Here is a 142,331-nt window from a genome sequence, read left to right as displayed (position 1 = left end):
ACAAGGCCTACTTCCCAAATGGCACCCTATTCCCTACATAGTGCATAGGGCTCTGGTCAAAAGTTGTGCACTATATAGGGAAAGCCCATTTGGGACGAAGCCTAAGGCTACCCAGAGTGCATTTCAGCCCCAAGTGCCCAGATCAATAAACCTATTTTCTCCTCTTTGCCTCTGCTCTTGGTTTCAACATGGGGTTCTGGTGGAGAGAAGGCCTGGCCACAATAAACACCTATTTTAGCATACCCCAGGTCGGGGGATTGAAATGTGTGAGTGCTCAGTGCTTGTAGATAAACACCGCGTGATGGATAGAAAGTGTGGAATATTCCATGAATCCATCGCTGTGGTAAATCTAAGAACCCCTACTGTCTCTGTCTGTCTGAGTGTCTGTCTGTCAGACTGTCACCCTCCTCCCACAGAGAAAAGTAGTGAGGTAGCCTAGCTTGCCAGCGGAACCGAAAGAACCCAACCAACCGTTCCAGAACCAACAAGCTTCCATCTTCCTTCCATTCCACTCAGCATAGTCATCTCTTTATGAATGGACTAAGTGCTTAGAGTCAACGATGCTGATTTGCATATTGTGATGTACTGTAGACATTCCAGTAGGCGTCCAATTTATCCTGTTGATTTTAGAGTGGCTAGATAGCATATGGCTTTCCAATCATGACAGCAAAGCATCTCGCTGTAAAACGTTTGCGGGACAGATTATGACATGGTTTGTGGTTTCTGCTTGTCTCTGTGAATAAATTGAATGACTGCATATTGTTTTATTCAAAATAACACTCACGGTGCTGTGTGCATGTGGACAGTTTGGCAAACAAAGCTGTTCAAATTATGTAGGACTGCAGCTGCTGCTGCCTGGGCATCAAGATGTCTGCAGTTGGAGAGGTTGTTCTGAAGGCAAAATACAGACAGAATAGCACATTATAAAGTCACATTAGACATGGTGTCAGCAGCTACTGCACCGCATCTGATAGGGTTCATTTCATTCATATTCATTCAACATCAGGTGGGTTTATTGCATAAGACATTGAAGAATTTAGTGCAAATGAAGACTGGAGAGACTGCACAGAAGGAACTATCATCAGAAACTGATCGGAGAGGCACAGCCATCTCTATTCTTGGGTTTGGGGGTGACACTAAAACGGCTGAGACAGGTTGAGATATGAGGTGTTCAGCGAGACAGACTATGTTGTTTTCTTACCGCATGGGATGCAGATTTGGACGAAGTGCCGCGCACGCAAGAGGTATGCAGTGACCAAAGAGGACTTAACTGTGCTTTTCTTTAGTCTAGCCTTTCCAACTTGATATGAACAGACAGAGATCTTTATCCGAAACCTTTTGCCTGGCTTTTCCAACCCTCCACCGGAGAGCGTTTCAAAGGCCGGCAGGTTCACTGTTGAGACAGAAAGGGGGGGAAGAGAGAGGAGAGCAGTCAGTGGTTTTCAGGACCACTTTGTGGTCAGTGGGGAGATTGAGGAGCCGAGGGAGCCCGAGGAGGCCTCAGAGCCAGACTGGGTGTTGGAAAGGACAGCGGGGCCATTGCACAGGCCAAATGGCAAAGTTTGCGAGTGCAAATTACCGAGAAAATCGGAATGGGGAACATTTTTCATAGAAAAATGGCGCCGGGGGGAAGGGGGGCGTCTCGTCGGGGCCAAGTGCTTGACTTGACTTCTGCTCTACGGGTCTGACTCCGACAACCCCAGCTGTTAAAAAAATAACGAAAGTTGTCTTCTTCTTGGTCCTGCATTCCGAATCCAACTTCCAAGATCAATATTCCCACAACTGTGGCCCTCTTAGAGATGAGGTGCATCGCAAAAGGCAACCTATGGAGCCCTATGGGTCCTGGTCAAAAGTAGGGCACTGTGTGGAGAATATGATGCCATTTGGGTCGCAGACATGTTCCTAACGGGGAAGGTTTGAGCCGTTCAAATCCTTTGAACTTCCAACGCTGTTTCGTGCTTCTTGATGATCAAGGTAGTCGGTTGTCACGCAATTCCTGCTTGTGTTATCAGATCCTGGCCTCCTACTGAGGAACGTTGAAAGAGAAACCACCTCCTGCCACTGTTAAGCCCGTTTGGTGCGGATGTGTGAGGTGAAGGTAGTCTGGCTCGTTCTTTTCTGGCCTTAATGGTCATGTACTCTTATAGTCTCCACCTGGCACAGCCAGAAGAGGACTGGCCACCCCTCAGAGCCTGGCTCTTCTCTAGGTTTCATCCTAGGAGCCTTTTTAGGGAGTTTTTTTCTAGCCACCGTGCTGTAAAAATGTAAAAATGGCTTTATAATTAAATGTCATTGATTGATTGATTTTCAGGAATGTCACGTTAAAATGGGAAAGGAATCAAAGAGAAAGTAGGAAGTGAAATGAAGGAGATGTTTTCATGTTTCTTGCTTCGGAGGTTAATCGTTTTTTATATCAAAGAGGTGACAACTAATATACTGTACCTCAATGTTACATTCCATTTACTTTCACACGCGGGTTGTTTTTCAGGTCCGACGTCACATTAAAATGGAATAAGGAATTTAAAAAAGGAAATGGGAAGTGATTTTCAGGAGATGTTTTCACCTCTGAGATTGCTTCGGCAATTTTTTAGATCAGAAGGTCAAAACCCTCCTTTGATGCACCTCGTTAAATTCCCTTTTCAATTTTTTTATGCGGCATTCCATTTACTTTTCACACACAGGTTGTTTTTCTGATTGTGGGTTTGATCATTCTCGCCGTCTCCCACCTTCTTTCACTCTAACAGATGTTGAGGTTCTCATGTTGTGCTCTGGTTTTCTTGATAGACTACTCTTCAGCCAGACATCTTTCTCGCCATTTCAGCCTTCACAAAGCCTCTCTTTGTGAGAGATGTTTTGAATCATTTGGAAGGTCTAGTAGACCTGGGCCAGTCCAATGGAATACCAAACCAATGTCTCAGAGTATTCCCTCAGAACCATACCAAACATGAATGTCCTCTCTCTCTGTCTCTCTCTTTGTCTCTTTCTCTCCCTCCTCTCTCTCTTTCTGGCTCTTTCTCACCCTCCTCTCTTTCTTTCTCTCTCTCTTTCTGTCTCTTTCTCGCCCTCCTCTCTTTCTTTCTGTCTCTTTCTCTCTTCCTCACCCTCTCTCTCTTTCTCTCTTTCTCTCTTCCTCGCCCTCTCTCTCTCTCTTTCTGTCTCTTTCTCTCTTCCTCGCCCTCCTCTCTCTCTTTCTGTCTCTTTCTCTCTTCCTCGCCCTCCTCTCTTTCTCTGTCTCTTTCTCTCTTCCTCGCCCTCCTCTCTTTCTCTGTCTCTTTCTCTCTTCCTCGCCCTCCTCTCTTTCTCTGTCTCTTTCTCTCTTCCCCTCTTCTTTCTGTCTCTTTCTCTCTTCCCTCTCTCTCTCTTCTCTCTCTCTTTCTGTCTCTTTCTCTCTTCCTCTCCCTCCTCTCTTACTCTCTCTCTTTCTGTCTCTTTCTCTTTTCCTTGCCCTCCTCTCTTTCTCTCTCTCTGAACTTCTTTCCACCCACTTCTTATTGCCCATAATCCAATGCCAAGCCACAAGCCTGTGTCTGCCCTGGCGTTGCCAAATAATGATTTAATTAAACAAACACGCGCACCTGTCTCCAGTGGGCAGTACGAGACGAGCGCCACACTTTGGTTGGACCACCTGACACATTCCTCCTATCACCTCTTTTTAGGCTAAGCTGTCAATCAAAGAGAGAGAAAGACAGACAGTTTCAGCACTAAAGGAATAATGTTAGTAGTAGAGGAAGGAAAATATTTCCCTAACTAAGCTGCATGGTCTCTGGGTAACCATATGAGTGAGTAGTAAATATTTAAAACCAGAGAGGGATAAGACACAGGCCTACAGTAAATAGTATAAATATGAATCATTCTTGGGCTGATCAGAGTGAATTAATTCCCCTGATATCTGGGCTATCTATAGCAGGCTAATAAAGCCTGTCATAATCAATCACTGCATGAATTAAGTGTCTGGTTTAGAATATATTTGCCTAATATGAGCCTGTATCATACATTTAGATAGGAGAGTAAAACGCCACTAGAGAACCAGTCTGCCTACCTCATAGGCCTACAGTATGTCCTCAGCAAAGTATTCAACTTTTACTGGGTCTGGCCTGATAGTTGACACCTCTAGTTATTTATAACATCATGTTTCATATGCAGCGTCAGCGTAGCAAGAGAGAAATGCTACCTCTCGTCTCGGTTTGCACTTTATCATCAATTGGAAACCACGCATTAATCCTAGGACCTGGAAAAAGAACACCGATCTAGAGAAATCAGATTAATCTCACTAGGGCGGCAGGTAGCCTAGCGAATAGAGCGCTGGGCCAGTAACCGAAAGGTCGCTCTTTTGAATACCCGAGCCGACAAGGTGAGACATCTGTTTATGAGCCCTTGCGCAAGGCAGTTAACCTTCATTTGCTCCAGGGGCGCCGTACTACTATGGCTGACCCTGTAAAGCAACACATTTCCCTGCACCTATCTGGTGAATGTGACAATAAAACATATACATGTGTGTGCTACAATACCTCAAGGCAAAACTCTGAGATGCAGTAGTTAAAAACACTTGCAACAAATGTATTTTTACAGGAGCACAGAAAATAGCCTGAGTTACTGTATACCAGTAAGTATACGTATCATTTGACACTTTCCTATACAGGCTGGACGATACTGTCTAACCTACTGCATGTAGTGTTTCACCTCTTATAATGATGGGTTATTGATCACATGTTCATGCCATTTTTACTGAGCAATAATGATCAAATGAATCAATAATGGCTATTTAAAAACAACCAAATATTTAAATATTTCTGTTCTGTTTTAAACTATAGATGTTTGGCAGCTGGTTATTGTAATGCTATTTGAGTTATTATTTCCTGAACCATGGATATACAGACTGACATTCAAAAGTAATGTGACTCACATTGACTACAGTAGCCTAGTATATACATAACAGTGATCGTAAAACGTACATGTAAACATGGACAAATGACATGAAAAAGTGTTCTTCTACGTCTGAAAATAATATCACTTAAACTTGACTCACGGGGCCGCCCATGGGCTACCTATCCATTAGGACACGGCGCTATATAAAACGCTATTGAGAAACACGCGTCAGAGAACCTGCGGTACAGCCTATCCGCAGCATTGGAATATTCCTCGCGCTCACTCTCCGGTCATGAAACTCCAATCAAACGGATTTAAAAGCGAGGAGGGCAATTCTGTTGGGAAGTTGCTGAACATTTGTTTTCCGAGAACAGTGGGGAATATGAACTCAATGTCATCATCCTGCCGAAGAGATATCATGGAACAATGGGTCTTCTTTTAGAGTACTTTTATTCTGCCCCACTCGGTTTAGGAAGACTTTGGTGAATGTGTTTCGTTTTCAACGGTTTCTTTGGATTATATAGATACCTGTATATCTATCTGCAATCTAGATTTAGAAAAACAAGGCGGACTATTCCGTTGACAGGGTGGACATCACCATTGACTGGAATTATTCATCCCTATCTGTAATGGTAATGATTATTCATGAAATATTTTCTTATCATAATTATTATGGCTTTTTGTTTGTGTGTGTGTGTGTGTATGGCAACAGTATTAGTAAAGGGGAAGCAAATGGGCAGCTTTGGAGAAAAAATAACACTCCTCAAAGAAATGATGCTAAGAATGTTTCAGAGCCACAAAGACATGTCAGTGGTATGTTTGGCATGGTAGTGCATATTCAAAATAGCTAAACACACCTTCATCTGAATAACAATTACAGGGTGACTCGGTGATAAGGTCATCATTAGTCATTGAGTAGGGTGATTAGGATGATAGTGAAAGGTGAAAGGTCAACCCAGAAAATGTATTTGGATGTTTTCTGATTCATCCCCAGTGACTTGATACGAAAACCTATTTGAGTTGCATTTACAGTAAGGATGAGCTGTGCCAGGAGAACTGTTTTCCTCAAGTTTAGTGAAAGTTTAGTGAAAGTTTAGTGAGTATGTAGGTCTATTCATGACGCATATATGCATTTATGATGAATGTAAACAGGTGCAAAACGACCTGTTGGGATTTGTTTTTACTATAATAGAACATCAAATAATAGATTATAATTGAGTAGAATAGAACAGCCTAGTTATTCAATGAGTTGGGTAGAATAGTCTTGGCAGCATATATCACCTCTATCAGTGACATTAGACCAGTGAATAAAACAGACAGATCTGTATTAGAAACATAGCCTCTAGACTGTCTGCCACATCAATACAATATAGACACACGGTTGAAGCACAAACACGTGTGTAGAGTTGTCAGAAATGTGTGTTTTTGCTGAAGATGTATTGCTTAAATGTCTACTTTTACACCAACGAACGCAGACCATTTGAGGCGGTTTAAAAAGAACCACCGCCTCAATGTGATGTCCATGTTTCCAAGACAAGTGTCAATGTGAGGAAACCATTTTGTCAAGAGAGAGAGAGCGAGAACGTGTGTTGCCGGCCGCCTCCCTGATCTAGAATAGAGCCCGGGGGATTGAAGCTGCTCATGGAATGTGTCTCAATAGTTGTGCGCTTGTCAACAGGGAACTGTTATAACTTGCCCTTAGTTCTAACCCGTCAGTGGCGTATGACTAATGTACAACAGATTGTGTGATACAACAGAGAGTTTTTCAGCAGAAATGTCATTACACCAGTGTGTGGAGACACTGCAGAATGGTTGTGTCTATATTTGTGTGCAGACAGCCTCACAGTTATATCACAAAAATATCAGTTGTATCACAACTATTGTGTCAAATGCGTACAACCTTAGTGTGAATTGAGCAGCTGTTTTCTGGGATGAGGTGGAAGCTGTCTCTAACCGCTGATACAGGATCAGATATTGTTTAATGATTCCTTAATAGTTATGTTTGGGAATTGGGGTAGAATGAGCTGATCCTAGACCTGTGGTTAGGGGTTAGGCGCTATTACCTCAAATAAAAATGTAAAATAAAGTAAAATCATCATTCGTCATGTACACAGTTTACAGCAGGTATAGAGGTTGAAGTTGCTTGCGTGATAGACGCTCAACATTGCAGTACAATACCAATAAAAACCTAAAGCAAATCAAACATAATGAGTAATTAGAGCAAGGTAGTATTCATAGTAAAACTGATATGTACACAATATAATATACAGTATAGATAATGAATGTGTTATGTCAAGTATGACTGTGTTACAAATATAAAGTGGAGAGTGTCTTGGTTGCACAGTTGAATAAATGGTATATAATAGAACAGCAGTGTTAAGTGTGTGTGTGTGTGTGTGTGTGTGTGTGTGTGTGTGTGTGTGTGTGTGTGTGTGTGTGTGTGTGTGTGTGTGTGTGTGTGTGTGTGTGTGTGTGTGTGTGTGTGTGTGTGTGTGTGTGTGTGTGTGTGTGTGTGTGTGTGTGTGTGTGTGTGTGTGTGTGTGCTTGTGTGTTTGTGCTTGTGTGTTTGTGTGTTTGTGCTTGTGTGTTTGTGTGTTTGTGCTTGTGTGTGTGCTTGTGTGTTTGTGCTTGTGTGTTTGTGCTTGTGTGTTTGTGCTTGTGTGTTTGTGTGTTTGTGCTTGTGTGTAAGGGTTGGATGTGTGGAGAGTCAATGCAAACAGTCTCTACGGTACAGATGTTCTCTGAGGTGCAAATAGCTATTTTTTTGTCAAGTTTAAGTTTAAATGGGCTTTAAACCATATTCTATCTATGTGGGTTGAATAGGATAGAGAACAGTGTGAATTTTGACACACCTGATTCTGTGGTGTCATTCACAAGTTCCTCATCGTCATGATATGTTATAGCTAGTAGTTAGCTAGTTAGGGAAGAAGACATGTGTTGCTGAAACTTGAGAGTCAGAATTCCAGTATTGACTGTGTGTGTTTTCCATTTATATTGCTACCTATACGATGACCCCATTCCCCCATGTTACTTACAGGTCATTGAAGCCTGAAATACCACTATAATCATATTGTCTCTCTCCTTCTCTTCCCAGCCTCTCTCAGTGATGGGGTTCCTGACCTTCAAAGCCCAGTGATGCTAGCCATGAATCACTACAACCTCTCCGGGCCCCCGGGGGCCCTAGACCCCGTCTCCAACCTCAGCCAGTGGGACACGGAGATGGTAGGTAGGCCAGATATTAGAGAAGTGGAACAGTAACCAGAAGGTCACTGGTTAAAGTCCCGGGGGCCAGAACTAGCTAATGGAGGGAGGCTGGTTTCACTTCTGTGTGTGTGTGTGTGTGTGTATGTGTGATGTCTGGTGGTTTGGATAAAATAAGACAGCACAAAGACACAGTTCAGATTGTGATTGGACATAAAGTTGTATTGCATATTGTATATTGTATAGGTGGAAATGGAGAGTCTGGCTCACCAGGGGAACCTCACCTCGGACAGGCCTATGTCCGGAGGCCCGATCGCAGCCGCTCTCTCCATGACCCTGGGCGTCATCTCCAACATCGTGGCCTTGTTCATCCTGGCCAACGCCTACTCCCACCAGCGCCGACGCTCCAAAGCCACCTTCCTCCTCTTCGCCAGCTCCTTGGTACTCACAGACTTTTTTGGGCACATCATCCCGGGAGCGCTGGTCCTCCGGCTTTACCTCTCCGGAGGGGTGTTCCCCGAGGCGGTCGCCGCATCCTCAAACGGCTCGACCGACCCCATGTGCCAGTTCCTGGGTGGATCTATGGTGTTCTTCGGTCTGTGCCCGCTGTTTCTGGGCTGTGCGATGGCCGCCGAGCGCTGTCTGGGTGTTACGCAGCCACTGCTCCACTCCTCCTTAGTTACTACCACCCGTACCAAGCTGTCCCTCTCTGGTATCTGGCTGGTGGCCCTCTGCGTGGCCCTGCTGCCCTGTTTCCATCTGGGGTCATACACCTACCAGCACCCCAACAGCTGGTGTTTTATCAAGGTCAGTAGCCAGCAGGGCTGGGGTCAATTAGAATTGACAGCTGTCACTTCAGAAAGTGATTTTAATAAAAAAATGAAGAAATGGAAAAACGTTTGAAATAAATAGCTTCTACTCCTCCGTTTATTAAGAAGTAATTAAAAATAGATGCTGTTTTTTAATGTATTATTTATTGATTGAATTCAATTCGAATTGACCCCAGCCCTGGCAGCCAGATACTGAGCTCCCCTAATGCTTTAGGTTGAACATTCTCAAAGTTTTATGGCAGTTATTTAAACAATGTGACGTTTAGCGAAACTACCACCAAAAGTTTCATAGAAATAACACTAGTGTACAATAAGACAGGATAAAGTACAGAGTTATATACAACAACGACTAAATGTCTGTCTTCTCCTTCATCAAGGTCTTAGCTAACGACACCCAGGAAGCGGACGTAGCCTTTGTTACGCTCTTCTCCGGACTGGGCCTGACGTCGCTGGGGGTGGCCCTGGTGTGTAACACCATCAGCGGGCTGACCCTGGTTCTGGCCAGGCTGAGACGGAGGCCATCGGGCTACTCATCGTCCCACAGCCACCGCTCAGTGGCCAAGAGCCACGATATAGAGATGGTGGTGCAGCTGGTGGGCATCATGGTCACGTCCTGTATCTGCTGGAGCCCTCTACTGGTGAGTGGGACAACCTAGGACATGAACAAGTGTAGATGCTTATGCCACTGATTCCATCCACCACACCATGCCTATTCCCTACGCCCGCTACACAGAAAAAAGTCACCCAACAACTATTCCCTACGCCCGCTACACATCTAGAAAAAAGTCACCCAGCACAGGCCCCTTCAATTTGATGCATTTGTACACTGAAAATACACAAGATAGTTTATTTTACACATAATTATTTGAAAGAAATCGAATTAGGCCGTCAATGCCCAATCAAAAAAAAATAGGTTGCATGATGCTTCTGGATCAAAGTACAACAATGAACAATTATATCTCTTCTCTTATGCCCCAGATCTTCGGGCTCATGTCAGTGATGCGCTCCTATAGGGGCTCCATTGATAAAGCTGACATGGCCACCTACGAGACGTTGAATTTGATGGGCGTGAGGCTGGCTTCCTGGAACCAGATCCTGGACCCCTGGGTCTATATACTGCTACGTCGGGCCGTCCTCCGCAAGATCTACCTCATCACCAAGTGTCAGGCCGATTTGAATGGGAGTGTGATCCGACGCTGGGAGGGGAACTCGTTTCAGAGCAAGAGCTCGGAGAACAGTCCTGTTAACAGGATATGAGATCATAACCAAGCGCCAGGCCGATTTGAAGGGGAGTGTGCTGCTACGCTGGGAGTGGAACCCCTTTCAGAGTAAAAGCTTGGAGAAGAATACAGTCAACAGGATATGACTGTGTGACCGACGGTGTTCGAGTGAATGCCAGAAGAAGACTGCATTAGCCCACTAAGCTAAAGCTTAGTATTGACCAGGGAGCCAAAGCAACTCTTTAGGTCTCAGGCAAGGTTACTCATCATGCAGCGAGCGTGGTCCTTGGTACTTGTGGTGGTCACCGACAGAAATTTCTGTTATCCCGTATAGTGAAGGATACGATGCTCTGAAAAATGAGGATTACATGTTCTTCAGCCATGGCAGTATCTCTCGATCTTCTTTATCACAGTGACTGGCAAGCTAAGATCATCCTCCTTTGGATATCTCTTAAATTAAAACTAGGAATTGAGTACGGACATACCTGGTGTCCGAGTACGGTCTATTGGACCAGTCAGTCTGCATTATCCCACAGACGGAGAGTTGGGAAACACAATACCCCACAGACGGAGAGTTGGGAAACACATTACCCCACAGATGGAGAGTTGAGAAACACATTACCCCACAGATGGAGAGTTGGGAAACACATTACCCCACAGACGGAGAGTTGAGAAACACATTACCCCACAGATGGAGAGTTGGGAAACACAATACCCCACAGATGGAGAGTTGGGAAACACAATACCCCACAGATGGAGAGTTGGGAAACACAATACCCCACAGATGGAGAGTTGGGAAACACAATACCCCACACACGGAGAGTTGAGAAACACAATACCCCACACACGGAGAGTTGGGAAACACAATACCCCACAGATGGAGAGTTGGGAAACACAATACCCCACACACGGAGAGTTGAGAAACACACTCGCATAGTGAGTAGGTCAAAGGCTTGAAGCGTATGAAGATGTGCAGCTATATCAGCACAGAGGTTCATCTGAGAGATCAGAAGTTGAAAGCCTAGCTACATATCTTCATGAATAGAATGTAACGCAGAAGAATATCACAATTCATTCAACATATTGGATCTCATTTGTGGAACGTTGATCATTCTGAAGTCTGTTGGTTAAGGTTTAACAATGACATTTTAACATCATCCATGTCTGACGATTCCAGAACGACTCCAAAAAAACGGAGTTGTATGCTATGTAAATGTTCTGCTAAGATTAAGATCGCTTGTGAAGTAAAGGGAGAACTACGATTTTTTTCCCTGAGCTTCTGATGTATAAAAATGCTACTTCATGTCAAATATTGAACAAGTTATAAATATTTATTGCTTTTCCTCAATTCTCTGAGGACGTGTAAAGAAGTTATGGAACGTAATTGAATGTGATGAAATAAAGAAGAATGTTTTGACTGAATTAGATACCGTTGTTGTCCTTTTTTTCTCTCCTCTCTGCCAAGTTATTAAATACAGTATTACAATAATACAGTATGTTCAAACGGTGTACAGTATCCTGAATATACGGTGGAAAAACACACGATGCAAAGAAATCAAATGGTGTAACTGGGTCCATTCTAGTAAACAGTGACTATTATGCTCACGTGAATTTTCTTTGATAGGAAACTGAAGATAAATGCTGCAGCCTGCTTACCGCCTACGTAGTTCTCGGAAAACTTTCCTCTCACATAACTGTATATTTGACACAGCTTTTAAATCATACGTTTGGAGAAAGGCCAAAGTCAGCAAAACCCCAAATTCCCAAAATACATGCAACAACACAAGCCAAACCAGCAAACCAGGACTGAGGGTCATCATAACACCTCATAAAACATCCCTGTTCAGTTCTAAGTCCAACGCTTGATTTATTTATTTCTCAGGGCCCCGCAGTCTTGTGTACAATTCATATATTCTGTCTGACTTGGTCATTTTTTTCATTCAAATGATAAGATGCTGGAAACTATGCTCGAAATGTGATTCCCATGGGACAAGAGCAAGAAAGGAATGCTGGTTTAGAGTCAGTAAATTAAATAGCAAATTATATCGACCATGGCAGTCAATAAATAACACTCATAGTTCTTTCCTATAAAATGTTTGACTCCAAGCCACACTGAATAAAATTGTGGTAGCCACGTATGTACAATTGAAGTCGGAAGTTTATATACACTTAGGTTGAAGTCATTAATAGTTTTTCAACCACTCCACAAATGTCTTGTTAACAAACTATAGTTTTGGCAAGTCAGTTAGGACATCTACTTGTGCATGACATAAGTAATTTTTCCAACAATTGTTTACAGAATATTTCACTTATAATTCATGGTATCACAATTCCAGTGGTTCAGAAGTTTACATACACAAAGTTGACTGTGCCTTTAAACAGCTTGGAAAATTCCAGAAAATGATGTCATGGTTTTAGAAGCTTCTGATAGGCTAATTGACATAATTTGTAACGGTGTTCGTCTGTTGAAAGAAGAGAGTCGGACCGAAATGCAGCGTGTAGGTTACTCATGACTTTAATGAAAGAATCGCGGTACATGAAATAACTGAAAGACGAAAACAACAAACGGAACGAGAACCTATTACAGCCTATCTGGTGAAACTACACAAAGACAGGAACAATCACCCACGAAATACAAAGTGAAACTAAGGCTGCCTAAATATGGTTCCCAATCCAAGACAACGAGAATCACCTGACTGATTAGGAATCGCCTCAGGCAGCAAACCTATACAACACCCCTAATCAGCCGCGATCCCAAATAATCCAAACCCCAATGCGAAAAACAACATATAAACCCATGTCACACCCTGGCCTACCCAAACATATAAGAAAAACACAGAATACAATGACCAAGGCGTGACATAATTTGAGTCAATTGGAGGTGTACCTGTGGATGTATTTCAAGGCCTACCTTCAAACTCATTGCCTCTTTGCTTGACATCATGGGAAAATCAAATGAAATCAGCCAAGACCTCAGAAAATAATTGTAGACCTCCACAAGTCTGGTTGATCTGTGGGAGCAATTTCCAAATGCCTGAAGGTACCACGTTCATCTGTACAAACAATATGCAAGTATGTACAAACAGTATGCAAGTATAAACACCATGTGACCATCAGCTGTCATACTACTCAGGAAGGAGACACGTTCTCTCTCCTAGAGATGAATGTACTTTGGTGCGAAAAGTGCAAATCAATCACAGAAAAACAGCAAAGGACCTTGTGAAGATGCTGGAGGAAACAGGTACAACAGTATCTATATCCACAGTAAAAAAATAGTCCTATATCGACATAACCTGAAAGGCTGCTCAGCAAGGAAGAAGCCACTGCTCAAAAACCATTTAAAAAAGCCTGACTACGGTTTGCAACTGCACATGGGGACAAAGATTGTACTTTTTAGAGAAATGTCCTCTTGTCTGATGAAACAAAAATAGAACTGTTTGGCCATAATGACCATAGTTATGTTTGGAGGAAAAGGGGGGGGCTTGCAAGCAGAAGAACACCATCCCAACCGTGAAGCACGGGGGTGGCAGCATCATGTTGTGGGGTGCTTTGCTGCAGGAGAGACTGGTGCACTTGACAACATAGATGACATCATGAGGATGGAAAATCATGTGGATATATTGAAGCAACATCTCAAGACATCAGTCAGGAAGTTAAAGCTTGGTCGCAAATGGGTCTTCCAAATGGACATTGGCCCCAAACATACTTCCAAAGTTGTGGCAAAATGGCTTAAGGACAACAAAGTCAAGGTATTGGAGTGACCATCACAAAGCCCTGACCTCAATCCCATAGAAAATTTGTGGGCAGAACTAAAAAAGTGTGTCTGAGCAAGAAGGCCTACAAACCTGACTCGGTTACACCAGCTCTGTCAGGAGGAATGGGCCAAAATTCACCCAACTTATTGTGGGAAGCTTGTGGAAGGCTACCCAAAACATTTGACCCAAGTAAACAATTGAAAGGCAATGCTAGCAAATACTAATTGAGTGTATGTAAACTTCTGACCCACTGGGAATGTGATGAAAGAAAGAACATCTGAAATAAATCATTCTCTCTACTTAATTCTGACATTTCATAAAATAAAGTGGTGATCCTAACTGACCTAAGACAGGGAATTGTTACTAGGATTACATTTCAGGAATTGTGAAAAACTCAGTTTAAATGTATTTGGCTAAGGTGTATGTAAACTTCAGAATTCAACTGTATCTCCACCAGTTTGGATATCTCAAATAACACCTGGCTGTCACCTACTGTAGGCCTAGATATGGCCTAGATATGGCAGCCAGGTGTTATTTGAGATATCCAAACTGGTGGAGAGAGTGCTGGGTAAAGTGAAGGCTGAGGATCACGACAGGCGGGCTTGTTTAGATGTGTTGTGCTTCTGCAGATCAGAAGGAACGTGTGTTGCGTCTCACCCAATTTGATAAGTTTGAAGTGTCGTGTGTTTCTCTTCGGAATCGGGCACCCCTCAAGGGGGTTATAGCTGGCATCTTGTGTGAAGTTGATTTTGAAGAGATTAAAAATATTCCCTGGGTGATTGATGCACATCGGATGAATTGTGTGATGAATGGTGAAAAAGTGAAGAGTTTATCTGTTATTTTATTTGTTGATATGGAGACTCTCCCTACTCAAGTGCAGTTGGGGTATATAAACTACAGAGTCAGAGCATTTATCCCAAGACCAATGGAGTGTGGCCATTGTAAAGCTTTTGGTCATGTTTCAAGTGTTTGCAGAAGGGAGAAGCCGAGATGTCCAAGTTGTGGAAAAGATCATATCATGTGTTTTAAAAGTGAGGAAAATGTGACATGTTGCAATTGTGGTGGGAACCATGAAGCTAAGAGAATGAGGTGGCCAAATTCAGGACTGTCATATGCACCTGGTGTTGCTGGATTCTTCATCTGTGGGACAATGGCGGACTACAACCACTAAAGATGTATTGCCGCCACCCACTGGATGAGTTGAAGAACCAAAAACAAGGTAAAAAAAAAAAAATCGTCATTATTGCGCGACACCGCGCAGCTCCACGCCCCCAAACAGCGCGACATTACAGTGCCGCCTTCCTTCTCAGGTGAGTGTTTTTAACGATATAGAAAAGGTTGTTGCTTTAGTGTTTGTAAATGAACACAAACGTTCTGCTAGCGATGCATTTAATTGCAGTTATGTGCTGAATTAAACGTCAAAAATGTAGTAGCTTACATTGCTAACCACAGCATCTGGTACGGTCTCTCTTCTGGTAGTATCATGCTAGCCATCTTGCCATAAAAATGGCGTCGGCACCTCAGGTTGAAAACAAATTATGTTAGCCCAATTGGTTTGCAGCGTGTTTAATTTAGTTTTAAAACCAAATTACCAAACGCTGTATGGACAGCTGCTTACACATTTGGTGGTAAAGAAACAGTTAGCATAGTTTACCTACACTTCGATTTTTAAATTGTATATATTACCTGCACGTTTTTGTGCAACTGCCTGGTATGTTTACGAATGTTAGCCAGGTAGTTACCGCAGGGATGTCACGTGGTGTACAAGCCTGCCGTACGTCACACTAAAGTTTCACCAAATGTTCTTATACAAACTGTATATAGTTTTCTTTGCCATGTGTTTATCATGAGGTGGTGCATTGTATAGAGAGTGATGTTCAGTGTTTCTGTTACCATGGCTACAGCAGGTGTCACACAGGTGGCAGTTAAAAGACAAGCTTATGGCTATGGCAGCAGAGCCAGTGCCAGATGCAGTCTGGGACGAACGCCAGGCCTATGAAGAGCTCCTGTACTGGGACAGCCTGATACAGCGAGGCCATCGCCTGCTACCACACGACTTTGACAGGTACTGTATCGCTCCAGGGTGAAGTTTTAATGAGGTACAGCTCTAGGGTCCACATCCCAATCCTAACATTAAAGGAAAACTCCACCTAAAACTATATTTGGCTATTTGTTTCATTAGTCCATTGTTGATTTAGTCCCAAAGTGTTTTGCATGTCAGAAATATAGAGTTTTCCAGACAAAAACATTTGAAATACATAAATATAGCCAGTATGATGGATTTACATTTATATGGTGCAAAATGCATCATACCGGCTGTATTTATGTATTTTGAAAGTTATATGTCTGGAAAACTGTCATGTCATGCAAAACACTTTGGGACTAAATCAACATCGGACGAAGAGTTTTTGGGTGGCATTTTCCTTTTACCATTAGTGGGGGGAAATGCAGGGGACACTGACTGAAGAGCAGTGCCTTCTCTCATCCATGCCTTTTAATCGTACTCCACCTGGTTATAATAATGTTACATTATGACAACTACATTGTAGTATTTCTACACACAAGGCATTTCAATTCTCTCCAAATGTTGCACTAATCTCTGCCAAAATTGGTCGATGTTGAATCGACACAGGTAAACTTAGTACTGTAATTGGTTTCTATTCTAACTACTTTGTCTCTCTCCCCTCCCAGATATGAGGAGCTACGCTACTGGTATGACTGTCTCTGTTACGAGGAGGAGTTGAGGCAGTACGATGAGTACATCGCAGCCATACAGGAGATCGAGGAGAACCGACCCCAAACTGAGGTTCAAACTTCCACCTCGACCGTTTCTCTCCACGTCAATACAAATTCCCTGTGTGTGTGAATGTAGCGCGGGCTAATGCCTGTCACCTCCGAATGAACACAAGGGTTGGAGAATCAGAATTATCCCTAGGTGTTGTGTTGAATTCTACTTGAATTCACCTGTACAGCACAGGAGGCTGGTGAGAGGAGGCTGGGTCATTATAATGGCTGGAATGGAGTGAGTGGGATGGTATCCAGCACTTGGAAACTGTTTGATGTGTTTAATACCATTAACTCTGTTCTAGCCATTACTATGAGCCGTCCTCCCTTCACCAGCCTCCTCTGCGGTGTATACTGTTTATAGGCCAACACGAGCAGCCAATTGCACCTACTTTGATATGTTGGACAAATGGTCCTATAATTTGTTTCCAACATGATGGCCATTAATAAAATATTTTATTTCCCCTCTTGCTAAGAGGCATGTAATTGCAGAAGTTGTAGATGATACATTAACTATAATTTTCCAGTCACAGTTTTTCCCCTCGGTCTGTTTGTACGTACTAGTCATAATGGTTTTCCAGATCATTCACACCCATCCTATTCCATTGGAACAAATGAAAGCCGTGCTTAGGGCTGGCTCGGTAACTGTATAACCGACGATTATGGATGAAGACTGCCATGAAAATAAAATAACTGTTTAATACCATAATGTTTTATTTAAAGTTAATGAACTTTACCCAAAAGCATTTAAGTAAAATAAGCCCGCTTCACATCCAACAGCCAATATAAGGAGAGACTAGAGGAGACAACTAGCCTGTATTAGAATTTTGTGTTGTGGAACGAACAGCTGTCTAAAGATGGCTGGGCATTCAAAAAGGCATGACACACGGTTGATTTATTACAATAAGAACAAAGATTTCAGTTTTCCTTTATAAATTGTTTTCTTACTGTGTGGCCCAACTGACCACGACCCACATCTCACGTACCCTTTTCCATCTTACCTTCTCTCTTCCAGGCCCCTCCGGTGCGCACGCCTCCCATGCGTATCTTCGTGAGCGACGACCGCCACATGATGGCGAAGCACGCGGCGGTGTACCCATCGTCTGAGGAGCTGGAGGCGGTGCAGACAGTCATCTCCCACGTGGAGTGTGCCCTCAAGACCGTCTCCGACCTGCTGGATGTGGAGGCCGGAGTCGGTGTGGCGCCTATACCTGTGGAGGGGGCAGAGGAGAGGTAAGAAAGACTGATCAAAGACCCTGGTACTGCAGGACCTATACCAGGCGGTGTCAGAGGAAAGCCCATAAAATTGTCAGAGACTCCATTCAGCCAAGTCATAGACTGTTCACTCTGCTACCGCACGGCAAGCGGTACCGGAGGACCAAGTCTAGGACCAAAAGGCTCCTCAACAGCATCTACCCCCTCCCTCCTTTTGTACACTGCTGTTTATTATCTGTGCATAGTCACTTCACCCCCACCTATGTGTACAAATTACCTCAACTGACCTGTACACCCGTACACTGACTTGGTACCAGTGCCCCCTGTATATAGCCTCGTTATTGTGTTACTTTTTATTATTACTTTTTACTTTAGTCTACTTGGTAAATATTTTCTTAACTCTTCTTGAACTGCACTGTTGGGCTTGTAAGTAAGCATTTCACGTTAAAGTCTACACTTGTTGTATTCGGCGCATGTGACAAATAAAGTTTGATTTGATTTGTTTGGAAACGCTTCCTCCTTCATTTCCTTGAGTTAAGCACAGATTGATACATGATTGGATAGCTGAGAGCAGGATTAACATCCTATTACTTTCACTAATCCAAGCAATTAAGATATGTGACTCTTAGGCTGCAGGTAGCCTAGTGGTCAGTAACCGAAAGGTCGCTGGTTCGAATCCTCAGGCCGACTAGGTGAAAAATCTGTTGGTGCTCTTGAGCAAGGCACTTAACCCTAATTGCTCCTGTAAGTCATTCTGGATAAGAGTGTTTGCTAAAAGTCTAAAATGTCATGAATACTTCAATATAGGAAGGCAAGATGCATTTTTAGAGAGCGAGAGAAAGAGAGTGAAGGATAACAGTACATCTAATCCTGGATATGTGTGCTTCTTCATATCTTGTAGAATTACTTATTGCATTTGTCTCTGAATAAGCATTTCCTTGGTTCTCCCTCCCCTGTCCCAGTGAGGTGGCTCCCCCTCCAGAGCGTATCCTGCGTGGGGTGATGAGGGTGGGCCTGGTGGCCAAGGGCCTGCTGCTGAAGGGAGACATGGACCTGGAGCTGGTGCTGCTCTGCACTGAGAAACCCACCGTCACCCTGCTCAAGAAGGTGGCTGAGCACCTCTCCACCCAGATTGAGGTAGTGTATCTATTTCGTTGAACCTTTACTCAACCAGGAAGTCCCATTGCGCTCAGAAGCCCTCTTTCCCAATGGAAACCGATATCCTTCGGTGATGTTAACGTTGTCTCTCTTTGGTAATTTTGAAGTGAGAGTGTGAGAGAGACTGAGAGAGTTGCAATAGGACCTATATTTAAAAAGGTATTTTTGGTTGTGAAAGGTGCTGCCTCTATGCTAATATTGTCTCTCTTTCTGTACTGTAAGCCAAAATCCTAACTGATTTATTTCCCCATCATTCCAACTCTACTAAAGCTCGTCACAGAGGACAAGTATGAGGTCACCCAGATCCCAGAGGAGGCGGAGATTGTGATCAAGAGCATCAAGGAGCCCGTCCTGACCCTAACCATTCACCTGACCTCCCCCATGATACGCATGGAGGCTGAGCCAGAGGGTGCCGGAGCTACCACCCCCTGGAGGAACCACCTGGAGGTATGACCCCCCCAGGGACCAGCCTCCAACCTGGCCAGGAGGCTGGGACTACCCAGTACTACCACGGCTGTGTTCAGGGCACAGCGTTGTGGGACGTCTCAGATAGAAATATGATGTAGAGATCTATTTGTGATACATATGTGCACCAATCAATATTATGTGTGATACTTCTATCTGCAATGTTCTACAACATTGTGCTTTGCTGAATGTAGGCAGCACTGGACTGCACTTAACAGCAGGCAACTTCAGATCAGCTACAGCAACAGCTGATAATCTATGTGTTACTATTCACTTAAAGCATGTTACCGTGCAGCTCCCTACTGATCCATACACTGAGACACCATTTAAATACCTGATCAGTCAATATAGAGATTAGTGGAACCTGCACAGTGGCTGCTTTAGAACCGATGCCAGTGAACAAACAATCTGATTGGTTCTTCACTGGAGCTCAGAGTTCTTCTATTCGCTGTAATTATGTAACAAAACGGCGACAATCTTCATCGCTACAATGCCTCTTTTAGTCGTTAATAATGCATTGTGTAATAATGTGATTTTAATAACAGTAATGTACGACTTAATTTACAGTTAATTGTATTGTTCAAGTTAAGAAATGAAGGCTTTTCTGAGAATGCCAGCCAATGCGCGGATATAGATTTGATTGCATGTGTTTTTAATGCAGAACAGTGTAACGTGAGGCTCGTAATTGCAGCAAAACTGATCGGCATGACAGGTAATGTTTTTGGACCCTTCCTTTGACCTGTCTGGTTGAGGAAAGGATATTGAAGGGAAAGGATATTGAAGGGAAAGTGTATGTGAGAGAGCAATATGTGTGTGTGAGTGAGTAATGCATGGGGGTGTATGTGAGGGAGGCAAAGGGGATGAATGTGATCTAATTAAAAGTCAGGAAAAGGGCATTTTGAGTTCAATCTGCTTTAGTAGCTACGTCCTCCAAGAGAATGGTCTTGTCTTGGATCAAGGCCAGATTTGGTTGCTGGGGGAAGCCAAGCTGAAGCCAAGCAGTTATCAGTTTTGCTGCAGTACCGAGCAGACCACAAATGCATTCTGATTCCAATTGCCTTGTACAGTAATTCCAAACCTGATTGATTCTCTCTTACTAAGCCTTCTAGTGTGCCAGTTTTTAGGGACGCTGGACCTTTGACCAACTGGCCTCTCATTCTGTCTCGGAAAGGTGCAGAGCAGCATGACACAGTTAATGGGTACTAAGACTAGGCTTGATTAAGACTAAGAAATCCCCCCAGCAAAACCTTATATTGAGAAATATTATGCTCTGGTACCCCCTGTGAATCTGATGGCTAGAGTACACTCTCATCACTTAGACCTAGCATAGTTTTTTGCTACAGGGTGGGTGGGTGGGTGGGTAAATCCATCCTCTATAAATGCGGGGAGTCCCCTTCAATCAAATTTATTCATAAAGACCTTTTTACACCAGCCGATGTCACAAAGTGCTGTACAGAAACCCAGTCTAAAACCCCAAACAGCAAGCAATGCAGATGTAGAAGTCCTTGTCCTGCCTTGGGAAAAGCTTCCTCCTCCCCAAGCCTCGAGACAGAAACCCCCCTTGGTCAAACCGTACCTTGTCTTCTTATCCCACCCATCGACCAATAGAAAAGCTAACGGTCGACAGCGATGCGCCGGCGGACGTTCTGGACAGGCAGAAATGCCTAACTGCCTTGGCATCTCTCCGCCACTCCAAGTGGTTCCAGGTTTGCATCCCGTCTTTACTTGTCAAATAAAGTGTTCAAATATGCCTTTTTATTCTGCCTTGTCCCATAATGAGTTGTGAGTTCGTATGCTCTCACAATGCCTCATTGTTTTCTATGATTTCATTCTGTCTTCCTTGGAACTGTATTGCTGTTATTTGCTAGTACAACTGATATTGTAGCTACGTTGTTTTTAAGGATCCCTACACACTATGTAACCATCGCTCGTTTAGAGGGGTTGGGTTAAATGCACATTTAGTTTGAATACATTAAGTTGTGCAGGTATCCCCTTTCCCTCTGAATTAAGTGTTTGGCTCCAATGGTATATTGGAGGAATACTGCACTAACCTTCCTATGCTACCTCTGGGTGCAATATTCCTGATGACTCAGTACTTACACAACTGGTTCAATTCGACTCGTATCACACTTTTCCTTTGTGCTGTCCAGGAATATTAGCCTCGTGAGCTGCCTGCATCATGTCAGCTCGCGGGATCATGCGGCTCGCGAGGCTACTGGAATATTGCACCACTTTTATTTATTTTATTTGCCAGTGCTCTAGATAGGTAGGTTGTTGGACATCGCAACCTTTTTGACTCCGCTCGGCCCGTGCTTGTCTCTCTCAGGCTAAGGTCAACGACCTGAAGTCGGCCGCCATCGTGATCCGTATCATGAGAGACCTGTGTAACCGCGTCCCCACCTGGGCTCCACTCAGAGGATGGGTGAGTCAAGTCACCCAATAATATTGACTATAATGATATACATGTCACAATAAATTATTACATTGGGTGGCAGCAGTGGGATCCAGGTCTGAACTAGATTCATTATCTACTGTTCTCTCTCTGTCCTGTCAAGCCTTTAGAGCTGCTGTGTGAGAAGGCCATTGGAACATGCAATCGGCCAATGGGAGCAGGAGAGTCTTTCCGCAGAGTTCTCGAGTGCTTGGCGTCTGGAATCCTGATGGCCGGTAAGTCTTTTATCCCTAAAGACCTGTATTGGGTAAATAGAGAAAATAGAGCTTAGCCTTGCAGAACACCTCTCAGAACAATGTAGAAATGACGTCCACCAAATTAATTCAAATGTTCTTCTGTTGTTCAAAGACGGTCCGGGTATCAAGGACCCTTGTGAGAAGGAGAAGGTGGACGCCATCAGCCACCTGGACACTCAGCAACGTGAGGACATTACACAGAGTGCCCAGGTAAAACAGGCTTCAGTTTCATTCGGTTCGGTGAAATATTTATGCCTATAACGTTCCGGGTACAATTGTAACAAATGGAGCTGACATGATTCCCTACTCTACTTGAAAAACGATAATATCTGTTCTACACAAGATTTTTTTTGCTGAAAGTTCTGTTATGCTGCGTCCTTAACACGCCCCAGGTAGAATATGAAATATCAATTGTGTTATTCTCTCCCATGTGCTTCCTTTTGTGATTGACTGTGTTCTATGTTTGTTTTTCCCTGTCAGCATGCCCTAAGGTTGTCTGCGTTCGGACAGCTGTACAAGGTGCTAGGGATGGATTCCCTGCCTGCCAGGGAACCAAGGAGGACCATCGGACCAGGTCTCAGAAACTACGGTTGTTAGTATCTCCTCAGTTTTTGGCGATCTTCCTGGCCTGTCCCATGCTTCTCAAATGTGACTTTCATATTAGCTGTCTAGTAGTAGTCTTGATGTGTTGTGAATTTGAACTTTTCCTGAACCCTGTCCCTTTTCCATGTCTCTACCAGCTCAGATCCTGGCCAGCTCCACCTACCCTCCCAAGAGACCTCATGATGCCGCGGACAAAGGGGGAGATGACAGCAAGAAGAGGAAGTCTCAGAAGTTCCAGAAATATCCAAAATTTCCTAGGAAGTTGTGTATGTATCCGAAGTGGTCTTCGAATGGGATATTTCGTAGCTATTCTACCATTGAGGCTCTTTCTGAGGAGGTTACATTTGTTCCTGTTCTGATATGCTCTCTTCCTCTTTCTCCCCCATCTATCTCTTTCTCACTATCTCTCCCTGTCTCTCTTTCTGTCACCCTCCCTTCCCCCAGCCACAGAAGAGAAGCCCGGGGACCCTCCTATGGCCATGAACGCCCTGATGCGTCTCAACCAGCACAAGCCTGGTCTGCAGTACCGTCTGACGGGTCAGAGCGGTCCAGTGCACTTCCCGGTGTTCACCATGTCTGTAGACGTGGACGGCGATACATACGAGGCCTCAGGGCCGTCCAAACGCACCGCCAAACTCCACCTAGCTGCCAAGGTAAGGGGTTGTATGCCTAGGCGAAAACATGCTAGCTGTACCAATAGACTTCCAGTCATTGCGCTAACACTAGTTAGCGTGCAAATCTACCTGCAAGTTCCTTCATACTGCACGTAGAAATGGTATCCACAACTCTGGGTAACTAGACACATCTCGCACTATCCCTTAAGATGATGGTTAACTGGTACAACACAAGATGGTCCCTGGAATCAAATGTTACTCTCTTTGAAAGAAGGAGTAGTGTTTCTCCTCTCTCTGTAACCTTCGCTTGCTTTCATCAAAGTGTTATGTTGTTGTTCTCCAAGAATGTAATCCACTGGTTTTGCATTGAATGCCTTGTCGTCTGTATTGACTCTGTTTTATAATGGCTGCCGTCCACCAAGTCCTCTCTCTCCCTGCCCGTCTCAGGTCCTGCAGAAGTTGGGCCTGCCCACTGGGGCAGATGTGAAGATTGAACCAGGCGAAGAGGGAGGAGCCAACGTACCATCCACACCTACAGCAAGTGATGCGTCCATGGCATCTGACGAGGTAGTCATTCTCTCTATGTTCTCTGGCTTTTCCCTGTTACTTTTTAAATGGTTGACTTAATATACTTTCATAAAGCAGCACAAAGCATTGCTACTGTACCTGTAGACTTCCAGTCATTGCGCTATCGATAGTTAGCATTAGCTTGTGAAACCACCACTTCCTTCCTTCCTTCCTACTGCATGTAACAACATAAAAATGTTATCTGTGAGTTTATCTGCCTCTGGGTACGTAGAACAAGGTCTTAAATGTCAGAATCTCACAGTATACTTTCATAAAGCACTTACGTTGCAATAGAGTTGTTGTTGATGATGTTCATTGGACTTGACTGTTCTGCTATGTCTGCTATGTCTTCCATACTATCAGAACGGTCCCATCCTCACTAAGCACGGGAAGAACCCAGTGATGGAGCTGAACGAGAAGAGACGCAGCCTGAAGTACGAGCTCTCTGCTGAGACCGGGGGCAGCCATGACAAGTGCTTCGTCATGGAGGTCAGTCAGTGGCAGATGGGCGGGGTTTGCACGCTTGGGACAATTCTATTGATTCATTGCGCAAGGATTTGGAAACTACAGTAGATGAATCAACAAAGCATCTCAGAGTAGAAATAGTGATCTAGGATCAGGTCCCCCATGTTTATGTAGAATCTTATTCATTACGATCATAGATCAGCACTACCACTCTGAGACGCTTTATGAATATGGGCCCAGATGTAGTTGACAGAGCAGGATGTGGAAACACAGTAACCAGCATGTCTCTTTGTTACCACCTCCGCCACTCACAGGTGGAGGTAGATGGACAGAAGTTCAAAGGTCGAGGCTCCAACAAGAAGGAGGCCAAAGCCTACGCAGCCTTAGCTGCTTTGGACAAACTTTTCCCAGAGGGGGCGGGGCCCTACTATAACCCTCACTCTGACCCCAAGAAGAAGAAACCAGTCACATACACTTCCATGGTAAGACATGATATAAACTCAGCAAAAAAAGAAATGTCCTCTCACTGTCAACTGCGTTTATTTTCAGCAAACTTAACGTGTAAATATTTGTATGAACATAATATTCAACAACTGAGATATAAAATGAACAAGTTCCACAGACATGTGACTAACAGAAATGGAGTAATGTGTCCCTGAACAAAGGGGGGGGTCAAAATCAAAAGTAACATTCAGTATCTGGTGTGGCCACCAGCTGCATTAAGTACTGCAGTGCATCTCCTCATGGACTGCACCAGATTTGCCAGTTCTTGTTGTGAGATGTTACCCCACTCTTCCACCAAGGCACCTGCAAGTTCCCGGACATTTCTGTGGGGAATGGCCCTAGCCCTCTCCCTCCGATCCAACAGGTCCCAGATGTGCTCAATGGGATTGAGATCTGGGCTCTTCGCTGGCCTTGGCAGAACACTGACCTTCCTGTCTTGCAGGAAATCACTCACAGAACGAGCTGTATGGCTGTTGGCATTGTCATGCTAGAGGGTAATGTCAGGATGAGCCTGCAGGATGGGTACCACATGAGGGAGGAGGATGTCTGCCTGCAATGACAACCAGCTCAGTCCGATGATGCTGTGACACACCGCCCCAGACCATGAAGGACCCTCCACCTCCAAATCAAATCGATCCTGCTCCTGAGTGTAGGCCTTGGTGTAATTCCTTCAATGATTAACACGAATCCGACCATCTCCCCTGGTGAGACAAAACCGGGAATCGTCACTGAAGAGCACTTTTTGCCAGTCCTGTCTGATCCAGTGACGGTGGATTTGTGCCCATAGGCGACGTTGTTGCCGGTGATGTCTGGTGAGGACCTGCCTTACAACAGGCCTACAAGCCCTCAGTCCAGCTTCTCTCAGCCTATTGCAGACAGTCTGATGAAGGGATTGTGTGTTCCTCGTGGAACTCGGGCAGTTGTTGTTGCCATCCTGTATCTGTCCCGCAGGTGTGATGTTCGGATGTACCGATTCTGTGCAGGTGTTGTTACACGTCGTCTGCCACTGTGAGGATGATCAGCTGTCCGTTCTGTCTTAGGTGTCTCACAGTACGGACATTACAATTTATTGCCCTGGCCACATCTGCACTCCTCATGCCTCCTTGCAGTATGCCTAAGGCACGTTCACGCAGATTAGCAGGGACCCTGGGCATCTTTCTTTTGGTGTTTTTCAGAGTCTGTAGAAAGGCCTCTTTAGTGTCCTAAGTTTTCATAACTGTGACCTTAATTTCCTTAATTGTCTGTTATTTTCTCAACAACCGTTCCACAGATGCAAGTTCATTAATTGTTTATGGTTCATTGAACAAGCATGGGAAACAGTATTTAAAGCCTTTACAATGAAGATCTGTGAAGTTATTTGGATTTTTACAAACTATCTTTGAAAGACAGGGTCCTGAAAAGGGGATGTTTCTTTTTTTGCTGAGTTTATCTTTCGTACACACACTAATGCACCTCACAATACTATAGAATCATGACTAGGAATAGCCATGAATTAATCCACACACACACCATGATTAGGAACCCTTTAGTGACCTCTGACCCTCCCTCAACAGCATATCCCAGGCTTTGGCACTATTCGAGGCATTCCAACCGACACGGAGCCTAACAACCGGGGCCGCGGGCGAGGCAGGGGTCGAGGAAAGCCTACGACTGGCAGCAGCTACAACCAAAGTAGGACGCTTCACTTGGACTGACTATCTCAGGATCTAGACGGGCCTTAAGGCCTTTAACCTCATCTCTGTGAGAACATGCTCTTATCAGAAAATCATTCAAATATGGCTTATTTTAGATTATTTAGTAAATAAGTTAATGATTCGACAATAAGCCTATAGTCGGACTGTTCTAGAGAGCTTGTTAGGAAATCGTCCAACTCTTTTGGGCTCCTTTGCGTGAAGGTAATAAATGTATATCTCTTTTCTTGTTAACAGCAAGCTACCGTTATGGAAGCAGTGCTGGCTCTGGTTATCGTAAGTGTCTTCTCTCCCACACTGTTGTCAAGGGAACTAATGAGTGATAGGTTAGGTGTGTTCATTTGTGTTTGGTAACTTATCTATTTGGCCTTATCTATTCTATAGCCACTATAGTCTATTGAGTCGCTGGTACCCATTTGAATTCCTTAAAAAGTACTTCCTTCCTTCAAGTATAGTCACTAGAAATCCATGAATTAGATAGCCATGTGCCCCCTTTGCATCACCTGTATAATCATGTGTAATGATTGAATTAGTGATTAGGCCCACTTCAAAGAAGGGAGGAATGGGGCCCCAGAAGTGGGATAAGGGGGCTAAGTGGGCTAAGACTGCTAGCTTTGCTTTCTGTCCTCCTTGGCCTCTAAGTTGAGTCTTAACACTTACACATTGCTTCTCTTATTTAAACCCTAGCATCTCTCCATCATGTTGACTTAAATGCTGGGGCTAGGCTGCAACACAATGTTGAGCATTTGTCATAATAATAAAAACAATAATAATAATGTATAATAAAACAAATTAAAAGGAAAATAAACAGTATTTTTACTTCCTAGTTGAAGTTGTGTACATTACTCAGTTTTCTCAAAAAGATATCCCCTTCAAAGCATTTGCTAAGTGTTCCTCCAACCAATACTAAATGTCCTTTCACCAATCACACTAACGTAACTTCATTGTCCATCTCTCCCTCAGACAATCTGTACAGTATGGGTGCAACAGAGGCTGCTTCCACAACAACCACCTCCACCGGTGACGCCTCCACAGAGGCAGATGCCAGCGGCAACACCACCGGCTACGGCACCTTCTACCCCGAATCATCCTACACCACACCGGCCATAACCGCCTCCGCCACCTCGGCTGCCATGACCGCCCAAGCCCAGGTCGGTGCATCTTCCCTGGGTGACTACCAGTCGGTGCCCCCTCCCCTGGACCAGCAGAGCCCCTATAGTTATGGCTACGGAGGGGATAAGAAGAGTCTGCTGACTGCAGCTCAGTCTCAAGCCCAACAGACCCAGCAACAGGTGGACTACTCTATGTACAGTACAGCCTACCCCAGCTCTGTCACCGGGGGCCAAATGTACAGTTACGGTGAGTGGGGATTCGGTGAGTGGAAATCTATATAAGGGGCCAAAGGAGGCCCCTACCGCCACACACACTCATACACACATTCATATACCGGTAACTGCTCGATGTAAGTGCCTTCAGAAAGTGTTCTTACAGATGATGATAATGATGATGTGTGGAGTACAGAGATGAGGAAGTCATTCAAAAATCATGTTAAACACCATTATTGCACACAGAGTGAGTCCATGCAACTTATTAAATACTGGAATGTAATTTAGCCTTGTCATAGCAAAGGGGTTGAATACTTATTAGCTCAAGACATTTCAGCTTTTCAAATGTTTACATTTCTAAAAACATAATTCCACTTTGACATTATGGGGCATTGTGTATAGGCCAGTGACAAACAAATTCACGTTTATTCGATTTTAGATTCAGGCTGTAACACAACAACATGTGAAAAAGGTCAAGGAGTGGGAATACTTTCTGAAGGCACTGTATGTGTGTGTATACTAATATATAGATTTTTATCTGGTATTATTTCTGATATTGGTTCTGTCTTTAGTCACTTGATATCCAAATGTGGTCTTAATAATGGCTTAAAGAGTGTTAGTAGAGCATCTGATTGGTTGATTATTTAATGTCTTGTTCTTATTGATGTTTCATTGGTCCGTAGGCTACGGCAACCAATCGAGCTTCAGCATGTATGGGAACGCCTCCTCCCAGGGCTATGGGGCGGCGGCTACTCCCCAGACCCAGCAGACTTCCTACCCCACGGCATACGGAAACATGAACTATCAGTACAAATAGGGTGTACCACACACACACACCACGTCCCTCTCTCAAGCCCCCCACCAACCCTCTAAAGCCTTCCCCCAGAGGAAAAGAAGACCCTCATGTCTTTCTCTACTTTCATTATATTGATCTAATATTGATGAATCCTAAACACTCAAGTCATTTTCACCATCACTTTATTTCATAAACCAGACTATTTCTTTATTTACCATGTGGTAAATGTAACCTACATGTGTCTAACAAGTAGTTCAGTTCTGTATAGGGATTACAAAAAGGAAATGATAATAATAGCACTTTCAGGATGATGCTATCTTGGGTCATAGACTTCTTGTTTTGTTCAAGTTTCTTTCTTTTTTACACTTTTTCTGTTTTCTGTTGTCAAGCCACCCGAGGTTGAATGTGAATGTAAACGGAGAATCTGTTCTTATTTCAAAGACTTGTTTTCTTTATATTTTTATTTTCAATTTTAATTTGAATCACTGTTTTATGTTTTAACTGTTATTATATTAACCAGCAGTGTGGTAAAAAAACAAACAAGTTGACAGTAACTTGGATTTGTATGTGAAAGAGCAATGGAAATGTGTTAATTGCTGTTTCATTGGAAGGTTTCGGTAAAAGGCTTGTATCTGGTTGTTTGTAAGAATAAATTACTTTTATTTTGGAGCAAAGTGTCATACTTTACATACACTGACCACTGTTTTTCAGACCTGGGTTTAAATACTATTTGAAAAAATGTCATACTTTTCTGTGCTTGATTAAGCTTGTCTGTTGCAATGCAAACAATAGAAAGGTCCAAAAAATGCAAAACTCAAACTCCAGGTAGCCTAAAGCAAACTGTCAAAGTATTTGAAAGGTATCAAGTAGTTATTGAACCCAGGTCTACTGTGTTTAGGCTTTTTCTCCACATGGCGACCGATCCCCTCACATGTTTTCATGCTGCGAACCAACTGGTTATTTATTACCTTTTAGTTCTGTATTGAATATAGACTAAATCCTATAGTTGACCTGACTGGCAGTGGTTACATTTTAAATCCCTAGAAAGACTATGCTCATCTTGAGCATCACTTTAAAATATCAGGGATGTTCATCACAAGTAACATTACGATGCCGATCATGGCTCATGCATTGTGAGCCAATGACCCAAATGCTTTCTCTGAAGGTATGCTATGCTTGAGTTTCTACTCTTAGCCAATAGCCACTGAATACACTTCCTCATTGTGTTTCTAGAGCCTGGCCTACCATACCCCACTGTATGTACTGTAGCTAGAAGGGTTTATTTGCAACTTACAACTATCAGTTAATCATTCTTCAAAAACCATATGACATGAATGGAAAAACATCCATTGTGGTGTACATTTTACATTTAAATATAGCCCCATATACATGCCAAATTGTTTAATTCACAGCTTTTCCCCACAATTCTGATTAACCTCCATACATATTCTGTGTCCTGTTCTACTACTACAGGGGTGTCGAACTCATTCCATGAAGGGCCTATTGTCTGCTGTTTTTGTTGTTTAAGACCTAGACTACCAGGTGGGGCGAGTTCCTTACTAATTAGTGACCTTTAATTCATCAATCAAGTAAAAGGGAGGAAAACAACCCACAGCCTAACATGGAATCAGCTTGAGGAAGAGGCGATGCGAGAGGGATAACGGCCCAAAAATCTGTTTTCTCCATCAGGTGGTGTTTTTTCGCTCGCCAAGCTAGTAGTTTTTGTGTGGAGATCAATGGGTGTCGAATTTGGTTAACAAAAAATTTAATGGCTTATTTTCTGAGTGTGGCTTATTTGATCTAATGTACGTTTTTGTAATGCTTAGGTTGTTCTGAGTCTACTGATATAAGTAGGACAGGTAACATCCTAGCAAATTTGAGAAAAAAAACACTTGGAGTTTATCAAACGGATCAATCACTCGCCACCAGCATTTTCTATTGAACTGTGATCGTGTCTGCTGCAAACATGAAGACCAAGTAAGTCCCTCCTGTGTTTCACAGCTGTGATTGGATAAGTTTAAAGTAGCATTGAAAAAGTCACCCATATAGATATCTATCTATACAATGCTGCTACATACGTGTGTGTAGATACAGTGCCTTGCGAAAGTATTCGGCCCCCTTGAACTTTGCGATCTTTTGCCACATTTCAGGCTTCAAACATAAAGATATAAAACTATTTTTTTGTGAAGAATCAACAAGTGGGACACAATCATGAAGTGGAACGACATTTATTGGATATTTCAAACTTTTTTAACAAATCAAAAACAGAAAAATTGGGAGTGCAAAATTATTCAGCCCCCTTAAGTTAATACTTTGTAGCGCCACCTTTTGCTGCGATTACAGCTGTAAGTCGCTTGGGGTATGTCTATCAGTTTTGCACATCGAGAGACTGAATTTTTTTCCCCATTCCTCCTTGCAAAACAGCTCGAGCTCAGTGAGGTTGGATGGAGAGCATTTGTGAACAGCAGTTTTCAGTTCTTTCCACAGATTCTCGATTGGATTCAGGTCTGGACTTTGACTTGGCCATTCTAACACCTGGATATGTTTATATTTGAACCATTCCGTTGTAGATTTTGCTTTGTTTTGGATCATTGTCTTGTTGGAAGACAAATCTCCGTCCCAGTCTCAGGTCTTTTGCAGACTCCATCAGGTTTTCTTCCAGAATGGTCCTGTATTTGGCTCCATCCATCTTCCCATCAATTTTAACCATCTTCCCTGTCCCTGCTGAAGAAAAGCAGGCCCAAACCATGATGCTGCCACCACCATGTTTGACAGTGGGGATGGTGTGTTCAGGGTGATGAGCTGTGTTGCTTTTACACCAAACATAATGTTTTGCATTGTTGCCAAAAAGTTCCATTTTGGTTTCATCTGACCAGAGCACCTTCTTCCACATGTTTGGTGTGTCTCCCCGGTGGCTTGTGGCAAACTTTAAATTATACTTTTTATGGATATCTTTAAGAAATGGCTTTCTTCTTGCCACTCTTCCATAAAGGCCAGATTTGTGCAATATACGACTGATTGTTGTCCTATGGACAGTCTCCCACCTCAGCTGTAGATCTCTGCAGTTCATCCAGTGTGATCATGGGCCTCTTGGCTGCATCTCTGATCAGTCTTCTCCTTGTATGAGCTGAAAGTTTAGAGGGATGGCCAGGTCTTGGTAGATTTGCAGTGGTCTGATACTCCTTCCATTTCAATATTATCGCTTGCACAGTGCTCCTTGGGATGTTTAAAGCTTGGGAAATATTTTTGTATCCAAATCCGGCTTTAAACTTCTTCACAACAGTATCTCGGACCTGCCTCGTGTGTTCCTTGTTCTTCATGATGCTCTCTGCGCTTTTAACGGACCTCTGAGACTATCACAGTGCAGGTGCATTTATACGGAGACTTGATTACACACAGGTGGATTGTATTTATCATCATTAGTCATTTAGGTCAACATTGGATCATTCAGAAATCCTCACTGAACTTCTGGAGAGTTTGCTGCACTGAAAGTAAAGGGGCTGAATAATTTTGCACGCCCAATTTTTCAGTTTTTGATTTGTTAAAAAAGTTTGAAATATCCAATAAATGTCGTTCCACTTCATGATTGTGTCCCACTTGTTGTTGATTCTTCACAAAAAAATACAGTTTTATATCTTTATGTTTGAAGCCTGAAATGTGGCAAAAGGTCGCAAAGTTCAAGGGGGCCGAATACTTTCGCAAGGCACTGTATATAGATAGACCGTACCAATCAAAAGTTTGGACACCTAGTTTGGACCATATTCAAGTGTTTTTCTTTATTTACTATTTTCTACATTGTGGAATAATAGTAAAGACAAAAAAAACTATGAAATAACACATGGAATCATGTAGTAGCCAGAAAAGTGTTATTCTGTGCTATTCTACAATGTAAAAATAAAGAATACTCTGGAATGAGTAGGTGTGTCCAAACACATTAGCTAGAATGGGTCTCAACTGATCCCTTCCATTTTGAAGACATGTATTTTCATTGTTAGAGCGGCCAATTGAGTATCTGGTCAATATAATGGATAATCTGTGGTTTGACATGTTAAATCATTGATGTGCAGCTCCTTTGACCTCAGGACCTCTCAGGTCATGTTTCTGAGAATCTGCCCCATACATTGACAGATGAGTGAATATGGCAAGGTCACACAATGCTGCTAGGTGGGGCCTGGTGGGGTCATAGAGGTACATGTACAGTAGTAAACATCAGTGAAGTGAAACTAGCTGTGATTTATAAGCATGTAACATTGTAAACATATGATGGGGGGGGGGGCATGTAACATTGTAAACATATGATTCTAAACATATGATTGGGGGGCATGTAACATTGTAAACATATGATGGGGGGCATGTAACATTGTAAACATGATTCTAAACATATGATTGGGGGCATGTAACATTGTAAACATATGATTGGGGGGCATGTAACATTGTAAACATATGATTGGGGGGCATGTAGCATTGTAAACATATGATTGGGGGGCATGTAGCATTGTAAACATATGATTGGGGGGCATGTAGCATTGTAAACATATGATTGGGGGGCATGTAGCATTGTAAACATATGATTGGGGGGGCATGTAGCATTGTAAACATATGATTGGGGGCATGTAGCATTGTAAACATATGATTGGGGGGGCATGTAGCATTGTAAACATATGATTGGGGGAGGGGCATGTAACATTGTAAACATATGATTGGGGGGGCATGTAACATTGTAAACATATGATTGGGGGGGGGGCATGTAGCATTGTAAACATATGATTGTGGGGAGCATGTAACATTGTAAACATATGATGGGGGGGGGCATGTAGCATTGTAAACATATGATTCTAAACATGATTGGGGGGGCATGTAACATTGTAAACATATGATGGGGGGGGGCATGTAGCATTGTAAACATATGATTCTAAACATGATTGGGGGGGGCATGTAACATTGTAAACATATGATGGGTGGGGCATGTAGCATTGTAAACATATGATTCTAAACATGATTGGGGGGCATGTAACATTGTAAACATATGATTCTAAACATATGATTGGGGGGGGCATGTAGCATTGTAAATAAATGATTGGGGGGAGGCATTCCAAGAAAAGGAAGAAGACCCCTTGCTCAAAAGCAATCCATCAAGCCTTCAAGATACCGGTGAACAGAGGATAAGGAGAGAGAGAGCAAACGGAGGACAGGGGGGAAGAAGGAGGTTTGAGAGATAAGGAGAAACACTGATTAACACTGAGGTGGAAAATGTGGAGTCTGACCATTAGCTTTTATAACCAATGTCAGTCACATGCTGCCAGCACTCCTTCTCTGGTCCCAAGACTGACTCGGGGTCAAGGGTGTGAGCAACTGTCATGCTCCAGTGGCATGGTTGTGGTCTGGGTTTGATCACAGACTGGGGTGGAGGCTGGGGGTGGGGCAGGGGTTGTGGCTGGGGGTTGGGAGGGGCTGGCCCTGGGGTTACCTTGGTTCTATCAGGACAGACTGACAGGAGCTGATAAAAGAGGAGTGGAGACAGACTAGTGTTGACACGGCTGCAGTAGGACAATCAGGACAACTCACCACCATCACTTATCACAGTGAGTGTATTTACATGACATTCTTATCAACCTGTAGGGTTTCAGTGTAGGAGATACAGCACTTTCAGGATTGTTTCATAAGGAATATGGCTGGCTATTTGTTTTTTGCTAAATAGATCTGCATTTTCTGTTTTCACTCCATGTAAAGTTGACTGCTCTGTATCTAGGTGTTGGAGAAGTAGTTCTGTAGGTGAGATGTAGGTTATTTAAAATAATTTGCTAGGTACAATTCTTTGACACTTCTAATGCAACGGGCATGAGGGCGATGAGATCACAAGTCATGACTCTTCCCTGGGTCATGGTTTGACCGGATACAGCTTATGTCAAATTGAATTCAAAAGTTTAATTTGTTAGCTAACCCTAACATTAACCTAATTATCCTAACCGGCTATGAATGGTCAACTCTGACAAGCTGTAATACTGTCTTCCCTGCCACAGTGGTACTAGAACTCTGATTGGCAACAGCGAGTCCCAGCTGGGATTGGTCAACTCACTAAACAATCAATAAGCAGCCATTTTGGATTTACAAGAAGTGGTGCTTACTCTGGGGAAGATAGAGAATTGAGTCTGTCAACACATGATGTGAGAGCCTTGGTTACTTGTGGTAGTTTTCTTGCTTAGTTGGTGCAATGTAAGCTTATTGCTTGTGCTGAGTTGGCAGTGTTTGCATGTTTTAGTTTCAATCTGTAGTTTGTCATTTGTCATCTGTATTCCTAACATTGGACTTGGATTTTGTCAAATAAAACCAAAGCAAGTTATCATGAATTGTTTTTGTTCTTCAGATGGCCCTTCCCCTGTTCACCCTCCTGCTGACTGCCCTCCCTGTGGTCCACTGCCTCCCCACTGCCTTCCAGGACCTGGAGCAAAGCAGTAGTATGTACATTTAGAACAGTGGTGGCTGGTGGGAGGTGCTAGAAGAGGACGGGTCTCATGTAATGGCTGGACTGGAATAAATGGAATGGTATCAAATATATGGAAAACCCATGTTCGACTCCGTTCCATTGATTCCATTCCAGACATTACAATGAGCCCGTCCTACTATAGCTCCTCCCACCAGTCTCCACTGCTATTTCAGTTATACTTCCACTGACGCATCCCATTTGGCTACAAATCAATCTGTTATAGTAAGTTGTGTATATACACTACATTTTCAGAGACGCTATGCGTTTGTTGGAGGATGTAATGGGTTTGATTCCTGCATGGGCCTCATACACTTGAACTGTACATTTATTTGGTTAAAAGTGTTTGTTAAATGGCTATAATTCTACATGTATGGTGGTGGTGGTTTCTCCCCCAGAGAACCAAACGTCCATCCGGTTCCTGGCTCTGGGGGACTGGGGCGGGGTGCCCTACCCTCCCTACATCACACCGGTGGAGAAGGCTACAGCCTGGGAGATGGGCAAGATAGCAGAGCAGATGGGTGCAGACTTTGTTCTTGCCCTGGGTGATAACTTCTACTACTCTGGAGTGAACAGTGCAGATTCCCCAAGATTCCAGGTCAGTTGTTAAGCAGAGTTACTCCAGCTATGGCAGAATGGATCAAATATCCTTACTTTCTTTGCTGTGAATGTTTTTCTGATCCTAATGGTTGGTCGCTGTGTCTGTTACATCTTGAGGAATTTTAAATGTGTTTGGTTTGCAAACGGAATGCGCTTGTTTATCAATCTAAAATGACCTTTGCCCTCTCAGGATACCTTTGAGCACGTGTATACGGCTGACTCTCTCAACATTCCCTGGTACATCCTGGCTGGAAACCACGACCACGCGGGCAATGTCAAGGCTCAGATCGACTACAGCCGCAAGTCTGACAGATGGTAAGAAACGGACACGTAGACCAGAGAAAGAGGCGAGACATCTCACTCGCTCCTCTTTTCTGGTTCATGAACTAAGCAGACAAGACCCACCTGCCTATGCGACAGCCACTCCTTCACCAGAACGGAACTGTGACCCTTTTTTTCAATGGTAAACGGCCTGAGTGGGAAATCTTCATTTATCCACTGTCTTTGCTTAGACCTTATGCAAGTCTTTGACAGCATAAAACCTTTAAAGTTTTTCGTATTTGTTCATCATGAATGTTTTATCATGCAGCAGAATCAGTCTTTTCACTGCATAACCCTAGTCTGCATCCCAAATGTCTAAAATAGTACACTATGTTGGGATTAGGGTGCCATTTGGGATTCAGACCGTTTCACTGAGTTGTTTCTATATTAACCTTCATTGATCAGTCTTCATTCATTGAGCCTCAATCCCCCCTCAGGCGGTTCCCTCACTACTACTACGAGCTGAACTTCCATATCCCAAACACCAAGCGCACTCTGAGCATCATGATGCTGGATACAGTGATGCTGTGTGGTAACTCTGACGACTACGATGATGAGAAGCCTCGCGGACCCCTCAGCACCATTGAGGCCAACCGACAGGTACACAGATTATTCTGGGCTTTGTTAAATAAAATGTTTTTGGCTTGAACTTTTAAAGTCACTTTAAGACTTGAGATTCTATTGCCTGACTTTGTTCCACCGACCCTGTCAACCTGACCATTGTTGCAACTGGATGTACTTTTTACACTTGTTATTCTTATTGTCCTTAAGGTTAATTAATTGCAACTGCTGACAAATTCTCCATCAGAAATCCCAAAAACAATGTAATAGAGGAAATGATCAAGAACTAAGTCTTAATTTACTGTATCCACCTACCAGCTGACCTGGCTGCAAAAGAGGATGGCCCAGTCCAAGGCTGACTTCCTGCTTGTGGCTGGTCACTACCCGGTGTGGTCAGTGTCCGAGCACGGCCCCACAGAGTGCCTCCTGAAGAGACTACGCCCCCTTCTGGTCAAGCACAAGGCCACTGCATACTTCTGTGGTCACGATCACAACCTGCAGGTTTGCGGAGGTTTTGAAACGTAATTTTGCATAGTCTTCTCCTAAACTATTCTATTCTATCAACCAGAGGGTTGCTGTTAGATAAAGGAAGGCCATATGGAAGATGGATTGTTTACTTTAGCGTGTCACTTTAGCATTCTCGATTTATTGATGGATAATGTTAACTCCCTCTGAATCAGTGTCCTTTCCATGGGATGGTTGAGCTAACGTAGGCTAATGCGATTAGCAAGAGGGTGTAAGTAACAAGATCATTTCCCAGGACATAGACTTATCTGATATTGGCAGAAAGCTTAAATGTTTGTTAATCTAACTGCACTGACCAATTTACAGTGAAATGATACCATTCTGTTTGAGGAGAGTGCACAATTTTGAACATAAAGTTATTAATAAAGAAATCGGGCACATTTGGACAGTCTTGATACAAAATTCTGAACAGAAATGCAATGGTTCATTGGGTCAGTCTAACACTTTTCAGACACTGCTGCAATCTAGTGACACATCTAAATTGCACCTGGGCTGGAATAATACATTATGGCCTTTTGCATTTCAAAGATGAAGGTACAAACATTTTTTTTTCTTTGTAATATCTTTTACCAGATCTATTGTGTTATAGTCTTCTAGATTCCTTTCACATTTCCACAAACTTCAAAGTGTTTCCTTTCAAATGGTACCACAAATATGCGTATCCTTGCTTCAGGGCCTGAGCTACAAGTAGTTAGGTTTGGTTATGTCATTTTAGGTGAAAATTGAAAAAAAGGGGTGAATACTTAAGTGGCTTTTAAGTTGCATCATGGTATTGTTCAGAATGGCAAACTGTAGAAAAATGTTAAACACAATAAAAAAAAATATTTTCAGGTAGTGGCTGTTTTAAAATGTTTGCGGTCTCCCAAACATGACCCTGACTGACCCCCCCCTATTCTCTTCTCAGTACCTGAAGGAGTCTGGTGTGGGCTATGTTGTGAGCGGTGCCGGTAACTTCCTGGACCCAGACACGCGTCACTGGCACCATGTCCCCAAAGACACCCTCAAGTTTTTTACAGGCCAGGCCTCTACCCTGGGAGGCTTTGTCCACGGAGAGGTCAGTCATAAATAGAATTGTCCATTCTACTGTTTTAATGAATTGTCGTATCTGTATCCTGTTTGTGGTTTTGATACTTGTAGACTGACTTTGGATGTGTCACACGGCAGCCTATTCTCAATACTCTCTGATCAATAGTGCACTACATGGGGAATAGGGTGCCATTTCAGATGTACATTTGCCGTTCCTAGAGGGGGATCAATAAAGTTGTATTGTATTGAAGGTAACCAAGCACAAGATGACCCTCACCTTCATCCAGGCTAAAGGGACGTCTCTGTACCGCACTGTCTTGCCACGCAGGGACATCGACGATGACCAAAATGGCAGCGATGACAAGGATTAGCCCTAGTGGAAGAGATGACGAAATAGACGGTCACAATTGACCTGTGTGTGTATATATATGACCGAGCCCTTAAATTAAGGACCTCATTGATTTATTTTACGATACTTCTACTTTAGCAGTTCAATTCTGTCAAATTACAATTTACTCAGATGTAGTCCTTCGTAAGGGCAGATATTGACCATGTACAATAGGATGGATGGCAGAGGTGTGGATACAGACTGTCAGGTATTATAGCTCATGTTTGGTGGATGGATGAGTTCAGGTTGAGTTTTTAGAAAATAACTTTGGCATTATGAGTTTGCCTGAATGTAGCATGAAGGAGAATAATGTATTTTAATAAATAAGGAAAGGATGTTGTACATTTGTATTTTGTGTTCATTTAAAGAATAAATAACCTTTTGGATTTGTTTTCCAGTAGTTTGTACATATTGATGCCAATCTGTTAAATATTTCAAGTCTTTTGTTATATTGATCATTGGGTCTCAGCATTAGCCCATTACATTGGCATTGAAGGACCAAATCATCCATTTATCCTTGTACATTCTGGCGACTAGGCTATTTCCCTGCACTGCAGTTAAGAATTGGGGACAACGCTTTGCCCGTGTCCTAAATTAATTGACTCAAAAAGGCCAGGCTCTGACAAGGGTTGACGACTGTAATATGAACAACTGAAGTTGAGATATAAGTCAAAATGTCGTGATCAAATTGGTCTTAGATAGTTGGACAGATTGACGGTTGCTCCACTTCTTTTCAAACAACATTTGCTCTATTTAGATCTAAAATACATGCCTCAGTCTCTCCCTGAACCCACTGGCTGTAGGGAGCAGAGGTGGGTGAGTGCTGCTGACCATGCTCTTTTTAAAGATGGTGGCTAAATGATGTCCCGCTCACACTGTCTTAATATGGCACAAAATGGTCAGTTACTGTCCCCTTTAGGGGTGGCACTCCCGTACTGTAGGCACCAATGCTTTCGCGTCTGGGTCTGGTCTGCGGTAGTTCATTGACTGCATATGAACCAGATAAAATGAGGGAGTAGGATGTGTCTGGTTGTGCTGCTGACCATGCACTTTTGTCCATTGGTGAAGAGAGCCTCTGGTCTGCTGCCAATAGATGAACAATAGGGATCAGGGCTGAATGGTGTTGGCACCGTCAAGACCCACCAATAGGATTGAACTCAAACACACCGTACCAGTATTGTAGTGTGTCTTGTCCTAGGTTGATGTCAATGCATGTTGAGTGGGTTATTGTGAGGTAGCCTACAATACCTTAACGTCTTATCCTTGGCCACATTGCACCATTTGTTATTTACCAATGTATGCATGCAAATCATGAAGTACACTAGAAAATAAAAATTGTTTGAGGTTAAATATAAGCCAATTATGGAGTAGCCAGGCAGGCCTGGATCCAGTTGCAATCGTCACGTCACGGTATTGGCAGGTACAGTAGGGAGCTGAGCTTAGTGGACCTGAGAGCAGGACAGAACGGGATAGGGCCAGAGACTTACCGAGAACAGGTCATGTAGCCAGATGGCCGAGTCAGTCGCACCATGGAACCAGGTCCTCTTAGCATGGGGCCAAGACCTTAAAGTGGAATTCCACTCCAAAATGATATTTTGGTATTTTTTTCATTAGTACACTGTTGATTCAGTCCCAAAATGTTTTGCATGTCAGCAGTCAAGTTTAAATACCAAACAAGAGTTGAGGGATATTCCCCTTTAAGGGTCATGGGTAGGGTTTGTTACAACATTCTGTTTCGACTAACCTGAGACGATATTGAGATGTCTGAATTGTTAATGTAATTAATGAATAGATACATTAATAAAATATTTTTCAACCTGACTTTGTAGCCCTTGTGAAACACTATTAGATACTGTAGCATGTTTTTTGTACCTTTATTTAACTAGGCAAGTCAGTTCAGAGCAAATTATTTTCAATGATGGGTTAGGAACAGTGGGTTAACTGTCTTGTTGAGGTGCAGAATGACAGATTTTTACCTTGTCAGCTCGTGGAATTCCGTCTTGCAACCTTTCGGTTACTAGTCCAAAGCTCTAACCACTAGGTTACCTGCCGCCCCTTATATTGTTAAACACTGATAGCATGTTTACATTATTAGGTACTTTAGCAAGTTTACATTAGATACTGTAGCATGTTTACATTAGGTACTGTAACATTTACATTATTAGGTACTATAGCATGTTTACATTAGATACAGTAGCATGTTTACATTATTAGATACAGTAGCATGCTTACATTATTAGATACAGTATCTAATAATGTAAACATGCTACTGTATCTAATAATGTAAACCTGTTACAGTATCTAATGTAAACATGTTACAGTATCTAATGTAAACATGTTACAGTATCTAATAATGTAAACATGCTACTGTAACATGTTTACATTATTAGATACTGTAACATGTTTACATTATTAGATACTGTAGCATGTTTACATTATTAGATACTGTAGCATGTTTACATTATTAGATACTGTAGCATGTTTACATTATTAGATACAGTAGCATGTTTACATTATTAGATACTGTAACATATTTACATTATTAGATACTGTAACATGTTTACTGCAACGCCATGAAAGTTTATCTCTTCCAGTATTATGTTAACTGCAACATTATGAAGACTTTTCATTACTCATATAGCTGAGGATGTCAAAGACCACTTGTTTACACACAATGTTCCCCCAAACCAGCTGTGCTTTTTCTATAATTTGGCAGTCACTGCAATAGTTCAATCACAGCACGACTTTGCATGCACCATCACAGGTGTAGAAAAATGTGAATCCTCCAGTTTGGCCAAACCTGCCAGTCACTACAATGTCCCAAACTGCAGGGATCGGTAATCCACTCGTCACATGTTCCAATCTCCAATCCGTTTTAGGATTATCCCAAAATGTCCTCTGCCGCACTTGGTTATACTGTATCTCTACCTAGCAGGCCTATTCTCCTACTGTGGACTGACATCCAGGCCTGATCTTTACTGGATAACCAAGTTAAACATTCATTTTCCTTGTATAAACACGTTTATGACTGGTTAAAAATCCAGTAAGACTGTCTCTCGCACATTGACATTCTCGAAATTTTACATAAAAATTCTAGAATAAGTTCTAGAGCATTCGAGTGGGACTCCAGCGGTGTCCCAGTTAGTCTGCGTCGGAACGACCTTTGCGGAGTCCTCATTAGTCCTGTATTAAGCCCTCTTTACCGGTGTGGGGCGATACCGATTCCCAACACCAACGTGTCTAAACAGTGTCCCTGCTGGGCTTATGATTTTTATTAGGCCTTGATCTGCTCTTAAAACGGCAGGTAGCTTCAACCATGTGCCGACTGCCCAAGACAATGTGATATACCTCACCACCCCAAGAGGTCCTGCAGGTGTCGTCTTTGATATTTCTTTTCAATTTACACACATTGTCTCATATATAGTTTCCTATTAAAATGTGCAGAGTAGTTGGTTCATATCATCTATCATCTGGTCATGGTCAAACAGCTGAGTCAAGGCTTATAATCCAATTGACAGTAACACTAATAGTTTGATAGGTTTAACCTATATGAGATTGAGCTTTGTCCTCCAAAACTGGGGATGAAATTAACTCAGATGAACTTCTGTTCTGTCTTCATAGTAATAGTGTGACGTTCTGCCATCCTAACTGAGCTGCCAGAGAGGAAGGAAACAGATGTTTTAATCACCATTGGTCTCATGGTCACATCCCTGAACAGTTAATTACCTTCCTCTCCAGAAGCTCAGTTAGGATGGCAGACTATGCCAGAGTTCAGTCAATGGTTGAGATGGAAGAACACTGTGGATGGATTCATCAAGACTAACGTGACAATACATCTAATTTCCCATTGGTACACTAAGCTGCAGTCCTGATAAGATCATTCCATAACAGCTGTCTGTGAGGTTCTGAGCTTATGCCTCAGATTAAACTGCTCTCTGAGCCTCTAATTCCCTGGCTGAAAAGTAATAAAAGGGGGCTGTATTATAGAGGGCTAAGCTGTGTGTGTAATCTTTACTCTTTAATCCCCCTCTTCTGCTCTCTCAATAAAGGAAGACAGGCACTTGAAAGACCCGCACAGATGAATGAACGCAGTCGGCATCAAGCTTGACGATAAAAGCTATAAAATAGCATAACAGTATCAAATCCTACATGCAATATCAGGTAACATCCAGCTTAAATAATAATTGTTTTAAGTTGTGTAACACTATGCCTTTCTGGAGAACTACATAAATTATGGAACATAACTAGCCACAGGAAGCAACAGGATTGAAATATACTACACTGTACTTTAATTCTACTACTGTGTGCTTACCCTCTAATATTTGTTTGCATAAGGTAGTGTGTTTCCACTTAAAATACTGTTTAGATAGGCCTATCACGAACATCTTCCCAGATCACCTGTATGGGAATCACACAGACTCACCTTAACCTAACCTCACCCCTACTAACTGAATTAATTCAACCCGACTAGTTAATTAGTAAATCAACTAATCTAATCCTGCTGAAGCCTGGAAATAACCTTAGTATCAGGTGTTATCCAACAGAACAAATCTAATACCATATTCACACGAACATATATTTACACAAAGTCCTCTTTAAGTTGAAAGTTTTGAATGGTTAACCCACACTCACTTTACCATAACGTTTAACCACAGGAGGCTGGTGAGGGGAGGAGTGCTCATAATAATGGCTGGAATGGAGTCAATGTAATGGTAACAAACACATGGAAACCATGTGGTTGATACCATTCCATTCATTCTGTTCTAGCCAGTTATGAGACCGTTCTCCCCAATGAAGATGCCACCAGCTGCCTTTGACACCCATACGGTTAAAGAAATAACAGATATAGATAGATATAGATAATAGATATATAGGCCTACTGAACAGATTCATTATAAAATACTCAGATGTGGCCGTTTCTCTGTGTTTATTGGTAGTTTTAATGTTTAAATGCTCGAGGAGGAAAAGTCACTAGTCTGTTGGTGTCAAAGAGAGGAAGGAAGTGTGGTGACTTGGCACAAATCCGATGGACAGTTCACAGGGGAAGTCCGGCATCCCTCTCCTTGTCCCATGGCCATTAATACACAACAGCCAGTCAATCTGAAGCCATCCCTTCAAGCTTTAAAGAGGGATGATAGATAACGCTTCCATCATTGCACTGCTCCCACCAACTTTGGTTTTTAAATCAGAATCCCCTTTAGTTTCACCTTTTGTTAACCAGGTGGTCCCATTGAGGTCAGAAGACCTCTTTGCCAAGGGAAACCTGGCCAAGTGAGGCAGTATCTCTGCATGTTCAACTGGGGTTTCCTTGATAGGAAAGATGTGAAGAATATGTCCACTTGGGCCAACTCCAGAAAAGGTCCATCCATATACATTAAGCTTCACGGATATCTGTAACTCTCCAACCAAGTTGGTGAAATTACAAAAGCGTCATAAAACCGTCAATCGATTGTGTGCAGTCCTATGATGTCCCGCGATTTTCTTTTCACCTGGTGAATACACAATGATGTGCCCAAAACATTCAAAAGTCTCTTTTGTTCCTCTGACATTTTGGGATGGAATGTGTTGAGGCTAAACAAGGAAGTTTGGTACTGTTATATATATTTTGGCAATGAGGCCCTTTATCTACTTCCCCCGAGTTAGATGAACTTGTGGATACCACTTTTATGTCTGTGTCCAAGAAGAGTATGAAGGAAGTTAGAGGTAGTTTCACAAGCCAATGCTAACAAGCGTTAGCGCAATGACTGGAAGTGTATCTGTATCTGTATCTGCTAGCATGCTACAGGATGGGTAGTGCATAGAGATCTGCTAGAATACTACAGGTTTGGTACTGGAAATGATATGAGCCATATGAATCAAATTAAGATGAACACCAGAATAACCGCTAATGGAATAGCTAACTAAATATGGTTTACGAGTAATGGATTAAAATGTACCTTTCTGACTGTAAGTCTACTGTCCTCAAAAGAACCATTAAAATGAGTGTTATTGCACCATGATTTGAATGGCTTCAGATGATTTTAGACAAGACACTCATGCTAAACAATCCTCCATCTTTAGAGCAGGTGGGTCACCTTTGATAAAGTACTTATTGCATCATCCCACGGGTGGTCTCTAGGCCTCTTGCTCTCTCTGTGGCTATTTCACCGTATCTTGTGGGTGGGTGCTAATATTTGTCCTAATTCGCACAAATACAAGTGTGTGAATTGGAAAATGTGATTTTGCATATCCCACTTTCCCTGAGACACCCTCGGAGAATGGGGTCAAGACCAGAGTTGGCCATTACTAGCGACACTTCGGTTACTGGCCCAAAGCTCATATCGCTTGGCTACCTGCCTCCAGTGGTCGGCCTTAGGCGTCCGACTCTCTCATCTCTCGGCCATGTAGGGAATGGCTCAACGCAGGGCTGTTGACGCTGAGCGAGTGCGGGAAGAAGGAGGGTATGTGGGTTATGACATTCAGCAGCGGGCTGGCCAGAGGACTCCCCTCGATGGGGGTCATGGGGATGATGATGTTGTCTGTGTCCCAGACGTGGAAGGCGTTGTGGTGGGAGTTGGTCATGATGGGGGGCATGTGGGAAGGACCGCAGGGCTTCAGGTCACCATCCTTCAGGGGATCAGGCTCCACGGGACCCAGCAGGCAGTCTGTGTGGAGAGAGAGAAGTGGGGACAGATGGTGTGATTAGTAGCATAGAAATGAATGGGAGTTAGAGATATGACTCCTTTCTCCTAGGTTTCTCCAGTTCATAAAATGTAGGCTATTATCACATCCAAATATTTCACAGAGGCCTGATAAACAATAGAAACTCAATGGGTACAAATTGTCTTCAGCAGGCAGTCAGTGGATAGAGAGGTGGATGGTGTGATTTAGGGCCTACTTTGTACCTACTTAGGCCGATCATGCCTCAAGGAGCATAGGCTATCCGCGGCTCTCTGTGATTAGTAGGATAGCAACGAATGGGGGCCGGTATTACACAATCCCTCCTATACAGTAGATTCTCCCACAAAAGCATTACATTTGCTTTAAGTCAAAATCGTTTTCCACAGAGACCTGCTAACAAAGTCAATGGGTCCAAAGTATCTTCTCTAAGAAATTCTGCAATTGCAATGATCTATTAATACTCCACTCTAGCCTACAGTGCTGATGTGTGCAGTCAACATGTCAGTCTGAATCTCATTCCTTATCCTCTAGGTAACCCCCTTTCAACTGCTGTACAGTCACAAACCTAATAGGCTAAAACATATCTCAAATGTACAATTATCCATCAATAGATTGATACACTCCAGTGTACACTACATACAGTATGTTCTTTCTACTTAAAACTCTGATCAATATAGTACTGGAACTTTAAAAGAGAACACTATCACAGTATGTGCAGGTTACCTGTTAAGCTAATCACAATCTCGAGTAACATTCCTTGTCCTTAAATTCCCCCCCCAAGAGATTAACTATCAGCTATTTCCAGGGCCAGGTCCTTGATTTTCTTTAAAACTCTGATCAATATAATACTGAGTACTGAGCGCAGGTAACCCGTTAGGTTAATCCCAATCTCAAGTAACATCCCTTGTCCTTAAAGCCCCCCCCCCCCCCCCCCACTACCTGCTATGTCCAGGGCCAGGTCCTTGATGAGGTGACCGACGATAGCGTAAGCCACAGCCACCACCACGACAGCTGCCATCAGCAGATATAGCATGGATTTAGGCAGCTGGATAATGTCCCTAGGAGGAGGCTTATACTCCTTATAGAGAATATCCTCATCATTAATAAGGATTTTGATCAAATGTCCTGCTTTGTCTGTTAAGTTCAAACTTTTCACGACGTCCATGTTGGCGGTGATCCGCTGCTTTGTAATGCAGGATGTTTTCTGCGATGAGTTCCTTTCGCAACGTCCACAAAGTTACTCCACAATGTCCCGAGGTTGTAGGATTCTCTTATCCAAGCCTTTCAATGAGTCAATGCTGCATGCAGACTTAAATTCACAGAATAAGAAGTACATTAACTGACTGTGTATTCATTTCAACAAATGGACACAAAAGCAAATGCGTGGCATATTATTCACTCAATATCATGAAAAGAAAATGAGTCATTGATAGAGACTGATTTCAAGTACCACCTCTAAACACAAATAGGCTGGGGAAAAACATAAAACACTCACCTTGGAATTTCAGTTATTCAATTGTAAAGTGAATGCTGTCCACCAAAATCCTCAACTTTGATCAGGTCTTCACAACCACCTGTTCTTTTATGTTCGATCATATTGGGATATGTGATCACACATAACTCTTTGAAAAAGTGTTCCAGTGTTGCCTAGGTGAGCAAGCAGTGGAGGTTCCTTAGCAGGAGAGCTTGATCAAGCGTAGGTCAGAGAGCACGTGCGGTGGCCACTGTCCAGGGTGCTGAAGGCGCTCTGGCAGTACCCTCTGGTAACAGTGATGAGAGAATAGCTCACCGAGACAGGATTGGCGGATTACTGTGAGAGAACAAGAAACCTCGGGTAGTCCCGCCCCCTAATCCACTCCCCCATGATCAAACCAGAGGATCAGAACAGAAGTCATTGCAAAAGAAGGTAGTGTCGGTTGACAATCAGATAATCTCACGTGGACAAATTAAACGGTGAGAATCTGTCAAGGCTCACGTAGAATTGTGATTACGAGCAGCAGTAGTTCCTGCTTTTGGGTTTTCGTCATTTATTATTCACTGAAGGCGGTGCTTAAGATGGTGCGGTGATTTTCAAGCCTGTATGCAGATGATAAAAGGTTTCCACTAGATTCCACAGCTACAAAGTCAGAATTGGCTAAATTTGCTTCCTTCCTTAGCACAAAGGTAATGATCGAATCCCAAATCACCCCCTTCCCCATGCCCCTCGGGCCTCCATTTGCGTTCACACACGCCTCCACCATATGCACAAGTGTCCCTCAAAGCTGAGGGAGTGAAAATGATGTAGGGAGTACGGAAGGGACTAATTAGACTAGAGCTGGGACGATAAACCGAACACCGACCATACCGATAACTTATCGCAGCTATTTTGCTGATAACGTTCATTATGATAAGTAGCCTATACTAAAATGTGAAGTTTGAAATTAAATATGTTTGCTAATATGTGTGATTGTAAATGGGACAATGGCTACAACCATCAAACTAGTAGTAGTTTAAAGGATGATTTTTAAAAAACTGTGCTGCACATCATTATAAACTTATTGTTCTATGTATTGTTATCGAATCAATTTAGGCCATTTTTTGCCATATGGATTTTTATCCATATTTCGCCCAGCTCTAAATTAGACCCTCCAACCACTTCGACCAGAACGAAGTGGAATCCCATAAGGCACCGCAGTATTTTTGAGTTTGCGTAATTTCACACAAAAATTGAGGTGTGCCTAATTACATGCCTTGTGCATTTGACTGTCATATTTCTATATTTCACGTGTAAAAGATGAAATACCTCCCAAATTAAATGATTAACTATTCCCAAGGGTTATATCTTGTAAAACCTAGGATAGGATAAGTAATCCTTCTCACCCCCCCCCTTTAAGATTTAGATGCACTATTGTAAAGTGACTGTTCCACTGGATGTCATAAGGTGAATGCACCAATTTGTAAGTCGCTCTGGATAAGAGCGTCTGCTAAATGACTTAAATGTAAATGTAAATGTAAAACGACAGGGGGGATTTGTTCATTTGAGTTTCATGCTCATTTCATTATTTATAAGTGGAACATGAATTGCATCATTCAAGTCACGATTCTGTCTCGAAGTTGATGAGTTTACTCACCCCCTCGTCACTCTCTGGAAGTCACCCTCTGAGTTATCAGCAACACATGACAACGGATAGCGGACTAAACTCCACTCCATTTTGAAAAAAGGTTTCTGATGACTCCACCAACGGAGTGGAGCAGAAACCAAGCTTTGTGGAATCTAGCTGCGACTACATTGATTCCCCCAAGGTGAATTCTTAAAAAATATATATATAATATGAAATGACTACCTTGTACCTATGTTTTTCCTCTGTAGTTGTGTGTATTTCTTTGTTTGCTGAAATCCATACTTTTTCAATAAACGTTAATCAAATACCACCACCGATTTGTTTCCTTGTTGAGATTCAATTGGCATCTTAGCAGCAATGAGCAAACAGTCAGTATTTACTTGATTTAACATTTATTGAAAAAATATGGATTTCACCAAAAAAAGACAGGCATGCAGCTACAGAGGACAAACATAAGTACAAGGTAGGCGTTTCATTATTATTTTTTTAATTTATTGACCTTGGGGCATTTCAATGTAGTCTGAGCTAGATTCCACAAAGCCTGGTCTCTGCACCACTCCGTTACTGCATCTCAGTGCAAGAGGTTTAACTATAGTCCCTGGTTCGAAACCATAGGGTGTTGTCTGGCATAGGTCGTCATTGTAAATAAGAATTTGTTCTAAACTGACTTGCCTAGTTAAATAGAGGTTAACTTAAACAAATAACAAAAATATTTAAGCCTACACAAAACACAGCCCTTACTTTAAGTGTTTCTAAAAATCCCCTATGGAAAAAAATGTATGGTGGAAAAACAATTGCTGCCAGGTTTTATGGGTATTAGGTCTCATAATTTGGTACTCTATTCAGAAGTAAAACAGGAAATGTTTTACTTCATTCACTAGAGCATTTTACTTATAGGTAACCTAGATTAACAATCAGCAGAATTGTATAATGTCCGACTGTGGTTGTGTTAACTCAAATCAAATGTTATTCCCTCAAAATAAAAAGCTGACCCTGAAAGGCTCTCAATATTGCCCCACTAGCGCTCGAGGCTAATGTTAGGTAGCTATTTTCCCGGGAAACTAACAGGCGCGCAATTTGACGTTCCATCTCAAAATCAAAGGCTTACTTTTCTTACACGACGCTTGTAGTAAGTAGCTAGCTATTTTTGAAACATTATACTCAGAGAATTGTAACAAGGTCGTACCATTATTAACTAGCTTGCAAGCCAGGATATAGTACCAAAATTAGCTAGCTAACGTTAGCTTTTAAACAAACCGCATCGTCGCTGTAAGCGAGCTACAGGTTTTAATTCATGTTACGGCAGTACAAGACAAAATGCAATAACGTAAGCTAGCCAACTAGGTAATGTTACCTGTAGAAGCAGACTTTTGAAATAGCTGTCTTCTATAGGGTTCGTCGTTTTTCATTCCAGTGAATTTAGTCAAATGTTTCCTGTCCAACCTACTGTCACAGCTGGCTAGTTCATTTCTTATCCACCCACTAACGTTTACCTACCTAACAGTTAGTTAACGTTAGCTGAAACAGCGACCCCCACTGTTCTGTCACGCGAAGTGCATCGCCATTGTACCTCCAGATATAAGGCGAAAGTCTGAACATTCACATCTACTTCTCATATGTAATCCGAAGATCTGCAAATGGATGCCTTTTTCTTTGACAAGCTGCCTTCCACCTCACAATCAACTCCTAAACCCAGACATGAGACTACCCAGGTACAGCTATTGATTGACCTTTTTCTGACATTATATATCTAGTTACAGTAGATAGTTAAATCGGATTTACATCGTGGATTCGAATAGTTCCGCTGTATGTTCTTGTGATTGCAGATGAATGTCTCCTGCCCCCAGATGGACCCTGATGAAGGTCTTGGCACTGACCACGACTCAACCAGTGAGAGATCTTCATCCATGACCATGAGCACGGATGAGAGTCAGGAACACCAGATAAGGTATTTAAGTCCCTAGTCAAGACTCTTTATTTGTTTATGAATAGTTCAAGTCCTACTCCGGTCTCCGTTTCAGCTCATTTATTGCGCGATTTGGGGTCATAGAGTAAAGGAAGTAACTCAAAGGAAAGTCACGTCATCTGTGGAAAGTCAACCAATGCGTTAATGTTGATTTAAGATGACTGAACTAAATGTACTTTCTTGCTTTAAGTTCCAGGATAGATGACATTGGCAAGAAGGTCCAGGACCTGGTTGGGAAGATAAACGACAGCCGCACCATGGACCAGACGATTATGGACAACTTTCAGGACAAGCTAGTGGAAAAGGTATGTAGCTAACCGCCAACATCACGGTTTATCAAACCACATTTTATTGGTCGTGTACACATATTTAGCAGATGTTATTGCGGGTGTAGCAAAATGCTTATGTTTTAGCTCCAACAGTGCAGTAATACCTAACAACACAAAACAATACACGCAAATCGCAAAAATAAAAAAGTAATTAAGAAATATAAAATATTAGAACGAGCCATGTCAGAGTCCAGAATATAAATATATATGTATGTGATGGTGTGTATAGGCATTATGGACAGTATATGAATAGAAAAGGTGTGTACAGTAGTAGTTATATAGTAAAGGCCTTGACTAGAATACAGTATGTACATATGAAGTGGGTAAAACAGTATGGAAACATCATTAAAGTGACCAGTGTTCAATGACTATGTACATAGGGCATAGTTACCACACCAGTTGCTCAACAATTCAAAATGTACTTACCCAATGTGTATTTACTTTATGAAACTAAATGCACATATGTATAAATGGGTGTTATATTATGTTATACTTATAGGCCGTTGTGTTGTACTACATTGTCATAGACTGTCCAACAGTTTCATTATAGCGTACTCTACATGCTATTCCATGTCAATGCTCTCCATCAGGTGGGTGAGATCTGCGGGCAGATGAAGGAGCACATGTACACTGTCTATGAGGAAAACAGCCATGCCATGCAGACAACGCTCCAGGAGCTGACTCTGGTGCTGGAGAGCTGCAGTAAGCTCAACACTGAGCTCCACACCGTCTCCCAGGCCCTGGCAGGACTCAACAGGGGCCTGACTCTGCACCGGAGTACTGAGTGACTACACTCTTAGAAATAAAGGGTTCCAAAGGGGTTCTTTGCCTGTCCCCATAGGAGAACCCTTCTTGGTTCCAGGTAGTATCCTTAGTTCCATGTAGTACCCATAAAGAACACTTTACACAGAGGGTTCTACATGGAAACCAAAAAGGGTTCTCCTGTGGGGACGGCCGAAGAACCCTTTTGGAACCCTTTTTTCTAAATGTAGTTTGACAGCCTTTGGAAAGCCATTGATGACCCCACTGTACTGTACCAGCCCCCGTGCAGTGGTTGGTTATAGTATAACGGTGCTGGTTCAAGTGTTAACTAGCTGATTAAATATACCTGCCTTGTAGTTTCAAGTCTGGTGCTTTTGTAAGTGCTGTTTTGGTTAATAAACCTGAGTGTGTTGTTACCAAGCCAAGGCTCGCTTCTTTGTCATTTCAGTTAGTGTGATTGTGTGTCAATGGCTTTTTTGACCAGATTATGTGAAATAATGAGAAATAAAATAATTTGCAAATGAGTCCCTAATCCTATGACTATTTCGATATGGCAGATCATTGAATTGGGATATTCTCTGTCCTCAAACAGGGCACTGATTTAGGTCAGCCGTCGGTATCACAATTACGAAATTACACAATTCATAATTTTAAAATATGCTTTATGTACAGTTCATTTCTTTCACCTAGAAATAAATCAAATAGACCAGTTGTGAACAAATCTCTAAAGATACACATACATACATACTGTACAACCTCTCACCCATTAAGTGAACTTATTCCATAACATATCTTTCTAATCGATACGGATCCCTTATCAACATGCTACATGCCATTGTGACATCCCTCCGTAGTAGGAGACTGAAGCTACTGTATCAACATTCAAGCTGACATTGTATTTCAATCGTAGATTGATTGAGTACAGGTACATAAGCAAAACAAAAACCGTCTCATATTTGGACCCAGTGTTTCTTTCAGGTTGACTTTTACTTTAATATTCTCTCACCAAACAGAGGCACTTGGGGATGGAAGTCCATCAGCAGTCAGGCACACACCCTCAGTGATTACTTCTCAGAAGGCAGATAGATGGGCAGCTCAAGGCTTTCCCAGTCTACTTTAAGTCCGTTATTCAGTCCGTTGTAATAGGAGGACAAGGAGGAGAGTTTATTTCTCAACAGTGAATGACTGCAGTCCAGTGATGGCTCGGCCCAGGATCAAGGCATGGATGTCATGGGTACCTAGAAGAACAAGCAAACACAATGGCATTGTGGGTAGATTATTTGATAAGAGAAATGTGCAAGTGAGGCTAAACTTTTTAATTTAAATTACATTAGATATTGTAGGGCTATATAATACATACATACTGAGAGCACAGGAGGTTGGTGGCATCTTAATTGAGGAGGACAGGCTCGTGGTAATGGCCGGAGCTGAATAAGTGGAATGGTATCAAACACATGGTTTCCATGTGTTTGATGCCATTCCATTTACTCCGTTCCAGACATTATTATGACCCATCCTTCCCTCAGCAGCCTCCACTGACTGAGAATTATACCACAAAACCAACAAGTAACTGTAACACTTCATTTGTACACTACTGACCTCTGTTGGTCATCCAGTCTCATTGTCTCTCTCCAATCCAGCCTACTTTCTGCTCATGTTCCTATCCAACCTTTCCATCCTTTAAATACCATATTCAATCAATCTTCTCCTCACCTTCGTATGTGTTGACGGCCTCCAGGTTCATGACGTGTCTGATAATGTGGTACTCGTCTGCAATGCCGTTGCCTCCCAACATGTCTCGGGCCTGCCTGGCGATGTCCAGGGACTTCCCACAGCTGTTCCTCTTCAGCATGGAGATCATCTCAGGGGCCGCTCTGAGGGAGGGAAGACACACAGGATAGAGGTCAGTGTTTAATATAATGAAGAAAGATGGACACATACAGTACACACACAGAGATAGTCTCTCTTCACATATTAAAACTGAAACTAGTACACAGACCAATGCATAAACACACATTGCAGTCTCTCCTCACATCCAAAAGCAAACATTTCGCTCACTCAGTGGGGACTACACTCACTTCTTGTCATCGATGAGTCTGCCTAGGGCCAGACAGGACTGCAGGCCGATGGTGATCTCTGTCAGCATGTCAGCCATCTTCTTCTGCATCAGCTGGTTCCTGGCCAGGGGCACGCCAAACTGGATCCTGAATGGACCAAAACAAAAGAGAATGAATCAGATGTCAGCAACATAGAATAGGGTCCTAAAATGCTGATAGAATAGGCAGGATGGCAGCTCGACTCCCTTCAATACTCTTGACTACTGAGCGAACGTCTTCCTGAACAAGCTACTTCATCCGTTCATACCAAAAAGTGTTCTGAATGAATAGAGTTGATGACATAATGACTAGGGAGAGAGGTGTTTACCTGTCCAGTGTGTACTGGCGGGCAGCGTGGAAGCAGAACTCGGCAGCACCTAGAGCTCCCCAGGCGATACCGTAGCGGGCGTTATTCAGGCAGCCGAAGGGACCCTGACCAGAAATTAGACATATACAGTATTATATTTTAACAGAGCACCTTTTCTTCATCTTTAGAGAACTGACTTTGTTTTCTAGATCACATCTCAAGAGTTCTCTAAACATACAGTATCTCGGCCAGTAACTTTGATTCAGTCAGAATTGTTCCTAGAGTACATCATTTTATTTACAGTATTTCTAAACATCATTATGTGTTTGAGTCCAACAGTTAGGCTTACTCACAGCCAGTCCAGAGACGTTGGGCAACATATTCTCTTGGGGCACCTCCACCTCGTCCATCAGGATCATGCCCGTGGCCGACGCCCGCAGAGAGAACTTGCCCTCGATCTTAGGCGTGGCCAGGCCCTTCATGCCACGCTCCAGGATGAAGCCTCTGATCCTGCCATCCTCACACTTGGCCCAGACCACCGCGATGTCTGCCACGGGTGAGTTGGTGATCCTGGGGAATAGGGGAGAGAGTACGCTAAGTCAGTTACCCATAGTGAGAGTTAAGGGTATTATAGGTTCAACTACATCATATATGAGGGTAAGCATATATAATATGCTGGGGGGGGGGGGCAAGCAGGGAAAAGCTAAAGGGCCAACTAGAAGAGCTCATAATTATGGCCCTGAGTTTTAATACAAGGGCAATGGGGTTACTGCTTGCATTACGAAACATATATAGAGACGTAACAGTGCCAACAACTGGTGTAAGGTTACTGCATCTATATATGGATGGCTATGCATGAAGCTGTGCATGAGGTCCCGTTCTTTCCATAATGAGACGGTCACACGTACATCTAACCTTCATGTCATGCCACCTAAATTTCCCACAGTGGAGACAACAAACATTGTGGAAGTACTGTTTGTTACACCTGCATTTTTCAGCAGCCATATAACTGAAGGGATATGTCTCCCCTTTGGGACATTTTATAGTTGACTCATAACTACTCTACCTACCTAGCCTGGTCTTTCAAAGAAGTTAACTAAAGCAGAAACGTATGTTAACCCAGACTAGAACCTCCCCAGTCAGACATACATGCCGACTGGTCAGATAGATAGACTGGTACCCAGGTTAGAAGAACCTTACCATGTCTTGGCTCCGCTGATGGTGAAGGTGCTACTGGAGGGGTTGTACTTGGCCTTGGTCTCCATGCCCGCGGGGTCACTGCCGTGGTTGGGCTCAGTCAGGCCGAAACAGCCCAAGATCTCCCCACGAGCTGCAGCATTACAGAGAGAGATGGGATTATGAAGAGGTCTTATCTAACTGGAATATGAGCTCTGCTTCAGTCTGCATTAGTCTCATTCTCACTTTCGATACCACATTTACTTTGTACAACAACTTAGACTTTTGTCTATGTGCCAATATTAACTATGTATAAACACTTGTTGTTTGTTCATCTACGTTATTTTTCTATATACTTATGAACTGAAACCCAACACAGTTTCTAAACCGAAAATTATTGATACTGACCGAACCAACCATTTATTGAGGACATTGATATCGATAATAACGATAAGAATCCTTTACTAGAGGAATGTGAAGTTTGAAATGAAGTAAGTCTGCTAATATGGGCTATTGCTAATGGGACAATTGATAGCTGAGTGAGTGCAGGTTTTTTCCTTTCTTCAATCGATAGCTACAACATCTAAAGTAGTAGTAGTTTTAAGGGTAATGTAAAAAAGTAACTGGCGCACATTAATGTTCTGAATTTATTGTTATTGTGATACTTCAGTCAATTTATCAGGATATGGATTTTTTTCCCATATCGCCCAGCTCTAGTTTCTATACTATGTGTCATTTTACTATGGAACATATAGTAGTTATTGCTTACCTAGCCTGGGTAGCCACTTCTCCTTCTGTTCCTCTGTGCCGTAGGCGTTGATGGGGTGCATGACCAGTGAGGACTGGACACTCATGACTGAGCGGTAGCCACTGTCCACCCTCTCCACCTCCCTGGCAATGAGCCCGTAGGCCACGTAGCTGGTTCCGGCACAACCATAACCTGGGTGAAGAAGAGACAAAGTTGAGGAAGATGGACAGTTAGTGGACTAATCGAGTTGAGGATGAAGATTGAGTATGAACACATCAATAACAGGATGATGCATGTTTCATATGTTATTTACCTTGGATGGTTGGCCCCAAGACACCCAGCTCTCCCATCTCTGAGACAATCTCACGGTGGAAATCTGTGGGGGGGGTGAACAAACAAACAGAAAGTGAGCATGAATAAATAGTTTATAGAGAAGTTCCTTGTATGACATGAGAAGTCTTCTCTCCAGGCATAGCACCTCAGCCTGTGTTTACATTTGTGTCTGTTGGCCATGTGTCAGTGTTGACATTTATCTCCGTTGGTCTTGTGTCAGTGCTGACGTTCGTGTCCGCTGGCCATTTGTCAGTGCCTCAGCTTGTCGCCGTTGGCCATGACCATGCCTCAGCCTGTGTCTGTGCTTACACACTGTGCCAGTGCTTACGTTCGTGTCTGTTGGCCATGACCATGCCTCAGCCTGTGTCTGTGCTTACACACTGTGCCAGTGCTTACATTCGTGTCTGTTGGCCATGACCATGCCTCAGCCTGTGTCTGTGCTTACACGCTGTGCCAGTGCTTACATTCGTGTCTGTTGGCCATGACCATGCCTCAGCCTGTGTCTGTGCTTACACACTGTGCCAGTGCTTACGTTCGTGTCTGTTGGCCATGACCATGCCTCAGCCTGTGTCTGTGCTTACGTTCGTGTCTGTTGGCCATGACCATGCCTCAGCCTGTGTCTGTGCTTACGTTCGTGTCTGTTGGCCATGACCATGCCTCAGCCTATGTCTGTGCTTACACGCTGTGCCAGTGCTTACATTCGTGTCTGTTGGCCATGACCATGCCTCAGCCTGTGTCTGTGCTTACACACTGTGCCAGTGCTTACGTTCTTGTCTGTTGGCCATGATGATGCCTCAGCCTGTGTCTGTGCTTACACACTGTGCCAGTGCTTACGTTCGTTTCTGTTGGCCATGACCATGCCTCAGCCTGTGTCTGTGCTTACACACTGTGCCAGTGCTTACGTTCATGTCTGTTGGCCATGATGATGCGTGGCATTAGTTTCTCCTGGCAGTAGGTCCTGAAAGAGTCTCTGATCATCACCTCCTCCTCTGTCAGCAGGCCGTCCAGCTCCAGGGCGTCACGCCAGTTAAACTGCACCTTGGCTGTAGAGGGCCATGGGAATTAGAACATGAGGTGACACAAACATGGTGATGTCATACTGTCCACCACCACGTTTCATAATATAATACACCATGTCTGCATGTGTAGCCAGTGGCATCTAGCGGTTAAGTTTACATATGTAATACATTGGTAATGTACACAAGATGTGGTTTGTCCAATACTGTAGCTTTACGAGTTTAACTTGTACAAATGACTTACGTGCTTTTACTGGCTTCTTGGTGATCACTTCGGCTTCTGAAAGAGTCAACGGCACAATAAGTCATCAACCGAGACCAACACAAAAGCAGCAATACAGTCTAGACACTTAAAAATGTCCCTTTAATACAATCCCATTCTATGTTATTTGTTGCACACATGTAAACTCACCGTTTTGGGCTGGTGACGCTGCTGCTGTGCCCTGTGCCCGGGAGGCTGAGACTGCAGCACGTTTCCTAGCGTTGGAGAGCAAACGAGTCACAGCACCTCTGAGAGCCATGGTACACAGTCTGAAAGAAATCACAACACAGGACACATTTACTGGTACACTAGGGAGAGTAAAGGTGATACATTTACAAAACGTGATATTATCATATTATCCATTTATTTTGAGAAAAAATGTATGACATTTAAAACAATGTGATGGTCAAAAATCACATTTGAAGCATTTCAGTGACAATACTGTAAGATACTGTACCAATAATGGCAGTTATAATCAAAAGGAAAAACATCCTATGGTACAGATTCTTGTTTTAATATCATTTTCCTGGTGTTCCTCCATAGCTCTATTTGAACGAATAAGATAAGAAATGTCATGTTTTATGGTAGCTGTCCTTCATTACACAAGCCTGTTACAAAACATTGTATAACACATGTTGAACAGCAGGTTAAAAAAACCGTTCTGAACAGTAGCAGTAAAAACAGGTCTTCCTCCGCAACAATGTAACATTGCAGTGAGCAACTTCATGCACAACATAGTATCATTACTGTACCTGTTCTTGTCTGATAATTATTTCCGATGATCTGATAACGTCGAATGGTGATGGCCTTATCTCGTGCAATGCTGGTTGTTTTGTAATCGCTGCAAAGTGACGTCAAATGGCTGCGTGGGGACAGCTTTTCATCATAAGCGAGTCAAGCCAATAGACACGACACCTGTGTTGTAGAAGATTATGCAACAGAGTGCGTTATGAAACTTTGATTTTTGTTAACCTTGAATTAAAGCATAAAAACAAACGCATAAATATTGGCATTATAAAACTATTTAGAGTGTAATGATTCATAAAGTTATGTGTGGGTTAAATACTTTTTGTCATAGATTTTTCTTTTTGGACCTTTTTCCAAAAGTGAAGAATGCCACACTCAAAATGGCGCTAATGTATAGCCATCTGACCGAGGGGCGTTGGCACACTTCCTTCCCATCTCATTGGCTGTGTGTATATAAATGCCACGTTCAAACGCTACTCGAATTTGTATTTATTTGCCAATTCGTGAAATATGTTCGTCATATGCCGCCTTCAAAACAACTGGCAACTGGGAATTCGTACATCTCCGACTTCAGTGGTGTCAAGAAAACCGGAAACTCGGAAAAACGAGTTCCGACTGGGAAATATTATTTTGAACGGTCATCCAACTCGGAATTCCAACTCGGCCTAGAGGGCCGAATTGAAGATCACTGACGTCATTATTTGACCTCGTATATTTCAGAGTTCCCAGTTGTCTTGAATGCACCACTAGATTATAAAAAAATAGGTGCAGGTGACAAATGGCCAAATGGCCAAATGGCCATGTGCTTCTGAAGACTAGGTTCAAAATACTGTATCTTAACCAAGCCCGAAGAGACCACAATTGTATAGGAGTGTAATATTAAAAGTATTATGCAATTATAGGGTTTATTTACCATAACCATACACATATTTGTTAAAAAACAAAACAAAAAAACATATTTGTTGAACGTTTTCAATTAAACACATTGAGAAGTGAAATGTAAGCTTTATATTAGGCAGTGGTGGAAAAAGTACACAATTGTCATACTTGAGTAAAAGTAATGATATCTTTAATATAAAATTACTCAAGTGAAAGTCACCCAGTAAAATAATACTTGAGTAAAGTCTAAAAGTATTTGGTTTTAAATATACTTAAGTATCAAAAGTACATGTAATTGCAAAAATATACATATCAAAAATAAAAGTAAAAGTATAAATCGTTTGAAATTCCCTACGAGAAAACCAGACAGCACGATGTTCTAGTTTTTTTAAATTTATGGATAGCCAGGGGAACACTTAGGCAATAGTTTACAAACAAAGCATTTGTGTTAAGGAGTCCTCCAGATAAGAGGCAGTAGGGATGACCTGGGATGTTCTCTTGATAAGTGTGTGAATTTAACAATTTTCCTGTCCTGCTAATGTAATGAGTACTTTTGGGTGTCAGAGAAAATGTATGGAGTAAAAATGATATACTTTTCTTTAGAATGTATGTGAAGTAAAAGTAAAAGTTGTCCAAAATATAAACAGTAAAGTACAGATACCCACAAAAACTACTTAAGTAGTACTTTAAATAATTTTTACTTAAGTACTTTACGCCACTGATATTAGGCTATGTGGCATTAATCAGAATTGAATGACATAAGCCTAAATGTGTTTGTTTGGTGAACAACATGTGTGGTTGGGATATTTTCATATAGAAAAAGTAAATAGCTCAACAGGATACTTTGAATAGATCGGTTTTCTGAATTAAATGTGTGTATAATGATTACAGTTGTCAATGCAAATGAACAACAACATAAAATGCATTATGCAGAAATGATGAATTAGGCAAACATGATTACTTCCAAGCAGGCCAGGAAACTAAATATAAGTGTAACCTCCTTCATTATTCATGGTATGTTATGTTAGACGAATCTTGGCATAGTTCATCCACATGACACCCCTGAAAGCAAGGATAGGGTTGTCAGGGCGGACCACAATAGCCTCTATTTGCCATGTCACCCGGCCTACACGGTTGCCGAGGTAGGATCTCTCTCTCTCTTAAATCAATTGAAAGGGGCTTTATTGTTATGGGAAACATGTGTTTACATTGCCAAAACAAGTGAAATAAACAATAAACAAAAGTGAGGAGATACAAAACAACATCAACAAAAAATGATTTGAATTTAACAGTAAATATTATATTGCACTGAAAAAGGTTTAAAAAAAGATAAAGACATTTCAAGTGTTATATTATCAGCTATGCACAGTGTTTTAGCAATGTGCAAAATAATTGTGGTACGAATAGTAGGGGAAGATAAATATGAAATTGGTGGTATTTACAATGTTGTTTGTGCTCCACTGGTTGCCCTTTTCTCAAGGCAATGGACCACAAATCGTGTTGCTATGACTGCACACTGCAGTATTTCACCTACCAAATATGGGAGTTTATCAATGTTTGATTGTTTTCAAATTCTTTGTGGGTCTGTGTGATCTGTGGGAAATATGTATCTCTAATGCGGTCATTCATTTGGAAGGTTAGGAAGTGCAGCTTAGTTTCCACCTCATTTTGTGGGCAGTGGGCACATAGCCTGTCCTCTCTCGAGAGCCAGGAATGCCTACGGCGACCTCTATCAATAGCAAGGCTATGCTCACTGTCTGTACATAATCAAGGATTTTCTTAATTTTGGGTCAGTCACAGGGTCCTGTATTCTGCCACTGTTTACTCTATGTTTAGGGACAGATAGGGTTCCAATTTTCTCTGTTTCTTGGTTGATTCTTTCCAGTGTGTCAAGTAATTATGTTACTGTCCTGAAGCTCTGTTGGGTTGTTTTATGTTTGTGAACAGAGCCAGCTGGCTGAGGAGACTTTTCTTTAGGTTTGTCTCTCTGCAGGTGAGAGCTTTGTGGTGGAACGTGTCGACAATGTTTCCTTTTAGGTGGTCGTATAATTGAACAGTTCTTTTCTGGTGGGTATAGTCCTAATGCTCTGCATGCATTGTTTGGGGTTTTGCGTTGTACACAAAGTATATTTTGGGGTGTTTGTTCCATTTTGTGAATTATTGGTTGCTGAGGGGACCCCAGACCGCACAACCATAGAGGACAATGGGTTCTATAACTGATTGAAATATTTTTAGCCAGATCCTGATTGTGATGTCGAGTTTTATGTTCCTTTTGATGGCGTAGAAGGCCCTTGCCTTGTCTTTTAGATTATTCACAGCCTGGTTGAAGTTACCTGTGGTGTGGATGTTTAGGCCGAGGTAGGTATAGTTCTTTGCAGTGGAGATTTTAGCATGTAAATCTTGGTGGGGCAAAAATAAATCAAGTGGGATACATGCCAGCAAAGCCACAACACAACACTAAACAATACATTAACTGTACTATAACGGTGACAAACGGTTCCCACAAACTGTTAGAGCCTACATAAAGCTGTCCCAACAGCAGTCCCAACACCTTACCACTGCTACACCTGGCTATCAGCGGAGCCTTGTCTGGCAGCAAAACAGTTCATTCAGCTTCATTTACTGACTTTAAAAAAACATAGCTGCTATTAAACAAATATGGTTTCTAATGAAAATTGAGATGTACAAACTGTGGCATAAGGGGACGACAAGTGGATAAAAGGCAATCCGTGATTTCGATTAAGACATTAATGAGCGAGTTAGAACGGACGTAGTCAATATAACCATTTTTTTAAGCACTTTTGAAATGTACAGCGACAGAATTCAGAACATGGGCCGTTCTTACAGTGTTCTCCCTGTACACCAAGTCAGAACCATAGAATAAATAAAGGGGCATATAAACACACAATGAAAGCTCTTACAATATTCTCTAAAATCTTTCTCTAAAACAGGCTATAGGCTACATGTGCACCACCAAGTCAGAACAGTAGGCGAAATTAAGAGGGCTAAATAGACCAAATTATTAGGGTGAGGCACATGGGCCACTAACAGCAGCATACAATACATTTTTGGACTCACCTTGTTGTGCTGTGCTCACTTGAACAGGAAGGTGGTGTGACGGTCCTTCGTGGGCAAATTTTGCTATCAAAATTTGGCATTCTCTGGATTTATGGTGCTTTCAAAACATCTGGAAACTCTGAAAAAAACACAGTCGAAATATGATGACGTCATTGATCTTCAGGTCGTAGCTCTAGAAAGAGGCAAGATTTACAATTCCGAGTTGGTGACCATTCAAAACTTATTTTCCCAGTCGGAGCTTGCTTATTCCCGACTTCCCAGTTGTCTTGAACTCACTGAAGTCAAGTTTTCGTAGTTACGAGTTAACAGTTGTTTTGAGCATGGCAAAAATTACACTTCATTGACAGCATTGACCATGTTGAACGTTTATCATTTTAAATGTGGAAATCCCAGATTTGGGACCCCACAGCCACTGTCACTGATTCCTTCCAAACCACTCATTGTTGAATTTACGATTTCCAACTTGTTGTGTAATGTTTATGTCCAATGGCCGATGAGCACCGATACGTTTTATCTATACTTTTTCTTCATTATATATCTTTGTATGAAAATGACTAAAAATGATTTGCTAGTAGATTGTCGACTTCATTCATGATGATGACTGCTAGCTAAGATTTTGAAAGTATGAAGTTGACATGATCAGTCCGATCAATGCTCTTGTAGATATAACATGATTTGATGCCATTTTATCTGTGGCCAATGACCTGGAGTCTTCTTGGATGGGAACTTCTAAATTAACTCTATGGCAGCATCCAAAGTGTCTACCCTTAGACTTGGAGGTGAAGTAGTGTCCCCATGAGTGACAGAACACTGAGCCAATCGCGGTGTAAAGCTCTGTATGTCCTGATGGCTTGATCCACCACCACAGAAATCACTTAGCTAGGCTGAAACACTGTCATTATGGAGATGCCTTACTCAAGAAAATAAAAATAGACCATGTTTGTATTTTTTTTACATTGTTTGCAAACTGATATGTGACACACATTAATGACAAAATTACATGCAAAACAGGCAAGACCCCCAAAAATTTGGGAATTAGCATACCCCCTGAGTCTCTTCCCTGTGTAACACCTAGAGGGCAACCAGTCGGTCCATCTCCTTTATACCATGTTTCTTGCAGGATGACAATGTCTATATTCCTGATTTTCTTTGGTGAAGCCTGGGTTTCTGCTCTTTAGGTGAAAAGCCTCAGAACCCCCCCTCTCTCTCTCTCTCTCTCTCTCTCTCTCTCTGTCTCTCTCTCTCTCTCTCTCTCTCTTCCACTCAAAGCTGTGAGAGATTTCCTTTAAGTTTTAACAACTTACAGTCTCTATATTTTATTTGCATGTTGTAAAGAATAATTTTGCCTAATGATTTTTACATTAAAATAGGCTATTCACAGTGTCTGACAGCACAACCCTTCTTCACATTCCTTTGAAGTGGCAGCAAGAAATAAATAGTTTTGGTCCGGCCTTCAGGGTTATTTAATTGGCCGAGCAAGCTGTCAGTTGTTAGTTTTTATAGCTGATTGGCCACGGTCTCTCTCTCTCGTGGTATGGAATGTATCATGATTTGGGATGGGGTCTTGCCACACACAGTACGTTCGGTTTTGACGGCGAATAGGGAATCGCTCACTGTGTTATTGATGTTTTTTTTGTTCGACATTTCCATGGTAACTGTCCAAAATTGGATCAGCAGGCAGCAGCGAGAACACCCAAGTATTCAACCATGGAGCTAAACGAGAAGAACCCGACTCCGGACTCAAAATATGGTAAGAAATGTTCCCTTTCTTCGCATTCTCTTCGCACCGTTATTTTTGAAAAAAGGGATGTGGGTGGAAAAAAATGGAAACAATGACTCGTGAATGATGGGTGGGGACCGGCCGCGTGTGTCCCACTCCCATACAGATTTACATCGCAACATCATCATAATCAGCGTGCAGAATAATAGTTTACGTTTCCCATTAAAAATACCCTTTACAAATAATCAATCCTGCATTTATCAAAGGCTTGCAGCTGTGCTGTTTCAGCCTACATCTATCAAGGGATGCGCTGTTTATGTTCAATTTAAGGACTAAGTGATATTCATTGTTGCCCTATTATGTACACTGATCATATGGAAATGAATAACCCCATATGGCCTAGGCCAATATGTCTCCCACATGGTCCATTGTTCCCACTAAATGGAATCAGAAGAATCAGAAAGCAAAGTCGGATAGTCTATTCTACAGCCTTTGTCCATTTGACTTTAACCAGTATATAGGACAAAGCTATTAGTCAAATGTTGCTTTGCGGGCAATGATTAATTCATTGCCAATTCATTTCTATAACAGAATAATCAATAGAGTGAATGTGTACTGACAGCTTATAACGGTGACGTTTGCTCAGTCTGCTCTCTCACAGAAACAGAAGTTGTTTGTGTGACAACACCCATGTGGTGATATCTAGAATGCCATATGGTTATTACTCACACACACACTCACACTCACACACACACACACACACACACACACACACACACACACACACACACACACACACACACACACACACACACACACACACACACACACACACACACACACACACACACACTCACACACACACACACACCACCGCAACGGAAACAATTGGCCCTCAGCTATAGTGCATCATTAACAGTGATTTATTTAAGTTTTGCCATAACGACTTTCTAAAATGTCACTCATTGCGTGGCATGTCACATGTCTCTCAAGAGGTACACAGATAGTCAGCCTGTCCTTCGCTGCAGTTGCACTTCCAAATGGTGGTTGGACTTTGGGTTGAGTTGTTGTTCAGAAGATCTGTTGAGTCATCGAGGTCCTCCATCCTGTTTAGCCTTAATCCCTCCAGTCAATGTCATCACATGTTGGAATAGACCTGCACTTCAAACCTCAACTGATTACCAACATAGCAGGCTTACAATACATTGTCGGTAATTCAGCATTTAGGCCCCACCCTAGTCATATTATGATGAAGATAGAGGCCTAGGTTTGTAATAATATATATATATATATATATGCCATTTAACAGACACTTTTATCCAACGCGACTTACAGTCATTCATTCCAATGTAATCTAGTCATGTTAAATTGGATTCACTGATATCCATTCAGTATGACTGGTTTGTAAGAAAGGGAGTGAGAGACGGACAATAGTTGACTTATAGGGACATTCTCTATGGCAGGGTTCCCCAACTGGCAGGTGATTTTATTTGGCTACCCAAGTTATCTTGTATTTGTATTTGAATAATCATCATTTTTGGTTGGAATTTTCATTGGTGGACATAAGACTGTAAAAACACCAGAAAATCAGCTCCAAGTGATTTTAATTTTGGAAATCTGTTACAAAGTATTCCCACGCATAATAGAGAGACATGATTGTATACAAATGTAAGCAAGGTTTGAAATTATTATGTTATTATCTGTTTGGGCTTCTTGCAGTCAATTTGCAGTCTACAAATGATTTGTAACTGTGTTCCAGCCCACCGACCATCCGCTCAAGAAAAAAATAGTCCCGAATCTAGTTGATGATCCCTGCTCTATGGTTTATCTAAGGAGCCACTGATGTCAGTACAGTATCCTTGTGACTTTCCTGTTGCCATGTAAACAGGCCTTGTCCTCAGTCAGCTCCCTACCCCCACATCACACATCACCCAGAAAGGTCATAAACTGAACGGAAGGCCTTTAAACCAATGTTTCAGGTACCTATAGAGAGTCAAAGCCTGGATCCCAGTGTTCTGCTAGCCAGGGCCTGTATCCATAAAGTGTCTCAGAGTAGAAGTGCTGATCTATGAGGTAGGAGTGCTGATCTAGGATGAGGAGTGCTGATCTAGGAGGAGGAGTGCTGATCTATGAGGTAGGAGTGCTGATCTAGGAGGAGGGGTGCTGATCTATGAGGTAGGAGTGCTGATCTATGAGGAGGAGTGCTGATCTAGGAGGAGGAGGGCTGATCTAGGAGGTAGGAGTGCTGATCTAGGAGGAGGAGTGCTGATCTAGGAGGAGGAGTGCTGATCTAGGAGGAGGAGTGCTGATCTAGGAGGAGGAGTGCTGATCTAGGAGGTAGCAGTGCTGATCTAGGAGGTAGGAGTGCTGATCTAGGAGAAAGAGTGCTGATCTAGGAGAAAGAGTGCTGATCTAGGAGGTAGGAGTGCTGATCTAGGAGGTAGGAGTGCTGATGTAGGAGTGCTAATCTAGGAGGTAGGAGTGCTGATCTAGGAGGATGAGTGCTGATCTATGAGGTAGGAGTGCTGATCTAGGATGAGGAGTGCTGATCTAGGAGGAGGAGTGCTGATCTATGAGGTAGGAGTGCTGATCTATGAGGTAGGAGTGCTGATCTATGAGGTAGGAGTGCTGATCTAGGAGGAGGAGTGCTGATCTAGGAGGAGGAGTGCTGATCTAGGAGGAGGAGTGCTGATCTAGGAGGAGGAGTGCTGATCTAGGAGGATGAGTGCTGATCTATGAGGTAGGAGTGCTGATCTAGGATGAGGAGTGCTGATCTAGGAGGAGGAGTGCTGATCTATGAGGTAGGAGTGCTGATCTAGGAGGAGGAGTGCTGATCTAGGAGGAGGAGTGCTGATCTAGGAGGTAGGAGTGCTGATCTAGAAGGTAGGAGTGCTGATCTATGAGGTATGAGTGCTGATCTAGGAGGAGGAGTGCTGATCTAGGAGGAGGAGTGCTGATCTAGGAGGAGGAGTGCTGATCTAGGAGGAGGAGTGCTGATCTAGGAGGATGAGTGCTGATCTATGAGGTAGGAGTGCTGATCTAGGATGAGGAGTGCTGATCTAGGAGGAGGAGTGCTGATCTATGAGGTAGGAGTGCTGATCTAGGAGGAGGAGTGCTGATCTAGGAGGAGGAGTGCTGATCTAGGAGGAGGAGTGCTGATCTAGGAGGAGGAGTGCTGATCTAGGAGGTAGCAGTGCTGATCTATGAGGTAGGAGTGCTGATCTAGAAGGTAGGAGTGCTGATCTAGGAGGTAGGAGTGCTGATCTAGAGGTAGGAGTACTGATCTAGAAGGTAGGAGTGCTGATCTTGGAGGAGGAGTGCTGATCTATGAGGTAGGAGTGCTGATCTATGAGGTAGGAGTGCTGATCTAGGAGGAGGGGTGCTGATCTATGAGGTAGGAGTGCTGATCTAGGAGGAGGAGTGCTGATCTAGGAGGAGGAGTGCTGATCTATGAGGTAGGAGTGCTGATCTATGAGGTATGAGTGCTGATCTAGGAGGAGGAGTGCTGATCTAGGAGGAGGAGTGCTGATCTAGAAGGTAGGAGTGCTGATCTAGGAGGAGGAGTGCTGATCTAGGAGGAGGAGTGCTGATCTAGAAGGTAGGAGTGCTGATCTAGGAGGAGGAGTGCTAAATAGGAGGAGAAGTGCTGATCTAGGAGGTAGGAGTGCTGATCTAGGAGGTAGGAGTGCTGATCTATGAGGTAGGAGTGCTGATCTAGGAGGAGGAGTGCTGATCTAGGAGGTAGGAGTGCTGATCTAGAGGAGGAGGAGCTGATCTAAGTGCTGATCTAGGAGGAGGAGTGCTGATCTAGGAGGGAGGAGTGCTGATCTATGAGGTAGGAGTGCTGATCTAGGAGGAGGAGGAGGAGAGGTAGGAGTGCTGATCTAGGAGGAGGAGTGCTGATCTAGGAGGAGGAGTGCTGATCTAGGAGGTAGGAGTGCTGATCTAGGAGGTAGGAGTGCTGATCTATGAGGAGGAGTGCTGATCTAGGAGGAGGAGTGCTGATCTAGGAGGAGGAGTGCTGATCTAGGAGGTAGGAGTGCTGATCTAGGAGGAGGAGGAGTGCTGATCTAGGAGGAGGAGTGCTGATCTAGGAGGTAGAGTGCTTTGATCTAGGAGGAGGAGTGCTGATCTAGGAGGAGGAGTGCTGATCTAGGAGGTAGGAGTGCTGATCTAGGAGGAGGAGTGCTGATCTAGGAGGAGGAGTGCTGATCTAGGAGGAGGAGTGCTGATCTAGGAGGTAGGAGTGCTGATCTAGGAGGAGGAGTGCTGATCTAGAGGAGGAGTGCTGATCTAGGAGGTAGGAGTGCTGATCTAGGAGGTAGGAGTGCTGATCTAGGAGGTAGGAGTGCTGATCTAGGAGGAGGAGTGCTGATCTAGGAGGTAGGAGTGCTGATCTAGGAGGAGGAGTGCTGATCTAGGAGTGCTGATCTAGGAGGAGGAGTGCTGATCTAGAGGAGGTAGGAGTGCTGATCTAGGAGTAGGAGTGCTGATCTATGAGGAGGAGTGCTGATCTAGGAGGGAGTGCTGATCTATGAGGTAGGAGTGCTTTTCTAGGAGGAGGAGTGCTGATCTAGGTGGAGGAGTGCTGATCTAGGAGGAGGAGTGCTGATCTAGGAGGAGGAGTGCTGATCTAGGTGGAGGAGTGCTGATCTAGGTGGAGGAGTGCTGATCTAGGAGGTAGAGTGCTGCTCTAGGAGGTAGGAGTGCTGATCTATGAGGTAGGAGTGCTGATCTAGGAGGTAGGAGTGCTGATCTAGGGGAAGGAGTGCTGATCTAGGGGAAGGAGTGCTGATCTAGGGGAAGGAGTGCTGATCTATGAGGTAGGAGTGCTGATCTAGGAGGTAGAGTGCTGTTCTAGGAGGTAGAGTGCTGATCTAGGAGGTAGGAGTGCTGATCTAGGAGGTAGGAGTGCTGATCTAGGAGGAAGGAGTGCTGATCTAGGAGGTAGGAGTGCTGATCTAGGGAAGGAGTGCTGATCTAGGAGGTAGAGTGCTGATCTAGGAGGTAGGAGTGCTGATCTAGGAGGTAGGAGTGCTGATCTAGGAGGTAGGAGTGCTGATCTAGGGGAAGGAGTGCTGATCTAGGGGAAGGAGTGCTGATCTAGGGGAAGGAGTGCTGATCTAGGAGGTAGGAGTGCTGATCTAGGAGGTAGGAGTGCTGATCTAGGGGAAGGAGTGCTGATCTATGAGGTAGGAGTGCTGATCTATGAGGTAGGAGTGCTCATCTATGAGGTAGGAGTGCTGATCTAGGAGGAGGAGTGCTGATCTAGGAGGTAGGAGTGTTTATCTTGGAGTAGGAGTGAAACTGATCTAGAGGAGCACTACTCTGAGGTACAGGCCCTGGTATCATCTCATTGTGCTGTTTTGCCAACAACCTGGAGACAGCAAAACAGACCAAACAGGAGGGACCAGGCTAGTTTCCTGCCATGTTGTCTGTCTATGAATATCCTCTGACTGTGTATTAGTGGGCCAGTGTGTGGAGGCTGGATGTCTTGTCTAGTGTCTAAAGATCTAGCAGAGGTTGGAGTGCTGATCTATCACACTGAGTCTAGGGGCACTGAGTCTCATGAACTCAAGTGGCACACACACACACACACAGCATATGAATGATCTAGGAGTGTGTTGTTTCAATGATCCTTTGTCATGCTGTCTCTCTCAGGTCACAGCAAAACTGTTAGACAGAGTGCTTAGTGTGATCGTAGTGAGCCATGTAGGGGAATGAGAGGGGAGCGGCAGGTAGGAGTGATTTGGGATGGATTTATTTGGCAACCAGCGGCAAGTATAGACACTTCAGAAAAGGAGTGGACACAAACAGATCTGCTGATCTCCCATTGTCAGAGGTCAATACATACTAGGAGTGCTGTCTATCACATGGCCTTGGAGGTTGGAATCTAGGGGAAGGTGTCTGGCCAGACCAGGGAGAGATCTAGGAGGGCATATGTCCTTCCAGAACAGACACACATATGTATGGTGGTCTATGCAGGCTGCATTTTCATTTGTGATTGAACCTTTATTTCCACTGGGAAGACATACTGAGAGCTCTCTTTTCCACATGTGCCCTGTCTAATGCAATATAAAATAGGACATTCAAATACAATCAGTACAAAAGAAAATGCTGGGTAGACTACAAACATTGCCAGGTTTTGTTGAAAACTCATTTATAGACTTATAGATCATATATTTGATAGTTAAGATTGTTTGTAAATCATATGGAGTCTAGTTATAGATACTTTCAGCACGGTGGGAAGGCAATCAGGAGTGAGGTTAAAAAAAGGAGTGCTGATCAAGAAGTTAGAAAGTTCAGGAAGTCCCATGATCGCTGGTAGCGAGAGAACTGCTGATCTATGAAGGATCCTCTTCCTGTGGGCTTTTTACAGATATAAGGTTGCATGTGTTATTTGAAGCTTCGTTAGCTTTGTTTCTAGTCACCCTGACTTTTGCATCCACACCCATCTATTTTAGGATAGATGCAAGTTCTGTAAAGCTTTTAAAATCCCCTCTATTAGGGTGAACTCACCAAAGTCATTTTTAGGAGGAAAAAGGTTAGTGCTGATGCTGATCTAGGGAAAAGAAAAACACTGTTACCTCTGTCAGGAGTCAAAGCTAACAAAGGGAGACATCTGGAGGAGGTAACAAAAGATGCTGATCTAGGGAAAATATCCAAGGAGTGCTGATCTAGGAGGTAGGAGTGTTTTGATCATGAATGTGATAATAGGGGGAAAGGTGCCAAAGCACACAAACAAAAGGCCACCAAGAACCACACCACAATCTAGGAACAGAGTGCTCATGGAGGTAGAGTCTGATCTGAAGGAGGAGGTGCTGATCTAGGAGGTGGCCCAGTGCTGATCTATGAGGTAGGAGTGCTGCATCTAATAAGGAAACAAGAACAAAGACAGAATACTGATCAGACAGAGTGGGAGGGTGCTGATCATAAAACCGGGGACCAACAAGGAGGTACCAGCCCTCCCGCGCCCCAAATTGACACAGGAGGTCCCAAATTGGAGGTGCTGTCCCAAATTGACACAGGGGAAGGATTGACACAGGTGCTGATCTAGGAGGTCCCAAATTGGAGGCTGATCTAGGATTGACACAGGAGTGCTGATTCTAGGCCTCTGGATTGAGGCCTCTGAGTCCCAAATTGACTAGGCCTGCTCATCCCAAATTGGAGTGCTGATCAAATTGACACAGGAGGTCCCAAATTGAGGCCTCTGTGCCCTGGAGGTTTAGTGATTTGCCCCAGCCAATCCTCCCCAGACCTCAGCAACCTTCGCACAGGAAGCAACCTAAGAGGAGAAAACAAGACCAGGAGGGAGCAGACAGGACAGAGAGAACATGACAATACGAAACAATGGTCAGTCACGTAAACTAGGAACAGGGCGGACGAGGAGCATGCATGCAATCGTTTCAGTCCCCCGGATGTGCCTCACATCTAGATGGAATGATTGTAAAAATAAACACCATGCATTATCCTCTGGTTTGGACACATCATGGACCTCAAAAAGTGATTAGGTCGGTGTAGAGTGACATACACTGAGTGTTGTAGGCCCAAATGAGTGCTGATCTCAAGGGACCGAATAGTTCAACTGATAATCGTTAAACTTTTTAGAAAAGAAACTAACAGGCTTCTCAATCCCAGACACATCTGCTTGCAGCAAAACTGCACCTGCCCCCACATGACTAGCATCCACCTGCAAGGTAAATGACAAATCCATGGAGGAGCAGCCAGCACTGGAGTTGAGGTAAGCAACCTCTTTGAATCTTCAAAAGTTGAGAGTAGACCAAACGTAAACAGCCTTAGCTTTCAGCATATCTGTCAAGGGAGGACCACAGTAGAGGTTATTACAAAAACTACGGTAATAACCAATCATGCCCAAGAAACGCATCAGTTCCTTTTTAGTAGTTGGTGGTGCATCAATAGCCACCACTTTAGCCCGAACACGCATGACCACTTTTCCAAGGTAGTAAGTGTTGTTTCTGAGCAAACTCACATTTTGCCAGATTGATTGTGCTCTGGACCTGCAGCCAGACGTTCAAACTGATCGGGACAGAGTTCTTAGTATCTGCATGATCACTACAGGTCCAAATAAACAGCGACCCGGTCAGAGGGGACAACCCTGTTCATAAGTCGCTGAAAAGTGGCAGGTGCATTGCGCAGGAAACTCATAACTGAAAAGAAGTACAGACCAAAGGGTGTAATAAAGGCAGAGATTTCAGTGCCCTACTCGTCAGTGGCACCTGCCAATAGCCTTGGCCAGACCAGGGAGAGCAACAGGTCAAATTTGCTCACAAACTTAGCTGCACAGACTTGATCAACACAGTCCTCCATCCGAGGAAGAGGAAATGAATCTGGCTTTGTGACACTGTTTACCTTCCACTGGGAAGTACATGAAGAGTTTGTTCCATCCGGTACTGATCTACAGGAGCAAGCCCAACTGGAGAAAGAAGGCTCTGCAAATGATCTCCAGCATGTACTTGACCTCAGCATCCAGACAACGTAGTTTCTCTGAAACTCTATAGAACTGAGAATGGGGTCAGACCTCTAATGTCAATATCATGTTCTATTAAGTTTGTACGGTAGGTGTATCAGAAAATAAACCTGAAATCTCTGAATCAGACCAACCATCTCTTTCCGCTCATCAACAGGTAGGTGAGTGAGAAGACTGTCTAAAATATCCAGTGTTTCTGAATTTTTCAATCTACCCTGCAATATACAATCGTCAGGACCAGGAACATCTTCCTCCTCATGCACAGTCTAGCACGACAAGAACCCAAGGAAACAACGGTATCAGCCAAATGAAAGGTTTCCTCCTCAGCACTGTTCAGTCTCAGAGGAACGTGATAGGGTTTTAACAGATTTACATGGCACAGCTGGTTGCTTTCCTCCGTTCTGAGTGGCATCCAGATAATTTTGCTCAGTTTTGGGCAACTGTATATGGACCTTGAAACTTGGCTTGAAAAGGAGAACCAACAAAGCAGAGCAAGAACCTGGTCACCTGGACTAAAGGGACGAGGCTCAGTTCGGCGATCTGCCCTTCATCCTATCCTGTGAAGATGATAACTTCTCTTTAGCCATTTCACCAGCCCACAATCCAACATCAGTTTATGCAATGGAACTGACAGAGTGTTAAAACCTATTCCCATTGAACACTAGCCCAGAATCAGTCTCAGCAGAAAAGGGTAACACAGATCCAACACAAATGATTCAGAGGCACCTGTGTCTCTCAGGATCTTCAAAGCACTAGGTCTTTACTTCCTAACATAGACACAAACCTTCTGTAATGAAAGTAAATAGTCTGATCAATATGGACTTTCACATTCTCCTGGGCCTGAGGAAATGAGTCAAGAATGAACTGATGTGGAACAGGTGCAGCTGAAGGCTTAGATTTAGGCAACACAACACTTTGACCTGAGAAGTGGACATTCCTTTTCCAATGACCTGAAACAAGTGACACTCCTGCCCAAAGTCAGCCTTACCATGGGAGTCAGGTTCAACCCTAGTTGAATAGAACTCTGCCCGAGAATCAAATATCTCGGTGAGAACACACACACAAATCTATCCGAACGCCCCCACTCTTTCCGAATACGGGGTTTTGCAAAGACACTTTTGTGAGTCAACACATACTGTCCGCCAAAACCGCAGCTTCAGCAACATTCTTTACTTTCTGTTCATTAATATAAGTGGCAACACGATCAGGAATTGTGTCCTTAAATTGCTTAACATAATCAGATCACACAGCCCTTGGAAAGTCACAACTGCAGAGGCAGAACACCAGCGATAAACTGTAAAGATAACTTCACAGCAAACTCAACATGAGTCTTTGTCCTTTTTAAAGTTCTAAATCGTTGGCGGTAAGCCTCAGGGACCAATTCATAAATCTGTAACACAGCTGTTTTAACAGTTTATCATAACTGGCACTGTCGTGTACATAAGAGCTGAATATGCTTCCTGCGCTTTACCAGTCAGCACACACTGCAACATAAAGTTCTCAGAATACAGCGTAGGGGCAACCGCTCAAACAAGAAAAGAATGTCTCGGGGTCCCTTTTGAAGGCAAAATGGAGTTCCCAACAATATCAAATGTCTCTGGGGCACGACCAAAAGCGGAACTACCCACTTAGGTAAATCTGGGTCACCTTCCCAAAACAAACTCTCCCCTGAGATCTTTCCTCCCTAACCAACTCTATACGTTCTTGTTGCAACAGCACGCTCCATATATTGTTTAAATGCCAATTCCTTTTCATATTTCACACGATCATGCTCTAGCTTTCAGATCATGCTGCCGATCATGCTCTAGCTTCTCACGATCATGCTCTAGTGTAACAAAAGCAGTTCTTTCTGCTGTTCAAAAAGAAGGCTACTAGGACTAACCGATGGAATGGCCATTGTAACGTTATGGGAGACAACAAATCCTCAGCAGAGGCTGGCCCGGTGGCAAAGAATACCACTTCCATCAGATTGGCTTTCAATACAACCTAATAGAATCTTTAGACGTTTATCACTAATCTCAACTTGTAGTGTTTCACCTTCAACAGCTGTTCTTTAGAACCTAAAAATTCCTCTGATGGAGAGCGAATGAACTTATCTACATAAGACGTTTCATAATCACACAAAAACATTGTCGCTCTTCCCTTCTGCTATGGTGAATTGAGTATGGATGTGAGCACACCAGAACACAACCCGAGAATTGACAATCACCCTGAGCACCACAGAAGAGAGATGAGATATGGAGCTTCCCCAAAAACAATAACTCAACCCTAGTCTTCGTGCAGATTTGCGGTGGGTACGCAAGCCCGCTGGCAAGGAAATAGAACTCCCCAGCATGCTGGCAAATTCCACCAAGCCACGGATGTGCCCCCGAGACAACTGCTCAGTCCACAGACACCACACAAAAATAACAAACATTTGCCCAACATATTCCAAAAAATGAAACAAGCTAAACCTATCAGGGGAAAAGGCTATAGCTCCGGGTAAAGTTCCACTACCCTACACAAATCTCCTACCGAGGTCGATTTTCACCTCCTCAGACTGACTTCCCAACAGAAAGTAGGCAATCAGAGTTTCCAGGTTAGGCAAGGCCTGGAAACTAACCATTATACTCTCTCCAACGCAGCACACAAACCAAACAACAAAGGCAACCAATACTGGGCCGATCACACTCAAACACCATATTCAAACCAAACACGTACCTCCACGGTCTCCCAAACCAATAGTTCAAAGATCCGGATGAGCCCCCACTTGTCACGAACCGGCTCAAAGCCCGTATAAAGACAACGTGAGAAAATAACAAAAACTATATTTATTAACTTGTTCTAAGGAAAATATCCAATGGTGTGTGTAATCAGTACCTTCAAAGTGAGTTTTTTGCATGCATGAATGTGATAATCCTGTTGAAAGCTTTGCCAAAGCACACAAACAAAAGTCCACCAAGAATTACACCACAATCTACAAACTGCACGGAAAGCTCATTTTAGGTCTATTTATCCTGGGAGACACCTGGCCCAGGTGTTTCCCATCTCTGACGACCCTGCTCAACTCCGGTCGCATCCTAATAAGGAAACAAGAACAAAGACAGAATACGGCAGAGTGGGAGGGTCGTCACACCTCTCTCTCTCTCTCTCTCTCTCTCTCTCTCTCTCTCTCTCTCTCTCTCTCTCTCTCTCTCTCTCTCTCTCTCTCTCTCTCTCTCTCTCTCTCTCTCTCTCTCTCTCTCTCTCTCTCTCTCTCTCTCTCTCTCTCTCTCTCTCTCTCTCTCTCTCGCTCTCTCTCTCTCTCTCCTCTCCAACCCTCCTGTGTGCCACCCATTCCCATGATAACAGCCCAGTAAAATAGGCAAAGAGAGGGAGAAATGAAGAGAGCGAGGGAATGGAGGGAGCGTAATGGTAAAGGAAGGCAGAACAAGATTTGACTCGTTCTTTATTTTGCAATACACAGGAAGAAGGAAGTGAGGTCTGAGGTGGTGGTCTGGAGTCGAGACACACTTAACGCATTAAACGTGTACATTAACACATGAATACATCCAACCTGTTGATGAAAAAGACAGAAAGGGAGTGACTGAGGAGTGAGAATGGCAAAGAATAAAGGTATTGTAAATATTCAGGACGGCGGTGCAACGGTTTTCGTTGTGCCTGTTGTTTCTTTCACTTCTCGCCGATTGAAGGCATGATGGGAGAAGCCTTTTCAGTTGTTGTCTGTGACGTTGTTTATGTTTTGAACTGAACATTATGGGCTGTAATTAAAGACAGTAAATGAATGAGATTGAGGCAACTCACTTTGGTTTACAAACCAATATGGTTTATTTTATGGGACACTGGGTGTTCGATGGTTGCAACGTGTGTGATCTGATGACACAGTGAAATAGTGTACACTCTTAGAACCAAAAAGGGTTCTCCTATGGGGACAGCCGAAGAACTATTTTGGAACCCTTTTTTCTAGGAGTGTAGGCTACAGTGTGTCATCACATTGCAGCTGTTGTGTACAAAGGGATTTCCAACACTCATACAATAATGTTCTTAAATACTGTACAGTCAAACTAATTGTTCTGCCATCTGAAGAAAAGGGGTGTTTCCTATTTTTTTGTTGAGCAGGATGGAAAGCCTGACTCACTGTTATATCTCACGTTGACAGAACAGTATATCATGCCCACAAGAAGCTGCAACAATGTTCTCAGTCACACTGTGCTCTATGTTCAGAAAATAATGTGACACGTTCGTTAACAAGACACATGGCCATATGTCATAACAGGATAAGGGTCAAGATCTTAGATGCAAAACAGGAAATACAATGTTGCCCCACATCATTTGCGTATTGTAGAACTGTGTAGCTCAGTTAGTAGAGCATGGCATTGGCAATGCCAGGGTTGTGGGTTTGATTCCCACGGGGGGGAGAGAGAATGACACTGTATGCACTCAGTACTGTAAGTCACTCTGGGTAAGAACTAAAAATGTTCTTGGGTGATTGAGCTTTTTGTGTTGGTTTCTAGATGTTATGTAGAATACATTGTATCAGGACCATTCTGACTGTATACACGGCATTATAATTGTCTTGCTCTGCTACCAGACTATGGTGAATTGAGTAGATGCGCTGTCTGATGTGGTGCCTGCCTAGTCTCTGAGGTGTTACCATAGCGTTACTATGGCGCCTAAGAATGTCCACCGGGAGCTCTGAGTCACCGGGGAGCCATTTTGTGGGTTGCTAGTCATGTCAGTCTTGCGGGAGAATCCTTTTGTTATGGAAAATATGTCTCAGCGTTGTTAATGTGTACACACACTTACAGATATACTGATACACACACACACACACACAACACACACACACACACACACACACACACACACACACACACACACACACACACACACACACACACACACACACACACACACACACACACACACACACACACACACACACACACACACACACACACACACACACACACACACACACACACCTGTGTATAAATATAGTGAAAAATAATAAACTCTCTCTCTTTGCTTGTTCACAGGTGAAGCACGGAAGTTTGACCCTACCTTCAAAGGACCCATCCACAACAGGTAATCATCTCATTATCAGCTTTGACAGCCAAACCTCAGTCTATCAATTACCCACATAGCAAAGCTTAATAAAGCTCAACGTCAAAAAATAGCAGTCGAACCATCTCTCTCTCTCTCCCTCCCTCTCTGGTTGCCAGGGGCTGCACAGATGTGTTCTGCTGTATTCTCTTCATCTTGGCCATACTGGGATACTTTGCTGTGGGGATCCTGGGTCAGTGTCTCCACAACTACACTATTACTGGCCATTACATCAGTTCTAGTGCCCTGTGTTTTGGTTAATCATGTCACATGACCTGGATTTGAACTTTTATTGTAAGCCTTTTCCAGAAATGATAATTGGACCAAAAATGTAAGAAATTGTCTGAGGATGGTGCTGGGCCGTCGGACATAAAAAGAAAAGGGAGCAGTTTGGTGAAAGAGCTTTAAATAAAGTTTAAATTCCAGGTCATGTGACATGATTAACCAAAACACAAGGCCCAAATATGACACAGTAAAGTTACATTTTATTCTATTTGAAATTATTCTATTAGATTCCATCATGTGTCGTTATGATAACTGGACAGTATCTGAACCACAGTGTTGTTATACTTCCTCCTACTCCAGCCTGGTCTCAGGGGGACCCCAGGAAGGTTATCTACCCGACTGACAGCAGAGGACAGTTCTGTGGCCAGGCCGGGACCCCCCTGGAGTAAGCCCCTTCCATTACCCCCCTATTTATTCTGCCTTTGAACATCTCTCTTCAACACTGATCCTTCAGAATTCCTCTTGTCCATTCACATGTCAAGATATTATCTGTCTCTTCGTGTTAATATGGCTTGTGTGGTATCATCCTGATGCGCTGTGGGGAGCCTGTAACACCCTGCTGTGTGAAGATGAAAAAGAACATCCTGAAGGATGCATTATAAAACGCTGTAATATGTACTTCCTGTAAATATTCACTACTATATAACTGTCTCTACATATGAACTACTATATAACTGTCTCTACATATGAACTACTATATAACTGTCTCTACATATGAACTACTATATAACTGTCTCTACATATTCACTACTATATAACTGTCTCTACATATTCACTACTATATAACTGTCTCTACATATTCACTACTATATAACTGTCTCTACATATTCACTACTATATAACTGTCTCTACATATTCACTACTATATAACTGTCTCTACATATTCACTACTATATAACTGTCTCTACATATGAACTACTATATAACTGTCTCTACATATGAACTACTATATAACTGTCTCTACATATGAACTACTATATAACTGTCTCTACATATGAACTACTATATAACTGTCTCTACATATTCACTACTATATAACTGTCTACTATATAACTGTCTCTACATATGAACTACTATATAACTGTCTCTACATATGAACTACTATATAACTGTCTCTACATATTCACTACTATATAACTGTCTCTACATATTCACTACTATATAACTGTCTCTACATATGAACTACTATATAACTGTCTCTACATATGAACTACTATATAACTGTCTCTACATATGAACTACTACAGTTGAAGTCGGAAGATTACATACACCTTAGCCAAATACATTTAAACTCATTTTTCACAATTCATGACATTTAATCCTAGTAAAAATGTCCTGCCTTTAGGTCAGTTAGGATCACCACTTTATTTTAAGAATGTGAAATGTCAGAATAATAGTAGAGTGAATGATTTATTTCAGCTTTGATTTCTTTCATCACATTCCCAGTGGATCAGAAGTTTACATACACTCAATTAGTTTTTGGTAGCATTGCCTTTAAATTGTTTAACTTGAGTCAAACGTTTTGGGTAGCCTTCCACAAGCTTCCCACAATAAGTTAGGGGAATTTTGGCCCATTCCTCGAGACAGAGCTGGTGTAACTGAGTCAGGATTGTAGGCCTCCTTGCTCGCACACAATTTTTCATTTCTGCCCACAAATGTTCTATAGGATTGAGGTCAGGGCTTTGTGATGGCCACATAAATACTTTGACTTTGTTGTCCTTAAGCCATTTTGCCACAACTGTGGAAGTATTCTTGGGGTCATTGTCCATTTGGAAGACCCATTTGCGACCAAGCTTTAACTTCCTGACTGATGTCTTGAGATGTTGCTTCAATATATCCACATGATTTTCCTGCCTCATGATGTCATCTATGTTGTGAAGTGCACCAGTCTCTCCTGCAGCAAAGCACCTCCACAACATGATGATGCCACCCCCGTGCTTCCCATTTGGGATGGTGTTCTTCAGCTTGCAAGCCTCCCCTTTTTCCTCCACACATAACAATGGTCATTATGGCCAAACAGTTCTATTTTTGTTTCATCAGACCAGAGGACATTTCTCCAAAAAGTACAATCTTTGTCCCCATGTGTAGTTGGCTTTTTTTATGGCGGATTTGGAGCAGTGGCTTCTTCCTTGTTGAGCGGCCTTTCAGGTTACGTCGATATAGGACTCGTTTTACTGTAGATATAGATACTTTTGTACCTGTTTCCTCTAGCATCTTCACAAGGTCCTTTGCTGTTGTTCAGGGATTGATTTCGCACTAAAGTACGTTCATCTCTAGGAGACAGAACGCGTCTCCTTCCTGAGCGGTATGACGGCTGCATGGTCCCATGGTGTTTATACTTGCGTACCATTGTTTGTACAGATGAACGTGGTACATTCAGGCATTTGGAAATTGCTCCCAAGGATGAACCAGACTTGTGGAGGTCTACAATTTTTTTCTGAGGTCTTGGCTGATTTCTTTTGATTTTCCCATGATATCAAGCAAAGAGGCACTGAGTTTGAAGGTAGACTCAAATGATGTCAATTATCCTATCAAAAGCTTATAAAGCCATGACATCATTTGCTTGGTCGCAAATGGGTCTTCCAAATGGACAATATTGTGGGAAGCTTGTGGAAGGCTACCCGAAATGTTTGTCCCAAGTTAAACAATTTAAAGGCAATGCTACTGAATACTAATTGAGTGTATTTAAACTTCTGACCCACTGGGAATGTGATGAAAGAAATAAAAGCTGAAATAAATCATTCTCTCTACTACTATTCTGACATTTCACATTCATAAAATTAAGCGGTGATCCTAACTGACCTAAGACAGGGAATTTTTACTAGGATTAAATGTTAGGAATTGTGAAAACTGAGTTTACATGTATTTGGCTAAGGTGTATGTCAACTGTAATTGTCTCTAACAGGAAGAAACCTCTCCTGTTCTACTTCAACATCCTGAAGTGTGCCAGTCCCCTGACCCTGCTGGAGTTCCAGTGCCCCACCACTCAGTTATGTGTGGAAAGCTGTCCTACCAAACACATGATGTTGCGGAAAGCCTTCGAGAACAAAGGAGATCAGGAGTACTACAAGCAGTTCTGCAAGGAAGGAGTGGACTTCTCCAAAATGGTGGGTGACAGAGGAGATACATTTGCAGTGGCAAAGAATGTAGTTAGGGAAATAATGTGTAACTAAGGGTGACTTTGTTTTGTTTCGCAGAGTGTTCTCAAGATCCTGAGGGATGGCCTGTGTCCTTCCATGCTCATGTCCAGCAAACCATGTAAGTCTTCTCAGGAGCCATAGCGTGCACTGTATGTGTGCGTGTGTTTTTATAAAGACTTAGTAAATGTATAGTGGCCACACAGTTAGTGATTCTCCACTCTCTCTCCTCTCCCTCCAGTCACTCGTCGGTGCCTTCCAGCTCTCAGTACCATGAAAGGTGGTGTGGTTGTCGTTGGCAACGAGACTATTTTTGACAACGGGGAGGGAGAGAAGGTGAACGCCACTGATTTTCTGGACGCTTCAAAGTGAGTCCTCATGCCTCAACCTGAAACACCGTCAATATACAGTACCAGTCAAAAGTTTGGACACACCTACTCATTCAAGGGTTTTTCTTTATTTGGACTATTTTCTACATTGTAGAGTAATAGTGAAGACATCAAAACTTGAAATAACACATATGGAATCATGTAGTAAACAAAAAAATGTTAAACAAATTAGATTCTTCAAAGTAGCCACCCTTTGCCTTGAAGACAGCTTTGCGCACTCTTGGCATTCTCTTAACCAGCTTCACCTGCAATGCTTTTCCAACAGTCTTGAAGGAGTTCCCACATATGCTGAGCATTTGTTGGCTGCTTTTCCTTCACTCTGCGGTCCAACTCATCCCAAACCATCTCAATTGGGTTGAGGTTGGGGATTGTGGAGGCCAGGTCATCTAATGTATCACTCCATCACTCTCCTTGGTCAAATAGCCCTTACGCAGCCTGGAGGTGTATTTGGTCATTATCCTGTTGAAAAACAAACGATAGTCCCACTAAATGCAAACCAAATGGGATGGTGAATCACTGCAGAATTCTATGGTAGCCATGCTGGATAAGTGTGCCTTGAATTCTAAATAAATCACTGACAGTGTCACCAGCAAAGCACCCCCACATCACACCTCCTCCTCCATGCTTCACGGTGGGAAACACACATGTGGAGATCATTCGTTCAACCATTCTGCGTCTCACAAAGACACGAAGGATGGAACCAAAAACCTCATAATTGGACTCATCAGACCATAGGAGAGATTTCCACTGGTCTAATGTCCATTGCTTGTGTTTCTTGGCCTAAGCAAGTTTTTTCTTATTATTGGTGTATTTTAGTAGTGGTTTCTTTGCAGCAATTTGACCATGAAGGCCTGATTCATGCAGTCTCCTCTGAACAGTTGATGTTGAGATGTGTCTGTTATTTGAACTCTATGAAGCATTTATTTGGGCTGCATTCTGACGTGCAGTTAACTCTAATGAATGTATCCTCTGCAGCAGAGGTAACTCTGAGTCTTCCTTTCCTGTGGCGGTCCTCATGAGAGCCAGTTTCATCATAGAGCTTGATGGTTTTTGCAACTACACTTGAAGAAACTTTCACGTTCTTGAAATGTTCCAGATTGACTGACCTTCATGTCTTAAAGTAATGATGGACTGTCGTTTCTCTTTGCTTATTTGAGCTGTTCTTGCCATAATATGGACTTGGTCTTTTATCAAATAGGGCTATCTTCTGTATAACAACCCTACCATGTCACAACACAACTGATTGGTTCAAATGCAATAAGAAGGAAAGAAATTCCACAAATGAACTTTTAACTAGGCACACCTGTTCATTGAAATACATTCCAGGTGACTACCTCATGAAGCTGGTTGAGAGAATGCCAAGAGTGTGCAATGCTGTCATCAAGGCAAAGTGTGGCTACTTTGAAAACACTTCTTTGGTTACTACATGATTCCATATGTGTTATTTCATAGTTTTGATGTCTTCACTATTATTCTACAATGTCGAAAATAGTCAAAACAAAGAAAAACCCTTGAATGAGTTGGTGTGTCCAAACTTTTGACTGGTACTGTATGAATGAATGAATGAATCAAACCTACCTACCTACCAACCAACCTATCAATCTGTCTGTCTGTCTGTCCGCCCGCCTGTCTGTCTGTCAATTGTTAGCAAAGTGTTAAGTGGACTTGTTGTTCTTACAGGAAGTCCAATGTGGTTGTTGAGGCTCGCCAGGTAGCCATGAGGATCTTTGAGGACTACACTGTGTCCTGGTACTGGATACTGATGTGAGTGTCTCTCCGTGGTAAACACACTCATGACACAAGACAATTGCTCACACTATTGTTACCTGTATTATCCCAATAATGTATTGCTGAGCCAACATTTCACCATAGAGATAAATGTTCCCTCACAGGAATAACAAAGTTCTGTGAATTTGAATATTATCTGTATTCCTCCAGCAGTCTGGTGACAGTGTGTGGGAGGGGGGTCAGTCTCATCTTAATAAGGTTCTGTGAATGTGAATGGGATTTCCTGTCTCTCCTCCAGTGGTCTGGTGATAGCCATGGTGGTCAGTCTCATCTTCATCGTCCTCCTGCGCTACCTGGCCGGGATCATGATCTGGGTCATGATCGTCATGGTGATACTGGTCATCGGATATGGTATTATATTCCCCTTTCCCGAAACCTATCTAACTGAAAACATACTGTTGTTTTACCTATTTAAAGTACCATTAAAAATAATAAAATCAACATTGTGCTTTATCAAGTTCAACCATTAAGAAATGTTAGAGGTAGGCTCAGTGATATGACGTAGGTGCACTAAGTAAACATCAGAGTGGGTCAATTTCCGCAACAACTAAGAGCGTTGAAGTGTAAGGCTAAACTTCTCGGCTGATTTGGTCCCATGGCTACCAGGCTGTAACGGTGTGAAGAAAACCCCGTACACGTGTACAGATACTGTGTCACTGTGTGAGAGCCAAGTATTTCATCTTGCTCATCGCAATATCTGCGGTGCTGGTGCAATGTCATTTCACTGACTCTTACCTTTAAAATGTTTAGGGATCTTCCATTGTGCCATGGAGTACCGCAGCCTGAAGGGAGAGCCGGGTTCTGACGTCACTGTCCGTGATCTGGGACTGCAGACAGACTTCTCTGTTTACCTGCAGATCAGACAGACCTGGCTGGCTTTCAGTGAGTACATGCACTCATTCTCCCTCTATCTCTCTCCCTCTATTTATTTTTCTCTCTCTTCTGCTCTCTCACTTTCTCTTTCTCTCTCAAGTCATTTGAATTTGCTTTATTTGCATGATGTACATATTGCCAAAGCTTACTTTGGAGATTTACAATATTAACATAATTACAATAATATTAATCAATATAGTCAACAGGACAACAGTAACAACAATAATCAAGGGTCAAAATAACCATACATTGAACAATAACAATAAGCATAGAGGACATGTGCAGGTTGGTTGGTCTGTCAGACACTGTCCCTCATGTTATGGCAGGCAGCAATGTAGTGCGCTGCCAACCCACAGCTCTCTGCGTCCTCCCCCAACAGGACAGGCAGCCTACTCTCATCAGAGAGGTCTTTGAAACCTTGAATAAGGATGTCAAATTTGGGGAAATGACACTCTCTCTCCCTATCTCTCCCTTTCTATACTCTTTCTCCCTCGCTCTCTCACATCAACTCATTCAACTCAAGTTGAGACACACACACACACCAACACTCTAACTGCACTCCGCTCCTTCGTCAGTGATCATCCTGTCCATCGTGGAGGTGGTTGTCATCCTGCTGCTCATCTTCCTCAGGAAGAGAGTCCTCATCGCCATCGCCCTCATCAAGGAGGCCAGCAGGGCTGTTGGCCATGTGATGTCATCACTGTTCTACCCTCTGTTGACCTTTGCCCTGCTGGCCCTGGTCATAGCCTACTGGGCCATCACCGCTGTGTATCCTTCAGCTGTCAATCATGTTATTCATGTTTACATGTCTGTCAAGGGAAAGAAGTGTTCCTGTATCGGTCCTTGTAATGGTGTGAAATGTGCTAGAATACTTTTAGTTATAGGTTTTGTTGTAGCGCTAGCCTAGATAGCTGTAGATGGTGAAGGGAACCGTGCAGATTGAAATGTGGACAGACTGAGACCGTCAAGGAAAATAACTGGGACGACTCCTCCACAAGTCATCGCTGCAGAAACTAAATGTATCCATAAAGTTTCCATGCAGATGGTCACGTCTGTATGACATGTCTCAGTATCTACTTCCTTAGTGATGGAACCTCCTTGACCACCTTTCCCAGCTTCCTGTCCACCTCCAATGAGCAGGTGTACAAAGTGTTCAACACCACTGAATGTAATTACTCCAGAGACACCTGCAATCCCGAGGTGAGCCACAAGATGTCTCTGTTCTTCCATATCTGCCTGTTTACACATCAGGCTTATTTTTTGTAAACTTTTATATGTTCCTTCTATTCTATCTGTATATAGTGTTCAAAAACGGCCTTTTTTCTCATTGATTGAATATAAGTGGACTACTCCTTTAATACCAGCAGAAGTGCTAATATCACAGAGATTTCCCCTCTCTTTCCTCAGACGTTCAACACCACCAACATCAAAGCCCAGTGCCCGGACGGCGAGTGCCTGTTTGCCTTCTACGGAGGCGAGACCTACTACCATAAATACCTCATCCTGTTCCAGTTCTACAACGTGTTCCTCTTCTTCTGGTGTGCTAACTTTGTGACGGCGCTGGGTCAGGTGACCCTGGCTGGGGCCTTCGCATCCTACTACTGGGCCTTCAAGAAGCCCGACGACATCCCAGCCAACCCCGTCTGCTCCTCACTTGGTCGAGCCCTCAGGTAGGCGGGGTAGTGTGTGGGATGGGGGGTGAGGGTTTGGATGCATGTGTGTGTCTGTGTAAGCAGTGCACGTGGGGGGGGCGTGAGTGACTGAGTGAGTGTGTGAGCGAGTGATAGGGTGAAATAAATAAATAAATAAAGAAAGAAATAAAGAAAGAAAGAAAGAAAGAAAGAAAGGTTGCATGGAGAGTTAGTGAGAGACCAATAATTTGGACACAATCTTTTACCTTCTTCCCCCTGTCTAGATACCATACAGGCTCCCTTGCCTTCGGTTCCCTCATCCTGTCTCTGGTTCAGGTCATCAGGGTTCTGCTGGAGTACCTGGACCAGAAGCTGAAAGGTGAGGTGGTGTTCTCACATATCCTGTTCCATTCTCAGATGTGAATGACTGGGATACTTCCTCATTGACATCATACAGTGGGAAATGGACCAAAAAAATGTCACTACTAATTATTACATTGTAATAGATGGTTGTTATCTAAATGAACAGGAACAGATGTCATTATCTCCTGTTTGTTGTTATGTACCCCACTAGCTGCCCAGAATCGCTTTGCCAAGTTCCTGCTCAGCTGCCTGAAGTGCTGCTTCTGGTGCCTGGAGAAATTCATCAAGTTCCTCAACAGAAACGCCTACATCATGGTGAGTTCATCAACCTAACTGTGTGAATGTACGTTCTTTGTGTGTTAAAGACTGTGTGAACTGTGTGAATTGAAGACAGTGTGAATTGAAGACAGTGTGAACTGTGTGAATTGAAGACAGTATGAACTGTGTGAATTGAAGGCAGTGTGAACTGTGTGCATTGAAGGCAGTGTGAACTGTGTGAATTGAAGGCAGTGTGAACTGTGTGAATTGAAGACTGTGTGAACTGTGTGAATTGAAGACTGTGTGAATTGAAGATAGTGTGAACTGTGTGAATTGAAGACTGTGTGAACTGTGTGAATTGAAGACAGTGTGAACTGTGTGAATTGAAGACAGTATGAACTGTGTGAATTGAAGACAGTGTGAACTGTGTGAATTGAAGACAGTATGAACTGTGTGAATTGAAGACTGTGTGAACTGTGTGAATTGAAGACTGTGTGAACTGTGTGAATTGAAGACAGTGTGAACTGTGTGAATTGAAGACAGTATGAACTGTGTGAATTGAAGGCAGTGTGAACTGTGTGAATTGAAGACAGTATGAACTGTGTGAATTGAAGACTGTGTGAACTGTGTGAATTGAAGACTGTGTGAACTGTGTGAATTGAAGACAGTGTGAACTGTGTGAATTGAAGACAGTATGAACTGTGTGAATTGAAGACAGTGTGAACTGTGTGAATTGAAGACTGTGTGAATTGAAGACTGTGTGAACTGTGTGAATTGAAGACTGTGTGAACTGTGTGAATTGAAGACTGTGTGAACTGTGTGAATTGAAGACAGTTTGAACTGTGTGAATTGAAGACAGTGTGAACTGTGTGAATTGAAGACTGTGTGAACTGTGTGAATTGAAGACTGTGTGAACTGTGTGAATTGAAGACAGTGTGAACTGTGTGAATTGAAGACAGTGTGAACTGTGTGAATTGAAGACAGTGTGAACTGTGTGAATTGAAGACAGTGTGAACTGTGTGAATTGAAGACAGTGTGAACTGTGTGAATTGAAGACAGTGTGAACTGTGTGAATTGAAGACTGTGTGAACTGTGTGAATTGAAGACTGTGTGAATTGAAGACAGTGTGAACTGTGTGAATTGAAGACAGTGTGAACTGTGTGAATTGAAGACAGTGTGAACTGTGTGAACTGAAGACTGTGTGAATTGACACTGTATGTAACACCACATGTTTCCCCTAGGTGGCAATATATGGTAAAAGCTTCTGTACCTCAGCCAGAGATGCCTTCTTCATCCTCATGAGAAATATAATCAGGTGAGTGTTGTTGACTACTGAGACGCCCTTCATAAACCCTACATAAACCCTCCATGAACCCTTCACATTTCCTTTTCAAACCCAAGTCTCTGGGACATTTTCTGAAGAGCAATAGCATCTTTAACAACTCCACATCTCCATTCATATAGACAGTTTTCATGTATCTCTTTGGGTTTCTGTCTCTTTTGATTCATTTCTCTGTTGGCTTCTCAGGGTGGCTGTCTTGGACAAGGTGACTGACTTCCTATTGTTTTTGGGGAAGCTCCTCATTGTTGGAATTGTGGGTAAGTGATCCTCAGAAACACAAGCAGAGAGACCTGATTGACACCTTGTACAGTTTCCCACCATCTGTGATACCTTTCAGTGAACCCTCATATCCTAATAATATGCATCTCTTCTTCTCTTGCTAGGAATCTGTTCTTTCTTCTTCTTCTCTGGGAGGATTAAGGCTGTGGAGCAGACTGCCCCCTCTCTCAACTACTACTGGGTTCCCATTCTGGTGAGAGACAGGCCTGAATGAACTCTTATACTGTTACTTCAATCCATGTTTCTCAATGTTTTTTTTGTGCTAGGGATTGGTAAAGCTAAAGGTCATACTTATTTAAAGGACCCTTACATTAAAACTGGTCAACATTATCCCAGGGCCGGTCTACTGACTCAAGGCTGAGAAATACTGCCTTCGAGTGTCTAAGTGTTGTTTGTATTGATTCCAACACTGTGTGTGTGCCTGTTTCTCTCTTCCTAGACGGTGGTGGTGGGATCCTATCTGATTGCCCATGGATTCTTCAGTGTGTACGCTATGTGTGTGGACACACTCTTCCTCTGCTTCTGTAAGTAATATCCTATTTTATTGGTATACTCTTTAGTCACTCACACAACTTTCCAAATCTGAAATGCTCTTTTTACCTGAGATTCCTCTTTTGCCTGCCATGTTTCTGACTTTTCCTTCTCTTTGTCTCTTCCCTCCTTATTCCACACTTCACTATTTCTTATTCCACACTTTTTGCTTCTGTTATTTTTTTCCACTAACCCGAACAAACATAACCCCATAATACACATCAAACACACACACAACGAAGGCGAAGACCTGGAGAGAAACGACGGCTCTCCAGAAAGGCCGTACTTCATGTCTCCGGAGCTTCACGAGATTCTCTCCAAAACCAAAATGGCGGAGGAAGAGGACAACAAAGAGGGTACGGAACAGCCAGACGCTGACCCAACTGAACCTACACTGATGGACGAAGTTCGCCTGGAGGAGGAAGTACCGCTGAAAGAACAAGATGGAGAGATACAACTGAAACGCCAAGATGTGCTCATGCAGGCCAACGAAGAGGAGCGACCTCTGAAGGAGAAGACCGAAGAGGCGGAAGTGGAAGAAACACAAGAGGAGAAATCTGAAGTGAAGGAGGAGGAGGAAGAGAAAGGACCAGAAAAGACGGGACCAGAAGAGGAGGAAGGAGTGGAAGAAAAGGGATCAAAGGAGGACAAACCTGAAGAGAAGGATCACCAGCCGGCAGAACCTAAAAAGGAAGAGATAGAGGAAAAGAAGCCTCAAGAGGCGGAGCCTAAAGACCATCCTTCTACACCCCAGGAGTAGTGGTTTACGTTGTCATGGAGACGTGAAGCTTGGTGAAACCTCATAACTAGGTCAGGAAATGCTCCTGGCCCTCCTCATACACTACCTGTTACTAACGACGTAATATGTAATTCTATGCTAATATGTAATTCTATGCTAACGACTGTGTGATTTGAACCAGTTAAATGTATGACCAGCTTTTAAATGCAAGAATTTTCACAGTGCTAATGTATTGTATTCACACATAGGGTTGTTTTAACATAAAGGTAGATGGTTTTAACAAGGTCCTGTGGTTGTAAAAGGCTGATCAAAAACCCAGTGCATCTCTGTAGCTTGAAAATATTATGTTTATTTATTGATTATTCATTTATTGTGTTGGTTTGGTTTTAGACAGTGATGTTTTTTTTATCGTGAGGATCTGTAGATCTGTGAGTGCTGAACCTGTGCCTGACTACTACAATTGTTATTATGAATATTTAATTGTCTTAATATCATGAAGTAATGAGTAATGAATGCACTATGAATTCACTATTACAATGTTTACAGTCAATCAAAACAAAACTTCAACTAACGGTGAAAATGAACAATGTTTACATTGATACCAGCTGACACCAAATGGTAAATCCTTTGATATCCTTTGATATGAAAATGTGATTTCCAATGGAATCAATGTGTATGTACAGTATGTATTTATTAATAGGTATGCTTATTATGTCTTATTACATCTGTGTGCAATTATTTATTTAGCTTATTAAGTTCTGTATCAATTATATAGATGATCCCTCCAGCCAAGAACATGTTTTTGGACTCAATGTATTGTAGGGAAATTCCACAAACTACTTGCCTTGGAATTTCAGACTGGCTTAACTGCTGTGATTGTGTTGCTGTGACGCAATCGTTTTAACCTCTCAGATCTAGGTCGTATTAACCACCGGAGGTTGGTGGCACCTTAATTGGGGAGGACAGGCTCTTGGTAATAGCTGGAGCAAAATCAGTGGAATGGTATCAAATACATCAAAAACATTGTTTCCATGTGTTTGATGCCATTCCATTTACTCCATTCCGGCCTCATTATGAGGCGTACCTGAACTTGTTTTTGTTTTCCGTTGCAAAATGTTTTTAAACGTTTTCCGCTGCATGGCCTAATGAATACGACCCTGCAAGCCCTGTTCAATGTTTACTGACCCTATTTGCCTTTGTTTTCTTCTTTCTCTTGCTCTCTTTCTCTCTCTCTTCTTCCTATCTCTGTGCTGCATGGTGTTTCAGTGACATTGCCTTTGAGTGCTTTATCAAAACTAACCTTGCAACCTTCTGTCAATGTTTTCTATCTGTTTCTGTCAGTGTGTGTCACATTGTAACCATGTTAGCTGATGTAGTATTTCACTTATATATATGATACATTCCACTCAGTTTGCTTCTGTTGGATGCAGCTGTTGATTAAAGTTTGTTTTATGGATCAATATATAGCTTTTTTTTTTGCATGTAAATGACAAATGTAATCATATTGAATGACGATAGGACAGTGGGAGAATGACACAATGGTGAGTTTCTATTCACTTTGGGACAGTTTCCGAGATACAGACTTAATAAGCTTAGTCCTGGACTACACAAGCACTTTCATCAACGCATGCTTTTCAGTACAGGATTAAGCTTAGACGGTGTCTGGGTAACCTTTATGTTGTTAGGAATAGGATACTGTTTTACCCGAAGAGATGTTGAGTTTGACAATGGTTGCTTCTCTTATTGTTGTCTCATCAATCCATTGATTTTCCAGTGGAAGACCTGGAACGCAATGACGGAACTGCAGAGAGACCCTACTTCATGTCTCAGAACCTTCTCACCATTCTGAAGAAGTCCAACGAGGATCAGGCCAAGACTGTAGACTAGCTGTTGGTGTGTGCGTGCGTACGTGTGAGGAGAACGGAGGAAGATGCGGTCAAGCCGCCTTGCCTGCGCAGTGTGCTGTGTGTGTGGAATGTGCCTTAAGATCACGATACTGTATGGATACAGAAGGATGCCATCGTCACAAACGGAGAGGTCTGAATGAGTAGCCAACATATTTGGTTGTGTTTCCCACAGAAGGTGTCTATGACAGAGCTTATATTATTTGTTTTTTTAAAGATGTAAATCTGTTCTTGTTTTATTATCATTTTGGTTGTTGCTTTTTGCTCTGCGTTTGGCTAGGCCGTTTTACTTTGGCTAGGCCGTTTTACTTTGGCTAGGCCGTTTTACTTTGGCTAGGCCGTTTTACTTTGGCTAGGCCGTTTTACTTTGGCTAGGCCGTTTTACTTTGGCTAGGCCGTTTTACTTTGGCTAGGCCGTTTTACTTTGGCTAGGCCGTTTTACTTTGGCTAGGCCGTTTTACTTTGGCTAGGCCGTTTTACTTTGGCTAGGCCGTTTTACTTTGGCTAGGCCGTTTTACTTTGGCTAGGCCGTTTTACTTTGGCTAGGCCGTTTTACTTTGGCTAGGCCGTTTTACTTTGGCTAGGCCGTTTTACTTTGGCTAGGCCGTTTTACTTTGGCTAGGCCGTTTTACTTTGGCTAGGCCGTTTTACTTTGGCTAGGCCGTTTTACTTTGGCTAGGCCGTTTTACTTTGGCTAGGCCGTTTTACTTTGGCTAGGCCGTTTTACTTTGGCTAGGCCGTTTTATTTTGGCTAGACCGTTTTACTTTGGCTAGGCCGTTTTACTTTGGCTAGGCCGTTTTACTTTGGCTAGGCCGTTTTACTTTGGCTAGGCCGTTTTACTTTGGCTAGGCCGTTTTACTTTGGCTAGGCCGTTTTACTTTGGCTAGGCCGTTTTACTTTGGCTAGGCCGTTTTACTTTGGCTAGGCCGTTTTACTTTGGCTAGGCCGTTTTACTTTGGCTAGGCCGTTTTACTTTGGCTAGTCCGTTTTACTTTGGCTAGTCCGTTTTACTTTGGCTAGGCCGTTTTACTTTGGCTAGTCCGTTTTACTTTGGCTAGGCCGTTTTACTTTGGCTAGGCCGTTTTACTTTGGCTAGGCCGTTTTATTTTGGCTAGACCGTTTTACTTTCTGCAGTCCTCTTGAAACTCTCTTTGAACATACAAAACTTTGTTACCTTTTGGGGGTTTTGTGGCTGACTGTATAATGTGTTCAATTTGAACACATGTTTTACATGAGAATTCTCCAAGTTTTTGTCAGTTTTCTCAAATGTATAATGAATTACATAGATTTTCTAACATTTAATTTACAAAAATGCTAAATAATTCTTGCATCAGGTTTGTTAATAATATTATTTTTCACTATTGCTGCTGTTGATATTTGTATAATGGCTGCATATTGCAGTGTAGATTTACTGTAACTTACCAAAGTAAAGAACATGTTCTAATGCAGTATTAGTTTTGGGACTGAAGATTTGTTAAGTAGTCCATAGGCCAGTGAAAAATGTAGTCCACTTTGGGGTGGTAAAGGTTTAATAGTCTCATCTTATTCCCCCCATTCCTCTGAACAAATAGATATGATGCCCACTCCAAAAGAGTAGCTTTCCAAACGTTTCACACCTTTATATGTCTTGTTGTTTGGGAATTTATGCAATATAATGTTTGCAGGCTGATAAATACATTTTAAGGCAAGTTGGAATGTTCACATGCTCATTGAAAATGACTGTATCAAACAACAATAGAACATTCCATTGGGTGGATCTCATTGTAAAAACATGGTATTTGGTACATTTTTGCCATCTCTTCGAAATTATTTACCTAGACTGACTCATCGTTGAAACAACACTGTTACAAATGGCGGAACTAGATATTTCTATACTTCCCATTCTGTCTTGATATACCCCAAAATGCATACATTTATGACCTTTGACCCCCGAAAGATTGGACCATAGAAATGTCATTACCATTCCAGTTTTTTCATACCTTAATATGTTGTATTATGAAGTGAATAACATAGAAAATTCAATTTGTTTGAAAATATTGTTCCCAGATAATACAACATCATTTCATACCATCAATCCTGTGGCACCAACTAACCACATAGAGGTCAAAACATAAAATGCACACATTTACCTACCTCAGAATCATGGGTATCATACCAACATGTAACCTAAATGAAAATCCTCATTAGACTTTGCCACCCCAAAGTAGACAAATATGTGAAATTTGGCCTGCTGGCCCATGGACTATTTACTTAACCTCAAATGCAAGCTTTTGTATATTTCATTTTCAAGAGAAGGATTGTGTAAACGTGTGTTTTTGGAGCAGTATGTGTTGTAAATAATAACGTTTTTTTTACTGCTGCATACTAAATTATGTATTATTAATTATGAAGTTAAAGTTATTGTATCTAGAAAAATACATAATTAAAGTGAGCTGAAGTCAAGTCGGTGCTTCTTTGTGGTTTGCTCTCCAGGTTCGTGTTCGGTCTCCAGCCTCGACCTGATAGGAAAGTCAGTGTACATGTTGCTAGGCAACGAGAGGCCATCCGAACGACGGTGTTTTCACGCGAATTCCGCTCATACAAGGACAAAACTACCTAAAAGTGCGTCAGTTTGCATCTAATGCTAGCTAGCTACTTCTAAAGTCGACTATTAGTTTGTGATTAGTGCACACTGACAATGCCGTTCAGCGCCGAGGCCATTAAGCCGCCCCTTCATGACCAAATAACAGAACTGCAGAGGAAAATTCAACTTCTTGGTAGGTTTAAGACTTGCAGCAGGCTAGCTAGAACCGGTAACTTATACTTGTTAACTAGCTAGGCCTAGTTGTGTGTGTGTAAACGCCATGTTGTTTAGCAAATTCAGACTTTGCATTAGCGCTATCTTGCTAACATTATACTAAAGATTCTTCGCCAACGTTACCTCCATCTGTGAGGTTACTTACAGGTTAATCTACTCTCGCTGAGAAATGTATGGCCACATGAAGCTATGATGAAAGATAGAACGTTAACTACTAGCTACTTTGTTGCAATCATTTTGCAAGGCCAGGTGATGTGTAGGCTATGTTGCCAGCAAAATGGGTTTAGCTAGAAATAGTAAAATGCCTGTTGAGATATTTAGCCTACCTTTCTAGCCATTAACACCCCCTGAGTAATGGAGAACAGTTTGGGACACAAAAATATAAATGGCATTCAACTTTTGATGTAACAGCTAGTTCCCTGTTTCTTTGAATAAGACTAAGAGAAGGCCAAAAGTCAGTCAGAGGATGCTGAAATAACGAATTTGTGAATTCGCCCAACAGAGGGCGACAGACGTGCATACTATGAAATGTCTCAGTCAAGCATCAAGAAAAACAGGAATGCTATCCTTCAGCTGAGGCAGGAGAACAAGAGACTACACAAGAAGTTGGCTAACGCTCTTGCTGTAAGTAAAACCGGTTATTCTACGAAAGATGTTTTGGTTTCAATGCTCAGCTTGTACTTCCCAGGTTGTTTTTCCCTGTTAGAATGTTGGAGTGCAGGGTCATATTCATTAGTGCACATCGTAACAAAACATTTTGGAACTGAAATTAAAAAGGAGCCTTTATTATTGGAAAAGTTGAGGTAGTCCTTCCCGGTTACAGACCGTTTTCTTTCTCTCTTCCAGGGGGACGAGCAGGTGATAAAGGAGGCCTTCCAAAGCAGAGGCATGGAGAAAGCTGCCTTCAGAAACATGTCAGGGAAGGTGGGGACATCGCAAACACATAGCTATGTTAGTTTGATGTATGTGTATTTTGATGTATTATTGACTATCATCTGTAATGCAAATTGGGGATAATCAAGATGGTCTACTTTGCATCCTGGTGAGCAGGCTGCTCTCAAGGTGCTGGACCAGAAGGTGTGTGACAAGATGAAGAAGCTGAACGCTCTAAAGCACACCACCCAGACGTACCGTCGTCGCCTGGAGGACCTACAGACACTGTACCAGAGTATGAAGCTAGAGAACAGGGGACCAGAGAGAGACACGGAGAGACGCAGCGAGGAGGCCAAGGTACTATATAGAAACAAACAGTGCAGCAGAGGATGCCACTGGAATGGAACCCTATTCTCTATGTAGTGCAGGACCGACTGACTGACTGACTGACTGACTGACTGACTGACTGACTGACAGACACACACACACACACACACACACACACACACACACACACACACACACACACACACACACACACACACACACACACACACACACACACACACACACACACACACACACACACACAATAGTGAATATGGTGGTATGAATATAGTGGAGGTGACTGATGTGTTGCCCTTGGTCCACAGAGTGAAGGAGAGGCGGCTGAGGAGCATCCCCAAAAGGTTACGCTCTTTCCTTCCATGCTGCCTCACCCCTCTGATTCTAGCCAGTCTTATCTACAATCAGAAACTTTTCAAACACTTAGCATGCCCAGCTCAGGATCAATCAACCGTCTATAAGTGTGTGTGTGTGTGTGTCGTCTTCCAGAACTTGCGGGTGCTGGAGAATCGTCTGGAGAAAGCCCAGCTGAAGTGCCAGGAGGCTGAACACATCATGAGAGGCTATCTGAAACTAAAGGCCCACCTACAGGTTAGTCCTAGCCTGGTTCCAGATCTCTTTGTGCTGTTTCGCCAGCTCGCCCCACATTTAACTTTATGCAACCAAGCCATGCCTACATACCCTCTCCAATGTGCTCTTTGGGTAGTTGAATCCTTTTCCATGACCTACTCTAATGTCTCATTTTTGTCCTGTGTGGGTCAGTGGCTAAGTCGTGGGTTCAATTCCCGCTGTGGCTACCCATACGGAAACGTATGCACTCACTGACGTAAGTAGCTTTGGAGAAAGGCGTGTGCTAATTGGCATATATTATAATTAGGAGGAGAGCCTGACCTTCCAGTCCCAGCTGGATAAACTAGAGGCTGAGATCCTGAGACAGAGACAGGAGCTGAAGGACCTGCAGGTCCTGAACAGTGACGCACTCCTCTCCAAAGACACTGCCAAGGTGACCAGCACACATACACACTCCTCTCCAAAGACACTGCCAAGGTGACCAGCACACATACACACTCCTCTCCAAAGACACTGCCAAGGTGACCAGCACACATACACACTCCTCTCCAAAGACACTGCCAAGGTGACCAGCACACATACACACGCCTCTCCAAAGACACTGCCAAGGTGACCAGCACACATACACACGCCTCTCCAAAGACACTGCCAAGGTGACCAGCACACATACACACTCCTCTCCAAAGACACTGCCAAGGTGACCAGCACACATACACACTCCTCTCCAAAGACACTGCCAAGGTGACCAGCACACGTACACACTCCTCTCCAAAGACACTGCCAAGGTGACCAGCACACATACACACTCCTCTCCAAAGACACTGCCAAGGTGACCAGCACACATACACACGCCTCTCCAAAGACACTGCCAAGGTGACCAGCACACATACACACGCCTCTCCAAAGACACTGCCAAGGTGACCAGCACACATACACACTCCTCTCCAAAGACACTGCCAAGGTGACCAGCACACATACACACTCCTCTCCAAAGACACTGCCAAGGTGACCAGCACACATACACACTCCTCTCCAAAGACACTGCCAAGGTGACCAGCACACATACACACTCCTCTCCAAAGACACTGCCAAGGTGACCAGCACACATACACACTCCTCTCCAAAGACACTGCCAAGGTGACCAGCACACATACACACTCCTCTCCAAAGACACTGCCAAGGTGACCAGCACACATACACACGCCTCTCCAAAGACACTGCCAAGGTGACCAGCACACATACACACGCCTCTCCAAAGACACTGCCAAGGTGACCAGCACACATACACACTCCTCTCCAAAGACACTGCCAAGGTGACCAGCACACATACACACTCCTCTCCAAAGACACTGCCAAGGTGACCAGCACACATACACACGCCTCTCCAAAGACACTGCCAAGGTGACCAGCACACATACACACTCCTCTCCAAAGACACTGCCAAGGTGACCAGCACACGTACACACTCCTCTCCAAAGACACTGCCAAGGTGACCAGCACACATACACACTCCTCTCCAAAGACACTGCCAAGGTGACCAGCACACATACACACGCCTCTCCAAAGACACGGCCAAGGTGACCAGCACACATACACACTCCTCTCCAAAGACACTGCCAAGGTGACCAGCACACATACACACGCCTCTCCAAAGACACTGCCAAGGTGACCAGCACACATACACACTCCTCTCCAAAGACACTGCCAAGGTGACCAGCACACATACACACTCCTCTCCAAAGACACTGCCAAGGTGACCAGCACACATACACACGCCTCTCCAAAGACACTGCCAAGGTGACCAGCACACATACACACTCCTCTCCAAAGACACTGCCAAGGTGACCAGCACACATACACACTCCTCTCCAAAGACACTGCCAAGGTGACCAGCACACGTACACACTCCTCTCCAAAGACACTGCCAAGGTGACCAGCACACATACACACGCCTCTCCAAAGACACTGCCAAGGTGACCAGCATGGGTATTATTATTGTAACTGAGGACTGTCCCGTACCTCTCCCCCTCATGCATCACCTTACAGTCATCAATGTGTCCATCGTGTAAAGTCCAGCTGTCTGAGTTTACGGCTATTTGTTGTGAGTTGAATGCTTTTCTTTGCTGTTTGTACGATAAACGGTAGTTAATTGACTCTCTTGGTCTCTCTCTTTCTCTCTCTCTCTCTCTCTCTCTCTCTCTCTCTCTCTCTCTCTCTCTCTCTCTCTCTCTCTCTCTCTCTCTCTCTCTCTCAGGCAGAGCTGCAGCGTCAAGAAGAACAGATGTATAGGGAGAGGAAGGACAGAGAGTGTATCCTCACCCGTTACAAGAAAGAGGCAGAGGACCGTAAGGCTCAGGCTGAGAGAGTGGAGAGAAGGGTTGGTCCCCACCACTTTACACTTACATCCATAGAATAACAATGACAAGAAGGGATTTTCCTATTCAAGTCAACGTTCCATGATGGCTGGACCGGCTGCCATATTGGGTGTACCCAGGGCTGTTTCTAGCATTTCGGGGGCCCTATGCGAGATTTGGTTGGGGGCTTGTGATTCTACTCATTTTGTCCCCTGGGTAGGTGCCTTGCGTGCCCGGTCAGTAATTCAGCCAGGAATACTACAAGGTTTAGATAGCAACTGACCTAACAATCTTTAACATGTCAGCTGACATGGATAATTGAGTGACTGACATAACAAGAGAAAAACTGCTGATACACAACCACGTATCAAAATTGCACCTTGTGTGTTCTACTATTGTAACTAACAGTAAGTTAAGACCACGACTGACTTCCTAAAACAACATTCTATTTAGCTATATATCTACACTTCTTACATATCACTTAGTCTACAGAGTAAATGTCCTGACGTCTGCCCCCTTTCCTCCAGGCCCAGCGGGCAGCCATGCAGCCTGACGAGCTGAGTAGCGACGCCCAGCGCAGTGCCACCGGGCTGGGGGAGGAGGAGAGGACCATCTCCACCTTCGAAGAGGCCTTCAGACGCATCAAGGAGGCCACGGGGGTCACTGACACACGGGTACGGAGAGGAGGTCATTTTATATGATTCTTTCATTTTGTGTGTCTTTGTATGCAAGTGTGTGCGTGGTACATGTGTGTTAGTTTGTCTATGCACCTACTGTATCCATGTGTGTGTATGCAAGTGTTGTGTGTTTTTCAGCTATTTGTGTGTGTGTGTGTATTAATCTATATCTGTGTGTGTGTGTGTATTAATCTATATCTGTATGTGTGTGTGTATTAATCTATATCTGTATGTGTGTGTGTATTAATCTATATCTGTATGTATGTGTGTGTGTGTGTATTAATCTATATCTGTATGTGTGTGTGTATTAATCTATATCTGTATGTGTGTATTAATCTATATCTGTATGTGTGTGTGTGTGTATTAATCTATATCTGTATGTGTGTGTGTATTAATCTATATCTGTATGTGTGTGTATTAATCTATATCTGTGTGTGTGTATTAATCTATATCTGTGTGTGTGTATTAATCTATATCTGTATGTGTGTGTGTATTAATCTATATCTGTATGTGTGTGTGTATTAATCTATATCTGTGTGTGTGTGTGTATTGATCTATATCTGTATGTGTGTGTGTATTAATCTATATCTGTATGTGTGTGTGTATTAATCTATATCTGTATGTGTGTGTGTGTATTAATCTATATCTGTATGTGTGTGTGTGTGTATTAATCTATATCTGTGTGTGTGTGTGTGTGTGTGTGTGTGTGTGTGTGTGTGTGTGTGTGTGTGTGTGTGTGTGTGTGTGTGTGTGTGTGTGTGTGTGTGTGTGTGTGTGTGTGTGTGTGTGTGTGTGTGTGTGTGTGTGTGCTGATCCATCTCTGTGTCCTTATGCAGGAGGTGGTGGAGAGGTTCATCTCCCAGGGAGACACCCAGCAGCACCTGGAGGATCTGAAGAAGGAGAACCAGAGAACCCTGCTACAGCTGAAGGAGGACAGGGACCGCCTGCAGGAACACTTCCAGGACATCAAGTACTCCGGGGAGACCAAGCTCTCCAGGTCAGTGGGCAGGGGTTAGAGGTCAAGGGTTAGGGATTACACAGCAAATGTAGCAGACCAGAGAAGTTGTAAGTGGATGCTGACACCTTCAATGGAAGGTATTATTTATTAAAACAGTGACCCTCAGAACAGATCCTTGAAGATTGTAAATTGTGGGAGAACTTGTGGGAGAAGACTTGTGGTGGTACAGAAGTTGGTCTGAAATGTTCCCTTCCTAGTGTTGAGTTGAGTGTGTCTGTAAAGTCATTCTGATGGATATTTCTTACTGTCTTCTACAGTGGTCAGCAGATGCTGGAGGACTGTAAGCGCCACCTGCAGGCGGAGCAGGGGAGCCGCGACGCCGCCAAGGAGCGTCTGGATTGGCTGACCCGTACCCTGAACACGGTCCGGGCCGGGGTGGAACACCTATCTGACAAACTGCAGCACATCAAGCTGGTACAGAGAAGACCCCATTAACAATATAATGTACACTGACCTGAGACCCATCAAATTCTTTAGATTAAGTTGAAACCTCGTAAATAAATGTGAAGGTGCTCAGAAACATTACGTCAATTGTGTCCTCAAACACCTCCCCTCCTCCAGGGTGACCGACTGGAGCCCCAGCTGCCCCCCGGCTCAGAGGAGTACGTGGTGGAACTGCTGTCCCAGTCAGAGCAGAAGCTGCTGTTATTGCAGGAGGAGCTCCAGGGGAAGGACCTGGCCGCCATCATGAAGGAGATGGAGGAAGAGGAGGTGAGGAGGAGGGGGAGGAGGAGAGGTGGGGGTAAGGGGAGGGAGAGGGGAAGGACATGGCTGCCATCATGAAGGAGATGGAGGAGAGGATCAGAGATACGACTCTTCCTTATTCGTTAAACATTGACTGTTGTTGCCATAGAAATTGAATGAATGGAAAAGCCCCTTAGACCAGGGCAATTTGACAGTACACATGTGTAAACTCATTATTTTTTCGGTGGTTGCTGCTCCCAACAGTGAATGTGGTATTGTAGAGACAGACAGGTGTTTCAGACAGTACATGGAGTATCTACTCAAATAGGTCCTGCCAGGGTAAAGCTTTGTGACCTGAAACCATCTTCTTATTTTCCGTTCATTCGCTACTGTACTCCAAGGTTTTTGCCAGCCCCTCCAGGCAGACTAGATGCTACATACAGACCATGTTCTTTAATCTGTGCACTGGTGCTTGAATAGCTTATCTGTTCCTGGATGGAAATACGGCCATTAGGTGTTTGATCTTGATTATTAACGAGTCACATTCAGCCGGCCACCTTGAAGTCACCCCCTGGTGTGTGTTTGAGAACACTGTGTTCAGGAGTCAGAGGGTACGGGTTGTTCAGGAGTCAGAGGGTACGGGTTGTTCAGGAGTCAGAGGGTGCGGGTTGTTCAGGAGTCAGAGGGTACGGGTTGTTCAGGAGTCAGAGGGTGCGGGTTGTTCAGGAGTCAGAGGGTACGGGTTGTTCAGGAGTCAGAGGGTGCGGGTTGTTCAGGAGTCAGAGGGTATGGGTTGTTCAGGAGTCAGAGGGTACGGGTTGTTCAGGAGTCAGAGGGTACGGGTTGTTCAGGAGTCAGAGGGTACGGGTTGTTCAGGAGTCAGAGGTACGGGTTGTTCAGGAGTCAGGGTACGGGTTGTTCAGGAGTCAGACGGGTTGTTCAGGAGTCAGAGGGTACGGGTTGTTCAGGAGTCAGAGGGTACGGGTTGTTCAGGAGTCAGAGGGTACGGGTTGTTCAGGAGTCAGAGGGTACGGGTTGTTCAGGAGTCAGAGGGTACGGGTTGTTCAGGAGTCAGAGGGTACGGGTTGTTCAGGAGTCAGAGGGTACGGGTTGTTCAGGAGTCAGAGGGTACGGGTTGTTCAGGAGTCAGAGGGTACGGGTTGTTCAGGAGTCAGAGGGTACGGGTTGTTCAGGAGTCAGAGGGACGGGTGGTTCAGGAGTCAGAGGGTACGGGTTGTTCAGGAGTCAGAGGGTACGGGTTGTTCAGGAGAGAGGGTCAGGAGTCAGAGGGTTGTTCAGGAGTCAGAGGGTACGGGTTGTTCAGGAGTCAGAGGGTACGGGTTGTTCAGGAGTCAGAGGGTACGGGTTGTTCAGGAGTCAGAGGGTACGGGTAGTGGTACACTGTTAGCTCTTGTGATGTCTGTCTGGGATTCTCTAATGACGTTGGCTTTGACTGGTCTCAAGTTGTATGCCTTTACATTTTTAAGGCATAAGCCCTGGTCCCAGATCGTTGTGCTTTATAGCCAACTCCTATGGTTGAATAAACAGATCTTCTTGACTAACATGTTCCCTTTGACATCTTATTATGATGAGAACAACTGTCTCTCTGTGTCTGTGGTTTTGTGTCTGTCAGTTCCATGCCAGCATCGAGGGGAAGCTGCCCCATTGCAACACCCGCATCAAGCTGCCTGAGGCTCAGAGACAGGACCCATATGATGGTGAGATGGGATCAGACGCATAATTGCATACACACCCACAGACACACAGACACACTCTATCTCGCGATCCCTCTCCCTTTTCCCTCTCTTTCAGAAGAGGAGGAGAGCGGGGACGATGAGGGTGACATTATCACCAGGGCGATACTGAAGCACCAGTCTCAGCTCATCATTGACTCCAAGACTAAGAGGAAGACCAGGACCAAGAAGAAAAAGGGCAAGCTCTGATCCTAGATCAGTTAGGCTGGCTAGAGGTCACAAGAGCCATAGAAATATAATTGCTAGAATGGGGAGTTTGTGTTTAGTGTGAGGTCATAGGTCATATTTGTGCCCTGGATTGAGTGAAAATACTTTTGCTTAGATGGCATAGGGGACTTGAGTGAAATCTTACTCCTCACATATAATTATTCAGTTAGCTAAATAATTATATTCCTTATTAACTAATGGAATGCACAGTAAATGTATATTGTATATTTGGGATGATACTGTAGCTAGGGGAACGTTGTGGTGGCAGATCATATAGTACCTTGCAGTCATCACATTAGCTACTTTATGAATGCAAGACTTGATTTTATCACAAAGCAGTTCAACACAAAATAATTTCCCACTTGCACTACTGATTTGTAGATTATAAAATTGTAATCAAAATAGGAATGAAAATCAATAAAAAGCTTGATTTGAAGAATTACTCAATTACTCAAGGTAATATTGCTCTAATGCAGGGGTGTCAAACACACAGCCTGTGGGATGTTTTTTGTTGTTGTATAATATATATATTTTTGAATCTGCATTGAAATGACTTAAATATTGAAACTGTGTAGGAATCAGGGCTTGACATGAACCTTTTTAGCCTTTGGACAAGTAGGACAGATTTTTTACTTGTTTACCAAAGTCACTTGTCCCCCCCAAAAAAGGTCTGTATCACAAGCCAAAAGGGTGAGTGAAAATGAGTGAAGTACACATATCCGTGGGAATTAGGGGTGTTGAGGGTGCAGCATCACCCCCTAATAAATCACTTTATTCATAAATGAGTGATTAAATTAGTGTACAAGGCCTTTGATTAATGCTGTATGATTACTCCTGTATGATTACTCCTCTTTGATTACTGCTGTATGATTACTCCTCTTTGATTACTCCTGTATGATTACTGCTGTATGATTACTCCTGTATGATTACTCCTGTATGGATTACTCCTGTATGATTACTCCTGTATGATTACTCCTGTATGATTACTCCTGTATGATTACTGCTGTATGATTACTGCTGTATGATTACTCCTGTATGATTACTCCTGTATGATTACTCCTGTATGATTACTGCTGTATGATTACTCCTGTATGATTACTGCTGTATGATTACTCCTGTATGATTACTGCTGTATGGTTACTCCTCTTTAATTACTCCTCTTTGATTACTCCTGTATGATTACTGCTGTATGATATTCAAGACAGATACAGTTAAAAAAAGATTCTGATCGGATATTTTGCGCTGCTTTGGTGAGACTCTTAGCTGTCTACATTGTCCTCTTGCTTCTTGTAAATATAACATTTATTGAAATAGGCTATAGCAAATAGGAATATAGGCAATTTACTACCCTGCTTTCTGATCCAATTCTGATCCGAGTAATTGTTTGATATTGTGATTTTTTTGACTGAAATCTATATATTCTGGTTATCCGGTTTTTTAAAACTTGCACCAGGCAAGTGTACAAACCTTAAGGTTGAGCCTTGGAAATGATAATGGCCCTACATCTACAGTCTCTTCACTCTGCCCAGATTCATAACCGTCATCGGAACGAAAGCTAGACAGCATGGGGAAATTCCAAAAGCAATGGATAGAGATTTTTGCTAATTTTGACAGCGAGGAAACATAATCAATCTAAAGTGAGGCCCTATTGACCTCGGGGAAGACTGAATGCGGCACTCTTGCTCTAATTTTGTACAGGGTTTCCCAACTGCCGGCCCGCGGGTCCTCAATTTATTTGTAAATATGTTCCGATCCCCTGACCATCCACTCAAGAAAAAATCGTCCTGCGGCTGAATCTAGTTGATGATCCCTGATTTAGTAGAATATACAATATAAAAAACTGTTGAATTAGTCATGCTATGCTTCATTTCCCTATTTCTCCGTAAAGCTGGTAAAAGAAACTCCATTTATAACAGGCCATGTTGTTACAACAGAAATGTTATACGGCATCTTGTTGGCACAACAGATATTCTTTCTATTTTGTACTGCTTGTATTTACTTCCTCTGTTTTACCAAGAAAAACTGGGCTGTTCTCAGATCTGTTTGTACTGTCTTGCCAAATCATATGGTCATTGTCATGCCAAACATGGTAGCCTACCCACGAAAACATTTTCTTCACTATTACTCACACCTGGGTCTCTGGAGTGGCCCAGCGGTCTAAGAGACTGCATCTCAGTGCAAGAGGCGTCACAGCAAATCCCTCGTTCAAATGCAGGCTGCATCACATCCGGCCGTGATAGGGAGTCCCATAGGGTGGCGTCCGATTTTGGGCGGGGTAGGCAGGCATTGTAAATAATAATTTGTTCTTAACTGACTTGCCTGGTTATATAAATAATATTCTGGCTTCATTAGAATTTTGGACCCACTGTCTTTACACATCAATCACACCATTCTGTACTGTATGTCTTTACAATATGAAACCAAACACCAACTTTAATTAGTGTACTGTACACACTCTGAAACGGAAAATAATTGAATAAGTGTTTACCCTGACAATATAGTGTATCTGAATGAAACTACCGGTACCAAGTATATTGACACGTCCACTATATACCTAAGGTATTGTGAATAGTATGAAATCATCACTTGTTTTCATTAGAACAGGTCACCTGTTTCTGCTCTTGACTTTTTCTCTCTTCGTGGTCTAAGCCCATCTATTGTAATAAAGGGGTCACCTTACGATCCAATGCACTACACTACATAACAAACGAGTGCCATTGTCCATGTTTGACATGAGATCCTGTGTAACATCAGTGGGCTTACGGGGAAGACACACACCTCACCTCTGAGGAACTACAGGGAACCTCACGCTACTGATCTAAAGTGGGTCGTTCCACCAATCCGTTGCCTTTTGAGAAGATGTATATCTTGGTCACCTAATTTGAACCTTTTCAACTTCCTAAAAACAAATTTTCCCATCTGAAGAGGTTAAATACATAAGAATACTATACTAAATGCCTATTAAGTGCTAAATAAAGGAACAGGGTCGACCGTGACAGGGTTGACACTTTCATCTTAAATCAGCCATAAATTCCCTTGTGGCAGAGGGAATGGAAGCTTGTTGTGAACCACAGGGAGGTGCAATTGAATGCAAGTTGGGTTAGAGGGTTGATGTGTTATTGCTTGAGCCACTCAGTTTTCCACTCAGTTTTCCACCACAAAACACCCAAAAATTGGCCAAAAAGAGTATAACAGTATCTTAAAAAGCTTCTTAGATTGATGGCACCTAACACATAAGTTCGTTTTTAGTATTTTATTGTAACTTAGAATAACATTCCCTAATGCACCTGGCGTAAGCTACCTGAGGCTTTCTCAAGAATGGTTATACATGGCAGACATAGAAAAACAATCTTTTGGTAAACATAAATATACCAGGTTACTACATTCCCCCATTTAAAGCTAATAACCCAACTTAAACATTTGATGATTTTCTCATAACAACCACATGCTATTTTTATATTACATTTTTTTTCGACCATGACCTCCCTTAGGATCTAAAATAGTCTGGCGGACGTATCTCTAATAGAGCGTCTCAGAGTACTTCACCCCCTGATGGTGAAACAAAGTCCTTTTGTGGAGACTTCACAGGAAGGGGTCATCCTGGAATGGTGGTCTCAGGAAGTTGAGACTTGTTTGTCTCAGGTTGTTTGTCTAACTACAACTCTGGGGAACGTTCCAATGTCCTGTCCTGCTCGTTTAAGCATGGATCCATGTCCACGGATGGAACTGGAATTCGAGCTCGGATCTGATCCACGTCTCCTTAGTCTTTGTCCACTTCTGATGATCACAGTATAGGATACTGGTCCTGAGCAATCCTCAATTGTAGCTGGAGTCCATTTAGGACCAAACCCATAGTTTCTTGTGTAGACATCTCCAGGTGAGAAACTTCTGATTGTGGCTCTGTTGTCATGATTCTGTTTTTGATTCCATTGCTTTTGTTGTATTGTCACTTTCAGGTCTGGTCTGATGAGATCCAAGGTTGACCTTAACCTCCTTGACGGCAGCATGTCTTCAGGTGACAACCCAGTTGTAGCTTTAGGAGTGATCCTGTAGCTAAACAAGAATCTGGACACCTTTGTTTCAATGCTGTCCCCTTGTATCTTCCTCATCCCCTCCGTTGTGGCCTGAACCGCATGTTCTGCTAATCTGTTTGAGGATGGGTGAAAAGGGGCCAACATTATATGCGGAATTCCATTTTGTTTCATGAAACTTGTGAATTCAGTGCTTGTAAAACAAGTAGCATTGTCGCTAACCAACATCTGAGGCAATCTCATGACACTGAACTTCTCAATCGTAGCGTACGACGTGGACGTGTTCACGGGGTTAACATCCATCCACTTTGAATGAGAATCAGTCAGCACAAGGGACATTTTCCAGAGGAAGGTTTCAGAATAGTCCACATGTAGCCCTGTCCATGGTTTTTCTTGCCATTCCCATGGATGTATTGGCGCGGTGGGGGGTGACTTCCTGTTAATCTGACAATCTGTACACCGGCTAACCTCATTTTCTACATCCTGGTCCATCTTTGGCCACCAGACCTATGACCTTGCTAGGCCTTTCATTGCCGACATACCTGGATGTGATTGGTGCAAGACCTTCAGTAGCATACCCCGCCCTTGTGGTGGGATAACTACTCTTGAACCCCACAGAACACAGCCATCTCCAACACTCAAGGCCAAGCGACAAGCGTAGTAAGGCATGATCTGAGGCTCTGTCACTGTAGGCCATCCTTTCAGGATAAATTCATGCACTTGTGATAACGTCACATCCTTTGAAGTCCATTGCCTGATTTGTGCTGTGTTCACCGGTGTGTCATCCAACACATCGATCATCAAGACTTGGTCATTTTCTCCTTCCTGAGCGATGATTTGTGGAACTGGCAGCCTACTCAGAGCATCGGCATTCCCATGGTATCTACCTGGTTTATAAATGATTCTGTACTCGTAGGCCCTGAGCCACACAGCCCAACGTTGAACTCTTGGAGAGACCATTTGTGGTACTGGCTTTTGTTCATGGAACAGAGAGATCAGATGCTTATGGTCCATTATTTCACATTCCAGATTTTTAGGATCAAATGGTGGTAGCGAGCCCATTGTTGCCTATAAGCCATCTTTTCCGATTCTCTCTCCCCTCACATAGTCAATAATTTGTCCTATCCTTATCCAGGGAATCAATCCTTCCGAATCTTCCACAGCTCACCTGAGTCTCACATCCAGCGCCACACACCAAACACTCCGTTGAATTCGTGACAAACAAATATGTAAAATATCGCCAAATATGTAGTAGCTTAAAATGCTTCTTAGATTGATGGCACCGGACACATAAGTACATTTTAGTATTTAATTGTAACTTAGAATAACATTCCCTAATGCACCTGGCGTAAGCTACCTGAGGCTTTACCATGGTTATATATGGCAGACAGAAAACGGCTACTGATGCGGAAAGAAACCTGTCTTGAGTCAATACTTCCATCTATTGGTAAACATAAATATACCAGGTTACTACAAAGCTCTTCTACTTTTGTTTATTTTTACCCCTTTTTCATGGTATCCAATTGGTAGTTACAGTCTCGTCCCATCGCTGTAACTCCCGTACAGACTTGGGAGAGGTGTGTGTCCTCAGAAACACAACCCAGCCAAGCCACGCTGCTTCTTGACACAATGCCCGCTTAACCCGGAATCCAGCCGCACCAATGTGTCAGAGGAAACATTGTACACCTGGCAACCATGTTAGCGTGCATTGCACCCAGCCCGCCACAGGAGTCTCTAGTGCACAATGGGACAAGAGCATCCCTGCAGGACAGACCATCCCCTAACCCAGATGACGCTGGGCCAATTGTGTACAGCCCATGGGTCTCCCGGTTACAGATGGACTCAAACCAGGATCTCTAGTGGCACTAGTGCTCCACTCGGGAGGCCTCCACTTTTACACTATTATTTGACTATTAGATGTTCAATGTTTCTTTTGAGAATTTTATTTATATATATTTTTATTTAAAGTTTCACCATATTAAAAACAAGAGAAACTTGGAGAAATGTTGGGGTTAAGTGAGTTAAAATCTTCCTAGATGTCACAGAGGATGCACGGAGAGACATTTTGGCACTAGTTAGTCAGATTTATTGAATTCTCCATGTGGTCTATACTAAAGGGCACTTTATTTAATATAACAGGCTTTTAAAATTCAATATTGATGCACAATGTCTACTTAAAATATCAAAGGGATACAAAGGCACTCATTTGGTGTAACAACCCAGTTGTTTGTGCTTGAGTTGAACTATGACTAATGACACTGTCATCTCCTCCCAACACGTTGTTGATGGGACAACCTTTCCTCATATTGTAGAATCAGAGATGCAAGTCCAATAACTCTCACTCTCTCTCTCTCCTCTCCCTCCCTCCCTTCCTCCTTCTCCGTCTCACTCTTTCCCCCCCCTCTCTCTGTCTCTCTCTTCCCCTCCTTCTTGCTCCCTGTCTTCCCCTCATTTCCTCTCTCTGTCACTCTCTCCCCTCCATCTCTCTACCCTCCCTCAATCTCTCTGTCTCTATCTCTCTTCCCCTCCGTCTCTATCTCTCTTCCCCTCCTTCCCTCTCTCTCTCTCTTCCCGTCCTTCCCTATCTCTTGCTCTCCTTCCCTCTCTCTCTTCCCCTCCGTCCCTCTCTCTCTTCCTTCTTCTCTCCATGCTCGCTCACATGATGCTGGCTGTGTGACTTATGTAACGAGACAGACAGACAGCTGGGGGTGAGGGACATGCAGAGGGACAGAAGTTTTTTCAAACCAGCACAATGAGTCATTGGGATTAAGCATTCTTTGTTGTGTGTGTTTGTGTGAGTTTGACAGTATGAGTGCCTGGCATGCATGGTGCACAACATGTTTCAGACAGTGTACTGTAAGAGTACAGAGGTGAAATGTACTTGGAAATCGCTTTAGTCCTGCTTGGTTAATGAGAACAGGTTTCAATTAGTAGTTTTGTAGCGCCTGCAAATCTATCTGATATTTCATTATTGATACTCAAAGGGCTGTAACAGGCCTTAGCAACCAATGTTTAAGCGGTACATATTTTCCACAGACGCAACAAGAAAGAAGGATGTGCTAGCTTTAGATTGGGCGTTTGACGTTTCTGAAGTTATGACGCAGTTACAGAGGGTAAGAGGTGAATGTTAAGCAGAGAGGCAGAACAAAGGCCAGGGCATAATGGGTGTGTATATTTGTTATTCTTCTATATTTTTTATCCTAACAGGAAACAATATTGACTTCATTTCAAAGGGCCTAATAAAGAGCTCGGGCTAGATTTCCATTGGTTGCTCTCACACCATACACACAGACACACCCATTAGCCTACACATGAAATGTATAGATCTAATGTGACATACATTTTTGCAGTTTTATTGAATTCTCCATGTGGTCTATATTAAAGGGCACTTCATCTAATACAACAGGCTTTTCATTCTTAAAAGTGTAACTGTATAAAAAAATATATGGAATTAGGCCTTTACTGCTATAGCCAATATAAACTCATTGAATGACATTCATAAATGGCAAAAAAATATACCTGTAAACAAATACATCATAAGGAATAAGATTTGGAAGCATTTTCAATTTTCATATATAGGCCTATACCGTTAATCTAAGCTTTAAATTATTCATGATTTGTGTGCTTTGAATCTTAGTTTTGGATATAAAACTCATAGGTTCACACAGGCAGCCTAATTCAGATCTTTTGTGAATTAGGCTGCCTGTGTGAACGTAGCCAATGAGACACACCTCCCAAATTTCTTCATTCTCTTGAAGAGTACGTTCTAACAACCTGTCTGAACATCATTCAAGGCACGCTACCTCATGCCCTTATTCAACCTGATGACTTGAGAGAGAGCGAGAGGGAGACCAACAGGTACCCTCCCTCTTTAAGATAATTAGCTAGGCAATCAATTAGTCATTGTACACCTGTGTTTTCCTAAATTGAACTACCCTTCCACTCCACACACTCTGTCAATTAGGCCAGTGTGTATGGATGGACTTCTAATCAAAACAATGTTTATGAAATGACCATCATGTGAAATGATAATGAAACATGCTATCAGCCCTGGTTAGAAATCAATGCAAATGTGTAATGTGGGAAAATTTTCAGGTAAGAAACAAACTATTGTCTATATAGTTGACGGTCAAACAACGGTTTAATCTTAATAGTTTTAGTCCTTAGGCCTAGTATTTCCTTATATATTAATTGTCAGAAATACAGGCACGATGCACACAGAGAGCCAGTAGCATGGCTCATCTCTCCAGTGTTGATGGTTTGCCAACAAGAAAACAAAAGGGAGTTGGGGACTCGCTCACTTTTAATGAAGAGATCTGTTAAGCGGAAAGATATTGGACCTGACAGATCTGTAATCAGATTACTTATACAGGACCGTATTACACAACGGAGAAGAGGGGAGCAGGGAAAGAGGAAAAAAGGGGACCACCCGCCCTTCTTTCTCTCTTTCCCTCTCTCTCTCCATAGTTCAGCTGTTAAAGCACCAACCAGTACAATCAACATTCACTGAGTGACCATTCAATGCCACTCTCTCCAGCTCCAAGCTTCCCATCAACACAGTTTCCCTGTATGGAATGCTCTTGTCATCACTCAGAGAGAAACTGTACAACCATCATGGCTCCAGAGATGAATCTGGGCTGATCTGTCAAACTGCGGTTTAGGAGACACTCACCAATCGAACGCAGTAAGTTACTGTACTTTCTATTTGTGTTTCCTAGCCTGGGAAGCTTGTCTGTTTTTGCTTTAGCCAACTCATCTCTGTGTTCATTCATTGCCATGAAGAGTTAGCTAAGGAACTCTTAAAGTCCTAGGTCCAGGCGATGTGTTGTCTAGACCTTTTGGGGGAAGGGACAGGTTGAGATGCATGTGAAATATTATAGTCAATCAGATTGGTATGACCAATAGTGTCATTCATGTTCATACATTATTGTGAAGCATTATTTAATTCAAACCAAGTGGCAACCAAAATGTAACCATAAGTTGTTCAAGCACCAATCAGTACAATCACTGAGTGACCATTCCATTTTGTCTTCTAAATATTTGATTGTGTTTATTTTTGGCACCACTTTATGTTAATGACTCAAAGATGTGCGTGGAGTCAAAGGATTATGTGGGTAAAAATGGCTGTGATATTATTATTGTTATAGGTAGCCTAAGTCATGCTATGCCTCCTGTCCCTATTTCTCCGTAAAGCTGGTAAAAGAAGCCCCATTTATAAAATGTTGTGACAACACGTTGTCTGGCATCTTCTTGTTGGCACAACATATATCTTCTGTACTGTTTGTATTTACTTAATCTGTCTTAGCAAGAACAGGTTGGGTGGTTCTCAGATCTGTTTGTAGTCTTGCCAAGTCATATGGCATCTCAACACAGTTTCCCTGTATGGAATGTTATTTTCATGACTCAGAGAAACTGTACAGCCATTATGGCTCCAAAGATGAATCTGGGCTGATATGTTAAACTGGGGTTAAGGAAAAGCTCACCAATCAAATGCATTAAGTTACTGTACTTTCTATTTGTCTTTCCTAGCCTGGTAATATAGTCTGTTTGTTCTTCAGTCAACTCCTCTGTGTGTTCATTGCCATGTTGTTGGCTACAGAACATAGTCTAGCACCAGGCTATGTGTTGTCTACACGTTTGGGTGAAGGGACAGGTTGAGATGCATGTGAAAGACTATAGTGAATCAGATTGGTGATGACTAGCCTCACACATGTTCACACATTACACTATTGTAGACCGTTATTTAGATCAACTTAAGTGACGACAAAACTGTAACCATAATATTTTGTCACTTATGTTCATGCCTCAAAGGTGTGGAGTCAACAAAGGATTATATGGGTTTAGAATGAACAAAGCCTGTCGGTCCTGGAAAGAGCAGCGATTATGTAGACAGACAGTGAATTCTTGACGGACTTGGTCATGGTTTCATAGATTGACTGGAGGAGTTTTCTCAAATTTATTTTTGGTATTTTTCCTTTGCTTAAAAGTAGACAACATTCCCTTTTCATGGAATTGGGTCAGAAAATGGATGTCATTGTGCTTCTATGAACCAATGAATATGTTAGGGTAATGTACAGGAATTGCTATCCAGCCCTCTAAATACCACTAAGAAATTCCCATGTTGAATGACTCTTTTGTCTTCTTTATTGAACCTCTTCCTTGCAACATAATATTACTGAATTTCTTAGACATTGGCAATAAAGTATTGGCATGTAACATATAACAAAGGAGGACTTTCATTCTGTCCTGTAGACCTATCATTCATTCGTTGTCACTTGTCTTACATAGTTGTACTATAGTGTGGTGTTTAAGGGCTCTCTCTACTCTCCTCTTGTCAGGTGAGAACCTTGATGACTCTACTACCTGTGGATGAGGATGCGGTCTACACTATCTCTCTGTGGAGGTGAAGGGGAGGGCAGGGGCCTGAGAGCCCGGGTAGGCAGGATGAAGAGACTGCTGTGCCTTCGACACACCCACCGTGTGGATGTCCTGACGGACATGGAGCCGGGGCTCTGGCTGAGGCGCTTCCAGCTGCTGGACACAGAGGTCACTGAGGTGAGTTGGTGGAAAGGTGATGTTTGCCCTTTCGTTATAGCTAAGGGCCATAGAGAGTGGAGTGGGTTGCATTGTGTGGAGTGGGTCAATGCGTAGAGGATTAAAGGTCTGTCTGACTCAGTATTGTGTAAAGTACCTATCAAATGGTAATGTATTAATTTAGGAGGTTAGATTTGGTGGCATGGTGTTTTCCCCCTTTCAGTTAGGTAAAGAGTTGCTTGAGTCTGAATGTGTAGAGGCTGAAGGGTTTTGTCTGACTGATACCCTATATAGTTATTGTGCGTACACATTTGAGCAGTCAGTTAGCTTGGTAGCTCCATTAAAACCATATCAATGTCAGGTATTAGACCTACAGGGAATTGGCAAGTGAAACCGGTGAGTGGGAGCCTCCTGAATATGACATGAAAACACTTTTCTTGTCAGAATATCCAATTGCCTTACTTTTGGAAGCTTCCTCTTACTAGGATTGATTTATAAGAGCCTGACATCTCCAGTGACGTCAGTTGCAGAGCTAGGGTTGAGATTTATAGGTGCCAGCTTTACTGTCTAGGTTCGGGTACTGCGTAAATGGTATGAGGGAGGGGTCATCACTGTGCTGTATAACAGCTGTCATGTTGTACCTCTGTGTGAGTTGGTTTTACGTCAGAGCAGATGTGGTTCTCATGTAGGCTGCTGCTTCAGTTTCCTTTTTCTTCAGTAGTTTGTGTTGTTGAACACAGTAGCTATTTTGACACTGAGCAGGAAGGAAGTCCACCAGGACGTGTGTCTGTCACTTCTGAAGCGTGTTGGTTTTAACACGCCTCTTCTGATAAGGGCTATCATTTGGACATGTCCCACAGTTGTAAACCGTATTTCATACCAACAAAAATATTGTTCCAAAAAGACACTTTACTCATGTCGTCGATTATACAAAATCGAGATGAATTTGTTTTGAAGTCATCTAATCGAACAATTGTTGTGTTGTTGTGAATTCACTGTGTCTCATTAACGTTAATTATTCACCCTGCCCCCTCTGCTACCCCCTCTCATTCTCTTTGTGCCTCTGGACTGGCAGAGTGTGGCATTGGGTGGCCATGGTTCAGATATTCAGAGGAGGGGGAAACTCATTAAGCAACAGTTACCCATTCTCCCCTTTTGAAACCCAATGTTTGCTAATGAGGGGGATTTATAATAGAAACAGCCATTGATCAAACGCCATCTGCTGAGCTAGACACTTTATCATTGGGCGGTCAAGGTGCTTTCTCATTGGGACAATTTAGGGATAAAAGTAGATTAGACTACAATTTTATAATCAAATGTGAGTAGTGAAAGGTTGGGAAGTCGATCCCTGGCCGAGTCATACCAAAGACTGTAAAAACGGGACCTGATGCGTCTCGAGTGGTACTCAGAATTAAGGAGTTATGTTGGGGGTAAGTCCCTGCGATAGACTAGAGTCCTGTCCTACATGTTTCTCTTCACCAAGTGATAAATATGGTCTGCTTCTAAGTCATTTTGGAACTTTCAGCCAGCCAGTAGAAAAGGACAGCAACAGGTGACACTGGCTTGGAACACTCAATAGGAACAAAACAGACTTGTTTTCCTGTGGAATTTCCAACCATGCCATACCTCTTACAGACACTATGGGTTGAGAGCAGTCCTGCGAACTGTCCCGACTGGATTTTAGAATAGTGGCAATAAGGTAGGAAGGAGATACCAGGAGCAGTCACCTGAGAAGCACATTACAGGCCCATGGTTCTTGCCTGAATAATTTTCTCAGACTTGTGATGGTTTAAAAATTCCCAAAACACTAATAGCAAAAAGTTCATACTGTACCTAGAGAATAGAAAGTGGATTAATGCATTTAAGGAAAAAATGCAAATGTTCCCTTTATCGCGATAGTAGGCCTACAGTAATCAGACATCATCTATACCTACTAAAATGGTGCAAATGTTTGTTTATTACATTGTTTTAAATTATTTTTATTGACCTAAATAATCAGAAAGAAAACATTACAAGTGTGAAAGTTGCCTGTTACCGTCTGTTTGTGACACTGCTATCACCAAATATGTTCACGTAAAAGCGCGTGGTATCGAGATTCCCGCCCTGCCCTCACCTGCTAGTACAGCCTCTGCTCACGCGCTCAGGTGCAGTTAGTCACTGAGACTTTGAACAGAAACCGGCTGTCCGCACAGCTCACAGCGAAGCTCACACAGACAGGCTGTGTAGCGATTAGGCTATCGAGTTTGAAGCTTGCTTAGAAGTATATTAATCTATTAATGTCGTTTGAGTTGATACAGTATATAAAATATACTCTATTATTATACGAAATTCAGAATTGTTCTTTTGGTCGGATCAGCGACATCCCAGGTAATTTGCGGAACTGGGCTACTGGCCATCCAATACTTATTTCGATTACTCACGGATTACTTCATTGGAATATCAGTAAATACCAGCAGCAAAACAGAAGAAATGGCTCCCTAAACTACTGGAAACTTTAACTTCTTTCATCAACTAAAGCGACTGGGAATATGGGGAAATGGCGTTTGTCAATGGTATTAGTTTTTACCTTTATTCATTGCTTACTGTACTACTTTTGATATGTCTGTTCTTTTAGTCTAGTTGGTCTACTTTTGTCTCATGCAATCAATTAATTACACAGCTTTTTATCCTGTGAGATTTTAATATATAAAAAACAATAGCCTAAAATAATTAAACCATAATATTTCAAATAATGAATAGAGAGTAAAAAGTATTATTATAGGACCAGATTGTGATTTTTCCTGCTAATATTATTTTGTTTTCCATATAGTGTAATCACAACTTTAACTCAATATTGTCTTCAAGATTTAATATTTTGGTTATGTCATTTTTAAATTCTTTTGAAGGTGAATTTGTGTGTATTTGTTCACACACCAGACAGGGACAGAACATTGAGGGTGCCTATTGGTCCAGACCAGTGTACCATGGAGAGTTATCAACAAAACTTGCATGTCTGGCATATGGAGGACACAGATCTGGAGGGCACAGTAAATAGTGGCTCTTGTTCTCATTCCCTCTGCAGCCAGCCAGACTCCATTAGGTGTTGTATAATGACAACAAACAGTCATTTGGAACCTGTCAATGTTCTTTACGACAGACTATGGATATCGACAGGCTTTTAGTGGCTGTGAAAAGCATCAACCAGAGACCGATATAGGGAGAGTTTGGACGTTGCCGTCTATATGACTCGGATCCAATATGTCTGACCGTGTGGAAACTTCCTTGTTTCCTCATCCTCTATTTATGGCTTGATTCTCCATTGTGTGCCAGTGGGCTACTTGCTAGAATCTTCACCCTAGAAGTTATTATATGGAATTAATGGGATCTCCAGGGACTGAGAACTGCTAGATGTTACTGAAATGTGTTACTCCGATTTGGTTACCAACGTGAACAGAACACAGCGATACTGAGAGGTACTGTAGTGCTCTCCAGTGCATGGGTAGGCAGGCCCCATGGATACAGTGAGTTCTGCTTTGCCTAAAAGCTACAGGACTAGGTAGGGTCTTCTGTCTACCCACCCAGTCGGGTCAAAGTCTAGGGGCTACAGAGCAGGTAGCGCCACACCCTACCCGCTCTACACTCTGCCCTATCAGTGAAACTGAAACTTCATCCTCTGGTTACATTGTGAGGGTATAACCTCTGTCAAGTCTATGGGATGTTGGGCTAATATGGGCTATGTGGGTCTCCTTCTGTATGTCAGGAAGTGTCTGTCTGTGTGTCAAATGGCACCCTATTCACTATGTAGTACACTACTTTTGACCAAGGCCCATAGGGAATAGGCTGCCATTTGGGATGTACCCTCTGTGTGAAATGGTGTTTGGTTGGTTTTAACACCATACGTTGGAGTCTTCTTCAAAAGAGATGGAAATGCCATAGTGTTTTTTTTGCAATTGTATTTTTTTTAAAACAATTTTAATAGCACAATTGAACAACACATGGATGCAATGCATTTAAAAAAACGTTGAACTTAAACGTATTTCCATTGTGGTTCTCTTTGACGGAGATTGAATATTATCTTTACTTTGCTCTGGGTGATGGAATTGGAGTTGATGTAGTATAGCTTGAGTGGAGGGAGCAACGATGTTGCAGATGTCTTGCTTAAAACGTTCCACATTTTAGACATGCAGGTCTATAACTAGCAATTATACATTTCAAAATGTATAATGTGCTCATACCAGTCAGATGGGATATAATCATACAGTATAGTAAAAACATTTCTAGCTGAAAACATGCCACACGTTGACATTTAGGTCCCTATACATTGTGAATGTATAATATCTATTTAATGATGTCACATACCTGTTGCTGTACAGGCATTCAGTCTAAAAGCAGGTACCTCTGCAGCATTTACATTTGCATAGATGGATGTCTAGCTAAAAATGTGCCACACGTTTTACATTTGGTCCCTTAACATTGTGAGATGTGCAATCAATGTTTAAAAAGCTCTCATACCAGCTGCTAGACAGACTAATTGATGCCTCTGCAGTGCCTGCGTAGATTGAACTGAGAATTCTATGTTGTTTGAAAGCAGCGTCTGGAACGTTGCTATTGACGTAGCTGTACTTAACCTTCTCACTTAAACTGCTCATTTCCTGAATGGTTTGAATGTGGCTAATGGTGTTTGTGTCACAAAGCATGAGGAAAATGTAGGCCGCTTCACTGCAGTTGAACGTCTATGTGAATTTAGTAGAACCGGCAAACCCATTGTGATTAATTCTGTGTGTTATGTGCACTTTTGGCTAATGCCAACAACCCTTAATGTGCAATTACTATTCTAGTCTATTGAAGTCTCACCTCCACTTCCTTTGTTCCCACCAGGACCCAGTGCAGGAGTGGGGGGAGGAGGTGGAAGAGGGGGCCGTGTTCGGCATAACCCTATGTAGGGAGCCTGTGCTCCCCAGCCCCTCCACCCAGGTCCCCTCAGAGCCTCTCACTATGTCCCTGTCGACTCCATCGGCTTTCAACTTCATCCAGTACCACACAGTGAAGGTAAAAGCACTTTGAGAGAATGAATGATCAGAGAGAGATGTGGAGAAGGAAAGACTGGGGATAGACAAAGGACAAGAGGCGTAGAAAGGGAAAGATGTAGGGAGAGGGAGACGAGCACTTTGTGACAACTGCTAATGTAAAAAGTTCACTATGAATAAAGTGGATTTGTATTTGATTAAAGGTGCGTCGGTTGAAAGCGGGGACCCTGGAGCGCCTGGTAACCCACCTGCTGGACTCAGAACACCAGGAATCTGACTACGTCAGAGTGTTTCTGTCCACCTACAGAACCTTCACCACCCCCAACACACTCATAGAACTGCTCTTCCAGAGGTGAGACACAGAATGACCTGAATTCTTATCAGACTAATAACCTCTGACTAATCTCTGAGGCTGCACTTTGGTTGCACCTCTTTCAACAATATTTGGAAGGCATCTGGCATGATGTAGGACTACCAGTCTAATGTTGTAAGTCTTTCCTAGTTTGAATAATTCAATTTCACCCCATACATATTTGTGTGACGTCGTGGGGAGGCGACAGTCACTCAGTTTGCCTAACCGGTTCCTAATTACCTACCACATGACGGGTCCAACAAGAATGTCTTTTTAGAAATGCTGCCTCATAGGTTATTAATAATATTTTATGCAAAATAAAAATAAAACGGAGGTTTTCCAGTTATCATAGTTTGAGGATTCCTGGATCTCCTGCTTATTCCCTCACGATATCCAGGAATGCTCTAACTGGAATTTCTGGAAAATCTGGGAACCTTATTATGTGATAACATTATATTTAACTTTTCTGAGCTATCCACTACGAAGACCCTTTACCAGTACAGTAGTTAGCATTAAACTCCAGTAAAAAGCTATCTGCTTTGACCTATGACATTTAGAACCCTAGAAATAATGATTAATTGGTTGTTAAGCTGTCATCATAATTTCTGCAGTGCTGGTAGCAACAGGCTACCTTATGAAACTGATGTCACCATATGCTATCCCCAGGGCACATGGATTGTAATTGACAGCAATGGGCTTTCCGCCGAAGGTCAGGTCTCTTTAGTTTATATGTTAGTAAAGGGCTACTCTTGCTTGTCAGATTCATGGTGTGGCAGGAGAGTAGCAGAGGGCCAACTATTTCTTTGACAAAGACCATGTTGGTCAAAACATTGCTTTCTACCCCTAAATCCCTTGTAGGAGCATTAACCATTGAGCAAACATTCAGGTTTCTTTCTAAGTACTGCATGTCTCTCTTTCCATAGGGATGATATGATTGCCAACCTGGACAACACAGTCTGCCCAAGGAGGTATGAGGAACTTCTCTCTCAACTACTTCTACAATGTCTTCTTACCATAAAACACCCTTGATATTAATCACCCCCTCCTCCAGCACCCTGGTGCCCCTGATCAGAACCTGGCTAGAAGAACACAGGGAGGACTTCAGAGAACCCCCTCGGCACCCCTCTCTGAGGCTGCTCTGTTTCCACCTCCGCCACCGCCTCGCCTTCCGTCGCATCGCACAAACAGCTGAGACGCTGCTCAAGAAGCTCCAGGAAGAAGGTTGGTAGCATTCAGTAAGGCAAACCGTAGACATTTTTTTTTTCAACAGAAATCAAACTCTTGGTTTTTATTGGACAAATATAGGTAGTACCTCGCTGTTTCAAGTTTTTATCCTTTCCCCTTTCTCTCACAAGCAAAAAACTGCATCCTACCTCACCAGCAGAAGTCTTACAAGTTGTGATTATGCTTATTTTTTGCTTATTTTCTTCCTAGATCGCATTAGTCTGCATCAGTCTGCACCAATAGATAATAGTGATTGTCAGCAGAAAGAGGAGGGGTCAGGAGAGGAAGTACCGAAGGAGGCGACTGGAGACTTTATGGACTTCCCTGTCATTGAGGTGGCAGAGCAGCTGACACGATTGGATGCTGTAAGTGTTAATCATCTTTATGACCCAACCCTTTCTGTTCAATCACTCTGAATGAATGACAAATCTTAAAGTGTATTTTCCTCCTTTCTATAGGACCTCTTCATCAAGGTGGTCCCATTCCAGTGCCTGGGCTGTGTCTGGTCTCAGCGGGACAAGAAGGAGAGCCGCAACGTGGTGCCCACCGTCCGTGCCACCATCGCCCAGTTCAACGCTGTCACCAACCGGGTCATCACCTCCCTGCTGTGCTCCTCGTCAATGTCTCCGATCTCTGTCTCCTCCTCAACCCTGAGTCCATCTACGGCCCCTAGCTCCCCTCTCCTCCCTGACACCAGCCCCACCCTCAGGGCCAGGGTGCTAGAGCGGTGGATCGCCATAGCACAGGTCAGCAAGCCCAGATTGTATACATAGAACATATACATATCTACATTTTAAGATCTTTAGAGACATGTTTAGCTTTTAAAAAAATAGATATTTAGTAAAGCAACAGGAAAACTGTTTCTTAAGTGGCTAAATATAGGCATTGTGTTCGTTCCTGTCCTCTGTAGGAGTGCAGAACGCTGAAGAACTTCTCCTCTCTGAGAGCCATCCTGTCAGCCCTGCAGTCCAATGCTGTGTACCGCCTCAAGAAGACCTGGGCTGCCGTCAACAGGTGAGATATGCAGAGGCACGGTAGCAGGTTTACATTTTGTCAGCCAGTGATTCTGAGGGTAAGTTCTCAGACCCAGATTTACTCTACTTCTGAACTGAAACCACTTGGATATTCTTCTTTGAGCGGAAAGCAACCCTGAATATGGTGGCTGAGATGCATTTCTGAAAACTGACAATACATTATATTTTAGGGATTGTATGGCCTGTTTTGACCAGCTGTGTGAGACGTTCCCAGATGAGAACTGTTTTCTGACCAGCAGAGAGATCCTGGTGGAGGTAAGAACCACAGAATAGAACCAAAGAATGGTAGTGGTTAGAGCGTTGGGCCAGTTACCGAAAGGTCACTGGATCGAATCCCTGAGCTGACAAGGTAAAAAAAAATCTATCGTACTGAACATGGCAGTTAATCCACTGTTCCCGGGTAGGCCGTCATTGTAAATAAGAATTTGTTGTTAACTGACTTGCCTAGTTAAATAAAGGTTCAATTTAAAATAAAAAAAACACAGAATGGCACCACAACCATAGAGTTCAACAGTAAGAACACCACTTAAAAATAAATTTTCCACCTGAGTAGCAACATTTACTGTTCTGTTCCATAAGCATTTTTTTCATTTACATTTTAGTAATTTAGCAGATGCACTTATCCGGAGCAATTAGGGTTAAGTGCCATCCTCAAGGGCATATTGACAGATTTTTCACCTAGTCAGCTCAGGGATCCGAACCAGCGACCTTCCAGTTATTGGCCCAACCCTCTTAACTTCTAGGCTACCTGCCGCCAACTAAAAGACTGATATGGGTGTTAATACAGTATAATGATAGGGCTGTTATCATATCGGAAGTGTACACTTCAGCACAAAAGAGCCATTGTACTTTATACTTTGGCCACACAATCAAATAGGGTCAGTCATATCCGATAGCACTGTCTATCATATTATATTCACTTTTACTTGGCTTTGTAAATGGCCCACATCTAAGGTGGCGTATTCAATATGACTGCCAGTTTCGGGCTGGGCACATTGAGTCACACTGCTTTGACTGAACCCACACACGCCTCCGGGTAAAGCTAGCAACATCTATTACCAGGCGGAGGTGACTTGGTATGTGTTGATTCCAGAGGAAGCTGGTGAGGGGAGGATGGCTCATAATAGATGGAATGGAGTTAATGGAATGGTATTAAGCACATGGAAAACCAGGTGTTTGATACAATTCCATGAATTCCTTTCCAGCCATTACTATGAGCCCGTCCTCCCATTTAAAGTACCATCAGCCACCACTGGCTGCTTATCTAAAGAAGGGTGAGTGCTTGGGTTTTATAGGTGATTCAATGCTCAATCACAGCCTTATCATGACGGGGGACAACCAATCAGACACCACACCCAATAATAACAAGAATTAAGAAGTTAATTAAATTAGAACTAAACTATGTACTATATAAGAAAGTATGATAGAACAGCTATTTGGCTGGCTATGATTTCCCCACCCATCTCAAACTCTATGTACTTGTTTAAGCCCAAAACTAGTAGATGCAGGTAGTGTGACCGTGAATAATGCACACTATTTCAAGCACTCTCATGTGTAGGAACCTTTAGAGGACTTTATTGATTCTTGGCTAATGGTTGGCAATTGAATGAATGATTTTCCGTGCCCATTTTATACCAAGCCTAATGTGACTGTTGTTTTTGCTGTTCTTTAGGATGGCAGCCAGCCGGATGACAACGCCACCCCCAAGTCACCCCAGCTGTGCCCCATGTCTAAACAGATGGTAAGACTACTTCCTGCCCGTGCTTTAGGTGTTCTAACATGATTTGTACTAAAATGATATAAATTTTGTCTGAGCACCTACAAAGCACCTACAGTATATTGTATGAACAGCTAGCATGCTGATAATATTCAGTTACTGTCCACAATAATCGTGCAAATCCATTCAAATCTGCCGACATTATGTAGCTTCCTTATTCTTTGACTTTGGACCACAGAGCACGAGATACGTGGAGAAGACTAAAATAATACTGTTAGCTCAGCAAACAAGTCTCTTCCTAATGCTTTAGAGCGAAAAGAGGAAGTGAGGTAGGAATACCCCTTAATGGTCCTGACCCGTCCTAGTTTCGTCTTCTCTGAAACAAGTTACATGCAGCCTCTGTCTGTGATACAGGATGCTTCCTGAATGGCACCCTATTTTCTATATAGTGCAATACTTTCTGGTCAAAAGTAGTGCACTATTTAGGGAATAGGGTGCCATTTGGGTTACACAGTAATTCCCTAATATAGATCTCTCTCCGTTCCAACCTTCCTCCTTTTAATTTCCATCCTCTTGTCCAGTGGAAACTCTTAGTCAGCTCAAATCACAACACTTGCCTTTTGCACACTTTAATGACACTTGAATTTACGTTGTACAAAGTTAACTTCACTTAGACCATTTTTAGTCATTGTGGATCATCATCAGGTCAATGTTATATAAAGGTTAGGTGATGCTTTCTGTATAAACACAATCGCTGTGAACTGTTTTATGACGTACCATCCCATTGTCCTTCACACAATATAAACTGTTGACATTGTTTAGAACGTGCCCCAATGGCTCCTTATTTAGTGCACTTCTTTTGACCAAGGCTCTGGTGAAAAATGAGTGCACTAGGCAGGAATAGGGTGCCATTTGGGACGAATGTATAATACAGGCTGCTGTATGACTTAGTGTCTTATCGTCCCTCAAACAGAGCCCTACCAGTGGTGTAGTCCCCTACCTGGGCACCTACCTGACAGTCCTCACCATGCTGGATACTGCACTCACAGACACAGTAGAGGTGAGATCACAATTCTAATATCTAACCCAATGTATTCAATATGAGTGTGGCTTTGTGATGTGGCCTTCCTAGACCTTTTGGTGGTCAGAACATTCTTAACTTCTCACTCCTATTTATGACCCACTTTCCTTATCTATTATTTGTCTGCATTTACAATGGTCTGGTATGTGAGCTCATTTCAATCCTATTTGTATTGTAATTCACAGGGTAGCCTCATTAACTTTGAGAAACGTAGACGGGTAAGTGTCACCCCCTAGTGGTTTAAAAAAAAATGCAACCAATCTCAGTAACCATACAGTACTGTGTGTGTGGGCTGTATCATGACATTCTCTCCCTCTATCAGGAGTTTGAGATCCTGTCTCAGATTGGCCAGCTGCAGGCGTTCTGCTCCTGCTACAGGCTTCCGGTAGACCAGACCATCTCAGCCTGGCTGCAGAACCACACCATGCTCAATGACCAGGAGAGTTATGAGCTGTCCCGTGCTCTGGAGCATCCGGTCGACCCTTGTCCAAACTCGCCCTCTTCCTGGAGCCAGCGCCTGCTCAACAAGAAGCTCCCCTCGTAAGTCTGTCCTTCCTATGCCCAAAATGTCAAGAATCCTTTCTGACACAATTTATTATTTACCCTGTGCCACTCTACCCAAATACAATACTCTACTGTGTTGTAGCTAGGCTGGGTGCCAGTCTTTTTCTAGCTAACATTCCACTCCTGTCATCTCTTTGTCTTCAGCCAATGACAGGAGTATATTTAGTGATTTAATAGGGATCCTAATAAATACAGAATACACTCCTGTCATTGGCCAAAGACTATGTTAGGAATATACTTTATCTATTGAAGGAAAAGAAGTAGCAAGAGTCCTGCAGGTATTCCCAACAACAGCAGGTGCTCTTGGAGGGGAATAGTCATTTCAAAAGCGAAAGGAAAAATTATATCCACAAATGGTTAAGTGTTGGTAAAAAAAAATCAAAGTCCAGGCACTCGTGTGGGTTTGAAAGTTAAAAAGCATTTGTGTGGGCTACAGCATTATTAAAACACACCAGCGTGTCTTGGCTAATGCCTTCGGGGTGTCTGTCTATACCTCAACTCTATTGAACATGTGAGTGTTTTTGAGGTATTTGTGAGCACTTTAATTAACCCTTTCCTTTTTTGTGTGTGTGTCGGTTGCTGTCGGGCACTGATGTCTCCAGCAGAAAGACTCATTCAGACCAGCTCAGTGTGTCGTCATCAGGCTCCAGTGGTTCTGAGATGGAGGATCTGTCCTCACCACAGCCCTCACCCCTCAGAGTCAAACTCAAGGTAGATAACCATGTCCAGGATTCAATCGGATCTGGGTTCAAATATTTGCTTTCTTTCAAATATTTTTTTGCGTTTTGATTGAGCCTGCCTGGAGAGCCTTTTGGGTGGGGTTTGCACTTTGGGGAGTATTCCAATGTGGTTCCAATGTGCCAGGAAAGCTCAATAAAGCACAGCTAAAGTACTCTTTGAATCCAGGTCTGAAGTTCTATGTTGACCTTGTTTATGTATAACAGCTATTAGCCAGTTAGCATGGAGCATTTATTATGCCTCCTCTCTCCCAGTCTCTGTCAGGCTCCCTCCACAACGTGTCTGAAGGCCTCTCCTCCAACACCACCTCACCCACTCCCTCCAACGCCTCCTGCAGCTCCTCCCAGCCCGACCTCTCCTACTCCTCTATGGTCATGAGCCCTGACTGCTCCTCCTCCTGTTGCTCCTCCTCCTCTCCTCCGTGCTCTAAGCCTGTCTATAACAAGCAGGTAGCCGACTCCTGCATCGTGAGGGTGAGCGTGGAGTGCGGCAACAACGGCAATGTCTATAAGAGCATTCTGGTGAGTAAACTCTAACAAATACTCCCCAATGTGCCCCAATGTAGATCTCTCTCTTCATTGGTTAGGGATGGTAGTTGATTTTCTAGATTGTAGTAATAATAATAATTGGGATTTCCACCTCCTATAAGAGTGTACACTTGAAGCAGCTTATATGTCCAGTGTGTTCTGCTAACCTTGTCTCTCTGTTCCTCTTGTCCAGCTGACCAGTCAGGACCACACTCCTCAGGTGATCCAGAGGGCCCTGGACAAACACAACCTGGAGAACATGAGCTGTACAGACTTCAGCCTCACACAGCTGCTGTCCCAGGACAAAGGTGAGCGCAGTCAGAGTAGGAAAGAAGCTTACTCTCCCTTGTCTCCTTTCTTCCTCTGCACTTTTAAACTACATTTTGTATTGTGTTCACCTCTGTTGTTGATCAGTACAGATAAAGGAGAGGAGACAAGGAAAAGAAGCCACCATAGACAATGGAGATACACCCCAAATGTGTATGGCACTCAATATAATCCCCATACTGATCTATATATTCCCTTCCTCTCCCACCAGAACTCCAGATCCCTGACAAGGCCAACGTGTTCTACGCCATGGCCACCTCGGCCAACTATGACTTTGTCCTCCGCCAGCGCTGGAGGAGCCACAGCAGACTCCTAGGCACTTCTTCTAGCCCCGGGGCCCAGGCCAGGGGATGCCATGCCAAGTAGACGGCACCACAGCTCCACCTCCTAGTCTGGAGGGAGAACTACAGCAATAGAAAAGGGTGGAAGTGGAATTGTGGCCCACTGGAACCATGGCGTAGTCACTGTAACTGAGCTAGCTGCTGATGCTTGGTAGAAATGCGCATTTAAGCCTTTCATTGGCCACAGCCTGAGAACTTGCATTGTGAACACCATTATGAAGTTTCTGCACCAGGACGTGGTTGACTCATCATTGGAAAGGAGATTATTTTGATACTCATGAACTCAAGGATGGGAATAGATGCATTCCAGGAGGTTCCATATTGAAGGATGGAAACTGAACAGGTGAATTGAAGTGACGCAAGCAGACATTTTGTGGCCTCATATCCACTTCGGTGGATTGAAGCCATCTGGATGTCAATGGAAGAAATGAGGAATCAACCACAACCATTTTTATTTTCTACACAAGACTAACACCAGCTAATGTCAACAAATATGCTATGGCACTTTTAGAATGTTGACCAGTGTATTGAACCAGCACTGCATGTCATTAATTTAGCTCCGAACAGCAAAGACTATTATCAACACAAGTGACTATGCATCTACTTATTTATGGAGAAAAGGAACCTGGAGGCAGGAAATCTCCCTTTCTACTCTAAATAGGTGTTCCAACATAAAGGGCATGCAGGTCATTGACTCTGGGTCGATGGAAGTGTCCAACATGATTGAGTGGGGTGTGTAGGTCTCACATAATGATGCAGTCCTTATGGGCTGAGGGGATGACCATTCACATGGTCCACACACCTGGGTACGCGGTTCTAACATTTCAGAAAGTGAGGAAGGAAAGGTACATTTAAGTGTTGAAGCAGGATGTGTTCCATAGGCTTTAGATATAACATACACATACACACAGACCGAGACAGAAATAATTAACAGCGGTAGATATGATAGTGTTATTAGCAATATGAATATAGACCAGATCGTTTCAGAAATTATTCTCAATGCTATGTTGCATTTCAGTGTTTCAGCTTTGAGCGAGGGGATTTTTTTTATTTTTACAAATTATAAAGTGATATTTGTTTGTAATTTGAATTGTTCAATGGAGGGAGGGGCAGTGCCTGGTAAATGTACAGTATGTTTAATGTCTTAACTATAATGGGATGATGGCACTTTAAGTCTCTTATCAGAACGTTTGTTTTGAATGTCAAATGAAGGATATAAACAGTGTACAGAACATGAATGACTCACACTGACCAGGTGAAAGATATAATCCCTGATGTCACCTGTTAAATCCACTTCAATCAATGTAGATGAAGGTTCATGGATTTCTAAGCCTTGGGTTTTCTATGTGTCACAGGGTGAATGGCAAGACGAGATTTAAATGCCTTTCAACAGGATATGGTAGTAGATTGCAGGCACACCGGTTTGTGCGTGTCAAGAACTGTAACACTGCTGGGTTTTTCACGCTCAACAGTTTATTGTGTGTATCAAGAATTGTCCACCAACCAACTTGACATAACTGTGGGAAGCATTGGAGTCAACATGGGCCAGCATCCCTGTGGAACGCTATTGGCACCTTGTAGAGTCCATGCCCCAATAAATTTAGGCTGTTTTGAGGGGAAAGGTGGTGCAACTCAATATTAGGAGGGTGTTCTTACTGTTTTGTACACTGTTTTTCTATACGTGACTACAGGCTATCTGAAGAAATGCAGAAAAAGAGAGCGGAGGAGGGAGAGTGTTTCCCCCAAACAATGTCTGATAACAAACCCCTAACCCCCCCGTGGTAAAAAAAGGCCCATTTCATTTCAGTAGGGATGAGAATGACTATTGAATGTGGATGTTGAAAGACAAAGAATGTGTTGGTGTTATTTATGGTGAATTCATTAGCCGGTGTGAGGGCAGTTGGTGAATGTGGGTATTGCTGATAGTGTTGTGAGGTGTAGAACTGTTTACAAGTCAGATGGGGAGACAGCAGAGAACAAGCATGAATTGACCTTTTGTGCTGCTTAAGATTTAGCTGAAACCCCTATCAGTGTTTTATTCGGAGAATCATTTGTCGTTTGTGCACATTTTACTAAACTTTTGAGGACCAGAACTCCTTACTAGAATAGTAAACCAACAACTTCAGAGAAGTGAGGACGTTTGGCCAGTCCTCACTTATAAAAAGGCTATTTTAGGGTTGTGGTTGGGGTTAGGATAAATAGAGTTAAGGAAAATAGGGTTAGGGAAAATGGGATTTTGAATGGGAATCATTGTTGGTCCCCAAAACGTCCTCACGAGTTTAGTAAGACATAGTTGGGTGTTTTAATTCAAGCACTTTTCTTTCAATGTCACTTTGTTTTAAACTATGGGATATTAATTAATAAAGATTTAATATACTCAACTCATGTTGACTTTGCATTATATCTTACGCACTAGTCACCTAGTCCATGCTATTTGTCACCTAGTCCATGCAAAAAATATAGCTTTATTTTTGATGATCAAGGTCTGTATTGCCCCCGTTCTGGGACTATAAATAGGGAGGGACTGGTTAAAAAGTAAACAAAAGCGTCCCTTCGACCTATGCAGGTGAGCATTTTTGTACCTGAAGTATATAGAGACTGTGTGGTGTCGTTGCTATGCTGTGTCTGAGAACCATTTGGAGAACCATGCTGTTTGAAGAAATGTCTTGGGTGTGGAAAGGTAATTCCACTGTTTAATTTGATTGTTAGTCTGTCAAACTCAAACAAAAACACTATTGCATTATTTATTGCTTTATCAATTAAAATACCTTACTGTCACTGCAGTAGTATCTTTGTTTGAAGTTTATTCTGTTTTATAGAGATGTGATTTTTGAACCTGTCCTCCATTGAAATGTGGTGGCTGACTTTGAGCATTGAATAAATAATGTATGACATTTTAATATGGGCTATGCTCTTTCTCGCCATATGGTGGCACTACAGTCTGAGTGGAACTATGAAACCGATAGAGCCGGCCGGGGTGAAGTATTTGACAAAGATCCAAATGGATATAGAAAAGTATCGGTGTAGTAAAACACCCACCCCTTGCAAACCATGCTATCCAAAAATGTTTACACACCTTTTGTTGGCAATTCCACACAGTTGTCCATGTCTTATGTATGTTCATATGATACTAGGGGTCAAAGCCCGACTGAGTTCGCCCACATTTTTTGTATTTTTAGTCTTGAATCGCGGCCAGTATTTCCCCCGTTCCTGGTCCGGTTGTTGAGTAGGGAGGGGTGATAGACTGTTCTGACGATCTGCTGACTCCAGTCTGTATTTCAACCACTAGTGGGCAGAAGCGCTTTATGAAGTCTATTGGAGACAGAACAATGAAGAGAATGTAAGACTGTTCCAAATCCATTTCAACACCTCTGGAATGTACATGCACTGAATTCACAAAACATTAAGAACCTGCTCTTAGAACAGCCGCAGTTCATTGGGGCATGGACTCTACAAGGTGTTGAACGCATTGTCAAGTTGGCTGGATGTCCTTTGGGTGGTGGACCGTTCTTAATACACACGGGAAACTGTTAGAGTGTGAAATCCATCAGCGTTGCAGTTCTTGACACAAACCAGTGCGCCTGGCACCTGCTACCATACCCCGTTCAAAGACACCTGCTACCATACCCCGTTCAAAGACACCACCTACCATACCCCGTTCAAAGACACCTGCTACCATACCCCGTTCAAAGACACCTCCTACCATACCCCGTTCAAAGACACCTGCTACCATACCCCGTTCAAAGACACCTGGTACCATACCCCGTTCAAAGACACCTCCTACCATACCCCGTTCAAAGACACCTGCTACCATACCCCGTTCAAAGACACCTGCTACCATACCCCGTTCAAAGACACCTGCTACCATACCCCGTTCAAAGACACCTCCTACCATACCCCGTTCAAAGACACCTGCTACCATACCCCGTTCAAAGACACCTGCTACCATACCCCGTTCAAAGACACCTGCTACCATACCCCGTTCAAAGACACCTGCTACCATACCCCGTTCAAAGACACCTGCTACCATGTTCTACCATACCCCCGTTCAAAGGCACCTGCTACCATACCCCGTTCAAAGACACCTCCTACCATACCCCGTTCAAAGACACCTGCTACCATACCCCGTTCAAAGACACCTGCTACCATACCCCGTTCAAAGACACCTGCTACCATACCCCGTTCAAAGACACCTGCTACCATACCCCGTTCAAAGGCACCTGCTACCATACCCCGTTCAAAGGCACCTGCTACCATACCCCGTTCAAAGGCACCTGCTACCATACCCCGTTCAAAGGCACCTGCTACCATACCCCGTTCAAAGGCACCTGCTACCATACCCCGTTCAAAGGCACCTTCTACCATACCCCGTTCAAAGGCACCTGCTACCATACCCTGTTCAAAGACACCTCCTACCATACCCCGTTCAAAGACACCTGCTACCATACCCCGTTCAAAGACACCTCCTACCATACCCCGTTCAAAGACACCTGCTACCATACCCCGTTCAAAGACACCTGCTACCATACCCCGTTCAAAGACACCTGGTACCATACCCCGTTCAAAGACACCTGCTACCATACCCCGTTCAAAGACACCTGCTACCATACCCCGTTCAAAGGCACCTGCTACCATACCCCGTTCAAAGGCACCTGCTACCATACCCCGTTCAAAGACACCTCCTACCATACCCCGTTCAAAGACACCTGCTACCATACCAAAGACACCTGCTACCATACCCCGTTCAAAGACACCTGCTACCATACCCCGTTCAAAGGCACCTGCTACCATACCCCGTTCAAAGACACCTGCTACCATACCCCGTTCAAAGACACCTCCTACCATACCCCGTTCAAAGTCACCTGCTACCATACCCCGTTCAAAGGCACCTGCTACCATACCCCGTTCAAAGGCACCTGCTACCATACCTCGTTCAAAGAGACGTCGATCTTTTGTCTTGCTCTTTCTCTTTCTGAATGGCACACACACACACAATCAATTTCTCAACTGTCTCGAGGCTTAAAAATCCTTCTTTAACCTGTATCCTCCCCTTCACCTACACCGATTTGAAGTGGATCTAACCAGTGACATCAATATGGGATCTTAGCTTTCACCTGGTCAGTCTGTCATGGAAAGAACAGGTGTTTTTAATGTTTTGTACACATGTAACTATAAATCTTGAAATGTGCACCATTCACAGCCTTATTGTGGTGCCTAAACAAACATCAACAGACAGGCACACCACAACCCCATGAGGGAATGTGAAGTGCACTGTGATCTAACCACTTTGTTCAGCACTGGCTGTTCTTTTTAATTGTAGGACAGAGGACAGACTGAAACAGGGCGAGTCTGGATTTAACTAATGTTTTCTAAAATTGCCTACGGCAAGCACAGCCTTAGCATTAAATGACCAATACACAATGTGAAAGTGATATTTTCCTACCACATCATCCTTCCGGTTGCTGTCCCCTAATCTTTTGAATGGGTTTGATGATTATATCAAATTCAGGAAAAATCTGTAATTTAATCAAAAACATATTTGTGTCTGGATGAATTTACATCTGCCAGATGCCTTTTATGAAGTTTTGCCACCGAAGTCTATTGCGCAACATTTTTGCACATTGAATACAATTCAAAAAGCATAGAAAAGTTCAAAAATGACAAGGCTACTAACTCGAAAAAAACAATGCGTCTCTTTCATACCATTTTCACAAAGAAGCCAAAAGCCTAGTCAGTCAGTTGATGTCAATGTTCCATAATTGAAATAACATCATAACACATCCTCAACGATAAGCTGAAGGCCATGGGGGAAGGAGAAAGAACGACACCCATCTCAGCCACTCTCCCTCCTCCTCCTCCACTCTGACCTTCTCATCATGGATACCAAACAGAGGTCAGAGGTCAAAGTGACAGATGCTCATGTGAGCCTCTTATAGATAGAAACAAACCAAATGACCGTCCGTCAGGGCCGAGACATCACACGCCTCTTCTAAGTATTCACCCCAAATAAGGAAATAAGGGCCTCCCTTCCCCCCCTGTGACCGCTGTCTGGCGACTGCAGCATTCCAAAGGTCATGACCCTGTCTAGCACATTCCTTTTGTGGAGGGGGTGGTGGTCCTTCTCGGTGGTGGTCGATGTTGTGGTCTTCACAGGTCCTCATTACCATGAACCAGGCCTCCATTTGAACCTCTGAATGCTCATCGTGTGTGTGTGGATGTAAAACATGGGTTTAGGTTAGCTAGGTTTAGGGTTAGGGTTGTGTATGGATGTAAACATGGGTTTAGGTCAGGTTTAGGGTTAGGGTTGTGTATGGATGTTAAACATGGGTTTAGGTTAGCTAGGTTTAGGGTTAGGGTTGTGTATGAATGTTGTATATGGATGTAAAACATTGGTTTAGGTCAGGTTTAGGGTTAGGGTTGTGTATGGATGTAAACATGGGTTTAGGTCAGGTTTAGGGTTGGGTTGTGTATGGATGTAAACATGGGTTTAGGTCAGGTTTAAGGTTAGGGTTGTGTATGGATGTAAAACATGGGTTTAGGTCAGGTTTAGGGTTAGGGTTGTGTATGGATGTAAACATGGGTTTAGGTCAGGTTTAAGGTTAGGGTTGTGTATGGATGTAAAACATTGGTTTAGGTTAGGGTTAGGGTTGTGTATGGATGTTGTGTATGGATGTAAAACATTGGTTTAGGTCAGGTTTAGGGTTAGGGTTGTGTATGGATGTAAACATGGGTTTAGGTCAGGTTTAAGGTTAGGGTTGTGTATGGATGTAAAACATGGGTTTAGGTCAGGTTTAGGGTTAGGGTTGTGTATGGATGTAAACATGGGTTTAGGTCAGGTTTAAGGTTAGGGTTGTGTATGGATGTAAAACATGGGTTTAGGTCAGGTTTAGGGTTAGGGTTGTGTATGGATGTAAACATGGGTTTAGGTCAGGTTTAAGGTTAGGGTTGTGTATGGGTGTAAAACATGGGTTTAGGTCAGGTTTAAGGTTAGGGTTGTGTATGGATGTAAAACATTGGTTTAGGTCAGGTTTCGGGTTAGGGTTGCAGATGAGTGTGAAGAATGCTGTTTGATTTTGAAGTTGTAAAAAGACAAATGTAATTGAATTCACTTTTTGGAGTGTTGAATGGAGGGAGGCAGTATGTTTGCAGTTTGTGAGGGTGAGTGTGAGGGTTTACGCAACCCTGATGCAAAGTACTTCCCTCTTTACTGTAAACACTTGCCTCACACTCACCCCCGGCACATTGGCGCCCACTTAAAACAGACTTTGACCTCGTGTCTTCTCCCCCCTCTAACCTTTCCCCTATCCCTCTCTCTATCCCCCTCAAACCTTTCCCTCTCTCTATTCCTCTCCAACCTTTCCCCTATCCCTCTCTCTATCGCCCTCTAATCCAGCACGCTCTCTGTCTCCCTCTAACCTTTCCCCTTTCCCTCTCTCTACCCCCCTCTAACCCAGCCCGCTCTCTGTCTCCCTCTAACCTTTCCCCTTTCCCTCTCTCTATCCCCCTCTAACCCAGCCCGCTCTCTGTCTCCCTCTAACCTTTCCCCTATCCCTCTCTCTAACCCACTCTAACCCAGCCCGCTCTCTGTCTCCCTCTAACCTTTCCCCTATCCCTCTCTCTAACTCACTCTAACCCAGCCCGCTCTCTGTCTCCCTCTAACCTTTCCTCTATCCCTCTCTCTACCCCCCTCTAACCCAGCCTGCTCTCTGTCTCCCTCCAACCTTTCCCCTATCCCTCTCTCTATCCCCCTCTAACCCAGCCCTCTCTCTATTCCTCTCCAACCTTTCCCCTATCCCTCTCTCTACCCCCCTCTAACCCAGCCCGCTCTCTGTCTCCCTCTAACCTTTCCCCCATACCTCTCTCTATCCCCCTCTAACCCAGCCCGCTCTCTGTCTCCCTCTAACCTGTCCCCTATCCCCACTCCCCTTCTACCTTCATCTTTCTATTTAAACTAGGTGTGTGGGCTTATGAACAGTCTGAGTAGTAAGCAGGTGTTCAAGCTTGTTTGGGTAAGATTAGGAAAAAAGGGAAAATGACACTGGAACCCCCCACCCAGCCTATTTTAGAGCTCCCAGTGTGTCATTTTACAGATCAGTATCCGGCTTGCCCCACTGACTGACTGACTACCTGGACCTTTGTAGGAGTAGTTCTGTTCCGTCTGATTGTGTGGGAGTCTGTGTGTGTTTATGTAGCCTATTTTAGAGCTCCCAGTGTGTCATTTTACAGATCAGTATCAGGCTGCCCCACTGACTGACTTTTAGTGTGTGTGTGTGTGTGTGTGTGTGTGTGTGTGTGTGTGTGTGTGTGTGTGTGTGTGTGTGTGTGTGTGTGTGTGTGTGTGTGTGTGTGTGTGTGTGTGTGTGTGTGTGTGTGTGTGTGTGTGTGTGTGTGTGTCAGTAAAAAAAAATAATAATAGGTGGGTAAACTCTTATGGCCGTTTGCGGTTTTCATGGTGAATAAAGTAACCGTCCTTCTGTTTTCATAGCATTGATGCTCAATACAAAAAGGTGCGTAAGAGGCATATACGTGCATTTACCCTCCGCTACACCACCGGTGTGTGTAATCTGTGTATGTAACCTCCGTTATCCTTCCCACTGTGTAACTTTACCTTATTACCTGTATGTGGATCCGTGTCAGGCTGCCCCACTGACATAATGACTGACTGGCCTCCTCCTCGCTCCACGCGAACATGTCTGATCTAACCCAGTTAGGCTGCTTCCATTACAGGGAGAGAGAGTGTGTGTGTGTCCATCACACACACACACGCGCCTGCCTTTGTGCCCCAGTGCTCTATTTCCGTCCATAGAGACAGACTCGTGCGTCACCTATTCCAGCCAGTTGGACCCTAACACACTGATCAGGCTTGTGTCCCAAATGGCACCCTATTCCCAATAGTGCACTACTTATTTTTTTTACCAGGGCCAATGTCAAAAGTATACCAAACATGAGGAACACTTTCCTAATATTGAGTTGCACCCCCTTTGCCCTCAAAACAGCCTCAATTCGTCGGGGCGTGGACTCTACAAGGTGTCGAAAGCGTTCCACAGGGATGCTGGCCCATGTTGACTCCAGTCCTTCGCACAGTTGTGTCAAGTTGGCTGGATGTCCTTTGGCTGGTGGATCATTCTTGATACACACAGGAAACTGTTGAGTGTGGAAAAACCCAGCAGTGTTGCAGTTGTTGAAACAAACCAGTGTGCCTGGCACCTACTACCATACAGTACCCCATTCAAGAGCACTTAAACCTCTTGTCTTGCCCATTGACCCTCTGAATGGCACACAGACACAATCCATGTCTCAAGGGTTAAAAAATCCTTCTCTAACTTGTCTCCTCCCCTTCATCTCCACTGATTGAAGTGGATTTAACAAGTGATGTCAACAAGGGATCATAGCTTTCACCTGGTCAGTCTACAGTATGCAGACCAATTGAATTTCTCTACATTTTGTTACGTTACCGCCCTTATTTTAAAATGTATAACATGTTTTTTTCCCCCTCATCAATCTACACACAGTACCTCATAATGACAAAGGAAAGGTTTTTAGAAATGTTTGCACGTTCATTACAAGTAAAAAATGTTGTCAGACCTTTTTACTTATTTTGTTGAAGCAGCTTTGGCAGCGATTACAGCCTCTTGGGTATGACACTACAAGCAAGGCTGTAACGTAACAAAATGTGGAAAAAGGGAAGGGTTCTGAATGCACTGTATGTCATGGAAAGAGCAGGTGTCCTAAATGTTTTGTATACTCAGTGTATCGGGAATAGAGTGGTGTTTGGGACGCTGACCTTTATTTAGAGTAGACCTGTATTTATAATGTCTCTAATTTATTCAACCATGATTGAAAACTCAGGACCAGTCTTAATCAGAGATCAGTCTGTGCGTGCGTGCCTGCGTTTCTGTCTATGTGTCTGTCCATGGGTGTTTGTAGGCCTGTGTGTGTGTGTGTGTGTGTGTGTGTGTGTGTGTGGGTGGTGTGTTTACGTGTGTGTGTCCCTTTCATGTACATCTGTGTATGCCTGGGTGCATGTGTGGCTGGATACATGTGTCTGCTGCTGCTGATGGTGTGTGCGTCCCTTTCATGTACATCTGTGTATGCCTGGGTGCATGTGTGGCTGGATACATGTGTCTGCTGCTGCTGATGGTGTGTGTGTGTGTGCTTGTTTAGTTGTGTGATGCAGATATGGGGCGAGAGCAAAACGCCTGTTATGTCCCGTAACAGCGGGTGGTTGGGGGCTGTGGATGTGTCTTTTCATGACGTGTGTAACAGCCAGATGGAGTAGAAGGCTGAGACTAATCTAAACAGCTAATCTGGTTATAGACCCACCATGGTGTCCATCACTGACTGTCAACACGCTGGTTACTACTTCAACACATAACACATAAGCTACCGCTGGCTATTAAGTTGACTTGTACTGTGCATACAAATATAGTCCATTACTGACTGTGTTCAGGCTGGATACTACTTAACCATGGAATATACTGTGTACTGCTGGCAAATAGGTTGAGACATATACTGTACATACAAATGTACTGTAGGCCTACTTAGGCTTATAGAGAATTCAGCGAACATCATGGATTCCATCACTGACTGTCAACCCGCTGGTTACTACCAGCGCCGGATTACCGAAAGGCCAAGCAGGGTTTTTAGTTGATGGTTGGGGGCCACCCAGCTGGCATATGAACACGTCATAAGCAATGGCAAATTGTGTAGAATTGTAGGAAATGAGCTTAAAACGGCAACTTTTTCTCTCCGCCTCCTGACAAAATGTGTAGATTTGCAGGAAATTGGCTGTAAAACAGCACCATTTTCTCTCAGCTTCATGGAAAAATGTGTAGAATAGCATTTTATAACTGCAAATGTCTCACTCTGCCCAATGGCAAAATGTGTTGAAATGCAGGAAGTTTTGGGAGTTGGGGGGGCCCTCTGGCGGTAGATGCCCCGGGGCCCCAAATGCATTAGTCCAGCCCTGGTTACTACTAGTACTTCAACACATAAGACATAAGCTTCTGCTGGCTAATAGGCTGACTTATACTGAAGGCCTACATGTACTTAGGCTTTTGGAGATAACATTGCATAACCTCATGGAGTCCATCACTGTCAACAGGCTGACCACTACTTAGATACATGACTATTAGCACCCACTTACACTTACGGGTCTCACTGTAGGTTACTGTTGGCTAATAGATGGACATTTTTTGCAGATGTTATCCCCAGTGCAGCGAAACACTTATGTTTCTAGCTCCAACAGTGAAGTAAATACCAAACAATACAATACACACAAATTCCCAAAATCAAAATGAAGAAATATCAGAATGAGCAATATCAGAGTCCATAATATATGATGGTGTGTATATACTGTATGGACAGTATATGAATATAAAATGTGTGTCCAGCATTAGTTACATAGGATGAGCCTTCACTATAATACAGTATATAAATCAGTGTGTAAACCAGTGGGTAAACCTTATTAAAGTGACCAGTGTTAATGACTGCAGTGCCTTCAGAAAGTATTCACACTCTTTTCCCACATTTTGTTGTGTTACAAAGTGGGATTAAAATGGATTTAATTGACATTTTTCGTCAACGATTTACACAAAATACTCTGTCAAAGTCAAAGTAAAATTCTAACATTTGTCAAATAAAAGGTGAAATATAAAACACTGATATACTGTGTCTTGGTTAGACTAGTATTCAACCCCCTGTGTCAATACATGTTAAAATCACCTTTGGCAGTGACTACAGCTGTGAGTCTTTCCCGGTGAGTCTCTAAGATCTTTACACACCTGGATTGTGCCACATTTGCCTTTTTATTCTTTTCAAAATTCTTCAAACTCTGTCAAAGTGGTGGTTGGTCATTGCTAGACAGCCATTTTCAGGTCTTGCCATAGATTTTCATTGCAGATTTAAGTCAAAACTGTATCTCGGCCACTCAGGAACATTCACTGTCTTCTTGGTAACCAACTCCAGTCAAGATTTGGTCTTGTGTTTTAGGCTATTTTTCTGCTGTAAGGTGAATTATTCTCCCAGTGTCTGATGGAAAGCAGACTGATCCAGGTTAATGCCTGTGCTTACCTACATTCGGTTAAAAACTCCTCAGTCCTTAACGATTACAAGCATACTCATAACATGATGCAGCCAACACTATGCTTGAAACTACAGTAAATCACCAAAATTATGTGGACGCCTCGTCAAATTAGTGGATTTGGCTATTTCAGCCACTCCCATTGCTGACAGGTGTATAAAATCAAGCACACAGCCATGCAATCTCCAAAGACAAACATTGGTAGTAGAATCCGTACTGAAGAGTTCAGCAAATTTCAATGTGGTACTGCCATAGGATGCCACCTTTTCCAACAAGTCCGTTCATCACATTTATGCCCTGCTAGAGCTGCCCCGGCCAACTGTAAGTGCTGTTAATGTGAAGTGGAAATGTCTAGGAGCAACAACAGCTCAGCCGCGACATGGTAGGCCACACAAGCTCGCAGAATGGTCCCGCTGAGTGCTGAAGCATGTAGCGTGTAGCATCTAGAAATTGTCCTCGCTTGCAACACTAACTACCGAGTTCCAAACAGCCCTGGAAGCAACATCGGCATAATACCTGTTCATCGGGAGCTTCATGAAATGAAGCTACTGCCGAGTAGTCGCACACAAACCTAAGATCGCAATGCTCAATGCCAAGCATGAGGCAGCAGTCTCTAAGGTGCAGAGTGTAGTACTGGGTGGTTGCTGAGTAAGTTCAGGGCAGGTTACTGGGCAGAGGCCGGCTAGTGGTGACTATTTAACAGGCCTGGAGATAGAAGCTGTTTTTCAGTCTCTCTCTCCCTGCTTTGATGCACCTGTACTGTCTCCGCCTTCTAGGTTGTGCAGGGTGAACAGGCAGTGGTTTGGGTGGCTGAGGTCCTTGATGATCTTCTTGGCCTCCTTGTGACAACAGTAGTAGATTGTAGATTGGGGGTTCCCAAACTGTTTCACTCAGGTCCCCCTTCCAGCATTGGGGAACATCCCGCCTCTGCGCACGTGCATTTCTATCGGCACAAGCACTGTTCATGACACAAACTGTTCACAACCCTCTTATTGGTAGAAATAACATTCTGCAGGTTTATAGCTTATTTCCTGCAATTCTACACATTTTGTTGTGGGGCGCAGAATTTTTTTGCCGTTTTAAAAGCATTTTTTTTGCAATTCTATACATTTATCCATGTTTGTGTGACTCAAACATTACACCAATTTTTTTGGGATAAAAAATATAGCTAAAACATGATAGCTCACTTGAGCTAGTTGATCTGGACATTTCTGACAAGTTATAAATAGCTCGCTATGGTATGCAATGGCTGACAGTTTGGGAACCACTGCTGTAGATATCCTGAAGCTAGTGTTCCCCTGGTTATACGTTGGGCTGACCGCACCACCCTCTGGAGAGCCCTGCGGTTGCGGACTGCCAAATTGGCATACCGGTCGGTGCTACAGCCCGACAGGATGCTCTCAATGGTGCATCTGTAGAAGTTTGTGAGTTTCCTAGGGGGTCCTAGACAGTGTGGTTAAGAATGTGCAACAGCTCCTCTTACCACACTGTCTGTGTGGATGGACAATTTCAGGTTGTCAGTGATGTGCACACTGAGGAATTGAAGCTTTTCACCCTCCACTGCGGCCCTGTCAATGTGGATAGGGTGTACTTTCTCTGCTGTCTCCTGTAATCCATGTTCAGCTCTTTTAGTTTTGTTTACGTTTAGGGAAAGGTTATTTTCCTGGCCCTCACCTCCTCCCTCTAGGCGTTCTTGTCGTTGTGGTAATCAGACGTACCACTGTAATGTCATCTGCAAATTTGATGATTGAGTTGGAGACGTGCATGGCCACGCAGTCATGGGTGAACAGGGAGTACAGGAGGGGGCTGAGCACACACCCTTGTGGGGCCCCCGTGTTGAGGATCAGCATAGTGGAGGTGTTGTTTCCTACCTTCACCACCTCGAAGTCCAGGTCCCAGTGAGACAGGGTGGGGTTCAGACCCAGGGCCCTGAGCTTAGGGATGAGCTTGAAGGGGACTATGGTGTTGAACGCTGAGCTGTAGTCATTGAACAGCATTCTTGCATACTGTAGGTATTCCTCTTGTCCAGATTGAATAGGGCAGTGCGATGTCATCATCCTTGGGATTTGTTTGGGAGGCATGAAAATTGTAGTAGGTCTAGGGTGTAGGGTAATGTGGAGGTGATATGATCCTTAACTAGCCTCTTAAAGCACTTCATGATGACCGAAATGAGTACTACGGGACGATAGTCATTTAGTTCAGTTACCTTTGCTTTCTTGGATACAGGAAAAATTGTGGACATTTTGAAGCAGGTGGGGACAACTGATTGGGATAGGGAGAGATTGAATATGTCCGCAACACTCCAGCGAGCTGGTCTACACATGCTCTGAGGATGCGGCTTGGGACGCCATCTGGGCCGGCGACGTTGTGAGGGTTAACACGCTTCAATTTCATAAGTTACAGTATGTTCCTGTCCTCACACTAGCATGCCACTTAAAATGCATGCAGCAGCATGCCAAAATACATTGCTTCATTCAAATGAATATGCTAGTGTAGATATTGGAATGGGGTCATACTGTTACTGTACATACAAATATACTGTATATAGGCCAATGGAAATCCAATACATTACAGACCTAAATACATATTAATATCTACACATTACAATTGTGTAATGCATAACTACAGCAGATATGTGGGTTACTATTGACAATATACAGCAGATTGAGTCATATAGGCATATATAGTGACTGTACAAAACATGAAGAGCATGACATAGACTGACCAGGTGAATCCAGGAGAAAGATCATTGATGTCACTTGTTAAATCCACTTCAATCAGTGTAGATGAAGGGGAGGAAACCAGCCCTTTTGCACTGTTTCGCTATGGTTTTGGTCATCAATCTAGCAAGAGGGCAATATTTTATGTATTAATTAGTGTGTCCCCCTGGCTTTCAACTGGAATTGTTTGTCTCAGAAAAAAGCACTTTTCAACCCATATGATCGAGTACAAAATAAAAGTATCGTAAAGCAAACAAATATGATGATCTGATATTAGAAAAACATTGTCAATGAATAAGCCTTTTCATACTTTATAATATGTCCATATATAGTTATAATCTGTTTCAGAAACATCTACATCTACCTTCTTTATTACTTTACCAAACATATATCACATTAGTGATAGTCAAATTCTATCAAATTTGTGAAAGTCTAAATCAACATTTGGGCCATTTAAACAGCGTTCTTTCCTCCTATAGACAAGGGGGGAGGGGTTATGTAAATGGCTCGATTTTGTCGTTCTACCACCGACATAAAGCAATTGTTTGACTTCCACACAAAATTACTTATTTACTTATTTTAAGTTTAAGGAAGTTCGTATGTGGCATTGTTTCTCGTAGAGCTATGAAAGATTGCTTTGCCATGTCTGTGCTGTCAAGCTGGATAAATGTTTATCTGAGGACCATCCCTTTGAAGTAACATTGCAGTGAAGTGATAGAAATGGATGTATTGATGTAGCCGGCCACCAGAGGGAGGCAAATAAGTAATGTAAACATATACACTACCATTCAAAAGTTTGGCGTCACTTAGAAATGTCCTTGTTTTTGACAGAAAAGCACATTAATGGAATATCTACATAGGCGTACAGACGCCCATTATCAGCAACCAACATTCCTGTGTTCCAATGGCACGTTGTGTTAGCTAATCCAAGTTTATCATTTTAAAAGGCTAATTGATCATTAGAAAACCCTGTTGCAATTATGTTAGCACAGCTGAAATTTGTTGTTCTGATTAAAGAAGCAATAAAACTGGCCTTCATTAGACTAGTTGATTATCTGGAGCATTAGCATTTGTGGGTTCGATTACAGGCTCAAAATGGCCAGAAACAAAGAACTTCTGAAACTCGTCAGTCTATTCTTGTTCTGTGAAATGAAGGTTATTCCATGCGAAAATTTGCCAAGAAACTGAAGATCTCGTACAACGCTGTGTACTACTCCCTTCACAGAACAGCGCACTACCGCTAACCAGAATAGAAAAGGGAGTGGGAGGCCCCGGTGCACAACTGAGCAAGAGGACAATAGAATGTCTAGTTTGAGAAACAGACGCTTCACAAGTCCTCAACTGGCAGCTTCATTAAATAGTACCCGCAGAACACCAGTCTCAACATCAACAGTGAAGAGGAAACTCCGGGATGCTGACCTTCTGGGCAGATGCAAAGAAAAAGCCATATCTCAGACTGGCCAATAAAAAGAAAAGATTTAGATGGGCAAAAGAACACAGACACTGGATAGAGGAACTCTGCCTAGAAGGCCAGCATCCCGGAGTTGCCTCTTCACTGTTGACGTTGAGACTGGTGTTCTTAATGTTTTGTACACTCAGTGTATATGCCAGGGCTCTCCAACCCTGTTCCTGGAGAGCTACCATCCTGTAGGTTTTCACTCCAACCCTAATCTAGCACACATGATTATAATAATTAGCTGGTTGAAAAGCTGTATCAGGTTAGTTACAACTGGGGTTGAAGAGAACCTACAGGAGGTTAACTCTCCAGGAACAGGGTTGGAGAACCTGGTATAGGCCAATGGATATGGTACAAACATATAATAGTAATATGTTCATTGTAAAAGGTAATTGA

The 142,331-nt window shown here is 43.1% G+C and overlaps 7 protein-coding genes across 21 annotated transcripts; 6 read left to right on the top strand and 1 right to left on the bottom strand.

The window, feature by feature from the left end:
• Positions 1 to 5,088: 5,088 nt before the first annotated feature.
• Positions 5,089 to 10,771, top strand: ptger1a (prostaglandin E receptor 1a (subtype EP1)). Its single transcript, XM_046312740.1, has 5 exons — positions 5,089 to 5,498; positions 7,961 to 8,088; positions 8,314 to 8,874; positions 9,275 to 9,535; positions 9,876 to 10,771. Exons 2-5 carry the CDS (start codon positions 8,002 to 8,004, stop codon positions 10,152 to 10,154), a joined length of 1,188 nt encoding a protein of 395 aa, XP_046168696.1. The 5' UTR covers positions 5,089 to 5,498; positions 7,961 to 8,001; the 3' UTR covers positions 10,155 to 10,771.
• A 4,259-nt stretch (positions 10,772 to 15,030) lies between these two features.
• ilf3a (interleukin enhancer binding factor 3a) lies at positions 15,031 to 29,416 on the top strand. 4 transcript variants are annotated; one of them, XM_046312725.1, is made up of 19 exons: positions 15,031 to 15,182; positions 15,777 to 15,937; positions 16,564 to 16,678; positions 17,672 to 17,889; positions 18,834 to 19,008; positions 19,300 to 19,476; positions 21,821 to 21,916; positions 22,050 to 22,161; positions 22,295 to 22,392; positions 22,663 to 22,756; positions 22,923 to 23,051; positions 23,230 to 23,438; positions 23,847 to 23,966; positions 24,330 to 24,455; positions 24,746 to 24,913; positions 26,489 to 26,606; positions 26,864 to 26,902; positions 27,590 to 28,000; positions 28,635 to 29,416. In XM_046312725.1, the coding sequence occupies exons 2-19, from the start codon at positions 15,813 to 15,815 to the stop codon at positions 28,766 to 28,768; spliced, it is 2,664 nt and encodes an 887-aa protein (XP_046168681.1). In that variant the 5' UTR covers positions 15,031 to 15,182; positions 15,777 to 15,812; the 3' UTR covers positions 28,769 to 29,416. The 4 variants fall into 4 exon arrangements, with proteins under 4 accessions (XP_046168681.1, XP_046168679.1, XP_046168677.1 ...); XM_046312723.1 differs by having other exon boundaries at positions 22,663 to 22,774; positions 27,590 to 27,985; XM_046312721.1 differs by having other exon boundaries at positions 22,663 to 22,774.
• Positions 29,417 to 34,191: 4,775 nt separating this feature from the next.
• Positions 34,192 to 39,035, top strand: acp5a (acid phosphatase 5a, tartrate resistant). Of its 2 annotated transcripts, XM_046312742.1 has the most exons (9): positions 34,192 to 34,329; positions 34,768 to 34,911; positions 35,112 to 35,202; positions 35,627 to 35,826; positions 36,019 to 36,143; positions 36,587 to 36,749; positions 37,029 to 37,211; positions 38,140 to 38,289; positions 38,513 to 39,035. In XM_046312742.1, the coding sequence occupies exons 3-9, from the start codon at positions 35,112 to 35,114 to the stop codon at positions 38,630 to 38,632; spliced, it is 1,032 nt and encodes a 343-aa protein (XP_046168698.1). In that variant the 5' UTR covers positions 34,192 to 34,329; positions 34,768 to 34,911; the 3' UTR covers positions 38,633 to 39,035. The 2 variants fall into 2 exon arrangements, with proteins under 2 accessions (XP_046168698.1, XP_046168697.1); XM_046312741.1 differs by lacking the exon at positions 34,768 to 34,911 and having other exon boundaries at positions 34,197 to 34,329.
• Positions 39,036 to 52,112: 13,077 nt separating this feature from the next.
• gcdha (glutaryl-CoA dehydrogenase a) lies at positions 52,113 to 62,176 on the bottom strand. Its single transcript, XM_046312739.1, has 13 exons — positions 62,110 to 62,176; positions 58,158 to 58,320; positions 57,556 to 57,674; positions 57,388 to 57,423; positions 57,030 to 57,170; positions 56,108 to 56,170; positions 55,816 to 55,986; positions 55,071 to 55,200; positions 54,224 to 54,440; positions 53,892 to 53,995; positions 53,546 to 53,671; positions 53,181 to 53,341; positions 52,113 to 52,705 (listed from the first exon to the last, which is right to left on the bottom strand). The coding sequence occupies exons 3-13, from the start codon at positions 57,662 to 57,664 to the stop codon at positions 52,632 to 52,634; spliced, it is 1,332 nt and encodes a 443-aa protein (XP_046168695.1). The 5' UTR covers positions 57,665 to 57,674; positions 58,158 to 58,320; positions 62,110 to 62,176; the 3' UTR covers positions 52,113 to 52,631.
• A 1,465-nt stretch (positions 62,177 to 63,641) lies between these two features.
• Positions 63,642 to 93,364, top strand: slc44a2 (solute carrier family 44 member 2). Of its 4 annotated transcripts, none has more exons than XM_046312726.1 (20): positions 63,642 to 63,859; positions 77,336 to 77,384; positions 77,522 to 77,595; positions 77,988 to 78,072; positions 80,593 to 80,794; positions 80,885 to 80,945; positions 81,066 to 81,192; positions 82,894 to 82,977; positions 83,240 to 83,352; positions 83,752 to 83,883; positions 84,450 to 84,642; positions 84,990 to 85,074; positions 85,282 to 85,544; positions 85,790 to 85,884; positions 86,080 to 86,183; positions 87,368 to 87,441; positions 87,655 to 87,725; positions 87,852 to 87,940; positions 88,187 to 88,271; positions 88,521 to 90,477. In XM_046312726.1, exons 1-20 carry the CDS (start codon positions 63,817 to 63,819, stop codon positions 89,036 to 89,038), a joined length of 2,547 nt encoding a protein of 848 aa, XP_046168682.1. In that variant the 5' UTR covers positions 63,642 to 63,816; the 3' UTR covers positions 89,039 to 90,477. The 4 variants fall into 4 exon arrangements, with proteins under 4 accessions (XP_046168682.1, XP_046168684.1, XP_046168685.1 ...); XM_046312728.1 differs by lacking the exon at positions 88,521 to 90,477 and adding an exon at positions 90,792 to 93,364 and having other exon boundaries at positions 63,646 to 63,859; XM_046312729.1 differs by lacking the exons at positions 63,642 to 63,859; positions 88,521 to 90,477 and adding exons at positions 75,821 to 75,911; positions 90,792 to 93,364.
• A 66-nt stretch (positions 93,365 to 93,430) lies between these two features.
• Positions 93,431 to 104,549, top strand: odad3 (outer dynein arm docking complex subunit 3). 4 transcript variants are annotated; one of them, XM_046312737.1, is made up of 14 exons: positions 93,431 to 93,523; positions 94,222 to 94,343; positions 94,566 to 94,643; positions 94,770 to 94,949; positions 95,246 to 95,281; positions 95,427 to 95,528; positions 95,815 to 95,940; positions 97,762 to 97,884; positions 98,389 to 98,535; positions 99,375 to 99,535; positions 99,814 to 99,970; positions 100,118 to 100,267; positions 101,874 to 101,958; positions 102,053 to 104,549. In XM_046312737.1, the coding sequence occupies exons 1-14, from the start codon at positions 93,442 to 93,444 to the stop codon at positions 102,181 to 102,183; spliced, it is 1,680 nt and encodes a 559-aa protein (XP_046168693.1). In that variant the 5' UTR covers positions 93,431 to 93,441; the 3' UTR covers positions 102,184 to 104,549. The 4 variants fall into 4 exon arrangements, with proteins under 4 accessions (XP_046168693.1, XP_046168691.1, XP_046168694.1 ...); XM_046312735.1 differs by having other exon boundaries at positions 94,566 to 94,670; XM_046312738.1 differs by having other exon boundaries at positions 93,431 to 93,678.
• A 5,626-nt stretch (positions 104,550 to 110,175) lies between these two features.
• Positions 110,176 to 128,058, top strand: rgl3a (ral guanine nucleotide dissociation stimulator-like 3a). 5 transcript variants are annotated; one of them, XM_046312731.1, is made up of 19 exons: positions 110,176 to 110,327; positions 110,770 to 110,916; positions 112,571 to 112,787; positions 117,624 to 117,794; positions 117,976 to 118,124; positions 119,048 to 119,092; positions 119,176 to 119,345; positions 119,559 to 119,713; positions 119,807 to 120,094; positions 120,259 to 120,362; positions 120,553 to 120,637; positions 122,055 to 122,123; positions 123,073 to 123,159; positions 123,366 to 123,398; positions 123,503 to 123,720; positions 124,347 to 124,455; positions 124,737 to 125,003; positions 125,203 to 125,317; positions 125,548 to 128,058. In XM_046312731.1, the coding sequence occupies exons 3-19, from the start codon at positions 112,602 to 112,604 to the stop codon at positions 125,700 to 125,702; spliced, it is 2,406 nt and encodes an 801-aa protein (XP_046168687.1). In that variant the 5' UTR covers positions 110,176 to 110,327; positions 110,770 to 110,916; positions 112,571 to 112,601; the 3' UTR covers positions 125,703 to 128,058. The 5 variants fall into 5 exon arrangements, with proteins under 5 accessions (XP_046168687.1, XP_046168688.1, XP_046168689.1 ...); XM_046312732.1 differs by having other exon boundaries at positions 110,178 to 110,327; positions 110,827 to 110,916; XM_046312733.1 differs by lacking the exon at positions 110,176 to 110,327 and having other exon boundaries at positions 110,521 to 110,916; positions 124,350 to 124,455.
• The last annotated feature ends 14,273 nt before the right edge of the window (positions 128,059 to 142,331 follow it).

Source organism: Oncorhynchus gorbuscha, linkage group LG18, assembly GCF_021184085.1.
Source record: "Oncorhynchus gorbuscha isolate QuinsamMale2020 ecotype Even-year linkage group LG18, OgorEven_v1.0, whole genome shotgun sequence".
NCBI lineage: Eukaryota > Metazoa > Chordata > Actinopteri > Salmoniformes > Salmonidae > Oncorhynchus > Oncorhynchus gorbuscha.
This window is presented reverse-complemented; position numbering and strand designations above follow the sequence as displayed.

What these genes read in the sequence shown, in the direction of transcription:
- ptger1a (XM_046312740.1), top strand. Translation starts at nt 8,002, where the DNA reads ATGCTAGCCATGAATCACTACAACCTCTCCGGGCCCCCGGGGGCCCTA. An exon ending in GCCAGTGGGACACGGAGATG is followed by an intron (nt 8,089 to 8,313) that starts GTAGGTAGGCCA and finishes TATATTGTATAG; the next exon opens with GTGGAAATGGAGAGTCTGGC. An exon ending in TCTGCTGGAGCCCTCTACTG is followed by an intron (nt 9,536 to 9,875) that starts GTGAGTGGGACA and finishes CTTATGCCCCAG; the next exon opens with ATCTTCGGGCTCATGTCAGT.
- ilf3a (XM_046312721.1), top strand. Translation starts at nt 15,813, where the DNA reads ATGGCTATGGCAGCAGAGCCAGTGCCAGATGCAGTCTGGGACGAACGC. An exon ending in ACATTACACAGAGTGCCCAG is followed by an intron (nt 22,393 to 22,662) that starts GTAAAACAGGCT and finishes TTTCCCTGTCAG; the next exon opens with CATGCCCTAAGGTTGTCTGC. An exon ending in ACAAGTGCTTCGTCATGGAG is followed by an intron (nt 24,456 to 24,745) that starts GTCAGTCAGTGG and finishes CGCCACTCACAG; the next exon opens with GTGGAGGTAGATGGACAGAA.
- acp5a (XM_046312742.1), top strand. Translation starts at nt 35,112, where the DNA reads ATGGCCCTTCCCCTGTTCACCCTCCTGCTGACTGCCCTCCCTGTGGTC. An exon ending in CCATTGAGGCCAACCGACAG is followed by an intron (nt 36,750 to 37,028) that starts GTACACAGATTA and finishes TCCACCTACCAG; the next exon opens with CTGACCTGGCTGCAAAAGAG. An exon ending in GAGGCTTTGTCCACGGAGAG is followed by an intron (nt 38,290 to 38,512) that starts GTCAGTCATAAA and finishes ATTGTATTGAAG; the next exon opens with GTAACCAAGCACAAGATGAC.
- gcdha (XM_046312739.1), bottom strand. Translation starts at nt 57,664, where the DNA reads ATGGCTCTCAGAGGTGCTGTGACTCGTTTGCTCTCCAACGCTAGGAAA. An exon ending in GAAGTGGCTACCCAGGCTAG is followed by an intron (nt 55,201 to 55,815) that starts GTAAGCAATAAC and finishes GTAATGCTGCAG; the next exon opens with CTCGTGGGGAGATCTTGGGC. An exon ending in CCAACGTCTCTGGACTGGCT is followed by an intron (nt 53,996 to 54,223) that starts GTGAGTAAGCCT and finishes ATTTCTGGTCAG; the next exon opens with GGTCCCTTCGGCTGCCTGAA.
- slc44a2 (XM_046312726.1), top strand. Translation starts at nt 63,817, where the DNA reads ATGGAGCTAAACGAGAAGAACCCGACTCCGGACTCAAAATATG. An exon ending in ACAGACCTGGCTGGCTTTCA is followed by an intron (nt 83,884 to 84,449) that starts GTGAGTACATGC and finishes CTCCTTCGTCAG; the next exon opens with TGATCATCCTGTCCATCGTG. An exon ending in ACTACTGGGTTCCCATTCTG is followed by an intron (nt 87,941 to 88,186) that starts GTGAGAGACAGG and finishes CTCTCTTCCTAG; the next exon opens with ACGGTGGTGGTGGGATCCTA.
- odad3 (XM_046312735.1), top strand. Translation starts at nt 93,442, where the DNA reads ATGTTGCTAGGCAACGAGAGGCCATCCGAACGACGGTGTTTTCACGCG. An exon ending in AAGGACAAAACTACCTAAAA is followed by an intron (nt 93,524 to 94,221) that starts GTGCGTCAGTTT and finishes TTCGCCCAACAG; the next exon opens with AGGGCGACAGACGTGCATAC. An exon ending in CTGAGAGAGTGGAGAGAAGG is followed by an intron (nt 97,885 to 98,388) that starts GTTGGTCCCCAC and finishes CCTTTCCTCCAG; the next exon opens with GCCCAGCGGGCAGCCATGCA.
- rgl3a (XM_046312731.1), top strand. Translation starts at nt 112,602, where the DNA reads ATGAGGATGCGGTCTACACTATCTCTCTGTGGAGGTGAAGGGGAGGGC. An exon ending in TCCAGTACCACACAGTGAAG is followed by an intron (nt 117,795 to 117,975) that starts GTAAAAGCACTT and finishes ATTTGATTAAAG; the next exon opens with GTGCGTCGGTTGAAAGCGGG. An exon ending in AGCTGACACGATTGGATGCT is followed by an intron (nt 119,714 to 119,806) that starts GTAAGTGTTAAT and finishes TCCTTTCTATAG; the next exon opens with GACCTCTTCATCAAGGTGGT.